The sequence below is a fragment of the Aquarana catesbeiana genome, linkage group LG06 (genome assembly GCF_042186555.1).
Source record: "Aquarana catesbeiana isolate 2022-GZ linkage group LG06, ASM4218655v1, whole genome shotgun sequence".
NCBI classification, from domain to species: domain Eukaryota; kingdom Metazoa; phylum Chordata; class Amphibia; order Anura; family Ranidae; genus Aquarana; species Aquarana catesbeiana.
This window is the reverse complement of record NC_133329.1, coordinates 15,607,630-15,751,808: the sequence shown is the minus strand read 5'-3', so window position 1 is coordinate 15,751,808 and position 144,179 is coordinate 15,607,630. Positions and strand designations below refer to the sequence as shown.

The window sequence follows — 144,179 nt, the reverse complement described above, 5'->3', positions numbered from 1 at the left end:
GAAACTGCGGGGCACGTGCATGTAGACAGGAAGTGTCTGAAGGAGGTCAGAAACACTGAGATGGGAAAAGGGTTAAATAAAAAAAAAGGTGAAAACTGGATGTTATGGGAAAAATATGTTTGTATTGATTTATGATATACGGTGCACAGAGCGAATTAACTTTGTTAAGGTTTACATCTATTTTAACTCTGTAGCTTTACCAATTTCAAATATTGCACAGTGGTATTATCTATTGAAAAAAAAAAACTGAATATAAATAAAATTATGTACATCCAATCTGACTGCATATGTTCATTCTTTTTGATTCTGGTCATTCAAGAACAATTTATATAATTATTATATTTGCTTACCAGGCTGAAGGGAAGCAGGAAGTTATAGAGCAGCAACGAACCACCAATGTTAGATAATATCAGGATGGCGCCCTATACACAGAGAAACAAAATGATTTATTAACTTTGTATCAATATGTTTTTATTTATTTACAATATTTAATTTTGTTTAGAAGGCCACTATGTCCAGAAGTTATTTTTATGCATTTTGGTGGATGATAAAGGCGTAGTCCAGGTAGGTTCTTACATCTCTTGAGGTCTCTGGCAGTGAGATATCTGCACCTACGCTAATTTATTTTATATTGAGGATGTGACTGAAGGAAAAGTAGACACACCAAGAGGATGCAGATTGGGGGGGTCCAATGAACTATGGAAAAGAGACCTCATTGCCAAGGGTCTAGTGCAGTGATGTCGAACCTTGGCACCCCAGATGTTTTAGAACTTAATTTCTCATGATGCTCATGCACTCTGCAGTGTAGTGAAGCATCATGGGAAATGTAGTTCCAAAACATCTGGAGTGCCAAGGTTCGCTATCACTGGTCTAGTGGATATCTCAGCCTTCCAGACATCTTCTGTAGCCTAAATAACACTTCTGGGTGAGCCCAACCTTAAGTAAACCATGTCAAATAAGCCTTATGACCAAAAGTAGGTGTACCCCTCGCTCAGAAGTTGAGTTCAGGTGTCTTCAGTGAATGGTACTGTTAATACTACAGCATCCAAAAAACATTGTAGACAATTATTCTCTTCCAACCTTGTGGAAACAGTTGGATGAAGACCTTTTTCTGTTCCAGCATGACTGTGCCCCTTTTGTCCAAAGCCAGTTCCATAAAGACATGGATGGACCAGTTTGGTGTGGAGGAACTGGAGTATCCTGCAAAAGATCCCCGACTGAACATATTTGGGATGAATTTGGCGAGGCAGGTCTTCTCATCCAACACCAGTACCTGACCTAAAAAATGGGCACAAATTCCCAAAGACACCCTCCAAAATCTTGTGGAAAGTCTTCCCAGAAGACGAGAGGCAGTAATAACTGCAATGAGCAGCAACTCCATAGTAATGACCTTTGTTCTGGAATTAAATGTCCAAAAGCTCATAGAGGTGTGATAGTCAGGCAGGTCTTCTCATCCAACACCAGTACCTGACCTAAAAAATGGGCGCAAATTCCCAAAGACACCCTCCAAAAGAGGTGTGATAGTCAGGCAGGTCTTCTCATCCAACACCAGTACCTGACCTAAAAAAAATGGGCGCAAATTCCCAAAGACACCCTCCAAAATCTTGTGGAAAGTCTTCCCAGAAGACAAGAGGCTGTAATAACTGCAATGAGCAGCAACTCCATAACGATCACCATTGTTCTGGAATTAAATGTCCAACAAGCTCATAGAGGTGTGATAGTTAGGTTAGGGGTCAACTGACTATCTGGTGTTTTTTTTTCCTCAGAGGAGAGTAGTGGACAAAAATGATGTGCTAAGATTAATAACCCAGAAATGAATTCAATATAGTGTAAGCAAATTTCTGATTGGTTGCGGTCAGTTCAGCACTTTGGAACCATCAAGCTGCATAAACCCAACTGTGTAGCAGATACAAAATTGAAATATTTACTCACGTGATAAACACCAACGCAATAATGGAGCCACGGCGCACACAGAATGAGAGTCCCGATCTGTGGGATGGAAAAAAAAAAGGAAATGAATAATGGACAGGGAGAGAAAGATGCCCAAGATGCCCCTTTTCCAGGAATCTTCTTCATACTGAGATACTCCACCCCAAATGGTTATTTGATTTAGTTAAATCAGGACAAGGCATGAGCTTTCCAGCACCACTGGAGCCTAATCATTCCCTAACCCCAGGACAAAGCTGTAACAAACAGAGCCCTCCATAGTCCCATGATAGCAGTCCCAGCATTGAAGATCACCATGTTTTAGATGGAGTAGTTGCTAAGAAAGAGACTATAACTAGTAAAACAATGAAAATAGAGTTGCCTTGTCTATTATGGTAAATAACGCAGGAAACTGAAAGATGAAGCATAATAGAAAAACTGTTACCCGAGAATATTCAGCAGGAACACACTCTGCAAAATACACAATATAACCTGACCTATGGACTCACCACATCTGCAATACTTACCACATCTACTATCAGATGACTGGATAACCCTAAAGACGGAAAATGAAATGGATATTTTTAGAAAACTACTTACATACCATTTTATTTGGACTATAATGAAAAAACAAAATGTAAAATAAATTTTGGTGTTTTCTTTTAACGTTTGTCATTGATCTGGGTCCTTGGTGGTAGTTAGTTACATCCAACCAGACTTGTTCTGCAATGTTGGTGATGTTTTGTAGGTTTTCTAAGCTACTTCTTCAGTTCTAACAAGTGTCAGGACAATACCCCATCATGTATATCCACAGAGGTAGCACAGGCACCTTAAAGCAGAGTTCCGCCCAAAAGTGGAACTTCTGCTTTAAACACTCCTCGCCCCCTTACATGCCACATTTGACATACAACATTTGGCATGTTTTTTTTTTTTTTTTTTTTTTTTTTGGGGGGGGGGGGGGAGCAGGTACCTACTTTTGACAGGTACCCAGCTCCCACTTCCTGCTCCCATCGCCTCGCTGCCTAGTTGACTCCTCCTCTTCCCCTAGGTGACTCCTCCTCTCCCCCTCCCTCTCTGCAATCTTCTGGGACAGGTCACAGGTCCCAGAAGATTGCCTGGCCACTAAGAGAGCGCAGCGTGACTCACGCATTTATATCCAGATATAAATCCCCCAAGGCCCAACATGACTAAAGCCTCGACGTCGGTCACAGGACTAGGTACTACCAGATATTGCATGATTCCCATTTTGACAGAAACATTAAAGTATATTCATTAAAAAAAATACTGTCTGTTATGCTAAATTTCACAACATTCAGTTCTCAGGACTAGTCTGTTTCTGTAGCTATAGAAAGAACAGGACGTCTGTAAGGTGACCGACAAAATTTCACATACATGTTATACAAAGGTTCAAGCCAGAGAACACCCAATGCCATGCATAATGGCCTTCAGCACAACCTCATCTGTGTCTCAATCTCAGCACTGGAGGATTCCTCATACCTACCCGGGGACATTGTATTCAGGATGGGTTGCAGCTTCTCTCTGATGCGTTCGTTGTCCCTTCTCTCCTCCCTAGTGAAGAGACAGAGGTCCCGGGTCTGGTCACGGATGGTCACCTGGCTTTGGAGGATGCTGTTCTTCGCCCCATTGCTGCTATCATCCAGATCATCCACCACAACCAGCACCTTCTGCCGACCTGTGCGGTGAAAAAAAAAAGTGATGAAATTTCATTGGTCACGGTAATGATTTCTGCAAAAGATCTTGAAATGTGTAAGAGAAAATGATATTTAAAGATGAACTCCAATACTCCCAATAAAATTAATTCCTCGTGTCTTTATGGACCTTGCTTTGTGTACTGGTCCAAATCCTTTGGTGCAGGGGGGTTATGGTGTGGGTTTGTTTTTCAGGGGTTGGGCTTGGCCCCTTAGTACCAGTGATGGGAACTCTTAAGGTGTCAGCATACCAAGACATTCTGGACAATTTCTTGCTTCCAACATTGTGGGAACAGTTTGGGGACGGCCCCTTCCTGGTGCAAGGTCCATAAAGACCTGGATGAGCGAGTTTAGGTTGGAGGAACTTGGCTGGCCTGCACAGAGTCCTGACCTCAACCTGATAGAACACCTGTAGGATGAATTAAAGCGGAGACTGCGAGCCAGGCCTTCTCCTCCAACATCAGTGCCTGACCTCACAAATGCGCTTCTGCAAGAATGGTCAAACATTTCCATAGACACACTCCTAAACCTTGGAAAAATAAAATTAAGACCCTGGATACAAAGTACTTTACCCATTATCATAAGCATAAACCTCCCACGATGGTTCGGTAACAAAGTACAGTGGTCACAATGTTAATCACCTCTTCAAGAGATGAGCAGACAGACAGAAACAATAGGTGACTCAATTAACAAAGGGAATGCACACCTAGGAGATGCACAATGGGAGAGGCACACTCAACAGGAAGACACTTAACAACTTAATTAACAGATAATATCAGAAGATCCCAGTTTCAGGTTGAGCTGGTCATATTAACATCTGCGCTGAGTCTCACAGTCCAAAGCAGTCATTGCTGGCTTGGGCATAGGGGCCCAAATATGTATCTGGGTCCTCCAGTTCCCAGAGTCTGTGTGTTTTGGGGAGACATGGACTTGAATCCGAAGCAAGACCAATCCAAGGGTCCCCCAGGCACACACCTCCCAAAGAGCAGTGTCCCCTTAAATGTCAGGGCCCATAGTCAGTAGGCAAGAAGCCACCCTACAGTCCTCTCCAAAGGCCCCTGTCCTGGTTGGGTTGGTCACAAAACCAAGGATGTGTTTTTTCATAAAATGTGGGTGCTCACGGTAGAGCATGGTTTCCTCCCAGGCCATAGCTAGAGCGAGAGTGGCAATGCCGAAGATGGAGGATCAGCTGGAATGGCACAGCCACCTCAAATAGAAGTAGGAGGAAACGACAGAATCCACACGGTATTTACACTCTCTAAGACTACGATAAAGAAATAAAAGTTAAGCATGCAGTAAGAGCAATTCATTTTATAGCCAATGATACAAAAATATTTTTGGGTTTGCTGGCACTTGAACAAATTTTTAGAGAATTATTATTGGTAGTTAATACTACTATTGATAACTATAAATAAACCAATTTTGTATAAATATTTATAATAAATAATAAGTGTATAATCTCTTACCCAAGGCTTTTGACATGTGTTTGACCTCGTCGTCGTACAGCGAGTCGGTGACGTCGGTAATGTTGATCCGCCCCCTGGTCTTAGAGTGATACAATATGGCGAAGGCACATTTGGAGACCTGGTCCCTGAACTCCCGGAAGTTGCTGTTGGTGATGTAGAATGGAACCACTCTTCCTGAAGTTCTGAGGGCAGCCGACAGCCAGTTATACTCATCCGCTGAGCTCCGGGAGAAGATTCCGATGACCTGAGACTGCACAGCCAGGGTGACATACAACACTTCAAACCAGCACACCAACCCAAACTTTTTTTTTTCTAGTTTTAAATAGAAGTGTGGAAGGCTTAGAGCCCCTGTCAAATTGTTTTGCCCCACTATGCCTTCCCTGGGTAGATTCACCAACTCTGGTTGTCTTGGTGGTCCTTGTCACCAGGAAAGAAATTTAGTATAAATCCAAAATTTGAATAGTTGTCACCATAACAGGAGGTAGAAGGACATCTTCCAATGGGCACAACTTTTTGTTGGGTGCCAACTCTATAAAGGAGGATTTTCTTCAATTTAGGGCAATGTCCTCTCACTTTCTGCTGTGTTATAGGCAGGGCTTTTTTTTCACTGGGAACTCAAGGGAACGTAGTTCCGGCACCTCCAGGACTGAATGTATGTAATGGCAAAGGGTGCTGTTGGAGGATCTTTTGATGTTGGCTGATGGGGATCTATTTCACAATCGTTGCAGGGGGCCTATTGTTTCTGACGGGGAATCTATTGTTGCTGGTGGTTGATTTATTGTTGCCGGTGGTGGGGGTCAATTGCTGTTGAGAAGGAACTACTGTTGGGGGAGGGGTCTACTAATGCTGGCTTCTGGGAGCATTATTGTTGTTGGGGGGTACATTGTTGCCAGGGTGGATCTGTTGTTGCTAGGGGGTATATTGTTGATGGGGGATCTGATGTTGATGGGGGTTGATTTATTGTTGCCGGGGATGGGGGGGGTCAATTGCTGCTGAGAAGGAACTACTGTTGACGGGGGGCGGGGGTCTACTAATGCTGGGTTCTGGGAGCATTATTGTTTTTGGTGGGGGTACATTGTTGCCAGGGTGGATCTGTTGTTGCTAGGGGGTATATTGTTGATGGGGGATCTGATGTTGATGGGGGTTGATTTATTGTTGCCGGGGATGGGGGGGGTCAATTGCTGCTGAGAAGGAACTACTGTTGACGGGGGGGCGGGGGTCTACTAATGCTGGGTTCTGGGAGAGTTATTGTTGCTGGTGGGAGTATATTGTTGCCAGGGTGGATCTGTTGTTGCTAGGGGGTATATTGTTGATGGGGGATCTATGGTTGCTGGCTACTGGGGATTTATTTTTACTGTTTTTCTTGGCATCTTTAACACATTTCATGCAAATTACTTAGCACCACAAAATGATACTTGATTTTGTATTCTCTAAAAGGGGACATACGGAGTCGTGGAACCAAGGGGTAGTGCTCAGGGGTGGGTAGAGGGAGGAGACAAGGGTTGACTCAGAAAGGGGGAGAATCTGCACCAATGCACCGAAAAAATTGTTCGCTTTAGTTTTGTTTTTTTTGGGTCATTCGTTATGGTCGAAATTCATAAGTTTGTAAATTTCGGGATTTCGAAAATGTGTAAATTCGTAAATGTGAAAATTTGTAAATTCGAAAAAATTTGAAAATTCAAAATTTCGGTATTTCGATAATTTGTCAATTCGTAAATCCGAAAATTCTAAAAAATAACTAATAATAACCAACTATTAAATTATAGGTATTGGAATTTCTTTTCAAATTTGGCTGTTAGAGAATGTAACGAATACGAATTTATCCAAAGTTACAAATTATCCAAAATAACGAATGTTGCATCTAAACAAATGGAACGGAACAAATTAATAATAATAATAAAAAGTTTTTATTATTGTTGTTATTTATTATTATTACTATTAATTCATTACATTCCATTCGTTTAGATACCGCATTCATTATTTCCGAAAATTCATAATTTCGGATAAATTGGTATTCGTTACGTTCACTAACAGCCAAATTTGAAAGGAAATTCCAATACCTATAGTTTAATAGTTAGTAATAGTTAAGTTATGATTTCAGATTTTCGATTTTTTGGAATTTCGTCCTTCTTTTGAATTTTTGTTAATTTTCGGATTTTCGGATTTCGAATTTACGAATTTTCTAGTTTTTCGAATTTACTAATTTCATAATTTTTTTAATTTTCAAATCTCCAGATTTTCGAATATCTTAAATTCGAAACCTGTAAATTCGTAATTTTCGAATATTCGAAAAAATTTGTTAAACAGGTTTTCGTTGATTTGGATATTTCCGAATTCGTCAAAATTTGTTAAAAAAAGAATTCGGAACGCAACGGATTGCACACGTCTAGTCATAGGGTATGCTTTTACTATTCTATCCAAAGCTGGCTAGAGATAAACTGTAACACAGGGAATTATCGAGAATGCCACAGGTAGGGGTACAGCTAAGCTACAACATAATTGGACACGTAAATCTGTTGTGGGGGCGGGGGGGGGTAGGATTATACTAAAAAGTCCATAGGTCTAAAGATATCCATGGCAGATCCTCAATGAGACTGTAGTAATCTCTGAAATATATAAAGGAAACAGTGAAGTGCAGTATATAGGAAAATACTTTATTAAAAATACCAAATGGCAACTCACAAAATACATAAGGATAAGAGCATATAATCCACCCATTGTGATTAACTGTTGAGCCTCAGTGTGTCTTCAGGAGTCAGATGCAGATACCGCTGTCGGTAACTGTGTAGGACACCAGAAATTACATAAGAACTCATGGAGCCACCCTGGAGTGCATGGGCTGCCTAGGACCGGACCATAACTGCTCCTTTTTCAAGCCTCAACAGTTGCGCTCTGAATCATGTAGCCACGTCCCCAACACTGCGGCCCTCCCAGGTGTGACCTCCGGTCCTACGCAAAGCATGCACTCCAGGGGAGCTCCAGGATTTATGGTTTTGTTTCGGGTGTCCAACACAACTTCTGACAGTGGCATCAGTTTCCTGGCTCCTGAAGACACACCGAGGCTCAACAGCAAACCACACTGGTTGGATTACATGCTCTTATCCTTATGCACCTCGTGAGTTGCCACGTGTTATTTTTAATAAAGTATTTTCCTATATACTGCACAGTTGGCGTCCTGTTTTCTTTATAGATAAACTGTATCTTCTTGACTGGACTTTCTTTCTAATCCTTATTCTGCTCTAAGACGTAATATTCTCCATGTAGTGTACTCAGTTTATCATTTTTTTTTATTCGCCCATGAGGTGTACTCACATTGCTCCTCCCCTCTTCCTGGTTGTCCAGTTGTGATAGGAAGATGCCAACGCCAGTAACGGTGGATAACGGAACCAGAATAAGCTTCAGGAGGCGACATAAGAGAAAAGTGTTACCAGATAGTCCTCATGACAGCACACCTTGTACATGGCCAACAGTTCCTCACCAAGGAGAAGATCGAGATCTGGAGATCTTCACCGATGATGTAGATTTGCAGTATGATCACACCGGACACGAGTATTAACCACAACGGAGGCGGTGTCTACAATACAACATCACTGTTAGCATTAACATTCCATCCCCTGCCATATGAAAAGACAAAACAAGGGGGCATTCTATCTCCTCCTACAATACTATGGCTTATATCGCTATCCCTTAAGTCTCCTGCCCTGCCAGAGAGGGCGGTGCTGCTTGGTGGAGCTGTGTAGATCTCAAGACTGGATGGGAAAGAAATACAGATCCTTTGGCAGGTTCAACAGGTCTTGTATATGTAGCGGTACCCTCGCGAGGGCTGCGGAGTATTGTAATCCACCTGTCACCCTCCCAGCCAGGCACACAATTTCCAGTCACTCGTGCACTTTGTTTTGTATTTTTATTGAGGGGAATTAACTTGGCTAGGGTAAGGGTAAATGGGGTGCCCAGTTGATTGAAGAAAATTTACATGGGAAAAACTATATACACAATCTGTATATACACTCCAGCACAACACTTGCTTGAAAACTATTTTAATCCTCAATACCCCAGCACTTCACTTGCTTATATTTCCAGGGCCAGCTAGCACTGATTTGTAGGCCAGAACTGACTCAACCAGGCCTAAGGTAGATGCCCTTTGCAGGCAGGGACCGCGGGCCCCTTTTAGTGTAGCAACAAAAAAAATAAGGGCGTTATTTTAGTGCTAGCTGTCCGCGTGTCTACTGAGCCCAGTACCACATCTTCAGGTCCTGCCAGCCCTCCTGGATGCAGCTGCCTCTTCCCCACTGCCCATGTTTCCAAAGTTCTCTCTTCTGGTTCTGCACCCATCTCAGACTGCAATCTCCCAGTCCTCTCAGGCGTGCCTCCCCAGTCCTCTCTTCTGGTTCTACACCCATCTCAGACTTCAATCTCCCAGTCCTCTCAGGCGTGCCTCCCCAGTCCTCTCTTCTGGTTCTACGCCCATCTCAGACTGCTCTCTATCAGTCCTCTCAGGCGTGCCTCCCCAGTCCTCTCTTCTGGTTCTACGCCCATCTCAGACTGCTCTCTATCAGTCCTCTCAAGCGTGTCTCTCCAGTCCTCTCTTCTGGTTCTACGCCCATCTCAGACTGCTCTCTATAAGTCCTCTCAGGCATGTCTCTCCAGTCCTCTCTTCTGGTTCTACGCCCATCTCAGACTGCTCTCTATAAGTCCTCTCAGGCGTGTCTCTCCAGTCCTCTCTTCTGGTTCTACGCCTATCTCAGACTGCTCTCTATAAGTCCTCTCAGGCGTGTCTCTCCAGTCCTCTCTTCTGGTTCTATGCCCATCTCAGACTGCTCTCTATAAGTCCTCTCAGGCGTGCCTCCCCAGTCCTCTGTTCTGGTTCTGCACCCATCTCAGACTGTAATCTCCCAGTCCTCTCAGGCATACCTCTCCAGTCCTCTCTTCTTGTTTTACACCCAACACAGACTGCAATCTCCCAGTCCTCTCAGGCGTGCCTCCCCAGTTCTCTCTTCTGGTTCTACACCCATCTCAGACTGCTCTCTATCAGTCCTCTCAGGCATGCCCCCCCAGTCCTCTCTTCTGGTTCTGCACCCATCTCAGACTGCTCTCTATCAGTCCTCTCAGGCGTGTCTCTCCAGTCCTCTCTTCTGGTTCTACACCCATCCCAGACTGCTCTCTATCAGTCCTCTCAGGCGTGTCTCTCCAGTCCTCTCTTCTGGTTCTACACCCATCTCGGACTGCTCTCTATCAGTCCTCTCAGGCGTATCTCTCCAGTCCTCTCTTCTGGTTCTACGCCCATCCCAGACTGCTCTCTATCAGTCCTCTCAGGTATGTCTCCCCAGTCATCTCTTCTGGTTCCACACCCATCTCAGACTGTTCTTTATCAGTCCTCTCAGGCATGCCTCCCCAGTCCTCTCTTCTGGTTTTACACCCATCTCAGACTGCTCTCTATCAGTCCTTTCAGGTATGCCTCCCCAGTCCTCTCTTCTGGTTCTACACCCATCTCAGACTGCTTTCTATCAGTCCTCTAAGGCATGTCTTTCCAGTCCTCTCTTCTGGTTCTACACCCAACCCAGACTGCTCTCTATCAGTCCTCTAAGGCATGTCTTTCCAGTCCTCTCTTCTGGTTCTACACCCATCCCAGACTGCTCTCTATCAGTCCTCTCAGGCATGCCTGCCCAGTCCTCTCTTCTGGTTCTGCGCCCATACCAGACTGCTCTCTATCAGTCCTCTCAGGCCTGTTTCTCCAGTCTTCTCAACTATGCTTCACTCACCAGCCCTCCTGGCTCCGACCTGTTGTTCCTCCTTGCCTGGCAGTGCCTCTCCCGCTATCCTCGCTTTGCTGCTCTTGGCCAGGACACCTCTGTGTGTTGTAGGAGGGTCCCGTCCACACCCGAGCCTAGGCCCAAGGTCACCCCCCCCCAGACTGGGGAGCTCCTTCAAAGGCCCCCGACAGCCTAGCACTCCATCTTCAACTTCCACCTGAACAACTCTGCACCAGCTGGGCTGACCCCGGGTATTTAAGGAGGCCTGCCCCCTGCCAATCCAGATTGATGACTTGTCAAGGCTCCTCAGAATACCCCAGGCAGCTCCACCTCCCCTCCAGCCTCTCTTTCCAGAAAACACCATAATGTGTTTCATGGGCCCTGAGTGAACAGTTGGGCTTCTGAATCTTCTGTCTGGACCATGAAAACTGGAAAGAAGTAGGAGGTTCTGGTGAACCACTCCCAGGCCTGATCAACACAAACAGGTCTAAATTTACGTACTCTGCAAAAAACCTATATACATACTGTAGCACTGTAGCAACCTAGCAATTCTCCCTTGTGTATACGAGGGATTTCATATTATAGTAAAAAAATGCTGATATATATATATATATATATATATATATATATATATATATATATATATATATAATGATTGTATATTCTTTGACAGCAAATTAATCCCCTGAGGAAGACTTTGACCACGCTTGTCGAAATGCGTTGGTCATTTGCATTTTAAATACTGATATCTATTGTTGTATGATTACAATATTGTGAAATTGAATATTTACACATATCTCTGACCGGAGCTCATATTTTAAACATTTATGTGTGTTTGTAATTGTTATAAATTCAATAAAACTCTTTTTTTATATAAATTTAATGACTTGAATCTTGCTGTGGAAAAACCCCACCGGGGGGAGACTTTTCCATATTGTAACCCATTTGGGGTGGCAACAACAAATTTCACTCATATTCATGTGTTTCTTCTATGTTGTATGTTTTTTTTAATTTTAGAACTCATACTTACCTAGGTGGATGCAGCCATGGTCCAATGCTGCACCTGTCCTCCACTGGCTCTAAGACTGAGAACCAAGCGATCAAACACCACTGATAGTTCAGTTCTCAGAGCTCCATGAGCAGAGAGATTGTGACTGTCAGTCATGGACTCTCTGCTCTGATGCCCCCCCTCCCCGTGCGCTGGGCTGTGGAAAGAATGGGAACCACTGGCTCATGTTCTCAGCGGCCCACTGAGAGGCTGAGCCAGGTGCCAGTCCAGGCTTCCGGGTGGATCCCAACCATATGGTCCTCAGCTTTCCCCAGCCTAGACCGGCTCTGTGATGTCAGCCAACAGCGGGCTTCTGCTGAGAACGGGTCACAGGAGTGCAGAATGAACTGAACTCTTGTGATCCATAGAAGTACAGCCAAACCAGCTTTGACTGTGCTTCTGCTTTAAGTGCATAATCTATACTAAAACAGCGGTCGGGATCAAATCTGAATTCGACTAAGTGCACAGCAACAAAAAACATACCGTATATACTTGAGTATAAGCTGAGTTTTTCAGCACACTTTTTGTGCTGAAAATGCCCCCCTTGGCTTATACTCGAGTCAAGCACTTTTCTGCAGCAGAGAATGACATTTTCTGAACTGATTTTGGGGCCCTGTATCTCCCCAGCTTTGGACAAATTTGGGGTTCCTAGCACCAAGTGGCCCCGAGATACGGGGCCCCAAAGTCGGTCAACTGTGTCCATCTGCAGCAATGTTATTTCGGGACCCTTTGGGTCCAGAGACCCCAAATTTTGGCTGCAGCTAGAAGGCATCTAGGAACCCTTAACTACCAAATTTGAACTTCGGGGGACCTATGGCTGCAAATGGGCACATTGAGGCTGCAAATGGGCATTGTTGACCCTCTTTTCCACTTACAGTAGCTGTGCATTTCTCACCCTAGGCTTATACTCGAGTCAATAAGTTTTCCTAGTTTTTTGTATTAAAATTAGGTGCCTCGGCTTATATTCGGGTCGACTTATACTCGAGTATATACGGTAAGTGTTCATTCTGCAGTATAATAAAGAGAGTAAATAGCAGCGTGCATCCTACAAAGATGAACTTGCTTATCAAAGTAAAGTACTGCAAATGATCAAAGGTCAGACAGAAAACAGAATATTACTTTCACTTTCCACCGAGAGAAGAAAAGCTTTAGAGAAACATAATTGTAGGAAAAATCCATGCTATTCTGCATCTAAATGAATACAATACTTCAGTTTTTTAGAATATACATTGTATAGTTTTGTAGCATTAGTGTTATTACCTTGCATAGAGCATTCGTATTCACAATCACACATAATAGAAGGATTAATGCAATAAAACATTAGGTGTGTGTTCTATGAAGAAGGGCAGGTGGATTCCCACAAGAGCTAACAATCTAAAGGAAAATTCATGTTTTGGTACTTTTTTTTTGGTGAAGCACACCCATTAAGGAGCCGGTGGTGAAACCGATACTTTCTCCTCAGATTAACGCACATGCAACCAGGCACACAGCATTTTCTTCACTTTCACTGGCTCAAAAGAACAGTCTAGGGCAGTGATGGTGAACCTTGGCACCCCAGATGTTTTGAAACTACATTTCCCAGGATGCTCATGCACTCTGTAGTGTAGTTGAGCACCATGGGAAATGTAGTTCCAAAACATCTGGAGTTCCAAGGTTTGCCGTCACTGGTCTAGGGGTATCTGTTTAGGGTGAAGGAAGCATGAGATTTGCTAAAACTGATGGGCTGAAGACTTTGAGGAGTCTACTCAATCTTGCTGAGCTACACAAAAAAAAAATGTCCCCGATAGCTCTAATGCTGACAGGTGACTAGGACTTTTCCCAAAAGGTCAAACGCTGCACACAGTCGCTAACTTCCAGCACCGAGTCATCTACTCCGTAGCTCACAACTGTCCCTGATTTAGAGGGATTGTCCCTGATTTTGAGGGACTGTCCCTCATTCCTCCTCATTTGTCCCTCGTTTTGGTCTGATCTGTATAGTTGTAAATAAAATACCCAAAAGTGTTTCCCAGCCCTAAACCTTTCATTCAATTTCTAAATTGCTGCATTTGTAATTTCCAAATGCCAAAATAAAGGAATAGTAAAAAAAAAAACTTGTGGGTTTAACCAATAATTGTTTGTATAATTCTCCTTTAAGGAGGCGTGGCAGGGGGTGTGTCCTATGCCTACATACATTTGCTAATAGGTGTCCTTCATTCCCATCTCACAAAGTTGGGAGGTATGTCTACTCACATAGCCACAGGATCATCGGTTGTCTCCTTCCGAAATCAACCGGGCACTCTCCAGTGAGGGAGATACGAGCTCACACCATCATAAGACAGCTGGATACCTTTCCCTCAACTTCCTCCTGGCTTTTCCTGACCAAAACAAACTCCAAGAATAGACTTTGCGAATAAGCCCCTCAGCTGAAGCCTCATCTGGGACCCTGAAGTCTTCTAAATGGCACCTCCAGTAATCCGGCTGTCAGGGCCCTTCCTTCTCTGAGCTGGCCACTCAGCTGTCAGCTAATTGCCAGATTCCATCTCTCTCCTTGTTACTCAGCTGTTGATGATATCCTGCTCGTCAGTCCTGCCTACTTAAGCCGTCCAGTCCAGAGGAGCTCTGCCTTCACCTTGGTCAACATCACAGAAACTATCTCCTGCGATCCTGTTCAAGACTTGCTTTGCTGACATCCTTTCTGGCTCCTGATCCTGCTTGCTCTTCCACTACATTGATCCCTGACTTCTGGCTTGGCTGACTATCCGTTCCGGTTTGCTGAACTTTGGCTATGTTTTGACTACGTTTGTTCTTTTTACTTTTATTATTAAACAAGTGTGATTTAACTGTACTTCTGTCTCAGCCTGATTTCAGGAACTGACACCTGTCCCAGGGGCAGAGCCCTGCACAAGCGTCTCCTCCAGCAGGACTAGACCAAGGAACCCTGTTGCTCCTGTCTCAGGCCCCATACTATTTATGAGCTCTCCCACCACCTACTGGGCACACCTCCCCAGGGATTGGCTGGAAGTCCCATAAATATTTAGGTTGCTTACACTGTTCTTCTTACAACTATAATTCTGGAATCCTCTAGAATACAGGGGCAAGCAATCAAGAGTAGTAGCCCGTGAGACACTGAGCAGGCCTTAATAATCTACCTCAGGCTCCACTGATTATAGAGGGACTAGACTAAATGTACCTAACACTCTACATTACTATAGGAGGGAGCTACACCGGCAAATAATGCATAGCGGAGTGGTTTTGGTGAAATTGATTTTGCCCAAAACTTTTGCTGAAATGGAAACTTTAAAGGTTAGGGTTATTGCACGCTTGTTGATGTGCGTTGTGCCATGTGCCAATATGCGTTGCTCTAAGGCAGTTCATTCATTTTGACAACATACCAAAAACACAGCAAAAAGTGGTGCATACACCGTTGTTGGCAGCACCCCCTATCCAACGTTAGTGCTTTGTCATTCGTTATGGTGAGCAAGTTGCATTGATCTGTTGGCAAGTTGCATCGGGGTACCTTTTTTCATAATAGCGGGAATATAACCTCAACTTCCCTCATTTGCTTCAAAGAAAAAAAAAACAAAATAAAAAAAAAAACACTTTGCTTGATAGTTGTTTTTATTTTTTATTTTTTTTTTATTGAGAGAGATTTTTGGGTTGTTTTTAGTTTATTTAATTTCATGTTCTTTGTATATGTTATTATTTGTGTACTGGCACGGTTTCTTTTTATTCTATTTTTTTTTCAGTCTTTTTCCTATTGAAAAAATGTATAAATAATTAAACTAACTATGTGCACTGCCGACAAATTTGTTCATTTAGTTTCATTCATTTATTTTTTTCTTTATTTTTCGGGGTCATTCGTTATAATCGAAATTCGTTATTTCAAATAAATTTGTAACTTCGGAAAAATTCTAATTCCTTATGTTCCTTTTGTTTAGATGCGGTAATCGAAAATTTGGAAATTCAAAAATTCGGAAATAAGAACGAAAATCCGAAAGTTTTGAAAATCCAAAATAATAACTAACTATTAAATTATGGGTATTGGCATTTCCTTTCAAATTTGGCTGTTAGTGAACGTAACGAATACAAATTTATTATTATTTATTAAGTTACAAATTATCTGAAATAACGAATGTCGTATCTAAATGAATGGAATGAATTAATAATAAATACTAATAAAACATATTTATTATTATTATTATTTATTATTATTAATTTGTTAATTTATTAATAATAATAAATAATAATAATAATAAATCATTTGTTACGTTCCATTCGCTTAGATGCGGAATTCGTTATTTCGGATAAATTCATATTTGTTATGTTCACTGACAGCCAAATTTGAAAGGAAATTCCAATACCTTTAGAATAATAGTTAGTAATAGTTAATTATTATTAGTTAGTTATTATTTTGGATTTTCAAATTTTCAGGTTTTTGAATATTCAGATTTTCGCTCTTTTGAATTTTCGGATTTTCAATCTTATTTTCGAATTTCCGAATTTCGGAATTTTCGTTTTCGGAAAAATTTGTTAAACGGGTTTTCGTTAATTCGTTAATTCGAATGCTTCCGAATTAACAAACTTGTCGAATTTTGGTGCAAAACTAATTTGTAACTAAACGAATTGCACACGTCTACTATATGACATATGAACAGGTCTAGGTTAGTTAAAAGGAGCTTCCATACCCTACAGGAGTCATTTAAAGTCTATTGGAACTTAGAAAACCACCAGAATTCTCCTTGATTTTACTTTTAATTCATTTTACTTTTATTTTTCTTCATTGGCTCCAATGCGTTTCACCTATATGGCAAAAGACTGCAGGAAAAAAACTCTTGATTTTCACAGATAAACTTTCTATTTTGCTTATCCCCAGCCATGGATCAATAGGACGATACAAGGGAGATGAGTGAGGCTTATTGTATGGGGAAATATTTTCAATTTTACACAAATTTTTGCTCCTAGTATTTCAGTATTCACACCAGGAACATATTGGTCCCACCATATTTTTGAAGACATACTCACATATTTCAAGATACACCAACGGGATAGCAGGGACCCTTTCAGGAGAATTGTAATTATCATGCAGAGCTGTGAGGAAGAGGAGAGACGAATATTAGACATTCTGGAGGATTCACATAGACCAGCATCATGTTGACTCCTTCTATAGCAGAGGATGCATGAACTGTAGTGCACATTCTGGATTGGTGGGGGTTCACCAACTTCTGGATGTTTCCATTCTTCAATGCTATTCCAGCGGACATACTATTATTTATAACACCAGGAGTAAAACAAATAATGTAATCGCGCCAAAGTCCATGGAAATACAGCCAAAATAAATGGGAAAAAAAAGTCAATAGATGATGCCAGAAAGAGATCTGTGATCCTAGGATCAATGAAAATCTAGGAATCCGGGAAATCTATTTCTCCAAGATACCAAGGGCAGCTTCCTGTTGAGTGAAGTCAGTCTCCATATGAACATAAAAAACCAAAAAAGAAAGCGCCTCTTAAGTATAGCGGATTTATTTGTGTGTTAAAAGCATAGTATACACTCACATTAAGGTAGATGATGTACTGCTTCCATAAAGAACTGGTCCCGGTGTCTCTCGATGGTGACTGGTGATCAAAAGGGAGCCTAGATGGACGCCGTGCGGTGGCCGCGGACCTCCGCTCGGAGGCACCGGCTGTACAAGCGGTGTAGTGAAGAAGTCACTTCCGCGTTCCAGCGGATCACATGGGAGATGACGTCACTGGGACAGTTCAGACTAGCTAGGAACCACTACGCGTTTCAGAGCATGCGCGAAGCTCATAACGAGCATGCGCACTCCTTTTTCAAGTGTCTAATGGAAAAAACTAACCAGGAAGCTTAAATAACTACGAAGTAGCGATAAGGACCAATCATAATCAAGAGGGGGGAGGGAGCAATAACGGAAATAGCTATAACGACAATAGAACGAGTTCTTTATAGATTACATATTAGATTGATAGAGTATATTAGCACTACGAAAATGTACAATATTAGATCGCAAAAAGAGTTTACATATATATGTATATATATAGTATTAGATAATAGAAGTTAATGAGATGGTATAATGATGATTTAAATTAAAAGATAATAATGATAATAATAATAATTTAAAAAAGGTAAATGTGCGGATAAAATTAATGATCAATATATACATGTAGTATTAAAAATAAACATTTTTTTAATAAAAATAATAAAAATAAAAATAAAAATAAAAATTAAAAATTAAATAAGGGGTTCATATCTGGACTGGACAAGGACACTGAATACAGGAATTACATATATCCCTTGTTAATACCCGCATGTGCACACAACACGTAAAGTGACTATTGTGCATACATGCACTTGGTCACTGCCCACACATGTGTGCGTGCGTGCTTACACATGTAAGTGTACGCTCGCACGCACACACGCATACATGCATCTATAGGGAAAAAAAACCCCAAATATGTTAATGGACTGAGAGCACCAGTTTGTAAGTTTAAAATAATAATAAAAATCATCAGAATAAAAATTCAAGAATCCATATGATGGAAAAAAAAAAAAAAAACTACTATTAATTCTATTATGTTAGTATTAAAGAACAGGACCTCAGTAAATAGATGAATAATACGTATAATAAATTATCCAGATGAGGGTTAATTCCAATATTGATATTAATCCATATAGTGTATCATGAAACATCTCAAAAGGTTTAATGTAAAGATAGATATAAGAAGCTGAATGGATTGGAAAGACAATATTTGAAATATTTCCATATAAGGGTACACTCTATAAAATAGTATTGACCTCCAGTTCCTCATTTAACCCGTTAGGCGCTAAAGTATCTAAGATAAAAATCCAAAATGTTTCGCGCTCACAAAGTTTAGAAAAGCGTTCGGCCTCGGATAATTGGTGTGGGATAGACTCAATTACCCACACCTGTAGGCCGACAGTAGATTTCTGGTGGCATTCAAGAAAGTGTCTGGGGACGCTATGCTCATCACAGCCTTGTTCTATAAAACGGCGATGTTTGCCGAACCGTTGTCGCAAAGGACAAATAGTGCGCCCAACGTACAGTAATTTGCAAGGACATGTGAGGCAATATACAACGTAATTTGTAGAACAGTTGTAAAAGCCTTCTAGTTGGTATATTTTGTCCTTATGTTGAAAACTTTTTTGGCCATGTCTGACAAAAGTACAAGTTTTGCATAAGGCCTTATTGCATCTATACATACCCGTAAGTGGAATCAGGCAAAGTGGGCTCTCTGATTTGTGTGTTTTAAGCTTACTGGGTGCTAATTTATTTTTCAATGTTGGGGCCCTTCTATATGTAACCATCGGTTTATCGCTAAGGTTTTCAAGGAGAAAAGGATCCTGTTTGAGAATCCCCCAATGTTTAAGAAGTATGGATTCCATTCTTCTATGTTTGTTGTGGTACCTGGTACCTGGTATGCACAATAGTCACTTTACGTGTTGTGTGCACATGCGGGTATTAACAAGGGATATATGTAATTCCTGTATTCAGTGTCCTTGTCCAGTCCAGATATGAACCCCTTATTTAATTTTTAATTTTTATTTTTATTTTTATTATTTTTATTAAAAAAAATTTTATTTGTAATACTACATGTATATATTGATCATTAATTTTATCCGCACATTTACCTTTTTTAAATTATTATTATTATCATTATTATCTTTTAATTTAAATCATCATTATACCATCTCATTAACTTGTATTATCTAATACTATATATATACATATATATGTAAACTCTTTTTGCGATCTAATATTGTACATTTTCGTAGTGCTAATATACTCTATCAATCTAATATGTAATCTATAAAGAACTCGTTCTATTGTCGTTATAGCTATTTCCGTTATTGCTCCCTCCCCCCTCTTGATTATGATTGGTCCTTATCGCTACTTCGTAGTTATTTAAGCTTCCTGGTTAGTTTTTTCCATTAGACACTTGAAAAAGGAGTGCGCATGCTCGTTATGAGCTTCGCGCATGCTCTGAAACGCGTAGTGGTTCCCAGCTAGTCTGAACTGTCCCAGTGACGTCATCTCCCATGTGATCCGCTGGAACGCGGAAGTGACTTCTTCACTACACCGCTTGTACAGCCGGTGCCTCCGAGCGGAGGTCCGCGGCCACCGCACGGCGTCCATCTAGGCTCCCTTTTGATCACCAGTCACCATCGAGAGACACCGGGACCAGTTCTTTATGGAAGCAGTACATCATCTACCTTAATGTGAGTGTATACTATGCTTTTAACACACAAATAAATCCGCTATACTTAAGAGGCGCTTTCTTTTTTGGTTTTTTATGTTCATATGGAGACTGACTTCACTCAACAGGAAGCTGCCCTTGGTATCTTGGAGAAATAGATTTCCCGGATTCCTAGATTTTCATTGATCCTAGGATCACAGATCTCTTTCTGGCATCATCTATTGACTTTTTTTTCCCATTTATTTTGGCTGTATTTCCATGGACTTTGGCGCGATTACATTATTTGTTTTACTCCTGGTTTCATTAGAAGTCTTGTATTGCTGCTGGTCCTAGGAGTTTAATACATTTAGTGATATATTTTATCTAAACATTAATACAGTATTTTATATATCTCTTTTATTATTGTTTTGGTCTATTTTGATAGAGTAATAAGGCCTTATGCAAAAATTGTACTTTTGTCAGACATGGCCAAAAAAGTTTTCAACATAAGGACAAAATATACCAACTAGAAGGCTTTTACAACTGTTCTACAAATTACGTTGTATATTGCCTCACATGTCCTTGCAAATTACTGTACGTTGGGCGCACTATTTGTCCTTTGCGACAACGGTTCGGCAAACATCGCCGTTTTATAGAACAAGGCTGTGATGAGCATAGCGTCCCCAGACACTTTCTTGAATGCCACCAGAAATCTACTGTCGGCCTACAGGTGTGGGTAATTGAGTCTATCCCACACCAATTATCCGAGGCCGAACGCTTTTCTAAACTTTGTGAGCGCGAAACATTTTGGATTTTTATCTTAGATACTTTAGCGCCTAACGGGTTAAATGAGGAACTGGAGGTCAATACTATTTTATAGAGTGTACCCTTATATGGAAATATTTCAAATATTGTCTTTCCAATCCATTCAGCTTCTTATATCTATCTTTACATTAAACCTTTTGAGATGTTTCATGATACACTATATGGATTAATATCAATATTGGAATTAACCCTCATCTGGATAATTTATTATACGTATTATTCATCTATTTACTGAGGTCCTGTTCTTTAATACTAACATAATAGAATTAATAGTAGTTTTTTTTTTTTTTTCCATCATATGGATTCTTGAATTTTTATTCTGATGATTTTTATTATTATTTTAAACTTACAAACTGGTGCTCTCAGTCCATTAACATATTTGGGGTTTTTTTTCCCTATAGATGCATGTATGCGTGTGTGCGTGCGTGCTTACACATGTAAGTGTACGCTCGCACACATGTGTGGGCAGTGACCAAGTGCATGTATGCACAATAGTCACTTTACGTGTTGTGTGCACATGCGGGTATTAACAAGGGATATATGTAATTCCTGTATTCAGTGTCCTTGTCCAGTCCAGATATGAACCCCTTATTTAATTTTTAATTTTTATTTTTATTTTTATTTTTATTATTTTTATTAAAAAAAATTTTATTTTTAATACTACATGTATATATTGATCATTAATTTTATCCGCACATTTACCTTTTTTAAATTATTATTATTATCATTATTATCTTTTAATTTAAATCATCATTATACCATCTCATTAACTTGTATTATCTAATACTATATATATACATATATATGTAAACTCTTTTTGCGATCTAATATTGTACATTTTCGTAGTGCTAATATACTCTATCAATCTAATATGTAATCTATAAAGAACTCGTTCTATTGTCGTTATAGCTATTTCCGTTATTGCTCCCTCCCCCCTCTTGATTATGATTGGTCCTTATCGCTACTTCGTAGTTATTTAAGCTTCCTGGTTAGTTTTTTCCATTAGACACTTGAAAAAGGAGTGCGCATGCTCGTTATGAGCTTCGCGCATGCTCTGAAACGCGTAGTGGTTCCCAGCTAGTCTGAACTGTCCCAGTGACGTCATCTCCCATGTGATCCGCTGGAACGCGGAAGTGACTTCTTCACTACACCGCTTGTACAGCCGGTGCCTCCGAGCGGAGGTCCGCGGCCACCGCACGGCGTCCATCTAGGCTCCCTTTTGATCACCAGTCACCATCGAGAGACACCGGGACCAGTTCTTTATGGAAGCAGTACATCATCTACCTTAATGTGAGTGTATACTATGCTTTTAACACACAAATAAATCCGCTATACTTAAGAGGCGCTTTCTTTTTTGGTTTATTATTTATAACACAACCAATGTTATGTTTGTTGGCCATCACCAACAGTTCATCCATCTCACTTGGCAAATTAACCGACTTCATGATGTTGCAGTGTGTTTGTCTTTTTGAAAATTATTTGAGCTACATACTCTATGTTCTTTTCCAGACACTGCTGGAAATATAATTGTGTAGATACTTACAGAATACAGGAGAGAGTTTTCACCGTTAGAAAAGAAGATCCACAATGAAAGCAAGAATAAGGAGAGTATCTGCATAAAAAAAACATAAAGTTTATGTAAAAGATGCATGTCCCCCATTCCACATGTCCCTCAATCCATCATGTCTCTTCTGTTCCTCAACCCCTTGTGTCACTCCACCTCGCATGTGCCTTATGTCCTTCCATTAACCATGTCTCCTATGTGCCTCCACCCCTCATGTCCCTTATTTTCTTCCACCGCTTAAGTCTCTCCACCTCACATGTCCCCCATGTCCCTCTATCCATCATGTCTCTTATGTTCCTTTACCTCATGTCTCTCCACCACACATGTGCCTCAATCCCTTCCTCCCTCATGTCTCTTATGTTCCCCCACCCCACATGTCCCCCATGTCCCTCCCTGCACCAGGCTTTTATGTTCCTCCACCACTTATGTCTCTCCACCTCGCATGTATCTTATGTCCCTCCATCCATCATGTATCTTATGTTCCTCGACCCCTCATGTCCCTTATTTTCTTCCACCACTTATGTCTCTCCACCCCACATGTCCCCCATGTCCCTCCATTCATCATCTCTCCTATGTGCCTCCACCCCTCATGTCCCTTATTTTCTTCCACCACTTATGTCTCTCCACCCCACATGTGCACCACGTCCCTCCATCCATCATGCCTTTTATGTTCCTCCACCACCTATGTCTCTCCACCTCGCATGTACCTTATGTCCCTACATCCATCATGTCTCCTATGTTCCTCCACCCCTCATGTCCCTTATGTTCCTCCACCCCTTATGTCTCTCCATCCCACATATCCTCTATGTCCCTCTAGTCATCATGTCTCTTATGTTCCTTCGCCTAATGTCTCTCCTTCGCCTAATGTCTCTCCACCACACCCTCAATCCCTCCCTCATGTCTCTTATGTTCCTCCACTCCACATGTCCCCATGTCCCTCCCTCCACCAGGCTTTTATGTTCCTCCACCACTTATGTCTCTCCACCTCGCATGTACCTTATGTCTTTCCATTCATCATGTCTCTTATGTTCTTCAACCCCTCATGACCCTTCTTTTCTTCCACCACTTATGTCCCCATGTCCGTCCATTCATCATCTCTCCTAGGTGCCTCCACCCCTCATGTCCCTTATTTTCTTCCACCACTTATGTCTCTCCACCCCACATGTGCCCCACGTCCCTCCATCCATCATGTCTCTTATGTTCCTCCACTTCTTATGTCTCTCCATCTCACAATTCCCTCCATCCTGCATGTCTCTCATGTCCCTCGCTCCATCATGCCTTTTATGTTCCTCCACCACCTATGTCTCTCCACCTCGCATGTACCTTATGTCCCTACATCCATCATGTCTCCTATGTTCCTCCACCCCTCATGTCCCTTATGTTCCTCCACCCCTTATGTCTCTCCATCCCACATATCCTCCATGTTCCTCCATCCCTCATGTCTCTTATGTTCCTTCACCTCATGTCTCTCCACCACACATGTCCCTCAATCCCCCCTCCCTCCCTCATGTCTCTTATGTTCCTCCACCCCACATGTCCCCATGTCCCTCCCTCCACCAGGCTTTTATGTTCCTCCACCACTTATGTCTCTGCACCTCGCATGTACCTTATGTCTCTCCATCCATCATGTCTCTTATGTTCCTTGACCCCTCTTCTCCCTTCTTTTCTTCCACCACTTATGTCCCCCATGTCTGTCCGTTCATCATCTCTCCTATGTGCCTCCACCCCTCATGTCCCTTATTTTATTCCACCACTTATGTCTCTCCACTCCGCGTGTGCCCCATACCCCTCCATCATGTCTCTTATGTTCCTCCACTTCTTATGTTTCTCCGCCCCACAATTCCCTCCATCCTGCATGTCTCTCATGTCCCTCCCTCCATCAGGCCTTTTATGTTCCTCCACCACTTATGTCTCTCCACCTCGCATGTACCTTATGTCCCTACATCCATCATGTCTCCTATGTTCCTCCACCCCTCATGTCCCTTATGTTCCTCCATTCCTCATGTCTCTCCTCCCACATATCCTCCATGCCCCTCCATCCCTCATGTCCCCCATTTCCCTTCATGCCTTTGTACTTTTTATTTCTCACCCCTTATGTCCCTTCAACTCACATGTTCCTCCATCCCTCATAACTTTTCTAGATGTACAGGCCTAATCTCATACAAAAACTAAAGCCAGCCATACATGGATCAAATTCCGAAAGAATTGTCTTTCGAGAATCGGAACTAATAATTTTCGTTCAAATTTTGCACCATTAGTGGGCCGCAGCAATGGGCGATTTTCGTGAGGCCATCGAATTTGAGTGATTGGGCATGTTGAAAATGTTTGGAAAAGTTAACAAATTTTGTTAGCTTGCTGAAAATGTTCCTGCTGGGGCAATTTTATTTCACTTCCTGTGCTGGAGAAGATGTGGAGCCTTTAGGCAGACTGATCCCTTAATCCCATAGCAGTAAGATGATTGTCTATCACTATGTCTTTCCTCCAGGGTGCAAATCTAGGGTGTAAATGTACAAACAGATACTTACAAAGGGAAGTGGAATTGGACCCAATTTAGCTAGGATAGAAATAGAACAATAAAATATCAATCATAATACAATTGATGAGAAAAAGTAAGATTACAATGACAAAAACTGGGGCAGAAACTGCAAATGCAAAACAGAAATTGCAGTGTGTGTTTGTATATGCAATGCCCTTGTATTCATTCAAGCCTGATTACTATTGTGCCTCCCTTTTCTCTCATCCTCTCCTCCCCTCTCCCTATCCCTCTTCCTCATGCTCACGCTCTCTTTCTACCCATTTATTTACATTTTCCTTGCGCTTTTTCTCTCTCTCCCTTCTCACGTCCAATCTGTTTTTCTTTCTCGCCATTGTGCACTCTCTCTATTCCTCCTCCTCATGCCCCCTCCATCTCTTTATCTTTCACTCATGCTTCTCCCTCTCTCTCTCTCTCCCCCTCCTTTTCACACTCTCTATTTCTCTCTCTCTCTCTCTCTCTCTCTCTCTCTCCCTCTCTATCCCTCCTCCTCACTCTCTATCATTCTATCTCTCCCTCCTTCTCACACACTCTCTCTTTTTCACTCTCTCCCTCGTGCGCTCTCTTTGCTCCCTCCTCACACACTCTCTTTCCCCCTTTCTCTCTCACTCTCTCTCTTCTCCCTCTTCACACACTCTCTCTCCCCTCCTCACTCTCTCTCCCCTCCTCACTCTCTCTCTCTCCCCTCCTCACTCTCTCTCCCCTCCTCACTCTCTCTCTCTCCCCCTCCTCACTCTCTCCCCCTTTCCCCCTCTTCACGCTCTCTCCTCCTCCCCCTTCTCATGCTCTCGCTTTCTCTCTCCTCCCTCCTCGCTCTCTGTCTCCCCCTTCTCACACTCTCTCTCCCTCATCTCTCTCTCTCAGCTCCTCACACTCTCTCCCCCCTCCTCACGCTCACTATCTCTCCCTATCCTTACACTCTCTCTCTCTCCCCCTCCTCACACTTTCTCTCTCTCCCCTCTTCACGCTCACTTTCTCTCCCCCTCCTTACACTCTCTCTCCCACTCCTCACGTTCTCCCACTCCCTCCTCATACTCTCTCCCCCCTCCTCATGCTCTCTCTCTCTCCCCCTCCTCATGCACTCTCTCTCTCCCCCTCCTCACGCTCTCTCTCCCCTCCTCACACCCTCTCTCTCCCCCTCCTCACGCTCTCTCTCCCCTCCTCACACCCTCTCTCTCCCCCTCCTCACGCTCTCTCTCCCCTCCTCACACCCTCTCTCTCCCCCTCCTCACGCTCTCTCTCCCCTCCTCACACACTCTCTCTTCCCCCTCCTCACACACACTCTCTCTTCCCCCTCCTCACACACGCTCTCTCTCTCGCCCCTCACGCTCTCTCTCTCTCTCCCCCTCCTCACGCACTCTCTCTCTCTCCCCCTCCTCATGCTTTCTCTCCCCCTCCTCATGCACTCTCTCTCTCACACCCCACACACACACACCCCCCCACACACACACCCACCCCTTCCATGACAGCCATCATTTACAGTATGTCCTCAGTATTCATTATATCTGAAAGACCGAGGAAAGACCGAGGACACAACTCAGCCGGGGAATCTTGATTGATGGCGAGAATTGGAGCTTAATCTGCCATTTTATTTGAACTGGCTGGGGGGACTTAAATAATAATAATAATATTAAAAAAAAACATAACACTTTTTACTAACTGTGATTAAAATAGAGAAAGCCTGTGGCTACTACAGACCTATTGTTTTCCCCCAATACAAACATAAATAATAATAATAATAATAATAATAATAATAATAAAAAATATTATTAAATAATACATATTAATTAACATACAATAAATATTCAATAAATATTATTAATACATACAGTAAGAGTACTATAAATAGTAAAATAATATAATATAATAATATAAAATACATATTATTAATACTGATATTATTAATACAATAAAGTACATAGTAATAATAATAATAATAATAATAATAATAATAATAATAATAAATATTATTTAAAAAAATGAATATACAATAAATAATAAATATTATTAATACCTACAGTAGTAGTACTATAAATGGTAAAATAATATAATAATGTGAAATACATATTATAAATACTAATATTATTAATACAATAAAGTACATAATAATAATAATAATAATAATAATAATAATAATGTAGATAATAAAACAATTCAGAAAGTATAAAGATATTCACAGACCTCTGGTGAATTGATCCATGGGGAGCTCCAGATGTCAGCGATAAAATGCCCAAAATGAACTAGAGATAAAGAAGCATTTTTAATTATATAATGCTGACCAAACAGAGTACACGTTATAATCTTGAAATTCCAAGCTATTCCCTATACAAGCCTTGGTATGTCCTCCCTAGTCAACCAGAGGGGCACATGGTAACTCTTGCTCTCTATAGAAAGTGATAGTAAATGAATGTATATGATGTTGGAGGACTCTAGTCCTTCCTTATTTATTTTTCTGCATTTATTGGATTTCCTTTGGATTCATGTTCATGTTGTATTTTTTCTATTTCAAAATAATAAAAAAAATAGATTGAAAGAAACAAACCTTGCTGTGGGAAGTGGTTAGCGGTTAGGTCAGCCATTCTCAACCAGGGTTTCCGTGGAACCCTGGGTTCCTCCAGAGCTTGCTAAGGGTTCCTTAAGCTGTGGCTGATGAACCACCTATTTGATGATGCCTACAGAGTTGAAGGTTCAGCACCACTTAGCAGAGCCAGCAGCATGACACCAAATATCGTTTTGGCTGACTTTAAGGGTGGCATTCTGAGCACCACTTTAAGAGGGACATTCTTCCTATTGACCACCAATATAAGGGGCATTGTTCCTACTGAGTCCTGATGAATTGGTTTTAGTAAGAGTTCCTCAAGAAATTATTTTTGGGGTTCCTCTAGGGTTAAAAGTTTGAGAAAGCCTGGGTTAGGTTTTTAGAGGGAAATATTATTCATGGATGAGTTCCATCTACAAAAGTTTGTATGACAAGTAGAGAAGCACGTGGTCCCAAATTTATGACTACAATGGTATGCGGTAGGTTGGGTTGCTGCTCTATACCATACGATTTAATGAATTCTCAATATTCAGCACTAGGAATGAGCTGAAGGTTCGGACTGAACACAAGTTCAGACTGAATGTTAGCTGTTTGGGCTAGCAGAAAAAAATGCACCTATTCGGTGGGAGCTGAACGTCCTGTATAGTAGCAGTCTTATTTCTGCTGTCAATGGTTGCTAAGGACACCAGCGGGTGAAGGGACCGCTGAATCCTTAACAACCAGACTGAAGACCTCATTCATAGGGGAGAAAAGTGGAGAGAAATCCATGAATGCCCAATATAGTTCATGCTGGGTCTACCGGACCCCCAGATCCCTACAGGCTGCAGATTGGACCCCATCCATAGGGGAGAACAATGATGAGAAATCTATGATTGCCCCTGGAACGGTTCATTTTCAGAACCCCAGATCCCTGCGGGCTGCAGGTTAGACCCCATCCACATGAGCAATCAATGAAAGATTTGAGACTAACCCCAACAAAGCTGGACCTATAGGACCCTCAGATCCCTACAGGCTGAAGACCTCATTCATAGGGGAGAAAAGTGGTGAGAAATCCATGGTTGCAAAATACAGTTCCTACTGAGTCCATCGGACCCCCAGATCCTTACAGGCTGCATATTGGACCCCATCCACATGGGCAAACAATGAAAGATTTATGATTGACCCCCAACATAGCTGGACCTATAGGACCCTCAGATCCCTACAGGCTGAAGACCTCTTTTTTATGGAGAAAAGTGGTGAGAAATCCATGATTGCCAAATACAGTTTCTGCTGGGTCTATCGGACCCCCAGATCCTTACAGGCTGCAGATTGGACCCCATCCATAGGGGAGAGCAAAACAATGATGAGATACTGTATGTATCAATGCCCCAGTATGGTTTATCCTGGGCCTTTCATACCCCCAGATCTCTACAAGCTGAAGATTAGGCCCTATCCATAGGGAGCGATGAGAAATCTATGATTGCACCGGGGATGGTTGAGGTTCAGGCAGAATATATAGAATCCTCAGATCCATGCAATGTGTGTACAATATACATCTCACGGTCTCTCCCCTTGCACAGGGTAACTTTTTTAAACTTTTTCCCCTGCAGAATACATGCAGATATGTAGATAAAAATACACACATCATCATATATGAGACATCATATCAGAGCAGTGCAAGGTGCAGCAGTGGAGCAAAGTGCAGTAAACCATAACAGCCAATCAGAAAGGATCAATCTTCCTGAGTGGACTTTGCAGCTGTGGTAGATTGTAGCAATTTGCATTACTTTCTCACACATCAATCGGTCGGGTCGAGGGGGGGGGGGGAGGTGCTCTCTGTGTGGTTGAGTAGTGGTTTCCTCTTCCTTTAGAACAGTGACAATCAGATGAGACTCAGGAACACGGCAATCTTCAAGAGCCATCAGAATTATTACAACCAGTCAAATATATTTCCTAATCAATAGGCAGACACTTAGCTGTGCCCTGTCTAGTCCTTATTACTTTGGCCATCTGCTATCTCTATGTTCACTTTCCTGGCCCACTGCCGTCTCTCTGCTCTCTCCTACATGCAGGGTGTCTCTTTGTCTCTTTCCTGGCTCTCTACTGCCTCTCTTTTCTCTCCTACCAGTATGACACCTCTTTCCTAGCCCTCTGCTGTCTCTCTGCTCACATTCTGATCCTCTGCTGTCTCTCTGCTCACATTCTGGTCCTCTGCTGTCTCTCTGCTCACATTCTGGTCCTCTGCTGTCTCTCTGCTCACATTCTGGTCCTCTGCCGTCTCTCTGCTCACATTCTGATCCTCTGCTGTCTCTCTGCTCACATTCTGGTCCTCTGCTGTCTCTCTGCTCACATTCTGGTCCTCTGCTGTCTCTCTGCTCACATTCTGATCCTCTGCTGTCTCTCTGCTCACATTCTGGTCCTCTGCCCTCTCTCTGCTCACATTCTGGTCCTCTGCTGTCTCTCTGCTCACATTCTGGCCCTCTGCTGTCTCTCTGCTCACATTCTGGTCCTCTGCTGTCTCTCTGCTCACATTCTGGCCCTCTGCTGTCTCTCTGCTCACATTCTGGTCCTCTGCTGTCTCTCTGCTCACATTCTGGTCCTCTGCTGTCTCTCTGCTCACATTCTGGTCCTCTGCCGTCTCTCTGCTCACATTCTTGTCCTCTGATGTCTCTCTGCTCACATTCTGGCCCTCTGCTGTCTCTCTGCTCACATTCTGGTCCTCTGCTGTCTCTCTGCTCACATTCTGGTCCTCTGCTGTCTCTCTGCTCACATTCTGGTCCTCTGCCGTCTCTCTGCTCACATTCTGGTCCTCTGCCGTCTCTCTGCTCACATTCTTGTCCTCTGATGTCTCTCTGCTCACATTCTGGTCCTCTGATGTCTCTCTGCTCACATTCTGATCCTCTGCTGTCTCTCTGCTCACATTCTGGTCCTCTGCCCTCTCTCTGCTCACATTCTGGTCCTCTGCTGTCTCTCTGCTCACATTCTGGCCCTCTGCTGTCTCTCTGCTCACATTCTGGTCCTCTGCTGTCTCTCTGCTCACATTCTGGTCCTCTGCTGTCTCTCTGCTCACATTCTGGTCCTCTGCTGTCTCTCTGCTCACATTCTGGTCCTCTGCTGTCTCTCTGCTCACATTCTGGCCCTCTGCTGTCTCTCTGCTCACATTCTGGTCCTCTGCTGTCTCTCTGCTCACATTCTGGTCCTCTGCTGTCTCTCTGCTCACATTCTGGTCCTCTGCTGTCTCTCTGCTCACATTCTGATCCTCTGCTGTCTCTCTGCTCACATTCTGGCCCTCTGCTGTCTCTCTGCTCACATTCTGGTCCTCTGCTGTCTCTCTGCTCACATTCTGGTCCTCTGCTGTCTCTCTGCTCACATTCTGGTCCTCTGCTGTCTCTCTGCTCACATTCTGATCCTCTGCTGTCTCTCTGCTCACATTCTGGTCCTCTGATGTCTCTGTGCTCACATTCTGGCCCTCTGCTGTCTCTCTGCTCACATTCTGGTCCTCTGCTGTCTCTCTGCTCACATTCTGGTCCTCTGCTGTCTCTCTGCTCACATTCTGGTCCTCTGCTGTCTCTCTGCTCACATTCTGGTCCTCTGCTGTCTCTCTGCTCACATTTTGATCCCCTGCTGTCTCTCTGCTCACATTCTGGTCCTCTGCCGTCTCTCTGCTCACATTCTGGTCCTCTGCTGTCTCTCTGCTCATATTCTGGCCCTCTGCTGTCTCTCTGCTCACATTCTGGTCCTCTGCCATTTCTCTGCTCACATTCCAGCCCTCTGCTGTCTCTCTGCTCATATTCTGATCCTCTGCTGTCTCTCTGCTCACATTCTGGCCCTCTGCTGTCTCTCTGCTCACATTCTGGTCCTCTGCTGTCTCTCTGCTCACATTCTGGTCCTCTGCTGTCTCTCTGCTCATATTCTGGTCCTCTGATGTCTCTCTGCTCACATTCTGGTCCTCTGCCCTCTCTCTGCTCACATTCTGGTCCTCTGCTGTCTCTCTGCTCACATTCTGGTCCTCTGCTGTCTCTCTGCTCACATTCTGGTCCTCTGCTGTCTCTCTGCTCACATTCTGATCCTCTGCTGTCTCTCTGCTCACATTCTGATCCTCTGCTGTCTCTCTGCTCACATTCTGGTCCTCTGCTGTCTCTCTGCTCACATTCTGATCCTCTGCTGTCTCTCTGCTCACATTCTGATCCTCTGCTGTCTCTCTGCTCACATTCTGGTCCTCTGCTGTCTCTCTGCTCACATTCTGGTCCTCTGCTGTCTCTCTGCTCACATTCTGATCCTCTGCTGTCTCTCTGCTCACATTCTGATCCTCTGCTGTCTCTCTGCTCACATTCTGGTCCTCTGCTGTCTCTCTGCTCACATTCTTGTCCTCTGCCATCTCTCTGCTCACATTCTGGCCCTCTGCTGTCTCTCTGCTCACATTCTTGTCCTCTGCCATCTCTCTGCTCACATTCTGGTCCTCTGCCGTCTCTGCTCACATTCTGGCCCTCTGCTGTCTCTCTGCTCATATTCTGGCCCTCTGCTGTCTCTCTGCTCACATTCTGGTCCTCTGCCGTCTCTGCTCACATTCTGGCCCTCTGCTGTCTCTCTGCTCACATTCTGGTCCTCTGCCGTCTCTGCTCACATTCTGGCCCTCTGCTGTCTCTCTGCTCATATTCTGGCCCTCTGCTGTCTCTCTGCTCATATTCTGGCCCTCTGCTGTCTCTCTGCTCACATTCTGGTCCTCTGCTGTCTCTCTGCTCACATTCTGATCCTCTGCTGTCTCTCTGCTCACATTCTGATCCTCTGCTGTCTCTCTGCTCACATTCTGGTCCTCTGCCGTCTCTCTGCTCACATTCTGGCCCTCTGCTGTCTCTCTGCTCACATTCTTGTCCTCTGCCATCTCTCTGCTCACATTCTGGTCCTCTGCCGTCTCTGCTCACATTCTGGCCCTCTGCTGTCTCTCTGCTCACATTCTGGTCCTCTGCTGTCTCTCTGCTCACATTCTGGTCCTCTGCTGTCTCTCTGCTCACATTCTGGTCCTCTGCTGTCTCTCTGCTCACATTCTGATCCTCTGCTGTCTCTCTGCTCACATTCTGGTCCTCTGCTGTCTCTCTGCTCACATTCTGGTCCTCTGCTGTCTCTCTGCTCACATTCTGGTCCTCTGCTGTCTCTCTGCTCACATTCTGATCCTCTGCTGTCTCTCTGCTCACATTCTGATCCTCTGCTGTCTCTCTGCTCACATTCTGGTCCTCTGCTGTCTCTCTGCTCACATTCTGGTCCTCTGCTGTCTCTCTGCTCACATTCTGGTCCTCTGCTGTCTCTCTGCTCACATTCTGATCCTCTGCTGTCTCTCTGCTCACATTCTGATCCTCTGCTGTCTCTCTGCTCACATTCTGGTCCTCTGCTGTCTCTCTGCTCACATTCTGGTCCTCTGCTGTCTCTCTGCTCACATTCTGGTCCTCTGCTGTCTCTCTGCTCACATTCTGATCCTCTGCTGTCTCTCTGCTCACATTCTGGTCCTCTGCTGTCTCTCTGCTCACATTCTGGCCCTCTGCTGTCTCTCTGCTCACATTCTTGTCCTCTGCCATCTCTCTGCTCACATTCTGGTCCTCTGCCGTCTCTGCTCACATTCTGGCCCTCTGCTGTCTCTCTGCTCACATTCTTGTCCTCTGCCATCTCTCTGCTCACATTCTGGTCCTCTGCCGTCTCTGCTCATATTCTGGCCCTCTGCTGTCTCTCTGCTCACATTCTGGTCCTCTGCTGTCTCTCTGCTCATATTCTGGCCCTCTGCTGTCTCTCTGCTCACATTCTGGTCCTCTGCTGTTTCTCTGCTCACATTCTGGTCCTCTGCCGTCTCTCTGCTCACATTCTGGCCCTCTGCTGTCTCTCTGCTCACATTCTGGTCCTCTGCCGTCTCTGCTCACATTCTGGCCCTCTGCTGTCTCTCTGCTCACATTCTGGTCCTCTGCCGTCTCTGCTCACATTCTGGTCCTCTGCTGTCTCTCTGCTCACATTCTGGTCCTCTGCCGTCTCTGCTCACATTCTGGCCCTCTGCTGTCTCTCTGCTCATATTCTGGCCCTCTGCTGTCTCTCTGCTCACATTCTGGTCCTCTGCTGTCTCTCTGCTCACATTCTGATCCTCTGCTGTCTCTCTGCTCATATTCTGGCCCTCTGCTGTCTCTCTGCTCACATTCTTGTCCTCTGCTATCTCTCTGCTCACATTCTGGCCCTCTGCCGTCTCTCTGCTCACATTCTGGCCCTCTGCTGTCTCTCTGCTCACATTCTGGTCCTCTGCTGTCTCTCTGCTCACATTCTGATCCTCTGCTGTCTCTCTGCTCATATTCTGGCCCTCTGCTGTCTCTGCTCACATTCTGGTCCTCTGCTGTCTCTCTGCTCACATTCTGGTCCTCTGCTGTCTCTCTGCTCACATTCTGATCCTCTGCCGTCTCTCTGCTCACATTCTGGTCCTCTGCTGTCTCTCTGCTCACATTCTGGTCCTCTGTCGTCTCTCTGCTCACATTCTGGTCCTCTGCTGTCTCTCTGCTCACATTCTGGTCCTCTGTCGTCTCTCTGCTCACATTCTGGTCCTCTGCTGTCTCTCTGCTCACATTCTGGTCCTCTGCTGTCTCTCTGCTCACATTCTGGTCCTCTGCCATCTCTGCTCACATTCTGGTCCTCTGCTGTCTCTCTGCTCACATTCTGGTCCTCTGCCCTCTCTCTGCTCACATTCTGGCCCTCTGCCGTCTCTCTGCTCACATTCTGGTCCTCTGCCCTCTCTCTGCTCACATTCTGGTTCTCTGCTGTCTCTCTGCTCACATTCTGGCCCTCTGCTGTCTCTCTGCACACATTCTGGCCCTCTGCTGTCTCTCTGCTCACATTCTGGCCCTCTGCTGTCTCTCTGCTCACATTCTGGCCCTCTGCCGTCTCTCTGCTCACATTCTGGCCCTCTGCTGTCTCTCTGCTCACATTCTGGCCCTCTGCTGTCTCTCTGCTCACATTCTGGTCCTCTGCTGTCTCTCTGCTCACATTCTGGCCCTCTGCTGTCTCTCTGCTCACATTCTGGCCCTCTGCTGTCTCTCTGCTCACATTATGTCCCTCTGCTGTCTCTCTGCTCACATTCTGGTCCTCTGCCGTCTCTCTGCTCACATTCTGGTCCTCTGCCCTCTCTCTGCTCACATTCTGGTCCTCTGCTGTCTCTCTGCTCACATTCTGGTCCTCTGCCCTCTCTCTGCTCACATTCTGGTCCTCTGCTGTCTCTCTGCTCACATTCTGGTCCTCTGCCGTCTCTCTGCTCACATTCTTGTCCTCTGCTGTCTCTCTGCTCACATTCTGGTCCTCTGCCGTCTCTCTGCTCACATTCTTGTCCTCTGCTGTCTCTCTGCTCACATTCTGGTCCTCTGCTGTCTCTCTGCTCACATTCTGGTCCTCTGCCATTTCTCTGCTCACATTCCAGCCCTGTGCTGTCTCTCTGCTCACATTCTGGCCCTCTGCTGTCTCTCTGCTCACATTCTGGTCCTCTGATGTCTCTCTGCTCACATTCTGGTCCTCTGATGTCTCTCTGCTCACATTCTGGTCCTCTGCTGTCTCTCTGCTCACATTCTGGTCCTCTGCTGTCTCTCTGCTCACATTCTGGTCCTCTGCTGTCTCTCTGCTCACATTCAGCCCTCTGCTGTCCTCTCTGCTCACATTCTGGTCCTCTGAATGTCTCTCTGCTCACATTCTGGTCCTCTGATGTCTCTCTGCTCACATTCTGATCCTCTGCTGTCTCTCTGCTCACATTCCAGCCCTCTGCTGTCTCTCTGCCCACATTCTGGTCCTCTGCTGTCTCTCTGCTCACATTCTGGCCCTCTGCCTTCTCTCTGCTCACATTCTGGCCCTCTGCTGTCTCTGCCCACATTCTGGTCCTCTGCCGTCTCTCTGCTCACATTCTGGCCCTCTGCTGTCTCTCTGCCCACATTCTGGTCCCTCTGCCGTCTCTCTGCTCACATTCTGGCCCTCTGCTGTCTCTCTGCCCACATTCTGGTCCTCTGCTGTCTCTCTGCCCACATTCTGGTCCTCTGCTGTCTCTCTGCTCACATTCTGGCCCTCTGCCTTCTCTCTGCTCACATTCTGGCCCTCTGCTGTCTCTCTGCTCACATTCTGGTCCTCTGCCCTCTCTCTGCTCACATTCTGGTCCTCTGCTGTCTCTCTGCTCACATTCTGGTCCTCTGCTGTCTCTCTGCTCACATTCTGGCCCTCTGCCTTCTCTCTGCTCACATTCTGGTCCTCTGCTGTCTCTCTGCCCACATTCTGGTCCTCTGCCTTCTCTCTGCTCACATTCTGGTCCTCTGCTGTCTCTCTGCTCACATTCTGGTCCCTCTGCTGTCTCTCTGCTCACATTCAGCCCTCTGCTGTCTCTCTGCTCACATTCTGGTCCTCTGATGTCTCTCTGCTCACATTCTGGTCCTCTGATGTCTCTCTGCTCTCTCCTACCAGAAGGATATCACTTTCATGACCCTCTGCTCTCTCCTCCCTGTGAGATATCTCTTTCCTTGCTCCCTGCTATCTCTCTGCTCTCCCCTACCTGCTGGATGTCTCTTTCCTAGAACTCTGCTGTCTATCTGCTCTGCACCCTACAGGATATCTAATTCCTGGTCCTCTGATGTCTCTCTCCTACCAGAAGGGTGTCACTTTCTTGGCCCTCTGCTCTTACCTCCCAGCAGGATCTCTCTTTCCTTGCTCTCTGCTGTCTGCTCTCTCCTTCCCCTGCAGGATGTCACTTTCATATCCTGCTGTCTATCTCTGCTCTGGTCCTCTGCTGTCTCTACTGCTCTCTCCAGGATGTCAATGTCCCGGCTCCCTGCTGTCTCTTTGCTCTCTCCTACATGCAGGAGGTCTCGTTCCTTGCTCTTTGCTGCCTCTCTGCTTCCTGCATGATGTCCCTCTCCCAGCTCCCTGCTTACTATTCACTCTCTCCTCCCAGCAGGAGGTCTCTTTCCTTGCCATCTACCCTCTCTCCTCTCCCTCTCCTTTCTCCCCTCTCCCTTCTCTCCCCTCTCCTCTCTCCCCTCTTCCCTCTCCTCTCTCCTCTCTTCCCTCTCCTCTCTCCTCTCCCCCCCTCTCCTCTCTCCTCTCCCCTCTCTCCCCTCTCCTCTCTCCTCTCTCCCTCTCCTCTCTCCTCTCCCCTCTCCTCTCTCTCCTCTCCCTCTCCTCTCTCCCCTCTCCTCTCTCCTCCCTCCCCTCTCCTCTCTCCTCCCTCCCCTTTCCGCTCTCCTCCCTCCCCTCTCCTCTCACCCCTCTCCTCCTTGTAGAATGTCTCTTTTCCTGGCTCTCTCTCCTCTCTCCTCCTTGTAGAATGTCTCTTTCCTGGCTCTCCTCCTTGTAGAATGTCTCTTTCCTGGCTCTCTCCTCTCTCCTCCTTGTAGAATGTCTCTTTCCTGGCTCTCTCCTCTCTCCTCCTTGTAGAATGTCTCTTTCCTGGCTCTCCTCTCTCCTCCTTGTAGAATGTCTCTTTCCTGCTCTCTCCTCTCTCCTCCTTGTAGAATGTCTCTTTCCTGGCTCTCCTCTCTCCTCTTTGTAGAATGTCTCTTTCCTGGCTCTCTCCCCTCTCTCCTCCTTGTAGAATGTCTCTTTCCTGGCTCTCTCTCCTCTCTCCTCCTTGTAGAATGTCTCTTTCCTGGCTCTCTCTCCTCTCTCCTCCTTGTAGAATGTCTCTTTCCTGGCTCTCTCTCCTCTCTCCTCCTTGTAGAATGTCTCTTTCCTGGCTCTCTCTCCTCTCTCCCCTCTTTCCCTCTCCTCTCTCCTCTCCCCCCTCTCCTCTCTCCTCTCCTCTCTCTTCTCCCCTCTCCTCCCCTCTCCTCTCCCCCCTCTCCTCTCCCTTCTCTCCCTCTCCTCTCTCCTCTCTCCCCTCTTCCCTCTCCTCTCTCCTTTCCCCCCTCTCCTCTCTCCTCTCCCCTCTCTCCCCTCTCCTCTCTCCTCTCCCCTCTCCTTTCTCCCCTCTCCCCTCTCTCCCCTCTCCTCTCTCCTCTCTCCCCTCTCCCCTCTCCTCTCTCCTCTCCCCTCTCTCCTCTCTCCTCTCCCCTCTCTCCCCTCTCCTCTCCTCTCCCCTCTCTCCCCTCTCCTCTCTCCTCTCCCCCCTCTCCTCTCTCCCCTCTCCTCTCTCCTCTCCTCTCTCTCCTCTCCCCTCTCCTCTCTCTCCTCTCCCCTCTCCTCTCTCCCCTCTCCTCCCTCCCCTCTCCTCTCTCCTCCCTCCCCTTTCCGCTCTCCTCCCTCCCCTCTCCTCTCACCCCTCTCCTCCTTGTAGAATGTCTCTTTTCCTGGCTCTCTCTCCTCTCTCCTCCTTGTAGAATGTCTCTTTCCTGGCTCTCTCCTCTCTCCTCCTTGTAGAATGTCTCTTTTCCTGGCTCTCTCTCCTCTCTCCTCCTTGTAGAATGTCTCTTTCCTGGCTCTCCCTCCTCTCTCCTCCTTGTAGAATGTCTCTTTCCTGGCTCTCTCTCCTCTCTCCTCCCTGTAAAATGTCTCTTTCCTGGCTCTCTCTCCTCTCTCCTCCTTGTAGAATGTCTCTTTCCTGGCTCTCTCTCCTCTCTCCTCCTTGTAGAATGTCTCTTTCCTGGCTCTCTCTCCTCTCTCCTCCCTGTAGAATGTCTCTTTCCTGGCTCTCCCTCCTCTCTCCTCCTTGTAGAATGTCTCTTTCCTGGCTCTCTCTCCTCTCTCCTCCCTGTAGAATGTCTCTTTCCTGGCTCTCTCTCCTCTCTCCTCCTTGTAGAATGTCTCTTTCCTGGCTCTCTCTCTCCTCCTTGTAGAATGTCTCTTTCCTGGCTCTCTCCTCTCTCTCCTCCTTGTAGAATGTCTCTTTCCTGGCTCTCTCTCCTCTCTCCTCCTTGTAGAATGTCTCTTTTCCTGGCTCTCTCTCCTCTCTCCTCCTTGTAGAATGTCTCTTTCCTGGCTCTCTCTCCTCTCTCCTCCCTGTAGAATGTCTCTTTCCTGGTTCTCTCCTCCTCTCTCCTCCTTGTAGAATGTCTCTTTCCTGGCTCTCTCTCCTCTCTCCTCCTTGTAGAATGTCTCTTTCCTGGCTCTCCCTCCTCTCTCCTCCTTGTAGAATGTCTCTTTCCTGGCTCTCTCTCCTCTCTCCTCCCTGTAGAATGCCTCTTTCTTGGCTCTCTCTCCTCTCTCCTCCTTGTAGAATGTCTCTTTCTTGGCTCTCTCTCCTCTCTCCTCCTTGTAGAATGTCTCTTTCCTGGCTCTCTCCTCTCTCTCCTCCTTGTAGAATGTCTCTTTCCTGGCTCTCTCTCCTCTCTCCTCCTTGTAGAATGTCTCTTTCCTGGCTCTCTCTCCTCTCTCCTCCTTGTAGAATGTCTCTTTCCTGGCTCTCTCTCCTCTCTCCTCCCTGTAGAATGTCTCTTTTCCTGGCTCGCTCTCCTCTCTCCTCCTTGTAGAATGTCTCTTTCCTGGCTCTCCCTCCTCTCTCCTCCTTGTAGAATGTCTCTTTCTTGGCTCTCTCTCCTCCTTGTAGAATGTCTCTTTCCTGTCTCTCTCTCCTCTCTCCTCCTTGTAGAATGTCTCTTTCCTGGCTCTCCTCTCTCCTCCCTGTAGAATGTCTCTTTCCTGGCTCTCTCTCCTCTCTCTTTCTTGTAGAATGTCTCTTTCCTGGCTCTCTCTCCTCTCTCCTCCTTGTAGAATGTCTCTTTCCTGGCTCTCTCTCCTCTCTCTTTCTTGTAGAATGTCTCTTTCCTGGCTCTCTCTCCTCTCTCCTCCTTGTAGAATGTCTCTTTCCTGGCTCTCTCTCCTCTCTCCTCCTTGTAGAATGTCTCTTTCCTGGCTCTCTCTTCTCTCTCCTCCTTGTAGAATGTCTCTTTCCTGTCTCTCTCTCCTCTCTCCTCCTTGTAGAATGTCTCTTTCCTGGCTCTCTCTCCTCTCTCCTCCTTGTAGAATGTCTCTTTTCCTGGCTCTCTCTCCTCTCTCCTCCTTGTAGAATGTCTCTTTCCTGGCTCTCTCTCCTCTCTCCTCCTTGTAGAATGTCTCTTTCCTGTCTCTCTCTCCTCTCTCCTCCTTGTAGAATGTCTCTTTCTTGGCTCTCTCTCCTCTCTCCTCCTTGTAGAATGTCTCTTTTCCTGGCTCTCTCTCCTCTCTCCTCCTTGTAGAATGTCTCTTTCTTGGCTCTCTCTCCTCTCTCCTCCTTGTAGAATGTCTCTTTCCTGGCTCTCTCTCCTCTCTCCTCCTTGTAGAATGTCTCTTTCCTGGCTCTCTCCTCTCTCCTCCTTGTAGAATGTCTCTTTTCCTGGCTCTCTCTCCTCTCTCCTCCCTGTAGAATGTCTCTTTCTTGGCTCTCTCTCCTCTCTCCTCCTTGTAGAATGTCTCTTTCCTGGCTCTCTCTCCTCTCTCCTCCTTGTAGAATGTCTCTTTCTTGGCTCTCTCTCCTCTCTCCTCCTTGTAGAATGTCTCTTTCCTGGCTCTCTCTCCTCTCTCCTCCTTGTAGAATGTCTCTTTCCTGGCTCTCTCCTCTCTCCTCCTTGTAGAATGTCTCTTTTCCTGGCTCTCTCTCCTCTCTCCTCCCTGTAGAATGTCTCTTTCTTGGCTCTCTCTCCTCTCTCCTCCTTGTAGAATGTCTCTTTCCTGGCTCTCTCTCCTCTCTCCTCCTTGTAGAATGTCTCTTTCTTGGCTCTCTCTCCTCTCTCCTCCTTGTAGAATGTCTCTTTCCTGGCTCTCTCTCCTCTCTCCTCCTTGTAGAATGTCTCTTTCCTGGCTCTCTCCTCTCTCCTCCTTGTAGAATGTCTCTTTTCCTGGCTCTCTCTCCTCTCTCCTCCCTGTAGAATGTCTCTTTCTTGGCTCTCTCTCCTCTCTCCTCCTTGTAGAATGTCTCTTTCCTGGCTCTCTCTCCTCTCTCCTCCTTGTAGAATATCTCTTTCTTGGCTCTCTCTCCTCTCTCCTCCTTGTAGAATGTCTCTTTCCTGGCTCTCTCTCCTCTCTCCTCCTTGTAGAATGTCTCTTTCTTGGCTCTCTCTCCTCTCTCCTCCTTGTAGAATGTCTCTTTCCTGGCTCTCTCTCCTCTCTCCTCCTTGTAGAATGTCTCTTTCTTGGCTCTCTCTCCTCTCTCCTCCTTGTAGAATGTCTCTTTCTTGGCTCTCTCTCCTCTCTCCTCCTTGTAGAATGTCTCTTTCCTGGCTCTCTCTCCTCTCTCCTCCTTGTAGAATGTCTCTTACCCGTAGCGGTCTCTTCCTCTTCACCTCTCTGCTGTCTCTCCTCTGATGGATGTTCGGTTCTCCTGTCACCTCTTTCCTTCTCTTTCGCTTTCACCTGGCGATGAGTGACACGTATGTTGGTGACACGTATGTCATGTATATCATGTATGTTCTACAGGGTGGTCAGAATCCGATGTTTTCCTGTAACCCCCTCCTGTCTGGACAGAACTCTCTGTGTGTCTACAGAAGGGAAGGAAAAGGGAGGGGAGAGAGAAAGTGAAAGTAGATTGAGAAGAATGTGGTGGGGGGAGGAGAGGACACAATACAGAACACACAATACAGAGCACACAGCACATAATACACAGCACATAATACACAGCACACAATACACAACACACAATACAGAGCACACAGCACACAGCACATAATAAAGAGCACATAATACAGAGCACACAGCACATAATACAGAGCACATAATACAGAGCACACAGCACATAATACAGAGCACATAATACAGAGCACACAGCACATAATACAGAGCACATAATACAGAGCACACAGCACATAATACAGAGCACATAATACAGAGCACACAGCACATAATACAGAGCACACAGCACACAGCACATAATACAGAGCACATAATACAGAGCACACAGCACACAGCACATAATACAGAGCACACAGCACACAGCACATAATACAGAGCACATAATACAGAGCACACAGCACACAGCACATAATACAGAGCACATAATACAGAGCACACAGCACACAGCACATAATACAGAGCACATAATACAGAGCACACAGCACACAGCACATAATACAGAGCACACAATACAGAACACATAATACAGAGCACACAGCACACAGCACATAATACAGAGCACATAATACAGAACACACAATACAGAACACACAATACAGAACACACAATACAGAGCACACAGCACATAATACAGAGCACATAATACACAGCACACAATACAGAACACACAATACAGAGCACACAGCACATAATACACAGCACACAATACACAGCACACAATACACAGCACACAATACACAACACACAGCACACAATACACAGCACACAATACACAGCACACAGCACATAATACAGAGCACACAGAACACAATACACAACACACAATACACAACACACAGCACACAATACACAGCACACAATACACAGCACACAATACACAACACACAGCACACAATACAGAGCACACAGCACACAATACACAGCACACAATACACAGCACACAATACACAGCACACAATACACAACACACAGCACACAATACACAGCACACAATACACAGCACACAATACACAACACACAGCACACAATACAGAGCACACAATACACAGCACACAATACACAGCACACAATACACAACACACAGCACACAATACACAACACACAGCACACAATACACAGGACACAATACACAACACACAATACACAGCACACAATACACAACACACAGCACACAATACACAGCACATAATACAGAGCACACAGCACACAACACACAGCACACAATACACAGCACACAATACACAGCACACAATACACAGCACACAACACACAGCACACAATACACAGCACACAATACACAACACACAGCACACCATACACAGCACACAATACACAACACACAGCACACCATACACAGCACACCACACACAGCACACCATACACAGCACACAATACACAGCACACAACACACAGCACACAATACACAGCACACCATACACAGCACACCATACACAGCACACAATACACAGCACACAACACACAGCACACAATACACAGCACACAATACACAACACACAGCACACCGTACACAGCACACCGTACACAGCACACAATACACAGCACACAACACACAGCACACCATACACAGCACACCATACACAGCACACAATACACAGCACACAATACACAGCACACAAAACTCAGCACAGAACACACAGCACACAAAACTCAGCACACAGCACACAAAACTCAGCACACAGCACACAATACACAGCACACAATACACAGCACACAACACTCAGTACACAACACACAGCACACAACACACATTACACAGCACACAATACATAATACACAGCACACAACACTCAGCACACAGCACACAATACACAGCACACAACACTCAGCACACTGCACACAACACACAGCACACAATACACAGCACTAGGGATGAGCTTCGTGTTCGAGTCGAACCCATGTTCGACTCGAACATTGGCTGTTCGGTCGTACGCCGAATTCCGAACGTTATGGGCCGTTCGCGCCAAATTCGTGTGGCGCGTCACAGCCCATAATTCACTGCGGCATCGCAGTGCATTGCTGGCTGATGATTGGCCAAGCATGCACTATGACCCGCATGCTTGGCCAATCACAGTGCCGTCGGTACAGAGAGCTGTAATTGGCCAAAGCCAGGGTGGCTTTGGCCAATTATGGCTCAGGGGGTTTAGTACACGCCCCACACTATATAAGGCCGCCTGCACGGCGGCCCTGTGTAGTGTGTGTTTAAGGACCTTGCTTTGTGCACTGGGGCGGCAGGGGCTGCTGCACATGTCAACGACCTACCTGTGTGTGATATGAGGTGTTCCTGTTGGCTACATTGTGACATTTGCAATAAAAAAAACAATTGATGGGTTTGAGTGGGATGGAGAAAAAGTAGCAAGCATCAGTGTTTAACAATCTGCCATAGTTTTCCCACCACTACTTAATGTTTTTGCCCCTCTTTGTGGTCCCTCTTTCTCTCCAGCCTTCTGCAGGGTCTCTGCAAACCCAGCAGTGGCCTCATCTCTGCAGCCAATATATCTATTGTTCCCCATTGTGGTCATACAAGAAATGTATTGTTTGTAGCAGTTCCCGAGTTTTGTGTCCCTCTTCGGTTAATCCTTCATTCTGTGTCCATGCTCAGGTGGTGTCTGCACAGGAGAAGGTGTGCCTGGTGACCGGAGCCAGCTCTTGGATTGGGGCTGGAAGTATCATCCTCATTGCTGGTCTGGGGGCCTGACTGGCCCTGAATGGAAGAAACCAGGAGAAGCTGCAGGAGATAGAAACCAGCGCTGCGAGGAGATCTCTGGCCTGAAGGTGGCGTGACATGCCGTATGCACTCTGTGTGTGTGTCCTTCATTACTGCCCCCTCATTTATAAGTGTCCTCTTATGTCTTCTGTAAGTGTGACATTTAATACTGTCCCTTTATTTTGTCCTGTGTGTGACATTTGTTGCCATCCCTTTCTGTGTATGACACTCATGACACCTCATCTCTCCCCTCGGTCTCCTGTGCCCCCCTTAGTTATCTCCATATCAGACATTGTCTTTTTTTTTTACCCTCCACAGCCCCTCCTGGTCCCCGGACATCTGACAGATGAGAAAGTTGTCCAGCAGATTATAGAGGAGACATTCAGGCACTTTGGACAGCTGGATGTGCTGGTTTACTATGATCAATGGCGTCCCTAGGGGGGGCAGAGGGGGCCCTGACCCCCCAACATTATGCTGTGCCCCACCATGTGCCCCCCCAATTAAAAAAAAATGTTTTTTTTACAAAAAGGCAATGCCTAAGAGGGAGAGCGTCCCCAGTCAGCTCCTGCGGGTGATACCTCCCCCCTCCCTCTGCTCGCTGACACTGCATAATGCAAGCGCTCACACAACCATGGCCGCCCAATCTGCTCCTTCCCCTGCATCCTCATTGGCAGGGAGAAGAGCGAGTTGCAGGAAGGACTCCACCAGGTCTCTCAGTTACTGAAAAAACAGATTGATTTCTCCGGTCCTTAGGACAGGAGAACCAGCCTGTAATTTCCAAGAGATGCCAGACCAGCGCTGTCAATAGCAGGGACAGGACAGCAAGACGAGGCTGGGGAACCCCACAGTGGCAGAACACCAGGGCCCGGAGGCAAGACAACCTTTGCAACCCTGATAGTTCTCCCACTGATTTGGACCCTTATATTTTCTTGGTATGCTGGTGACATATATCTCTTGTTTTCTGCCACCCTGGGGGACCCCAATACAGTAGGAAGGGAGCTCACTGCAGAACATGTGAAAGGGCCGTTGTGGGATTGTAGTAAAGGGCCCCAGGATATATATATATATATATATATATATATATATATATATATATATATATATATATATATATAAATAACTGCATTTTTTAGTTGCCCCCCTACTTTTGTCCCTGTCCCCCCATGTGCCCCCCGTAAATATGAAAGCTGAAGATGCCATTGACTGTGAGGGAATTCAGGCGAGGGGGTCGGTAGAGAACACCACACTAGAAGACTCTGACAGAATGATGAACACCAACGTGCGGTGAGGGGGGAAGGACTCATCCAGTATGGTGAAGGGGTGGTATGGGCCATTGAAAACCATTATATACAGTGTATGTGGCTTAAAATATTTACTAATACCCCAGACCTCCAGAGAGAGCCAAAGGGGGCCCAACTGAAGGTCATGGAGCCAAAATAAAAATGGCTTAGGGCTATAAAGCCAAGGCAGGCCTCATAGATCTTTGAAGAGCCGAGAAAAGTCACTTGAAGAGCTTAAGAGTCAAGAGGGGTCCTACATAGAGTTATAAAGTGGAGATAAATGCATCTGAAAGGGACCTCCTGGAGACAAGAACCAAAATTGACTTCTCAGGGTTCCTCAGAGCCTAGAATTCCCAGGTCTACACACCTTCTGTACCAATTAGGAGAGGTTCCTACCATTCTTGTGCTGAGTTACTAAGCACCTGCTGTGCCTTTCTGGAGGGATTCCCACCAAACCCGCACTTATATTTTTTGCATAATGCAGCAGGGATGGGAATACCCTGAGGGGGGGGGGCAGGAACCCAACCAGAAACTCTGGCTGGAAGCTCTTGGTACTGGACTCATGGGAGGTGTTCGAAATGCTGTAGGTGGCTCAGCTAACCAAACTCGTCCTATAACTGAAACGCCATCCTTGTCAGGCCTGACCATTTCACTAAACCAGGGATCCTCAAACTACAGCCCTCCAGCTGTTGCGGAACTGTACATCCCATGAGGCATTGTAAAACTCTGACATTCACAGACATGACTAGGCATGATGGGAATTGTAGTTCCTGAACAACTAAGGGGCCGTACTTTAAAGACCCCTGCACTAAACAATCGGACACTAAACAGGAAGTGACTTTCTGGTAATGTGTTATGAATTTTGCATTCAGTTAACAGCACTAGGGTGGGGCCACCAGGATGTGCTAAGTTCAATTTCCGCCAGAATCCACACTGGTTTCAGATTTATTTGTGAGATAAGTCGTTTATGGGCAACATAGCCAAACAAATTCTGTGACTATTCTGTCATTGCCTTGTATAACCACTAGATGGTATCATACACAGTCAAATCCTAACCAAGGTTGTTCCTTTTAACCCTTTATCTTCCAGAATATTGTGGATGTGCTCATTTTACTCTACATTTACTGTTTGCTAATTTGTAAGGGTATTTGTGGGTATTTCCTTAGATGAGCTGATTTGGGTTTATTAACTCTGTTCATGTTTTGTATTCTTGGTCTTTCTTCTTTCCAGGTCCTTTTTTTTTTTTTTTTTCTTCTTTTTTCCTCATCTCTAAACTTTTCCAGGTCTTTTTACTATCTCACTCAACTAGCCGTACCTCATTAACCACTTAAAGACCGAGCATCTTTCTGAGATTTGTTGTTTACAAGTTAAAAACAGGGGTTTTTTTTGCTAGAAAATTACTTAGAACCCCCAAACATTATACTTTTTTTTTCTAACACCCTAGAGAATAAAATAGCGGTCATTGCAATACTTTCTGTCACACCGTATTTGCGCAGCGGTCTTAAAAGCGCACTTTTTTTGGAAAAAATACATTTTTTTTTGGATAAAAAAATAAGACAACAGGAAAGTTAGCCCAATTTTTTTTTATATACTGTGAAAGATAATGTTACGCCGAGTAAATTGATACCCAACATGTCACGCTTAAAAATTGGGCCCGCTTGTGGTGTGGCGACAAACTATTACCCTTAAAAATCTCCATAGGCGACCTTTAAAAAATTCTACAGGTTTCATGTTTTGCATTACAGAGGAGGTCTAGGGCTAAAATTATTGCTCTCTACTGATCGCGGCGATATCTCACATGTGTGGTTTGAACACCGTTCCCAAATACGGGCACTGCTCACGTATGCGTTCGCTTCTGCACGTGAGCTCGTCGGGACGTGGCGCGTTTAAAAAAAAATTTTTATTATTATTATTTAGTTCAAGAAAAAGGAAAGCTGCGCTCAAACTAAACAGTCTATGCAAATGACATCAGAGAGATATTGAAATCCTTCCAGAATAAACAACACCGCCACCGTGTATTTTGAAGCAGTAGTGACAATCCACCCTAGTAGTTAAAACCTGCTTACCAGATGGCAAGCGTAAAAGGGCAAGTGGCTTTAGCCCAGCCAAGGCCTTTCAGCTTGCTGGCACTCCCGATGTTCATATGGGGGGTAAAACTCCAGATTCAATTGCGCTGCCACATATCACCATCACGAAAGCCACGGGTGACCCAGAAGGAAGTGACAACGTCAGATGATGACGAAACGCGTCTGGGAAGGTACGCACTGACGTCACCACGCTTCCGGAGTAGAGGACGGGCTCCGTTTGTTTGTATGCCGGCCGGCTTTTTGTACACGCGATTTTACTAACTTAACTGTAAGTTACTACTTGTTTTAAAATAAATACTAGAAAGATTTTACACTATGGTGAGTTCTTCTTCCTTCTGGGTCACCCGTGGCTTTCGTGATGGTGATATGTGGCAGCGCAATTGAATCTGGAGTTTTACCCCCCATATGAACATCGGGAGTGCCAGCAAGCTGAAAGGCCTTGGCTGGGCTAAAGCCACTTGCCCTTTTACGCTTGCCATCTGGTAAGCAGGTTTTAACTACTAGGGTGGATTGTCACTACTGCTTCAAAATACACGGTGGCGGTGTTGTTTATTCTGGAAGGATTTCAATATCTCTCTGATGTCATTTGCATAGACTGTTTAGTTTGAGCGCAGCTTCCCTTTTTCTTGAACTATCTAATTTGGTGTGATCGCACTATATGCTGCTGCTAGTTATATATACATTTGTTGGTCAAGCACGGTTCTCTCTATTTACATATTATTATTATTTATTTTACCTTTTTTATTTGTTATTTTTACACTGTTTTTTTTTTTTTTTTTAAATCTAAACATCCCTTGTAATAGAAAAAAAGCATGACAGGTCCTCTTTAATGTGAGATTTGGGGTGAAAAAGACCTCACATCTCATATTTACACTAAAATGCAATAAAAAAAATAATTTTGTCATTTAAAAAAATGAAAAAAAGGCCCTTTAAGAGCTATGGGCTGAAGTGACGTTTTGACGTCAATGGTATGGAGACGGGTGGGGGCCATCTTCCCCTCACTCGTCTCCATGTCAGTCTAGGGAACGGACCTGATCGCCTCCGCCACTGCCGACGGATCCGGTAAGCGGCAGAGGGCACTGGATCACGGCGGGAGGGGGGGGCCCCTCTCCCGCCTCCGATAAGAGTTCTCTTATCGGAGGCGCCACAGAGACCACTTTTATCTTAAACCGGGCCACTCACTGAAGAAGAGGATACCGGGGTTATGGCAGCTAGCTGCTGCCATAACAACGATAGTCCTCTTCAAACAGTTGACGTATAACAGTGGTGGGCGGTAAGGAAATGGTTAAGACCAAAGGAAACATTGTCAATGTATCCAGTGTCTTGGGACTGAGACCGGTGAGGATTTTCTTTCTTTTTTTTTTCTTTCTATGAAATAGATAAAGGCTACCGAAAATTCTTTCTGTTACTGCTGAGACCTTGAAGGGGACACACCCTGAAAGCTTGTCATGAAAAATCGAAAGTTGGTGCAAATAAGAAAAGTATTGCGTACAGTGTGTCAGTCTGACACCCTGCAACACCGATCTAGGTAAAGAGTCTCTGACGGAGACTCTTTACCACGTGATCAGCCGTGTCCAATCACAGCTGATCACAATGTAAATAGGAAGAGCCGGTGATCGGCTTTTCCTCACTCGCGTCTGTCAGATGATCGGCTGCTCTCCTGACAGGGGGGGTCTGTGCTGATTGTTTATCAGCACAGCCCCCCCTCGGATCCTACCCAGGACCACCAGGGAAGCCGCCCAGGACCACCAGGGAAGCGATCCACACTGGACCACCAGGTATGCCCCTAGACCACCAGGGAAATGCCACTGTGTGCCCTGGTAGCTGCCAATCTGTGCCCAGGCAGCTGCCAGTCAGTGCCCACTTCAATGCCTACCACTGCCAGTGCCACCAGGGATGCCCCTAGACCACCAGGGAAATGCCACTGTGTGCCCTGGTAGCTGCCAATCTGTGCCCAGGCAGCTGCCAGTCAGTGCCCACTTCAATGCCTACCACTGCCAGTGCCACCAGGGATGCCCATCAGTGCCTCATATTGGTGCCGCGTATCAGTGTCACATATCAGTGCCCATCAGTGCCCATCAGTGCCTATCAGTGCCGCCTATCAGTGCCACCCTATCAGTGCCCAGCAGTGCCGCCTTTCATTGCCCATCAGTGTCGCCCATCAGTGCCCATCAGTGGCAACCAGTACCACCCAGTGCCACCCATCAGTGCCCATCAGTGCCTCCTATCAGTGCCCATCAGTGCTGCATATGAGTGCCACCCATCAGTGCCGCCTACCAGTGCCCATCAGTGCCGCATATCAGTGCCCATCGTCAGTGCCCGCTCATTGGTGCCACCTCATCGGTGCCGCCGTATCAGTGCCTGTCAGTGCCGCCTTATCAGTGCCCATCAGTGAAAGAGAAAACTTACTTATTTACAATTTTTTTTAACAGAAACAAAAGCAAAACTTTTATTTTTTTCAAAATTTTCAGTCTTTATTTATTTGTTTAGCAAAAAATAAAAAACGCAGAGGTGATCAAATACCACCAAAAGAAAGCTCTATTTGTGGGAACAAAATGATAAAAATTTAGTTTGGGTACAGTGTAGCATGACCGCGCAATTGTCATTCAAAGTGTGACAGCGCTGAAAGCTGAAAATTGGTCTGGGCAGGAAGGTGTCTAACTGCCCGGTATTGAAGTGGTTAAACAGATCAGTACATACATAATCAATATTTTACTTTTCATAATAATTATTATTTTTTTCTTTGTTTATTACCTTTTTATGACTTGGACACACCCCAGCATCACTGCATTGTTTAAAAAACTAATCAAGAACTCTAGCACATCACTAATTACCAGTAAGCACATATACTTCAACTGAAGGCTTGGTTTCCTCTTGTAGTGGAAATGTGACACACAGTCCTACTCTCATATCCTAGTATAATCAGAGCTGTCTTTAATATTGATTGGACCCTGGGCAAAATTTTCTTGCAAATTCCGCTCTCCACCTGCTCTGAGACATACAGTAAATAGCAGCTAGACTCAAAATTAGTTTACTGAATCAGATCAGGCAGCGATTGCGATTGGTTGCCAGAGGTTACTGTGTATCACTACCGCTCACTGACTGGCTGCTAGAGGTTACAGCACACATTGTGCCTCACTGATTATTTGCTAGAGGTTACAGCACATGACTTCTGCTTGTTGATTGTTTGCTAGAGATTACTGCACATCAATACTGCTCACTGATTGGTTGCTAGAGGTTGCTGGACATCCTTACCACTCATTAATTGTTTGCTAGAGGTTGCTGCACATTATTACTACTCACTAATTGGTTGCTAGAGGTTACTGCATATACTTACCGCTTAATGATTGGTTGCAAGAGGTTAGTGCACATTATTACTGCTCACTCATTGGTTGCTAAAGCTTACAGCACATCATCTCCTCATTGCCTGCACACCATGGACTGGGGAGGTGAGGGGACCCATCAACAGACAGAAAACTCAGAGGGATCCTAAAACCCCTTGGAACAGTGGCAGTGGTGGGGGAGGTATGGGATTCGTTAGGAGGCAGTACGCTGTGGCAAATTCTGAATCATTTGTAGAGCAAAGCTGGAAATCTTTGGCAAATATATAGTGGTGGATTCTACACTGACCGCCAATGTAATAGAAGCATTAACAGTAACCACCAATGTAAGGAGGTATTTACACTGACCACCAATGTAAGGGGCAATTTGCTTACCTGCTGATGTTAGGTTCAAAGACCACAGTTGTAGGCAGCACTTTCAAGCATTCCCCTTTACCTAGTGGGCAGCATTCAGCAGAGGTAGATATGGCCTCAGGGGGGCACGATATACATATTAATGCCACTGGTCCGTGGCTATTTACATATTAGTGCTGCTGGTCTGTGGCTATTTACATATTAATGCCACCACTATTTACATATCAATGCATGTTATTTCCATATAAACACAGGGTCTGCAGGGGAGTCATCTGTACACGGCGATACGGCAGAGCTGGGCAGTATTAGAAACAGAACTTCACACTGAGATATCGGGACACAGCACGGGACTAAAACTTCAAGGGAATTAAACTGGGATAGCTGGCAAGTATGAGACAGCTGCTTTGGGGCCCAGGGCAGCTGCCCCCTTTGCCTTGCTTTAACCACTTGCCGACCGCCGCACGACTATATACGTCGGCAGAATGGCACGGGCAGGCAAAAGGACTTACAGGTACGTCCTTGCCTGCCCGCGGGTGGGGGGTCCGATCGGACCCCCCCCCGGTGCCTGCGGCGGTTGGCAAATCTCCCCCGGCGATCGGTGGTGAGGGGGAGGCCATCCATTCGTGGCCCCCCCCTCGCGATCACTCCCAGCCAATGGGATCATTTCCCTGCCTCTGTATTGTACACAGAGGCAGAGGAAATGATGTCATCTCTCCTCGGCTCGGTATTTTCCGTTCCGGGCCGAGGAGAGAAGACTGTAATGTGAGTGCACCAACACACTACACACATACAGTAGAACATGCCAGGCACACAAAACACCCCGATTGCCCCCCGATCCCCCCCCAATCACCCCCCCTGTCACAAACTGACACCAAGCAGGTTTTTTTTTTTTTTTTTTTCTGATTACTGTATTGGTGTCAGTTTGTGACAGTTACAGTGTTAGGGCAGTGAGTATTAGGCCCCCTTTAGGTCTAGGATACCCCCCTAACCCCCCCTAATAAAGTTTTAACCCCTTGATCACCCCCCGTCACCAGTGTAGCTAAGCGATCATTTTTCTGATCGCTGTATTAGTGTCGCTGGTGACGCTAGTTAGGGACGTAAATATTTAGGTTCGCCGTCAGCGTTTTATAGCGACAGGGACCCCAATATACTATCTAATAAATGTTTTAACCCCTTGATTGCCCCCTAGTTAACCCTTTCACCACTGATCACTGTATAACCGTTACGGGTGACGCTGGTTAGTTCGTTTATTTTTTATAGTGTCAGGGCACCCGTCGTTTATTACCGAATAAAGGTTTAGCCCCCTGATCGCCCGGCGGTGATATGCGTCGCCCCAGGCAGCGTCAGATTAGCGCCAGTACCGCTAACACCCACGCACGCAGCATACGCCTCCCTTAGTGGTATAGTATCTGTACGGATCAATATCTGATCCGATCAGATCTATACTAGCGTCCCCAGCAGTTTAGGGTTCCCAAAAACACAGTGTTAGCGGGATCAGCCCAGATACCTGCTAGCACCAGCGTTTTGCCCCTCCGCCCGGCCCAGCCCAGCCCACCCAAGTGCAGTATCGATCGATCACTGTCACTTACAAAACACTAAACGCATAACTGCAGCATTCGCAGAGTCAGGCCTGATCCCTGCGATCGCTAACAGTTTTTTTGGTAGCCTTTTGGTGAACTGGCAAGCACAAGCCCCAGGCAGCGTCAGGTTAGTGCCAGTAGCGCTAACACCCACGCACGCACCGTACACCTCCCTTAGTGGTATAGTATCTGAACTGATCAATATCTGATCTGATCCGATCAGATCTATACTGGCGTCCCCAGCAGTTTAGGGTTCCCAAAAACGCAGTGTTAGCGGGATCAGCCCAGATACCTGCTAGCACCTGCGTTTTGCCCCTCCGCCCGGCCCAGCCCAGCCCACCCAAGTGCAGTATCGATCGATCACTGTCACTTACAAAACACTAAACGCATAACTGCAGCGTTCGCAGAGTCAGGCCTGATCCCTGCGATCGTTAACAGTTTTTTTGGTAGCGTTTTGGTGAACTGGCAAGCGCCAGCGGCCTAGTACACCCCGGTCCTAGTCAAACCAGCACTGCAGTAACACTTGGTGACGTGGCGAGTCCCATAAGTGCAGTTCAAGCTGGTGAGGTGGCAAGCACAAGTAGTGTCCCGCTGCCACCAAGAAGAAGACAAACACAGGCCCGTCGTGCCCATAGTGCCCTTCCTGCTGCATTCGCCAATCCTAATTGGGAACCCACCACTTCTGCAGCGCCCGTACTTCCCCCATTCACATCCCCAACCAAGTGCAGTCGGCTGCATGAGAGGCATTTTTATGTCCTCCCGAGTACCCCTACCCAACGAACCCCCCCAAAAAAGATGTTGTGTCTGCAGCAAACGTGGATATAGGCGTGACACCCGCTATTATTGTCCCTCCTGACAATCCTGGTCTTTGCATTGGTGAATGTTTTGAACGCTACCATTCACTAGTTGAGTATTAGCGTAGGGTACAGCATTCCACAGACTAGGACACACTTTCACAGGGTCTCCCAAGATGCCATCGCATTTTGAGAGACCCAAACCTGGAACCGGTTACAGTTATAAAAGTTACAGTTACAAAAAAAGTGTAAAAAAAAAAAAAAACACAAACAAAAATATTAAATAAAAAATAATAGTTGTCGTTTTATTGTTCTCTCTCTATTCTCTCTCTCTCTATTCTCTCTATTGTTCTGCTCTTTTTTACTGCATTCTATTCTGCAATGTTTTATTGTTATTATGTTTTATCATGTTTGCTTTTCAGGTATGCAATTTTTTATACTTTACCGTTTACTGTGCTTTATTGTTAACCATTTTTTTGTCTTCAGGTACACCATTCACGACTTTGAGTGGTTATACCAGAATGATGCTTGCAGGTTTAGGTATCATCTTGGTATCATTCTTTTCAGCCAGCGGTCGGCTTTCATGTAAAAGCAATCCTAGCGGCTAATTAGCCTCTAGACTGCTTTTACAAGCAGTGGGAGAGAATGCCCCCCCCCCCACCGTCTTCCGTGTTTTTCTCTGGCTCTCCTGTCTCAACAGGGAACCTGAGAATGCAGCCGGTGATTCAGCCAGCTGACCATAGAGCTGATCAGAGACCAGAGTGGCTCCAAACATCTCTATGGCCTAAGAAACCGGAAGCTACGAGCATTTTATGACTTAGATTTCGCCGGATGTAAATAGCGCCATTGGGAAATTGGGGAAGCATTTTATCACACCGATCTTGGTGTGGTCAGATGCTTTGAGGGCAGAGGAGAAATCTAGGGTCTAATAGACCCCAATTTTTTCAAAAAAGAGTACCTGTCACTACCTATTGCTATCATAGGGGATATTTACATTCCCTGAGATAACAATAAAAATGATTAAAAAAAAAAAAAAAATGAAAGGAACAGTTTTAAAATAAGATAAAAAAGCAAAAAAATAATAAAGAAAAAAAAAAAAAAAAAAAAAAAAAAAAAAGCACCCCTGTCCCCCCTGCTCTCGCACTAAGGCGAACGCAAGCGTCGGTCTGGCGTCAAATGTAAACAGCAATTGCACCATGCATGTGAGGTATCACCGCGACGGTCAGATTGAGGGCAGTAATTTTAGCAGTAGACCTCCTCTGTAAATCTAAAGTGGTAACATGTAAAGGCTTTTAAAGGCTTTTAAAAATGTATTTATTTTGTTGCCACTGCACGTTTGTGCGCAATTGTAAAGCATGTCATGTTTGGTATCCATGTACTCGGCCTAAGATCATCTTTTTTATTTCATCAAACATTTGGGCAATATAGTGTGTTTTAGTGCATTAAAATGTAAAAAAGTGTGTTTTTTCCCCAAAAAATGCGTTTGAAAAATCGCTGCGCAAATACTGTGTGAAAAAAAAAAATTAAACACCCACCATTTTAATCTGTAGGGCATTTGCTTTAAAAAAATATATAATGTGTGGGGGTTCAAAGTAATTTTCTTGCAAAAAAAAATATTTTTTTCATGTAATCAAAAAGTGTCAGAAAGGGCTTTGTCTTCAAGTGGTTAGAGGAGTGGGTGATGTGTGACATAAGCTTCTAAATGTTGTGCATAAAATGCCAGGACAGTTCAACCCCCCCCCAAATGACCCCATTTTGGAAAGTAGACACCCCAAGCTATTTGCTGAGAGGCATGTCGAGTCCATGGAATATTTTATATTGTGACACAAGTTGCGGGAAAGAGACAAATTTTTTTTTTTTTTTTTTGCACAAAGTTGTCACTAAATGATATATTGCTCAAACATGCCATGGGAATATGTGAAATTACACCCCAAAATACATTCTGTTGCTTCTCCTGAGTACGGGGATACCACATGTGTGAGACTTTTTGGGAGCCTAGCCGCGTATGGGACCCCGAAAACCAAGCACCGCCTTCAGGCTTTCTAAGGGCGTAAATTTTTGATTTCACTCTTCACTGCCTATCACAGTCTCGGAGGCCATGGAATGCCCAGGTGGCACAAAACCCCCCCAAATGACCCAATTTTGGAAAGTAGACACCCAAAGCTATTTGCTGAGCGGTATAGTGAGTATTTTGCAGACCTCACTTTTTGTCACAAAGTTTTGAAAATTAAAAAAAGAAAAAAAAAATTTTTTTTTGTCTTTCTTCATTTTCAAAAACAAATGAGAGCTGCAAAATACTCACCATGCCTCTCAGCAAATAGCTTGGGGTGTCTACTTTCCAAAATGGGGTCATTTGGGGGGGTTTGTGCCACCTGGGCATTCCATGACCTCCGAAACTGTGATAGGCAGTGAAGAGTGAAATCAAAAATGTACACCCTTAGAAATCCTGAAGGCGGTGATTGGTTTTCGGGGTCCCGTACGCGGCTAGGATCCTAAAAAGTCCCACACATGTGGTATCCCCGTACTCAAGAGAAGCAGCAGAATGTATTTTGGGGTGCAATTCCACATATGCCCATGACCTGTGTGAGCAATATATCATTTAGTGACAACTTTGTGCAAAAAATAAAAAATAAATAAATAAATTGTCACTTTCCCGCAACTTGTGTCAAAATATAAAATATTCCATGGACTCAACATGCCTCTCAGCAAATAGCTTGGGGTGTCTACTTTCCAAAATGGGGTCATTTGGGGGGGGTTTGTGCCATCTGGGCATTTTATGGCCTTCAAAACTGTGATAGGTAGTGAGGAGTAAAATCAAAAATGTACGCCCTTAGAAATCCTGAAGGCAGTGATTGGTTTTCGGGGCCCCGTATGCGGCTAGGCTCCCAAAAAGTCCCACACATGTGGTATCCCCATACTCAGGAGAAGCAGCTAAATGTATTTTGGGGTGCAATTCCACATATGCCCATGGCCTGTGTGAGCAATATATCATTTAGTGACAACTTTTTGTAATTTTTTTTTTTTTGTCATTATTCAATCACTTGGGACAAAAAAAATGAATATTCAATGGGCTCAACATGCCTCTCAGCAATTTCCTTGGGGTGTCTACTTTCCAAAATGGGGTCATTTGTGGGGGTTTTGTACTGCCCTGCCATTTTAGCACCTCAAGAAACGACATAGGCAGTCATAAATTAAAGGCTGTATAAATTCCAGAAAATGTACCCTAGTTTGTAGGCGCTATAACTTTTGCGCAAACCAATAAATATACACTTATTGACATTTTTTTTACCAAAGACATGTGGCCGAATACATTTTGGCCTAAATGTATGACTAAAATTGAGTTTATTGGATTTTTTTTAGAACAAAAAGTAGAAAATATCATTTTTTTTCAAAATTTTCTGTCTTTTTCCGTGTATAGCGCAAAAAATAAAAACGGCAGAGGTGATCAAATACCATCAAAAGAAAGCTCTATTTGTGGGAAGAAAAGGACGCAAATTTCGTTTGGTTACAGCATTGCATGACCGCGCAATTAGCAGTTAAAGCGACGCAGTGCCAAATTGTAAAAAGTGCTTTGGTCAGGAAGGGGGTAAATCCTTCCGGGGCTGAAGTGGTTAAAGACAGCCCTGAGTATAATGTGACTGTTTGAAGTCCAAGGCATTGGTACCTGAGGGGTGGTGGTGTTGGGAATAAACAAATAGCTTCTTGCAGGGCCAGACTGGGAATAAAAAAAACAGCCCTGGAAATGATTTCACAAAGGAGCAGATACCGGTCCCGCTGATGGGGTGGGACCTTCTATGGCCATGTCCAGCTCTCCTGGAGTAACTGCCTGTCTCCTGGAATCTCCTCCATGCTCTTAAGTGCCGGGAGACACAGCAAACCTTCTGGCAATGGCACATATTGATGTGCCATCCTGGAGGAGGTGGACTGCCTGTGCAAACTCTATAGGGTCCAGGTATAGCCTCATGCTTCCAGTAGTGACACTGACCCTAGCCAAATGCAAAACTAGTGAACAACAGTCAGAAAAGATGAGTAGGGGAAAAAAAATGTCAGTGGCCTCCATCTGTAAAACCATTTCTGTTTTTGAGGTCATCTCATTGTTGCCCATCCAGTGCACCTGTTAATCAGTTTTAGCTGCTTTTGGTGTTAATGAAATTAACAACCCCCTTCTGCTACTTAACTGACCACATCAATATCCCAGGAGTTTTATTGACTTGATACTATACTCTGATTAAAAAGTGTTCCTTTAATTTTTATTTGAGCAGTGTAGATAAGATAGATATGAAAGGGCTATATGTATAAGAGCAAATTCTGGTTAAAAGTGGAGCAATCATGAAGAACAATCCACTTATTGCTATTGTGATAAATTTGCCAGAATAAAGAAAAACTTTTATATCAGTGCCCCCTTACATTATTGTATTCACTGCCCCCTTACATCACTGACCCCCCCTCTCAAACTGGCCTGGTGTTTTTTGTTTTGTTTTTTTTATTTGTGTTTTTGTTTTATTGTGCTTTTTTGGCACATGTTCCCCAAAACAGTGCCAAGCCTACCCTTGTGTCATTTGTTGGAAGATCCACTGTACATTTGCATAGAATATGGCCAGAATTGACTTTTAACATTTATAGTGCAACCTCAGATTACGAGCATAATCCGTTCCAGGAGAATACTCGTAATCCAAAGTACTCGCATATCAAAGCGAGTTTCCCCATTGAAGTCAATAGAAATTAAAATCATATGTTCCGCATTGACTTCAATGGCATGCAATACCGCATGTGGCCAGAGGTGGGGGGGAGCGCCGGAGAGCCTCGGAAACGGACGGAAAGGCTCGAGGACACCTCGGCTGACCTCGGAAAAACTCTGAACGGCGCCGATTGGCGGCTCTGGCGCCCCCCCACCTCAGGCCAAACGCGGTACTGCACACGCTTTGGCCTGAATTGTGCCCGTTTTGCGAGACAACACTCGCAAACTGAGTTACGTTTTTTTTAAAATACAAGTGCTCTTATTGTGAAACGCTCGTTAACTGCGTTACTCGCAATCCGAGGTTCCAATTCCAATGATTGCTGAACCCTGCTCAGACTGAACCTGAGTACATTCAGCTCTTTCCTAATCAGCACTGTGCTGTGCAGAGTTGTGGGAGAGACCCAGGAGCTCCACCCACTACAGGCTGCAATCACAAAATTACAGGAGGAGGCGGAGACCAGACCAGTCACTCTGCACAAAGATAGCAGTAGTGACCGGTCTCTGTTACAGGAAGCTCCTGCACTGAAGCAAAGTTTCATTCTGAATAACGGCACCGAGCTGAAGGAAATACCCAAAATACACACAAATTTGCTCTCTTAAAGTTAAGTATTTTTTTTATCTTTCCAGTATATGTTTGCTGTTTACAGCTAACAAATGAAATCGTTTGGTGGTCACTGCTACCCATATATGAACATTAGTATTAGGTTCTGCATGGTTTGAGATTACCAGGTCCAGCAAAGCATAATTTCTAGTTGGAACCTCTATGAACCGGACAATAACTTGTCTTGCAATAGGTTTATGAATGTTTCTCTTTTATCTGTTCCTGCAGTGCCATTATTTCAGTCAATTTCCGGGTAATTAAAATCTCCCATTATTGTCACTGTGCCAGCCCTTTGTCAGGGCTGGGGCTCAGCCCTTCCTTCTCTGAGCTGGCCGCTCATTGCCAGCTCCTATCTCTCCACAGTGACTCAGCTGTTGATGATATCTTGCTCGTCAGTCCTGCCTACTTAAGCCGTCCAGTCCAGTGGATCTTCGCCTTGGTCAACATCAGAGAGATGCTCTCCTAAGTTCCTGTTTAAAAAGACTTGCTTTGCTGACATCCCTTCTGGCTCCAGATCCTGCTTGCTGTTCCACTACATTGATCCCTGACTTCTGGCTTGGCTGACTATCCATTCCGGTTACTGAACCTTGTTTTGACTACGTTTGTTCTTTTTACTTTTGTTATTAAACAAGTGTGATTTAACGGTACTTCTGTCTCGGTCTGATTTCATGGTTTCTGACACCCTTGCAGTCCTTTCTATCTGTGCCAGGAGCTGAGTCTCCACATCACAAATGCACGCACAGTGTTTTCCATGTATTCCATTGGCTCCAGTTTACAGTAGTGCAGTCAACAAAAGCTGACCATGCTGCATTTTTTTTACTGCATGGAAAGCATAGAATGCAGAAAAATGCATATTGTCCTGAGATGTTTCAAAATAAAGTGGAAAAAATGCACTGGAATGCATTGAGAAACACATAAAAAAATGTATCAATCCCAATGAGTCAAGGCTACTCCCACCCAATATCCCCTGGCTCTCTACCAACCCATGACTTATCCCCACCTGGTGCATTCAACTGACATGTGAATGTAAACCAACAGCGGGAATAGTGTTAAAAAAATGATATCTGCTATTTAAGAGGGATCCCAAAGAAACAAAAACAAAAAAAAGTGTGCCCCCCCCCTCCCCGTTTTCCATACCTGACCCAACAAGTTTTTTTATGGATTTAAGGGGAAACACAAAAAAAAGCATGGGGTTACCCTAAAATTCAATCCAGACCCTTTATGCAGCCTTGGTGGCCAGAAAAGCGGGGATAAGCATGCACCCCTGCAAGACATATTGGGTCACTTGCCCACAACATGGGGGGGGGATACCTTGCAAAGCACCTTGTCTCCATATTGATCAGGACATATTTTATGGGTTCCCATAAAAATATGGGAACCCCCAGATACTGACCCCAAAGTCAAGTAAAAGGGATTGTTCCAAAGTTCACAGCATCAGGTATGTAATGGTGTGAACAATTCCTTTAGCAAGAAATGAGTGGTGAATTGGTCATGGGAGCAGGAGCCTCAGCTCAAAGTCCTACATTGATCTTCTGCCATGGAATGGCACCTTGTGTGATTTTGATTGCTGTATGTAGCAAAGTCTAGATCTGCAGAATCTAGAATAAAGGTCCTCTTGGGCTGGGCTTCCTTCATAGAGTTTCCTGATTAGATCTACATCTAATCAATTCTAAAATGTTTTAGTATTGACACTTTTTTTTTATATATAGCTAAACTAGAGGAGTGTTCAAGAACTGTTTTCTCACAACATAATGTCCACCCTTCAGCCCTTCATTATCTCTCCCTGTTCACATCACTACATAAGAAAATGTTGTAAAACAGACTTTTTTTTTTAAGCAAAATCAGTATGCTTTTTGTCATATAAAAACATCAAGTCATAAGTGGAATGTATAAATGATTCCCTTTGTAGAGCAGCATGAAAATAAATCCCAAAGCCAGGAAGAAGGAAGGGGGCATATTATTTATTATTATTATTTATTATACAGGATTTACATAGCGCCAACAGTTTACGTAGCGCTTTACAACTTGAGGGTAGACAGTACAAATACAATACACTTTATTACAGTAGAAATCAGAGGGCCCTGCTCCTTAGATCTTACAATCTAAGAGGGAAGGTCAAGAGATACAAGAGGTAATAACTGTGGGGGATGTGCTGATTGAGAAGATAAATGTACAGTTGTTAGGTGGGGGTCAGATAGGCTTCTCTGAAGAGATGAGTTTTCAGGGATCGTCTGAAAGTGGATAAAGTAGGAGAAAATCGGACGGATTGTGGTAGAGCATTCCAGAGGATGGGAGAGGCTCTGGAGAAGTCCTGAAGGCGAGCATGGGATGAGTTGACAAGGGAGTTTGAGAGCAGGAGGTCTTGGGAGGAGCGAAGAGAACGATTAGGTTGGTATTTTGATACTAGGTTAGAGATGTAGCTGGGGGCAGAGTTGTGGATGGCTTTGTAAGTTATAGTTAGTATCTTGAATTTAATTCGGTGACTGAGTGGCAGCCAATGGAGGGATTGGCAGAGGGGTATAGCTGTCGCTGAGCGGTTTGTGAGGTGGATGAGCCTGGCAGAAGCGTCATGATGGACTGAAGTGGGGAAGAGCCTATTTAGAGGTAAGCCAATGAGGAGAGAGTTGCAGTAGTCGAGGCGGGAGATGACCAGGGAGTGGATTAGAAGCTTTATGGTGACATTGGTTAGGAAGGGGCATATCTAGGAGATGTTGCGGAGGTTGAGGTGGCAAATTTTGGATAGTGATAGAATGTGGGCCCGAAAGGTTAGTTCAGAGTCCATGGGTTGATAGTTGAGACATTGATATTGACAGAGAAGTCAGGGGAAGTGGCACCTGAGGGAGGAAATATCATGAGCTCGGTTTTGGATAGGTTGAGTTTGAGGAAGTGATGTGACATCCAGGCTGATATGTCTGCTAGTAGGTTGGTAATAGGTGAGGAGACAGATGGAGAGAGCTGGGGGGTGGAGAGATAGATTTGGGTGTCATCAGCGTAGAGATTATATTTAAAGCCATGGGAGGCAATCAACTGACCCAGGGAGGAGGTGTAGATTGAGAAAAGGAGAGGTCCAAGAACAGAACCTTGGGGGACCCCAACGGAGAAAGGAAGAGGAGAGGAGGAAGTAGAGTTGTAAGTGACACTGAAGGAGCGATGGGATAGGTAGGAAAACCAGCGAAGAGTACAGTCATGGAGACCAAAGGACTGGCGTTTATTGAGGAGGAGGGGGTGGTTCACTGTGTCAAAGGCAGCAGAGAGATCCAGGCGAAGTAGTACAGAATAGTGTCCACTGGTTTTAGCCGTTAGTAGGTCATTTGAGAGTTTAAGGAGAGCAGTTTCCGTTGAGTGTTGAGGGCGAAATCCGGACCGAAGGGGATCAAGAAGTTTATTCATGGTCAGATGGTCGCTTAGTCGGTTGTATGGTTGTAATATTATGTGGGGGTTGGTGGTGGAATCGTAGATAGGAGTCCTTGTGGTCAGCAGAAAACCTAGTATAGGAGAATAGATGGGAGGGTGCTCTGAGGCACAGTGAAAGGGAGACAGTGCTGGCATATTATGTGTTTATGAGGAGATTTGTCCTTCTTTAAATCACCATGATGTGGAGGCATAGGCGTGTGCACAGGGTGTGCTGGGTGTGCCTGGGCACACCCTAATCACCTTATGTGCATTATCGCTCTGTGTAGCAGCAGGGACATGGAAAAGGTCTCTCTCTTACTGGCTCTGCCATACCAGAAGTGCTTACACACTCCTCTTCCACTGTGCTGGCAGGGAGATCAATGTGTCAGGGCCATATATAGATGTGTGCACACACACGCATGCGTGTTTAAGTTTTGTGGTGCACACCCTAATGAAATAGGCTGTGCATACCTATGTGTGGATGAGACCATCATCCAGCTCTTCATCATTTGACTGAAACTAGAGCTGATTCTGGCATCTGGCCTCTCATACTGGACTCAGGCTGTGCTCTTCACTGTTTTAAAAACATTGTCTGGATGTGAGGTAGAGAGATACAAAGTAACATTTTTAAAAACATTATTTAGATATACAAAGTAACACTGTTTGTAAACATTATTCAGATGGACGATAGAGAGATACAAAGTAATTGGTGGGACAGATGTGCAGGAGGTACATTGGTGGGGCAGATGAGAAAGCGGGTTACAGTGGTGGGGCAGATGAGCAGATGAGTTCAGTATTAGGACAGATGAGAAGGTGATTCAGTAGTGAGACAGAAGAGCATGGGGGTACGGTGGTGGAGTAGATGTGCAGGGAGGTACAGTGGTGAGGCAGATGAGAAAAGGGGAACATTGATGGGGCAGATGAGCAGGGGGGGGGGGTACATTGATGGGGCAGATGTGCAGGGTAGTACAGTGGTGAAACAGATTTGCAGGGGGGACAGTGATCTGAGGTGTGAAGGTGCAGGAATTGGAGATGATCTGAGGCGTGAGAGTGCAGGATGTTAATATGTCACTATTACTTAAGTAGTTTACAGCATTTACTTTATGAAAAATCCTTTTCATGATTGGAGAGTGCGTAGTTTACATTTTTTTGTTATAAAATCGGCACGCTCAATTTCTTTGAAAAAATATTTCGGCTCACTGTACTCAAAAGGTTGCCTACCCCTGAATTAGTTTGTTATCGTAAGTAATGAGACCGTTATTGATAAATAATCAGGCAGTTAGCAGGAGTGTAAAGCCGTGTACACACAAGCGGAATGTCCGACAGAAAAAGTCAGACGGAAGCTTTTCATCATCTATTCCGATCGTGTAGGCCTCATCTGACTTTTTTTTTTTTAATTCTGAAAGACCTAGAAATGGAACACGTTCTAAATATTTCCTATGGAACCAATTCCTATCGGGAAAACCACTCGTCTGTATGCTGTTCCGACGGACCAAAAACGACGCATGCTCTGAAGCAAGTACGAGACGGAAGCTATTGGCTACTGGCTATTGAACTTCCTGTTTCTAGTCCCGTCGTACGTGTTGTACGTCACTGCGTTCTGGACGGTCAGACTTTGGGTTGACCGTGTGTAGGCAAGACCGCTTGAGCGGAATTTCGTCGGAGTTCCGTCAGAGAAACCTTCGGAGATTATTCCGACGGCAAAACCGGTCGTGTGTACGCGGCATAAGATTTATCTGGTCTATAGGGGGTGCAGGGTGAGAACTGAATAGGTTAAAGATGCAGAAGCATACCAGAAGCTCAGATGTCATCCAAGACAGCTGAATTCTTCCTTCAAATCTTTACTTTATCCTTATCTCACATACTCTAATACCTGTTCTTGGGTTCTCCCTCCTCTATGGGAAGCAATTCAGATTCCCTGTTTATATGATTGATGGAATGCACATTATAAGGTGATAGTGAGGGTTGTACTTCTTTATAGAATAAGGGAGCACATCAATGTAATCATGCCATCAAACTAAACCCACACAGATTTCCATGATGAAGCCCTGTGGGTGGGGCGAAACGTGTCGGTGGGCATAGCCTGGATGGAGCTGGGCTGAGGCTGCTCTCACTACTGTGACTATTGGGCTTCCTTTCCCTATATTGTGTCATCAAAGTAGTTATATCCCCAGCAACCCTCTATATAATAAACAGGAAAATGCCCTTTGCCCCCCCCCCACACACACACACACACACACTCACTGACAGCTGGCTGGACAAGTGAGGGGGCTGAGTTTGTGGCAGAGCTACGACTAAGGCTATTGCCGAAACGCGTCAGCTTTATAGTTTTATTGTCAGTCTGATGTACCAATAAACGACAATTCAAGGATTACAGTTTTGCCGGCTCTTTTTACTACTTTTGCATTGGAGTGTGTTGGGACACATCAAGCCTCTGCACCTGTGAGTGGACCTGGTGTATGGATTGAGTTGTCCCTGCATAGAGCGCTGTTACCTTTCTTCTTTTCCACACCTGTGAAATGGCCAGGACACTATAGGACCACATAAGATAACAAATCAGTGGTTGGCGAAACACAAATATCCAACCTCTGCAAAACGGTTCATAGGGGTAGAGAATCTTGTTCAGAATTCTCTAATTACTTGTAACATCATTTTTCTTTTGATGGTGATTTACTCTGAAGGCTGTTGATGATGATGACAGCACAGCGTACAGCATGGTGAAAACTGACGGTACAGCAAGTAAGACCTTTTTTTCATAAGAAAGAGAGAAATGAGAAATTATTACTGGGAAAATGAAAAATGCATTTGCTAAATGACGGGGAGATATCCCAACACTTACCGCCTTCTCACCGGAGTAAAGCCAATGTACAGCCAATAATTCCAATACTGCTGCCACCAACAGAAGAACAAAGAGGCGTTTCTGTGAATAGCCCTGGAAGACAATTGTTAATAATTTTACTATTATAATATTTTTTTAGTATTGATATATTTTTATCCTTTTTGACCTAAAGATTTAATTCCTTTAGCAACCGTGGAAGCCTCTCACTGAAACGACAGTGACGGCTGGTGGTATATTTTCTTTGCCGGGGGGTGGCAATCATTCCACCTGTCACTACCCCCCTCCCACCCGGTCCATCCATCCGTCGGTCACTGGTCCATCCGCCCCACCAGCCCCGCACATACCCCATCTAGCAGCTTCAGTTCCTTCTTGCGTCCCTTCCTCTGGCAGCTTCGTCCTCTGCAGCTTCTCTCGGCGGCCAATACGATCGCTTCTCCTCTCGGCCAGTCAGGTTGACCCGCTTCCTGATTGTCCGGGAGGAGAAGCAGGAGGACAATAGCAACTATTGCTTGGCTATTGTCACACAATGGGTGGGCTCAGGGCGCAGTGCTCTGTGCCCGGAGCCCACCCTTTTTTGAAGCCTATTAGAGCCTTTGGCTCTAATCATGTGCTTCTAGAAAAAAAAAAAAAACATTGGAATCCAATGCGTCTGGCGCCCCACATGTAGATTAGGCCCCTGTGCCCTGCATTACGGGCTGCCACTGGCTGCCAATGAGATTAAAACTTTACTGGGAAACAAAAGCTTGAATCTGATTGGCTGTTTTGGGGAAAAAATGGTCATTCCTCACTTAAGAGACCCCCCCTCTAATAACTGATTTTAAATTGCAGCACAGATGCTTGGGATGTGATTGTTGAACCCAACAGCTGATACTGAAAGGAATATGAAAGAAGCCAACGCTGATGTCAAGGATGCTGAAGGCTGCCATCAGCAGGAATGACCAAATCCGTGTAGCTGCACTCAGGAAACCAGACTGTGTAAGGGTTATTTACAATGAAACAAAATCTATCCAGACACCAGCAAACAGAATACAAAAAAGTAAAGATATACATTAAGTGAACCGTAAACCATTTGACACAAACCCCAACAAACTAAAGCATAGTAAACCTAGCTAGCAATTTAACTATACAAAATATACAGAAAAAAGGGAAGCTCGGATCAACGGAGTAAACTGGAAGTGCAATGAACAGTCAGAAAGGGGGGAACAGAACTGGGATCAGTATTAAGGGGAAAAGATATGAGGCAGCAAGGTACAGGATCCAGGACAGGAGCAAGATCAGGTAGGAATTAGGATAAATCAGAAAGCATGAATCTGGCTATCATGCAAAACACTGAAGCAAGAGGGACTAGTATAGGAGGGATAATTACCCTCTCAGCAGCCAGCATCAGACGAAGACTAATTATTGGGATCTTCTGGCTGCTGGGAGACACCTACTGGTGGATACTAGAACTACAACCTTCCACTCTGGGAACCACAGTGCCACCAGCAGGTGATCCAGTCCCCGACAACGGATCTCTTAGCTGCTTGACTGCTATGTTAACCCATTGTACAGGCTGGCTTTAACCTGAACCTGGACTCAGTGATAGTTCTGTCAAAATGTGCACAAGGTTCCTGCTATTCTTGAATTAGACAGAAGCCTACTCTGTGCTTTTTTCTGATTTAAGTCTCACATTACTACTGGGGCCTGAATTTTCCTGACTTTGTGGCTAAGCCTTGCAAACTGCTGTTCCTCTGTCCAGATAGTGGCCACTATGTGCATTCTTATTGGACAGATAAATGGCAGTTGGAGGAGCCTACTCAAAAACCCAAGAAAAGCCAAGTAACAGAGAAGAGAAACTAAATGAGAGGGGAACAGAAGGATTCTTCTAGTTAATAAAGGTCATGCAGTCTGTCTTGTCTTTTCATTGTTGAGCCTTTTACTTTAAAAAAAATTAAAGCCTACCTCTAGGAAACCTAAAAAATTATCCCTTGCATTAAACCTGCACTGCAAAAGTTAACTGCTCATTTTCTCTACGGGAGAGCCTTTGCACTATAAATCCTATGGGGCAACTGGAAGGGACAGACCCCAGTATCTCTAAACGTTCCTCACAATACAAAAAAAGTGGTCCTTTGAACGTCCAACTGTATAGATTATTGTTACTAGAAGGGTTAAATGTTTTATGTGGAGATCATGTAGATGAGTACAAAAAGAAAGGCGCCTCTAAGTGCAGAATTAAAAGTTATTTTCATATCCCCAAAATGATTCAAAACCCTTACAAGATCTGAAGAAATAAAAAGCATGTCATCGTTAAAAGCATGTCATCGCAGAAAGATATCCTAAGCCCTGGAACTGCGCGTTTCGGAACGTCTAATTGGTTCCTTTATCTAGAGGTTGATAAAGGAACCAATTAGACATTCCGAAACGCGTCCCTTTCTGATGACCACATCCGGCTGGTTGCCGTCCCTCACCACTAACGTCACTTCCGGGATCTCCGTCCATCGCAGACTCGGATAGTGTGACTACTCATTGGTTCAACTACAGTTCCAGGGCTTAGGATATCTTTCTGCTGGCAACTTTAGGATCCTCTGCCGCAGCATATGAAATACTGTAGCCCTGAGAACCTTCACAGGCTGGGGACCTTCCTATTGCCAGACCACCTGCACCAATAACGATGACATGCTTTTTATTTCTTCTTGTAAGTGTCTTTAATCCTTTTGGGGATATTAAAAAGCTTTTAATTCTACACTTAGAGGCGCCTTTCTTTTTGTTTTGATTCCTATTAGAGATTGCTCCTCTCTGTGAGTGCAGCCCTAAGTGTGAAAGATACACCACCGGACCCCCGTTTTTATATAGATACTGTCTGCTTGGTCTTGATGCTCAGAGCGCCCTTATACACTGTACCTGGATCATGTAGATCAGGCATGTCCAAAGTCCGGCCCGTGGGCCAATTGTGGCACGCGTTCCAGTTTCAAATGCCCCCACTGGTAAATTTGGCTATATATATCTTTTGTGGCCCCCAACGAATCCCCGAACGCCGCGGGGGGCCACAAAAGATATATACACAGATTCCTGCTATCTCTGAGTGGAAGGAGGGGGCGGGCGCCGCCAGATTACACAGAGCGGCGATCTCCTGTGTACCCGGTGATCAGTCACACACAGCCCCGCCCCCTGGCGCAGGATTGGACCACTGTTCTGTCTATCACAGGCGGGACTGTGTGTGACCGAGGCGATCGCGGCGCTGTGTAATCCGGCACTGACAAGGCTGCCGATGAGGAAGGATGTGCGGCATTCATTTACAATGGTGAGGTTGTATTAATGGGCAATGGAGAGGCTGCTGATGGGCACTGTGCAGGCTGCATTATATTGCAATGGAGAGGCTGCTGATGGGCAATAGAGAGGCTGCTGATGAGCAATGGGCAGGCTGCATCAATGGGCAATAGAGATGCTGCTGATGAGCAATGTGCAGGCTGCATCAATGGGCAATAGAGAGGCTGCTGATGAGCAATGTGCAGGCTGCATCAATGGGCAATAGAGAGGCTGCTGATGAGCAATGTTCAGGCTGCATTAATGGGCAATAGAGAGGCTGCTGATGGGCACTGTGCAGGCTGCATTAGATTGCAATGGAGAGGCTGCTGATGGGCAATAGAGAGGCTGCTGATGAGCAATGGGCAGGCTGCATCAATGGGCAATAGAGATGCTGCTGATGAGCAATGTGCAGGCTGCATCAATGGGCAATAGAGATGCTGCTGATGGGCAATGTTCAGGCTGCATTAATGGGCAATAGAGAGGCTGCTGATGGGCACTGTGCAGGCTGCATTAAATTGCAATGGAGAGGCTGCCGATGGGCAATAGAGAGGCTGCTGATGAGCAATGTGCAGGCTGTATTAATGGATAATAGAGAGGCTGCTGATGAGCAATGTGCAGGCTGTATTAATGGGCAATAGAGAGGCTGCTGATGAGCACTGATCAGGGTATTAGTGCTCGGACGAACACACTTAGACTGAATTTTAATGGTTTAAAGCAGGGTTTCTCAACTCCAGTCCTCAAGGCGCCCCAACAGGTCATGTTTTCAGGCCTCCCATTATTTTGCACAGGTGATTTGATCAGTTTCACTGCCTTAGTAATTACCACAGCTGTTCATCTGAGGGAAATCATGAAAACATGACCTGTTGGGGCGCCTTGAGGACTGGAGTTGAGAAACACTGGTTTAAAGAATGTCAGGCAAAATGGTCGGCCCTCACGCATGTTCACTTCATCAAATCTTGCTCTCTTTGAACAAAGTTTGAACACCCCTGATGTAGATCTTCAATCATGTGTGACCATCAAAGCTAGTAAAAAGATGGTGTAAAGGTCTCATGCAGCCAGTCTTGTAGCAACCCAACCCTTCTAGTAACAAAAGTCTATACAGTTGGACATCCGAAGGACCACTTTTCTTGTGAATTGTGACAGCGAGTGCGGGGAGAAGATCCACGTTTCGCTGTCACAAGAAGAGGGGGATCGGGGGGAGAGGGGTCAGATGCTGATTATGTTCAGAAAGGTGAACTTATCCTTGAATCATGTAGCTTCACCAATTTCACGTATTACAGTGGCATTATCTACTTAAATAAAAAGATGCTCATCCATTCTGACTGTATTTGTTCATTCTATTCCATTCTGGTCATTCAAGAACAGTTTATATCATTATGATATTTTCTTACCAGGTTTAAGGGAAGCAGGAACATGAGGAGCAACAATGAAGAACCAATATTGGATATCAGCAGGACGGAGAACTAAACACAGAGAAACAAAATTATATATTTGAATTGTATCAATATGATTTTATTTTTACAGTATTTATTTAATTTATCGGGCCTCTCCACCCAAAAGGGATATTTCTGCATTTGGTGGATGATAAAATAGTTCAGGATCTTGCATCTCTTGAGGACTGTAGCAGAAAGATCTCTGCACTTATAACAATTTATTTTATATTATTGATGAGGCAACTGAAGCAAAAGGGCACCAAGGTGAAGGGGGAGAGTCCAAGGAACTATGAAAAAGAGACATCATTGCTGGGGGTCTAAGGCACATGTGTCAAACACAAGGCCCGTGGGCCAAATTTGCCCCACAGGGCCATTTCATGTGGCCCTCATATCTCTCCTGCAACTGCAGCACCCCCTCCATCTCCTCCCGTACTTTGTCTGAGCAGTCAGCAGCAAAGAGGAGGACAGAACTCCTCCTACAGATCCTGCACCTCTCTGTGCAGCTGCAGCACCCCTTGTATCTGCCTCCCCTGGTCTCAGCATTTAGCAGACTCTGGCAGCTGACTCCAGCCATCCTCTGGTCCTCCTCCAGACCCTGCACTTTCTGCTTCCCAGCCCCGCTCCCAGATTCTTTCCAGCAGCAGCACAAGGTATGGTGGATGCCCCAGGGCTGTCTTTAACACAGGGAAAACCTTTTTTGATATAATAAATATCCCAATTAAAAAAAAAAAGTTTTTTCTCAGTTTAGGCTGATATGTACAATACCTGCCGCCGATATTGTGTTTCCAGCGCAATGGGATCGCGCTGGAAATCACCGCTGCAAGGCTGTGCTTCTCGCGCTCGCCACCCTCACGAGATGCCGTGCATCCATAGGAATCCATAGGGGGCAGCGAGTGGGAGGAGCGACAGAGCTCGGCGCTGGCTCCCGCAACGGGGCTCGCAGGTGTCAATCTCGGCGGCACCTACTGTATTCTTCAGCATATTTTTGGTAAAAAAAAAATAAAAATTGCAATTGGCACTACCTTTTAATTACCAGAGGTTGTAACACCATCCGGACACTACAACACACTGCTAGTTCATCACCAACTAGCCATCAGAACAGCGCCGCACCTACACCCAATTTGCTCTCAATAAGCGTATATTGACTGGATTGCGCAAAAGTTATAGCGTCTACAAAATAGGGGATAGCTTTATGGCATTTTTATTATTATAATTTTTTTTTACTAGTAATGGCGGTGACCTGCGATTTTTATTGGGACTGCGACATTGCGGTGGACACATCTGACACTATTTTGGGACCATTGACAATTATACAGCTATCAGTGCTATAAATATGCACGGATTACTGTGTAAATGTCACTGGCAGGAAAGGGGTTAACACTAGGGGGCGATCAAGGGGTTAAATGTGTTACCTAGGGAGAGCGTGAGATGGGACTGACTGGGGGGGAGGGGACTGATCGGTGTTCCTATATACTAGGAACACATGATCTGTCTCTACTCCCCTGACAGGATGCAGATCTGTGAGTTTACACACACAGATCCACATTACTGCTCTGTGGCGAGCAATCGTGGGTGCCCGACGGATATCGCGGCTGCTGGGCACGCACATCGGCTCCCGAGCGCCCCCCTATAATGCCGGGAAGCTGAGGACGTCATATGATGCCCGCCCAGAGGGACAGAGTGTTCCTGCGGCCGTCATATTACAATGGCTGGGATGGGAAGTGGTTAAAGACAGCCCTGGGGTGCACAGGGATGTAAGAAAGGGTGGGGACAAATGACTTCTGATGTAAGGGGGGGGGGGGGTCCTCTGGGCATCTGCTTATATCTATTAGGAGAATAATACAATTCTTTGCCAGTTGAAAAAAAAGAAGGTTGCACACTGCTGTTATCATCCACAAGAAGACAGCTAAGACAAGACATCATGGCAGAACCGTATTTTATCTGTCTCCAATAAAGTTTCTTGTGGATGATACCAGCAGTGTGCGATCCTCCTTTTCAAACTTGCATCATCTGCTACAGGAGTGTGAGCGGGCTCCGTGCCGGTCTGCCCCTCGCCCTTCTCAGCTTACATCTAAAGTTATTACTAAAACCAGTAATAATCAAATCCAGAGGCAATTATTTAATATGACAAAGAGTAGATACATTTATAAAGTGTTACAGATAAAACCAGCCCTTTGAGGGCAACTATAATGCGGAGTTTGACACCCTTGGTTCAGGGGATACCTCAGGCTTCCAGACAGGCCCGGACTGGCCACATGGCACACCGGGCTTTTGCCCGGTGGGCCCAGGGCATCCGGGCTGCATGTCTTAGGAAGAGTGGCCTCTTGATGACTGGGCTGCACAGCGGGAGGTCCAGGTTGGGCTAACACAGACCACACCCACCACTAACCTCCCGTTATGTGGCCGTGCCTAAAGCAAAGCCAGCGCTAGCAACCTATGTAGGGCAATGATGGCGAACATTGGCACCCCAGATGTTTTGGAACTACATTTCCCATGAAGCTCAACTACACTGCAGAGTGCACGAGTATCATGGGAAATGTAGTTCCAAAACATCTGGGGTGCCAAGGTTCGCCATCACTGATGTAGGGTGAATAAACATAAGACTGTGCATTCAAACACAGGCACAAAAGAGATATACATTTAGAGGACAATCCCCGTTTCTTTGCATAATGACACAGGGCAGGGTAAACTTTACCTCCTTCAGTATTATGACACACAGGTACCTTCAATTTTTCATCAGTAGACTGCCTTATCAGCAGGGAGGGCTGTTGGAGGAATTCCCCCCTCCCTCCACCCTGCCCCAGGTCTACATACATAGTAGGTGAGGTTGAAAAAAGACACAAGTCCATCAAGTCCAACCTATGTGTGTGATTATGTGTCAGTATTGCATTGTATATCCCTGTATGTTGTGGTCATTCAGGTGCTTATCTAATAGTTTCTTGAAGCTATCAATGCTCCCCGCTGAGACCACCGCCTGTGGAAGGGAATTCCACATCCTTGCCGCTCTTACAGTAAAGAACCCTCTACGTAGTTTAAGATTAAACCTCTTTTCTTCTAATTTTAATGAGTGGCCACGAGTCTTGGTAAACTCTCTTCTGCAAAAAAGTTTTATCCCTATTGAGGGGTCACCAGTCCGGTATTTGTAAATTGAAATCATATCCCCTCTCAAGCGTCTCTTCTCCAGAGAGAATAAGTTCAGTGCTCGCAACCTTTCCTCATAACTAAGATCCTCCAGACCCTTTATTAGCTTTGTTGCCCTTCTTTGTACTCGCTCCATTTCCAGTACATCCTTCCTGAGGACTGGTGCCCAGAACTGGACCGCATACTCTAGGTGCGGCCGGACCAGAGTCTTGTAGAGCGGGAGAATTATCGTTTTATCTCTGGAGTTGATCCCCCTTTTAATGCATGCCAATATTCTGTTTGCTTTGTTAGCAGCAGCTTGGCATTACATGCCATTGCTGAGCCTATCATCTACTAGGACCCCCAGGTCCTTTTCCATCCTAGATTCCCCCAGAGGTTCTCCCCCCAGTGTATAGATTGCATTCATATTTTTGCCACCCAAATGCATTATTTTACATTTTTCTACATTGAACCTCATTTGCCATGTAGTCGCCCACCCCATTAATTTGTTCAGGTCTTTTTGCAAGGTTTCCACGTCCTGCGGAGAAGTTATTGCCCTGCTTAGCTTAGTATCGTCTGCAAATACAGAGATTGAACTGTTTATCCCATCCTCCAGATCGTTTATGAACAAATTAAATAGGATTGGTCCCAGCACAGAACCCTGGGGAATCCTACTACCCACCCCTGACCATTCTGAGTACTCCCCATTTATCACCACCCTCTGAACTCGCCCTTGTAGCCAGTTTTCAATCCATGTACTCACCTTATGGTCCATGCCAACAGACCTTATTTTGTACAGTAAACGTTTATGGGGAACTGTGTCAAATGCTTTTGCAAAATCCAGATACACCACGTCTACAGGCCTTCCTTTATCTAGATGGCAACTCACCTCCTCATAGAAGGTTAATAGATTGGTTTGGCAAGAACGATTCTTCATGAATCCATGCTGATTACTGCTAATGATATCGTTCGTATTACTAAAATCCTGTATATAGTCCCTTATCATCCCCTCCAAGAGTTTACATACTATCGATGTTAGGCTAACTGGTCTGTAATTCCCAGGGATGTATTTTGGGCCCTTTTTAAATATAGGTGCTACATTGGCTTTTCTCCAATCAGCTGGTACCATTCCAGTCAGTAGACTATCTGTAAAAATTAGGAACAACGGTCTGGCAATCACTTGACTGAGTTCCCTAAGTACCCTCGGATGCAAGCCATCTGGTCCCGGTGATTTATTAATGTTAAGTTTCTCAAGTCTAATTTTAATTCCGTCCTCTGTTAACCATGGAGGTGCTTCCTGTGTTGTGTCATGAGGATAAACACTGCAGTTTTGGTTACTGAAGCCCCCCGATTCACTCGTGAAGACTGAGGAGAAGAATAAATTCAATACCTTCGCCATCTCCCCATCCTTTGTAACCAGATGTCCTTCCTCATTCTTTATGGGGCCAATATGGTCTGTCCTCCCTTTTTTACTGTTTACATACTTAAAGAATTTCTTGGGATTTTTTTTGCTCTCCTCCGCTATGTGTCTTTCATGTTCTATCTTAGCTGTCCTAATTGCACCTTTACATATCCTGTTGCATTCTTTATAAAGTCTGAATGCTGAGGATGATCCCTCAACCTTGTATTTTTTGAAGGCCTTCTCCTTTGCTTTTATATGCATTTTTACATTGGAGTTAAGCCATCCAGGACTTTTGTTCGCTCTTTTAAATTTATTACCCAATGGGATACATTGGCTAATGCCCTTATTTAATATGCTCTTAAAGCAAACCCATCTCTCCTCCGTATTCTTTGTTTCTAATATTTTATCCCAGTTTATGCCTTTTAGCAAGGTTTGTAGTTTAGGGAAGTTGGCTCTTTTGAAATTCAGTGTCTTTGTATTCCCTTTATGTTTCCTATTTGTGTGATTTATACTGAAACTAATTGACCTGTGATCACTGTTACCTAAATTGCCCCGCATTTCCACATCCGTGATCAGGTCTGTATTGTTGGTAATCAGTAGATCCAGTAATGTTTTATTTCTAGTTGGTGCGTCTACCATCTGACCCATAAAATTGTCCTGCAAGACATTAAGGAACTGGCGAGCCTTAAATGAATGTGCGGTTCCCTCCGCCCAGTCTATGTCTGGATAATTAAAATCCCCCATTATGATAACACTTCCCATTCTTGCTGCTAATCCAATTTGTGATAGAAGATCCGTCTCCACTTCCTCCCTCAGGTTTGGGGGCCTATAGCATACTCCCAGTATTATTTTCCCCTTAGCTTTATCCCTTTGGAGCTCTACCCATAAGGATTCCACCTCCTCTCTAGCTCCCTCAGTGATGTCATCTCTCACATTCACTTGTACATTATTCTTGATATATAGGCATACCCCTCCCCCTTTTTTACCCTCTCTATCCTTGCGGTATAGGGTATACCCTTGAATGTTTGCCAGCCAATCATGAGAGCTGTTGAACCAGGTCTCTGAAATTCCCACAAAATCCAAATCCTCCTCGTACAACAGTATCTCTAGTTCACCCATCTTGTCCGCCATGCTCCTGGCATTGGTGAACATGCCACATAGTTTAGACCGGTCGCATATTGTCCTCGTATTGGGTGTTTCGAGATTGCAACTAGAACTTGCTACTATACTCACCTTGTGTTTTTGTGCTTTGGTTAACCTACCACTAATGCCCCCAATACTACCCTCTGGAATATCTTCCGCGCTGGCTATCTCTGCCTCTGGACCCTCCCCCCCATCGCCTAGTTTAAAAACCCCTCTAACTTTTTGGCCATCTTCCTTCCCAGCAGATCTGCACCCTCCTCATTTAGGTGCAGTCCGTCCCTTCTATAGTACCGGTTACCAACTGAGAAGTCGGCCCAGTCCTCCAGGAACCCAAACCCCTCCTTACTACACCAGCTCTTCAGCCACTTGTTTACTTCCCTAATCTCCCTCTTCCTTTCTGGTGTGGCTCGATGTACCGGTAGTATTCCTGAGAATACTACCTTGGAGGTCCTTTTCCTCAATTTAGCTCCTAAGTCCCTAAAATCGTTCTTTAGGACACTCCATCTGCCTCTGACTTTGTCATTGGTGCCAACGTGCACCATGACAGCCGGGTCTTCCCCAGCCCCTCCCAGTAATCTGTCCACAAGATCCGTGATGTGCCGAACATGCTAGAAACACATATACATCCCATAATAGGTTTCTCTCAAGGCAGACAAACAATAGAACAATGGGATACAGCCACACCTCAAACGATCTAGTAAAATGTCTACAGGAGTTGGAGACCAAGCTCACACAATATTCGAGCAGTTGGAAAGGTGGAATTTATCTTCATATTTTTTGAGGGATATTGTTCAGAAATATTACTGTCCCAAGTGAAAGAGCCCCTTCATTCTTCTAACACAAACTACACATGTAGGACCCTGCATAACATGGGTAAAAGGAAATGCTGAGTCCGGTGTGGTTGTACGGTGAGTCGTGTTAATGTAGACCCCACTGGGGTTCTCGGTCACCCTGTGCCCCTAATAGACACAGGGTAGCTTACATATAGGAGGGGCCGGGGGAGCTGGACAAGGAGTTTCCAGAGATCTCCAAGGTTAGCTGGGTTCCCCAAGCCCCCCGCCCAAAGTAACTCCCGTCACACTGAACACCTTTGAATGGAATTGGAATGCAAATTGTAAGCCAGGTCTTGTCATCCAACATCAGTGCCAGACCACTCAAACAGGCACAAATTCCCACAGACACACTCCAAGGTCCCGTGGATAATCTTCCTAGAAGAGGTCAATATAACAGCAAAAGGCAGCAACTCCTTATTAAGGGCCATGTTACTGGAATGAAATGTCCAACAAGTGGGGGGGTGGGGTGGTCAAGTCAGCGATCTAACAACATTTGGTCATGTATTGTAAGTTTCTTTTCTTTAAAAGGGGAGTAGTGGACAAAAATGATGTGCTATGATTAGTAATGGAAACTAAATTCAATATAGTGTAAGTGTTAGCTTCTGATTAGTTAATGTTGGTTCAGCACTTTGGAACCATCAAGCTGAATGAACCCAGTTGTGTATCAGATACAAGATTGAAACATTTACTCACATGATAAATATGAAAGCAATAATGAAGCCACGGGACAAACAAGATGACAGCCCAGATCTGATGAACAGAAAAAACAAAATGAAACAAATAATGAACATGGAGAGAAATATGTCTAGAATGTCTCTTTCCAGGAATCCTCTACATTAGTTGCTAAATTGAAACATTTACTTACATGATAAACATCAATGCAATATTGAAGCCATGGCACACGCGGGATGAGAGCCCTGATCTGTGGAATAGTAAATCAAATAAATAAAAAAATGGACTGGGAGAGAAAGGAAGCCCCTGCATAAAAGTAAAGTCTCACATTGGATTACTGCACAGATCTGGAAGAAAAACACAAAGCACACCAAGATTCAAGAAGAATACACATGATTTGTATTTAGACAATATTTGCTAATCACAAAGTTCAGCAAAGTTCATTAGCTTTTATCACAAAGTTGTAAAGTATTTTCCCTTTTTTTTTTTTGTAATTGAATTTTCCTTTTTGGCAAATGTGATATTTTACAGTAGATTGTCAAAACTGTAATTTCTAATAAATACATGTTGCCTTTTTCTCTATGTACTACTTATCCATGCTCTTGAAATTAAAGGAGAATTGATACATTATTGGCTGTTGCCATGGGAATTTGTCCATAGATAGTGATCACGGCACATTTGTAGCAATGCTGAATTTGAATTTTCCCTGCAGTAACCTCGAAGCTCAAATTTCTTCCGGCACACAGAGTACTTCAAGAATCTACAGGTTCATAGTAAGTGAGTAAGGGAACCTACAGTCTCTTTATTAGCAAAATGTTGTTTTTCAGGTGTGGTGGATGTTATGCTGGAAAATGGTCAATAACAAAGGGAGAGGGAAAGATAAATGTGCTCCTTCGTTGGGAAGAAATATAACATCCGTGGTGTGAAGGGAGTCACTTTAGGTGGTGGGCTTGTGGAACCCCGCTTACCTTGGAGAGCTCTGGAAACTCTGCGTCCAGCTCCCCCGGCCCCCCTATGTGTAAATCACCCTGTGTCCATTAGGGGCACAGGGTGACCGAGAACTCCAGTCTGATCTGCACTAGTCAGACTCACTGTACAGCCACAATGGAATGCTGTATATATTGTGTGTTGTCTCATGCTGTTGTGGACTGTTTTCTGGGATCGTTTGGAGTGTGGCTGTGTCCCATTGTTCTGTTGTGTCTGTCTGCCTGAGGAGAAATGTATTATGGGATGGATGTTTTGTATTTGTGTTCCTGGGATGTGGACTGGGGGCAGGGTGGAGAGGGGAGGGGCGAATTCCTCCAACAACTCTCCCTGCCGATTGGACAGTTTACCCCGCCCTGTATCAAAGGGAGGGGGAGTTGTTCCCTGAGTGACACCTGTGTACCTGTGTTTGAATAAACAGTTTGATGTTTTTTTTTCACCCTACATTGAGTTACGGCTAATGACTGGGTGAGCTAAGGGGTTCTGGATAGTGCTTGTTCTGGACAAAGGAAGCATTTACAGCAGACATGGTGCTGTTGAGTACGGGGATCCGTCACATATTACTGCATAACATGTACCACTGTGGAAGTAAGTTATATGTTGGAATGCCCATGTGGCATGCAGTATGTGGGGTCAGACTAAAACAAGTCTACAATATTAAAAGAGGCTATAAGAAATATTATGTCTCTAATGACTTCAGGCTTGTTCATAATAAAGACTTCAGTGTCCTTCCATTTTGGGGAATAGAGAAGGTTAAAAAATAATAGAGATGAGGTAACTTGGTGAGGAAATTCAGTCAATGGGAATCCAGGTTGGATCTATAATGCCAGGACCTTAACTACTTATGCTTTAATTATTACATTTGACCTAAATTGTTTTATTAGCACCACATGAGGTATATTACTAGAGAGTATCATGCCTGGGATTGACAGAATTTAGTCCACCCTGCATTTAATTTTTAATATTTTTTTTTAAACAAATTATTTCTATTTTCTTTATCTCATGTATATGTTCTCTACATATTTTAGTTCATAATCTTTATATATTTTTGAACTGGTTTAGACTAATTTATGGAATGTATTCTAAACCTGCCTGGCATTCCACGAGGAGAATGTGATGGGAGGCCTAGCTATACAGTAATATCCAGGGCTTTTTTTCAGCTGGAACTTGGTGGAACTCAGTTCCACTACCTCTGGCTTCCTGCTCCTTGCTCACCGTTATCATTTGTAAACACAGAAGTCCGGCTTCTGTGTTGACCAGTGATAGGTTGTCACCAACAGATCTGCAGAGTGCAGGATGGGGTCAAGGGAGATGCAAGTGCACGGGGGCCTTTGTGGATGCTGACACTCCCACTGGATGATCTCCAAGTGAGGGTGGAGGTGCCACCTACAGTGTGCAGGGAGGTACTAGAGCCGGCTGGGTGCTTCAGTTTAATACAGCAACAAAAATAAGATATGTGGAAGATGGTGGAGCTTTTAAGAAGGAGGGGAGGTTGCATGCAGAGGTCAGAGCTGAAGAGGGGTGAAAGTGAGATGTGGATGGGAGATGCAGAGGTAAGCAGTTGTGGAAGAAGGCTGAACTCTGCACCCTATGTGTAGCACACCCCTGAACTCTGCACGCTGTGTGTAGCACACCCCTGAACTCGGCACTCTATGTGTAGCACACCCCTGAACTCTGCACGCTGTGTGTAGCGCACCCCTGAACTCGGCACTCTATGTGTAGCACACCCCTGAACTCTGCACGCTGTGTGTAGCACACCCCTGAACTCGGCACTCTATGTGTAGCACACCCCTGAACTCTGCACGCTGTGTGTAGCGCACCCCTGAACTCTGCACGCTGTGTGTAGCACACCCCTGAACTCTGCACTCTATGTGTAGCACACCCCTGAACTCAGCACTCTATGTGTAGCACACCCCCGAACTCTGCACGCTGTGTGTAGCGCACCCCTGAACTCTGCACGCTGTGTGTAGCGCACCCCTGAACTCTGCACGCTGTGTGTAGCGCACCCCTGAACTCTGCACGCTGTGTGTAGCGCACCCCTGAACTCTGCACGCTGTGTGTAGCGCACCCCTGAACTCGGCACTCTATGTGTAGCACACCCCTGAACTCGGCACTCTATGTGTAGCACACCCCTGAACTCGGCACTCTATGCGTAGCACACCCCTGAACTCGGCACTCTATGCGTAGCACACCCCCGAACTCTGCACTCTATGTGTAGCACACCCCTGAACTCGGCACTCTATGTGTAGCACACCCCTGAACTCTGCACTCTATGTGTAGCACACCCCTGAACTCTGCACTCTATGTGTAGCACACCCCTGAACTCTGCACGCTGTGTGTAGCACACCCCTGAATTCGGCACTCTATGTGTAGCACACCCCTGAACTCGGCACTCTATGTGTAGCACACCCCTGAACTCGGCACTCTATGTGTAGCACACTGCTGAACTCAGCACTCTATGTGTCGCACACCCCTGAACTCGGCACTCTATGTGTCGCACACCCCTGAACTCGGCACTCTGTGTGTAGCACACCCCTGAACTCAGCACTCTATGTGTAGCACACCCCTGAACTCGGCACTCTATGTGTAGCACACCCTAAACTTGGCACTCTATGTGTAGCACACCCCTGAATTCGGCACTCTGTGTAGCACACCCCTAAACTCAGCACTCTGTGTAGCACACCCCTAAACTCAGCACTCTGTGTGTAGCACACCCTTGAACTCTGCACTCTATATGCAGCGCACCCCTGAACTTGGCACTATGTACGTAAAGCACCCCCTAACTCTGCAAGTAGTGCACTCCTGGTATTTAATCCCCCTTTAAGGTCCTTCCAATGTTCGTGGTGAAATTTGACCACACCCACTATTTGATGCGATTTAGAGAGTGGGGGGTGGGATGGGTTGTCGTGGTTGAGTTCCTGTACTTATTTTATGAGATTTTCTGGTAATATCTATATGATGGCCAGCATTTAGTGACCTTCTATATACATAGGGGTCAAATGCTGATGGTGAGCCCACTTTTTGCACATGCGTGGTGATCACAGGGTGACACGGAATGAAGAGAACTTAGATTGAATATTTATCAACGCTTTGATTTACGTGTGTAAACACTTTGTTGAATTTTTATAATCACATATTATTGGAGCACATACGTTAGTGACACTTTTGGGTGGAGTGTCATTTAAAGAGTTTTTTCACTTACTTTGGATCGCGAATGTTTCGGCTATTTATTTGATGGAAATCCCTGTTAATTATGATGTCAAATTTTCGATTTGGTTTTAGTCATAGTCTTTTGACTAAAATGCCATTTTAATTTTAGTCATATTTTAGTCATCTGAATTGTTTTTAGTCGTATTTTAGTCGACTAAAATCTTCAGTACATTTTAGTCAACTAAAACAAAAAAGGGTTTAGTTAAAACGTAATGTATCATTTAAGCACTTCTCTAGAGTTTCCAAACTCATTATTTACTCCTGGAGTAAAAATCGAATAACATGTAGTGGGGGATAGGGAAGTAAATGCGAGCGAGGGAGTGCACAGGGCAGAAAACTGGTCTGTGGATGCTGTTATTTACGGCCGGTGTCTTGTCGAATACAGTCCCCTATCCAGAAGTGTCCGCCCTGTACTGCGCAGGCGCAGTACGGAGGACAAACGAGACGCCGAAAGCCTCCGAGGTTCAACAGCTGATCGTCAGCTGTACACGGCGCCTGCGCATTTATTCTTACCCTATGTCCAGGATCATTCCCTACTATCCAAGTGGACATAGAGTTAGAATAAATAGTTGCCGAGCGCAGCGAGGCCGTGCCCGAAGCGTGGCGAGCGGAGCGAGCCCGCCAGGGGCCCTCTTACACAGCCATCGCTAACAGGTGCCCGAGCGCCGTGTACAGCTGATGGTCAGCTGATCAACTTCGGACATTTTCGGCATCTCCTGCTGCTCCGTACTGCGCAGGCGCTGCGCCTGCGCAGTACGGGGCGGACACTATCTGATAGGAGGACACTATATGTCAGAACACCGGGTTCACACCTGTGCGAATTGGATGTGGCTTTCCCGGCATCCAATTCTCATGGCAGGAGCTTGTGACTGGCTCTCTATGGAGCTGGTTCTCATATCTCCGTTGCGGCTTACACAGGTACGCTGCGCATCTTTGGCTCTGTTTCAGGGCTGAATTTAGGCAAAAATGCATCCCTGGTTCGTCCATGAAACGGAGAACAGGGACGCACCAGACCCCCTGCTGCGAGCCGCATCCATCGGAGGTGTGAACCCGCCCTCATACAGTGCTAAGCACTGCTACCTTGCTGGGAGGGGAAATACTCACCACGTGGTTTGCAGTGCATTGTTCCAGAACTCCCAGGCAGCAGGCAGACAGAGGGAGCCTGCATTCTCAGCCAATACAGCTTGTCAGGAAACTGGCGCTTTAACCACTTGCCGACCAGCCGCCACAGTTTTACTGCGGCAGAATGGCACGGCTGGGCAATGCGACATTATGTTACGTCGCTTCCCCCTGTGGCCACTAGGGGCACGCGCGTGCCCACTGCACGCTCCCCCCAGCCGATGCAAGTGTCCGGCAGTCACGATCACCACCGGGGCTCCCGCAATCACCGCTGAGACACGGAGAACCGAGATCTGTGTGTGTAAACACACAGTTTCCAATTCTCTGAGGGGAGAAGTGACAGATCATCTGTTCATACAGAGTATGTACAGCGGTCTATCTCTTCTCCTACACAGTCCCCTCCCCCCTTAAATTAGAAACACACACTAGGGAACACACTTAACACCTTGATCGCCCCCTACTGTTAACCCCTTCACTGCCAGTGACATTTTTACAGTAATCAGTGCATTTTTATAGCACTGATCGCTGTATTAATGCCAATGGACCCAAAAATGTGTCAAAATTGTCCGATGTGTCCGCCATAATGTCGCAGTCCTGATAAAAATCGCGGATCGCCGCCATTACTAGTAAAAAAAAAATAATAATAAAAATGCCATAAAACTATCCCCTATTTTTAGACGCTATAACTTTTGCGCAAATGAATCAATATACGCTTATTGCATTTTTTATATGTAGAAGAAAATATATCGACCTAAACTGAGGAAAAAAATAGTTTTTTTATATATTTTTGGGGGATATTTATTATGGCAAAAAGTAAAAAATAATGTGTTTTTTTTCAAAATTGTCGCTCTATTTTTTTATTATAGCACAAAAAAATAAAAACTGCAGAGGCGATCAAATACCACCAAAAGAAAGCTCTATTTGTGGGGAAAAAAGGACGTCAATTTTGTTTGGGTGCAGCGTCGCACGACCGCGCAATTGTCAGTTAAACCAACGCAGTGCTGAATCGCAAAAAGTGCTCCGGTCAGGAAGGGGGTAAAATCTTCCGGGGGTGAAGTGGTTAACAGACAGGCGGAGCTCTGAGGAAAGTAGAAGTTCAGGTGGGTGAACAACCCTCCCTCACATTTTCATTCGTTTACAAAAATTGGAATTGATTTTCATCATATTTTTCGTCAATTAATTTAATTAAAATTTCATTTTTCTTTTTCTTTTTTTTTTTTATTACAGAAAACATGCAGCTGACGAAAATATTTTTGTCAACAAAATTAACACTGATGGAAATGTTTTGAGATTAATTAGTATTTTTTATGTGCATATATGTTCAGAATTAGATTTCATCACTATAAGAAGTGGAGCACTATACTTTTTTAAATTACAGTATCTCACAAAAGTGAGTACACCCCTCACATTTTTGTAAATATTTTCTTCTATCTTTTCATGTGACAACACTGAAGAAATGACACTTGTCTACAATGTAAAGTAGTGAGTGTACAGCTTGTATAACTGTAAATTTGCTGTCCCCTCAAAATAACTCAACACACAGCCATTAATGTCTAAACCGCTGGCAACAAAAGTGAGTACACCCCTAAGTGAAAATGTCCAAATTGGGTCCAATTAGCCATTTTCCCTCCCCAGTGTCATGTGACTCGTTAGTGTTACAAGATCTCAGGTGTGGGGATCGGGTGTGTTAAATTTGGTGTTATCGCTCTCACTCTCTCATACTGGTCGCTGGAAGTTCAACATGGCACCTCATGGCAAAGAACTCTCTGAGGATCTGAAAAGAAGAATTGTTGCTCTACATAAAGATGGCCTAGGCTATAAGAAGATTGCCAAGACCCTGAAACTGAGCTGCAGCATGGTGGCCAAGACCATACAGCGGTGTAACAGGACAGGTTCCACTCAGAACAGACCTCTCCATGGTCCACCAAAGAAGTTGAGGTCACGTGCTCAGCATCATATCCAGAGGTTGTCTTTGGGAAATAGATGTATGAGTGCTGCCAGCATTGCTGCAGAGGTTGTAGGGGTGGGGGGTCAGCCTGTCAGTGCTCAGACCATACGCCGCACACTACATCAAATTGGTTTGCATGGCTGTCATCCCAGAAGGAAGCCTCTTCTAAAGATGATGCATAAGAAAGTCCTCAAACAGTTTGCTGAAGACAAGCAGACTAAGGACATGGATTATTGGAACCATGTCCTGTGGTCTGATGAGACCAAGATAAACTTATTCGGTTCAGATGGTGACAAGCGTGTGTGGGGGCAACCAGGTGAGGAGGACAAAGACAAGTGTGTCTTGCCTACAGTCAAGCATGGTGGTGGGAGTGTCATGGTCTGGAGCTGCATGAGTTCTGCCGGCACTGGGGAGCTACAGTTCATTGAGGAAACCATGAATGCCAACATGTACTGTGACATACTGAAGCAGAGCATGATCCCCTCCCTTCGGAGACTGGGCCGCAGGGCAGTATTCCAACATGATAACCACCCCAAACACACCACTGCCTTGCTAAAGAAGCTGAGGGTAAAGGTGATGGACTGGCCAAGCATATCTCCAGACCTAAACCCTATTGAGCATCTGTGGGGCATCTTCAAACGGAAGGTGGAGGAGCACAAGGTCTCTTACATCCACCAGCTCCGTGATGTCGTCATGGAGGAGGGGAAGAGGACTCCAGTGGCAACCTGTGAAGCTCTGGTGAACTCCATGCCCAAGAGGGTTAAGGCAGTGCTGGAAAATAATGGTGGCCACACAAAATATTGACACTTTGGGCCCAATTTGTACATTTTCACTTAGGGGTGTACTGACTTTTGTTGCCAGCAGTTTAGACATTAATGGCTGTGTGTTGAGTTATTTTGAGGGGACAGCAAATTTACACTGTTATACAAGCTGTACACTCACTACTTTACATTGTAGCAAAGTGTCATTTCTTCAGTGTTGTCACATGAAAAGATAGAAGAAAAGATTTACAAAAATGTGAGGGGTGTACTTACTTTTTTTGAGATACTGTATATACACTATATTGTCAAAAGAATGGCCAAACGTTCCCATAGATACACTCCTAAACCTTGTGGACAGCCTTCCCAGAAGAGATGAAGCACTAACACTACAGACTAATGCCCGTGCATACGATCGGACATTCCGACAACAAAACCGTGGATTTTTTTCCGACGGATGTTGGCTCAAACTTGTCTTGCATACACACGGTCACACAAATGTTGTCGGAAATTCAGAACGTACAAGACTTACGACGAGCCGAGAAAAATGAAGTTCAATAGCCAGTGCAGCTCTTCTGCTAGATTCTGAGCATGCGTGGAACTTTGTGCGTGGGAATTGTCTACACACGCTCGGAATTTCCAACAACAAGTTTTGTTGTCGGAAAATTTGAGAACCTGCTCTCAAACAATTGTTGGCGGAAAGTCCGACAGCAAATGGTCTATGGAGCATACACATGGTCTGACTTTCCGACAACAAGCTCACATCCAACATTTGTTGTCGGATAGTCCGACCGTGTGTGCGCGGCATAAGACTTGGATGCCATTAAAGTTCATGTGTGTGTAAAGACAGGTGTCCCAATACTTTTGGTAATATAGCCTATGTTCACAATTTGATTTAATCACTATAAGAAGCGAAGCTCTATACTTTTCTTAATTATATATATTAGTCTTGAGGTATACATGATATACTTTTTTGGTGTTGGCTTGCCCTGCGGACAGGTTATTGGGTGGTATTGGGTGGCTGAGCGGGTCAATATTTTATATATTATTGTAGACAATTGTGGCCTTCCAATTTGTAGTAACAGTTTGGCGAAGACCCTTTTCTGTTCCACCATGACTGTTCTCCTGTGTACAAAGCCAACTCCATAAAGACATGGTTTGACCAGCTTGGTGTGGAGACACTCGAATATCCTGTACAGAGCCCCTGACCTCAACCCTACTGAACACTTTTGCATGGAATTGGAATGCCAGTTGTAAGCTAGCTCTTTTCATCCAACATCAGCACCTGACCTCTCAAATGGGCACAAATTCCCACAGACACACTCCAAAGTCCTGTGGAAAAATCTTCCCAGAAGAATAGAGGTCATTATAACAGCAAAGAGTGGCAACTCCTTATTAATGGCCATGTTACTGGAATGAAATGTCCCAACAAGCGGGGGGTGGGATGGTCAGGTCAGCGGTCCAACAACATTTGGTCATGTATTGTAACTTTATTTTCTTTAGAGGAGAGTAGTGGACAAAAATGATATTCTATGATTACTAATGGAAACTAAATTCAATATAGTGTAAAGCCTCGTACACACGATTGGAATTTCCGACGGGCATTGTGTGTTGACAGACTGTTGGCCTAAAATCGCTCCATCGGACAATTGTTGTCGGATTTTCTACGGAAAAATGTTGGATGGCAGGCTTATAAATTTTCCGCGGACAACAGTCTGTTGTCAGATTTTCTGAGCGTGTGTACACAAGTCCTTCAGACAAAAGTCCAAAGTACAAACACGCATGCTCGGAATCAGTGCTCACCAAACACAACATTAGCAGAAGGTGCCCAAAGGGTGGCGCTAAAGAGCTGAAAAGCCACGTAGTATGTCACGATGTTCGTATTTGTTGGCCGACAATTGTGTGCCGTTTGTATGCAAGACAAGATCCTGGCCAGCGCCCTTCGGACAAAAAGTCTGACGCTTTGTCTGCGGAAAATCAGATCGTGTGTACGGGGCTTAAGTGTTAGCTTCTGATTTAGTTTCTGTTGGTTCAGCGCTTTGGAACCATCAAGCTGAATGAAGCCAGTTGTGTATCAGATGCAAGATTGAAACATTTACTCACATGAAAAATATGAAAGCAATAATGAAGCCACGGGACCAACAAGATGACAGCCCAGATCTGCTGAACAGAAAACAAAATTAAATAAATAATGAACATGGAGAGAAAGAGATGTCCAGAATGTCCCTTTTCAGGCATCCTCTGCATCAAATACAAAACTGAAACATTTACTCACGTGATCAACATCAATGCAATAATGAAGACACGGTGCACATAGAATGAGAGCCCCGATCTGTGAAATAGTAAATAAAATGAAATGAAAAATAGACAGGGAGAGAAAAAGATATCCAAGATGCCCCTTTCTAGGAATCTGCATATTGAGATACTTTACCCAAAATTGCTGTTTGATTTAGCTTGATTTATTTTAGCACCACTGGAGCCTAATCTCTCCCTAACGCCAGGTCAGAGCTGTCACAAACTTGAGCTCTTTATAGTCCCATGCAGGGCTTTTTTCTCAGAGAATAGGTGCAGGAACTCCCTCCTTCCGAGTCACCTCTTATGTCCACCCCCTACCCACCTCCGAGCACCGTTCCTTGGTTCCACTCCCTACCCACCTCCGAGCACCATTCCTTGGTTCCACCCCCTACCCACCTCCGAGCACCGTTCCTTGGTTCCACTCCCTACCCACCTCCGAGCACCATTCCTTGCTTCCACCCCCTACCCACCTCCGAGCACCGTTCCTTGGTTCCACTCCCTACCCACCTCCAAGCACCATTCCTTGGTTCCACCCCCTACCCACCTCCAGGCACCATTCCTTGGTTCTGCTCCCTACCCACCTCCGAGCACCATTTCTTGGTTCCAACTCCTACCCACCTCCGAGCACCATTCCTTGGTTCCTCCCCCTACCCACCTTCGGACACCATTCCTTGGTTCTGCTCTCTACCCACCCCCGAGCACCATTCCTTGGTTCCACCCCCTACCCACCTCTGTGCACTGTTCCTTGGTTCCACCCCCTACCCACCTCCAAGCACCATTCCTTGGTTCCACCCCCTACCCACCTCCGAGCACCATTCCTTGGTTCCACTCCCTACCCACCTCCGAGCACCATTCCTTGGTTCCACTCCCTACCCTCCTCCGAGCACCATTCCTTGGTTCCACCCTCTACCCACCTCCGAGCACCATTTCTTGGTTCCACCCCCTACCCACCTCTCAGTAATGGATACAGAATCAAGTATCAATTTGTGGTGCTAAGTAATTTGTATGTAATTTGTTGAAAATGTTAGGAAGTAAAATAGATCCCCTGTAGCCAGCAACAATGGAGCACCCCCAGCAACAATAGACTCTGATTAGCTAGCAACAATAGACCTCTCCCTCAACAGTAGATGTCTCCCAGAAACGATTGTCTCCCTGTAGCATAAGAGTCCCCCAGCAACAATAGATCCCCCACCAGCGACAACTGACCTCCCCAGCAACAACAGACTCTCCCCCTGTAAAAATAGATCCCCTCCAACAACAATAGATCCCCCAGCAGCCAACATCAATAGACCCTCCAGTACAACCCAGCACCCCTTGCCATTACTGCGTTTCCCCATGTTCCTGCTGAAAAAAAGCCCTGATCCCATGACAGCAGTCACAGCATTGAAGATCACCATGTTTTGGATGCATTAGCTCCTAATGCCCCGTACACACGAGCGGAATTTCGGTCGGAAAAATCCTGGATTCCGACGGAATTCCGCTCAAGCTTGGCTTGCATACACGGTCACACAAAAGTTCTCCGAACTTTCGACCGTCAAGAACGCGGTGACGTACAACACTACGATGAGCCAAGAAAATGAAGTTCAATGCTTCTGAGCATGCGTCCCATTGTTTCCGAGCATGCAATGTTTTTTTGAGCGTCGGAATTGCATACAGAGGAACAGAGGAATTTTCTTCAAGATCTTTTTCGGTTGGAAAAATAGAGAACCTGCTCTCAATCTTTTGCTGGCGGAAATTCACACAGAAAAAGTTGGATGGAGCATACACACAGTCGGAATATCCGCCCACAAGCTCCCATCACACTTTTTTTTACGGAAATTCCGACCATGTGTATGCAGCATAATGCCACGTACACACGATCGGAAATTTTGTCCCACAAAAGACCGATGAGATTTTTTTCGCTGGAAAATGCGACCGTATGTATGCTCCATCTGACTTTTGCTAGCCGAAGCCAGCAAAAAATTGAGAGCATGTTCTTAATTTTTTGGTTGGGAAAAGTTACTATCCAAAATTGCGATCGTCTGTGGCACGTCTGTGGCAATTCCGACGCGCAAAATTCCTACGCATGCTTGGAAACAATTCGAGGCATGCTCAGAAGCATTGAACGTCATTTTCTCGGCTCGTCGTAGTGCTGTATGTCACCGCGTTCTTGCCGGTCGTAATTTCAGCGAACTTTTGCGTGACCGTGTGTGTGCAAGGCAAACTTGAGCGGAATCCCGTCGGAAAAACCATCATATCTTTTTCCATCAGAAATCCAATCATGTGTACGCGGAATAAGGCTCAATTCACAACTATGCATGCTGCTTTTGAGCATTTCAGCAGTGCTTTTTGCTGTGCTCTCTGTGTGTTTTTGACGCGTTTTGGATTCTTTTTTTTTCTTTTTATTTGGCCAATTTGTTGCTGGGCAGATTAAATAATGCAAAATGAGTAAAAAAACGCAGTAAAAATGCACTACATGCTTTTCTGCTGCTTCCCCATTGAAGTCTATTAAAACAAGTTTTAAGAGTTTTAAAAAAAGTCCCTGACTTTCGAAAAACGCAGAGGCACAAAAATACATTGATGTGAATGTGCTCCGTAAGAACCCATGTTAAAAACAATGTCCTGCGTTTCTGCAAAAAGCAGGAAAAAACACATTGATGTGAACCGAGCCTAATACCCTGTGCACACGATAGGATTTTCCAACAACAAAATCCATGTATTTTTTTCCGAAGGATGTTGGCTTAAACTTGTCTTGCATACACACGGTTACACAAATCTTGTCGGAAATTCCGAACGCCAAGAACGCGGTGACGTTCAACACGTACGACGAGCCGAGAAAAGTGAAGTTCAATAGCCAGGGCGGCTCTTCTGCTTGATTCCGAGCATGCGTGGAACTTTGTGCGTCGGAATTGTGTACACACGATCGTAATTTACGACAACGGATTTTGTTGTCGGAAAATTTGAGAACCAGATCTCAAACATTTGTTGGCGGAAATTACGACAGCAAATGTTCTATGGAGCGTACACACGGTCGGACTTTCCGACAACAAGCTCACATGCAACATTTGTTGTCGGAATATCCTATCGTGTGTACAGGGCATAATGCCGCGTACACACGATCGGACATTGATTGGACATTCCGACAACAAAATCCATGGACGTTGGCTCAAACTTGTCTTGCATACACACGGTCACACAAAGTGGGTCGGAAATTCCCAACGTCAAAAATGCGGTGACGTACGTCACGTACGACGAGCCGAGAAAAATGAAGTTCAATAGCCAGAGCGGCTCTTCTGCTTAATTCGGAGCATGCGTGGAACTTTGTTTGTCGGAATTGTGTACACACGATCGGAATTTATGACAACGGATTTTTTTTGTCGGAAAATTTGAGATCCAGATCTCAAATTTAGTGTGACGGAAATTCCGATGGAAAATGTCCGATGGAGCCTACTACACGGTCGGAATTTCCAACAACAAGCTCCCATCGAACATTTTCCGTCAGGAAAATCCAACCGCGTGTTCGGGGCATTAGACTGTAACTACCCTGTTTCCCCGAAAATTAGTCCTAGCGTGATTGTCGGCGATGGCTGCAATATAAGCCCTACCCCCCATATAAGCCCTAGTTAAAGTCCTTGTAAGTCTTTTTTTCAGGGTAGGGCTTATTTTCGGGGGAAACAGAGTAGGGCTTATTTGGTGGGTAGGGCTTATATTGCAGCCATCACCGACAATCATGCTAGGTCTTATTTTCGGGGAAACAGGGTAGTACAACAATGAAAATAGAGTTGCCTTCTTGAGCATGATAAAAACACAGGAAACTGAAGGATGATCCATAATATGAAAATATTCAAGCAGGAACACACTCTGCAAAATATACAATATAATCTGACCCATAGACTCACTCTGTACGTACTCACCACATCTGCTTTACTTACCCAATCTGCTAACAGACGTTTGGATGACTCTGAACAAGAAAAATAAAATGTATTTTTTTTTTAGAAAACTCCTTATTTACCATGTACATTGGACTTAATAAAATTCGGTGTAATGTAAAGTTTGGTGTGTTCTGTGAACTTTGTTATTGATCCGCGTTTTTGTGTAACTGGTGATAGTTAGTCCTATTCAACTGGGACTTGTTCTGTAACGTTGAAGATGTTTTGTAGCTTCTCCAAGCCACTTCTCCAGCTCTATTGAGTGTAAGGAAGATGTTCCACTATTTACAGTCACACAAATAGCACAGACTATGCGCTATCACCAAGGAATGTGTCAAGATGGATGTTGATTGTCCAAGAACATGACAGAAGATGTAAAATTTTATGAATTTACCCTGTTCTAATTACATAAAACAATCATTAAGGGGTCAGGAAGCCTGGGGCATGTCTTACATAAGAAGTATGGGAATTTTTTTTTCCCCATATTCATACCTACCTAGGTGGATGCAGCATCGGTCCGATGCTGAATCTGTCCCCCGGCGTCTCTGCACTGAGTACTGAGCCATCGAACATCGCCAATGGCTTGGTTCCCTCAGCCCCCCGAGCAGAGACCTGCTGCCTGTCCGTCAGCAGCTCTCCTCTCTGCCCCTCCACGCAAATTGGAGCGTTGAGCTGTAGAGGGGGCGGGGAGCGGCCTTCTCAGATGCCTATCAGTCCAGGCACCTGGCGGATACAGACTCCCAGAGTCGGGATGACGCGGAGCCTGGACTGATCTGTGTGACGTCAGCGGAGAGCGGACTACAGACCGCTGTCTGCTGAAAATGGGTCACAGGAGTGCAAGCGAATTACACTCCTGTGACCCATAGGAGGAGCCCAGCCAAAATGAGCTCAGGCTGGACTTCTCCTTTTAACCTACCCGCACTGATTATGATCTTCTCTATCACTCCCACACCCCATCTAAACAGGAATTGGAGTTTATCAGAATGCTGCAACATTGGGCTTAGATAGTCATAACACATATCTAAAGACAAAAAACTGACATCTCAGAAAATCTGAATCTGAAAGATTTTTATTTTTTGGGCTAAATGAGCTGGACTTTCTCTAAACCTCCACAAAGTCGTTAAAAAAAAAAAAACAGGCCATTGAACAGAAGGAAGACAGAACACATGGAGTAATATAGTGATCCATTATATAGCTGGAGTGTCAGAAAAACTAGAACGGATCTTTACAAATATCTCATCCCTGTGTCCTTCAACCCTAACAATACATGAAGCAAGTAAATCCAAAACACCCAACAGCAAGCATGAAGAGTGGATGTCATTATACAGTCAGGTCCATAAATATTGGGACATCAACACAATTCTAATCTTTTTGGCTCTATACACCACCACAATGGATTTGAAATGAAACGAAACTGCAGACTTTCAGCTTTAATTTGAGGGTTTTTACATCCAAATCAGGTGAACGGTGTACGAATTATAACAGTTTGTAGATGTACCTCCCACTTTTTAAGGGACCAAAAGTAATGGGACAATTGGCTGCTCAGCTGTTCCATGGCCAGGTGTGTGTTATTACCTCATTATCCCATTTACAGGGAGCAGATAAAAGGTCCAGGGTTCATCTCAAGTGTGCTATTTGCATTTGGAATCTGTTGCTGTCAACTCTAAATATGAGATCCAAAGAGCTGTCACTATCAGTGAAGCAAGCCATCATTAGGCTGAAAAAACAAAACCCATCAGAGAGATAGCAAAAACATTAGGTGTGGCCAAATCAACAGTTTGGAACATCCTTAAAAAGAAAGAACGCAGCAGTGAGCTAAGCAACACCAAAAGACCCGGAAGACCACGGAAAACAACTATGGTGGATGACCGAAGAATTCTTTCCCTGGTGAAGAAAACACCCTTCACAACAGTTGGCCAGATCAAGAACACTCTCCAGGAGGTAGGTGTATGTGTGTCAAAGTCAACAATCAAGAGAAGACTTCACCAGAGTGAATACAGAGGGTTCACCACAAGATGTAAACCATTGGTGAGCCTCAAAAACAGGAAGGCCAGATTAGCCTTTGCCAAACAACATCTAAAAAATCCTTTACAGTTCTGGAACAACATCCTATGGACAGATGAGACCAAGATCAACTTGTATCAGAGTGATGGGAAGAGAAGAGTATGGAGAAGGAAAGGAACTGCTCATGATCCAAAGCATACCACCTCATCAGTGAAGCATGGTGGTGGTAGTGTCATGGCGTGGGCATGTATGGCTGCCAATGGAACTGGTTCTCTTGTATTTATTGATGATGTGACTGCTGACAAAAGCAGCAGGATGAATTCTGAAATGTTTCGGGCAATATTATCTGCTCATATTCAGCAAAATGCTTCAGAACTCATTGGACGGAACTTCACAGTGCAGATGGACAATGACCCGAAGCATACTGCGAAAGCAACAAAAGAGTTTAAGGGAAAGAAGTGGAATGTTATGCAATGGCCAAGTCAATCTGACCTGAATCCGATTGAGCATGCATTTCACTTGCTGAAGACAAAACTGAAGGGAAAATGCCCCAAGAACAAGCAGGAACTGAAGACAGTTGCAGTAGAGGCCTGGAAGAGCATCTCCAGGGATAAAACCCAGCGTCTGGTGATGTCTATGCGTTCCAGACTTCAGGCTGTAATTGACTGCAAAGGATTTGCAACCAAGTATTAAAAAGTGAAAGTTTGATGGATGATTGTTAATCTGTCCCATTACTTTTGGTCCCTTAATAAGTGGGAGGCACATATACAAACTGTTGTAATTCCTACACCGTTCACCTGATTTGGATGTAAATACCCTCAAATTAAAGCTGAAATTCTGCAGTTAAAGCACATCTTGTTTGTTTCATTTCAAATCCATTGTGGTGGTGTATAGAGCCAAAAAGATTCACATTGTGTCGATGTCCCAATATTTATGGACCTAACTGTAACTGCAAAGAGCCACAACTCTGTGTTAATGACCAGATTTTGTCCAAAAAGCTCATAGAGTTGTGATGGTCAGGTCAGGGGTCCGCCAACATTTTGTAAATTTATTTTCTTTCGAGGAGAGTAGTGGACAAAAATCATGTACTAAGATTAGTAATGGGAACTAAATTTGATATATAGTGTAAGCAGTTTGTGATTTGTTGCTGTTAGTTCAGCACTTTGGTACCATCGGGCTTCATGAACCCAGTCGTGTATCAGATACAAGACTGAAACATTTACTCACATGATAATCACCAAAGCAATAGTGAAGCCATGGGACTTTTAAGTCATTAGACAGAAGTTTGTACATACAAATAACCCAACAGCCAAACGCAAGGGAAGAAACCTGGTATATGCCATGCAGTGTAGTGAGAAATATAAAGACCTGTATATTGAGGAGACACAGAGGCGTATCTAGTGAAAAAGGCGCCTATGGCAAGCACTGAAACTGTTCCCCTGTCAAAACATTTGAAACCCATCTTTCAGATAACTTTAACAAAAAAAAAAACCAGCACCAGTTTGATTAAACATAGCACTGGATATGTTTGTTTACATTTCCCTGGAGTTCCCCTTTAAGTAGAGCCATCCATGCCCACCAGCCTGCCTCTGACATTTCCAATCCCCCCCCCCCAACACTCCTCCTACCACAGCATGGACACTGTTACCCTGCACTCAGACCGGCTGTGACCTCTCCACCGGAAGCTCTCCTCCCTTATTTTCCCTTTTGCCACAACCAACATGGCTCCCGGCTGTCTGCAGCAACATGCCATGAATACAGCATCCCTATGGCAACGGTATGTCTTCCTGTGCAACTTTATTGAGGTCACTGATGCATAGACAGAGGCTGCAGCCTCAGACAATGGTGCACCATGGGAAATCTACAGACCAGTCCCTCAAGGTCCAACAAGACTTATACATTCAGGGCCGATCCTAGGGTCACCGACGCCTGGTTGCAGAAATATTTCTGGCGCCCTCACATGGGCGTGGTCATCTTACCAACCCCTCCCTGTTACAAATGTTTCTATGTCAACAACTTAAACAGAGATGCTCCCCTAAGGAGTCTTCGTTACCCTGGGATCCTCCCATGATCTCTTAACAATAAACAAATTACAGGAAGAGGGTACACTAACGAAACCTGGAGGGGGGTCTCCCTCATGGTCACAGAGAGGGCTTCTGTTAGAAAGTCTGGTAGAAAGAGCCCCCAGACATACCACAGACATAGTACAGGAGACGGTCAGAGACCGCAGACATGATACAAGAGATTGGTATAGGTCATATGGGTAGGTGTAACCAGATGTTTTGGGATTCTTATTTTGACAGGATTATTAAAGTATATTGATATAAAATCAACAGTCTATTATGCTAAATCTTACAAAAGAACCTTAATGTTGATGTATGTTAGTATGTTGATTGAGCTGTAGAGAAGATAGGACATCTGTGAGGTGACCTACAAACTTTTGTCTCTATGTTAGGGTTCAGGCCAGAGAACCTCCACTACCCTACAAGAGAGCCATCGGCACAATCTCATCTGTATCCCAACCACTGGAGGATTACTCAGACCTACCCTGAGTGAGTGAATTCAGGATGGGTTGCAGCTTCTCTTTGATCCGTTCCTTGTCCCGTTTCTCCTCCCTGGTGAAGAGATAGAGGTCCCGGGTCTGGTCACGGATGGTAGTCTGGCTTTGGAGGATATTGTTTTTCACCCAATCGCTGCCGTCATCCAGATTATCCACTACAACCAGCACATTCTCCCTACCTGTGTGGTGGGAAAAAGTAATGAGATGTCATTGGTCAAAGCAGTGATTTCTGCAAAAGATTTTGGAATGTTTAAGTGGAAATTATTATTAAAACTGAACTCTGTGTGCACAAAAAAACTCTCATTGGCAGCAAAGGATATAAATCCACTCTGTGTACACCAAAAATCTTTTTAAACCCAGTTATTACCTTAAAACCCAGTTGTAAAACCAGCTATTCCTTAAAAGTAGCAGTGACATCAGTTGTCCAACTTTCGGCCAACAAATGTTGGATGGCAGGCTAGTAAATTTTCGGCGGACAACGTTTTGACGTCAGATTTTCGTATGGTCAGTACACAAATCCGTCACACAAAAGTCGAAAGTACAAACACGCATGCTCGGAATCAATGCTCACCAAACAATGAAATTCGCAGAAGGGGCCCAAAGGGTGTCGCTCAAGAGCTGAAATTCCTTGTAGTACGTCACTACGTTCGTGTTTGTGGCACGACAATTGTGTAACGTTAGTATGCAAGACAAGATCCTGGCACATGCCCTTTTGACAAAAATCAGATGATTGGTTGGCCAACAATCGTACCGTGTGTACGAGGCTTGAAGCCTCGTACACACGATCGGATTTTTCGCAGACAAAGCGTCAGACTTTTGTCCGAAGGGCGTTGGCCATAAAATTGTCTTGCATACAAAACGGAACACAATTGTTGGCCAACAATCACGAACGTAGTGATGTACTACATGGCTTTTTAGCTCTTCAGTGCCATCCTTTGGGCACCTTCTGCTAATGTTGTGTTTGGTGAGCATTGGTGAGCATTGGTGAGCATTGCTTCCGAGCATGCGTGTTTGGACTTTGGATTTTTGTCTGTACACACGCTCAAAAATACCGACAACAGACCGTTGTCCACGGAAAATTTATAAGCCTGCCATCCAACATTTGAACATGGAAAATCCGACAACAATTGTCCGATGGAGCATACAAATGGTCGGATTTTAGGCCAACAGTCTGTCATCACACATTTCTCGTCGGAAAATCAGATCGTGTGTACGAGGCTTTAGACACAGGTGGAGGATTGCACGAGCAGATTATATTTGGATTTCTGCACAAGAATGGTGGATCACTCCTCTTTGTAACTTTTTTGATTGATCGCTTTTTCATGGACTGGAATGTTTGAATAGTTCATGCCTTTATTAATTGTTATATTTACACTTTAGTTTTTAGTATTAGCGCAGCACTTTTTTTTATACATATGTAGAACCCTTTACCAGAAGGTAGGTGCTAGAATAACATTTTTCTGGGTCTAAGATATCAGTATAGGCAAATTTAGCCAGGCCTGTGCTTTAGGCTAGGCCTGTTTGTTTTCATTTGGGGCTGCGAGTGTTTAGTGTAGTGGTGGGTGTGACCACCTGTGCTCTGACTCAGAGACGCCTCCCCTGCTTTCAGGAAGATTGTTCTGGAACAGAGGTTGGACCTGAGGTTTGAGTGGATGGCAGCTCATGTGAGGAGGTCTGACCAATTACCTTTCGGTGTTGGCAGGGGGCAGGCTTCCCATATAAGCTGGGTCACATGCTGTTAGGGAGGTTCTGACGCTGCAGGAGAAAAGGAGAATGGAGTTGTAGGTAGCTGCCGCAGGGCGTCCCCATGTGGGGGTGCGCCAAGCGCGGAGGAGGGATGTAGGAGCTGCTAGGATGTATTCCTGGATAAAGATCTTCACCATGGAGTTAGTGTCAAGCTGCTGTGACCGGGGAACACAGGACTTGCACTATGGAGAAGATCAGTGAAGAAGAACAGTAGGACTGAGGAGAGTAGAACAAAGTTCTGTGACCGGGGAACACAGAACTTGCCCTTTGGAGAAGGTCAGTGTGAAAGAAGCAAAAGGAGAATTGTTGAGAGTAGTGCAGAATGCTGTGGCCGGGGAAGGCAGCGTTTGCAGTTATGGACTGGCCGGGAACAGTAGTCCGCTTATTACCATGTGCTAGGCCGTCTGGGAGAGGTACCGAGTATCTCTGGCCTGGTAAAGCACTCTGATAATACCTTCCAAGAGATTGTGTAGCTACTAAATTCACTGAGCCACCGGGGAGAGGTAGTGCATGCCTCTGGCTTATTGATTTGCTAAAGTAACACCATTCAAGAGATTTTAATAAAGTAACAAAGCACAACCAGCAAACTGGGGTTATTCAGAGTGATCCCTTTTTGTCTTACTGGAAGTGATGATACAGGAGTCTAACAGTTTTGCAGCAAAGGATTTCTACAAGAGGAGTTTGAGGTAGTGATACTCTGCTGGAGTCAGTGTAGAGGAGGAAGAGGAGCAATAGTCTGCAGTGGAGATATGCAGGAGAATGGAGCAATAGTCTACAGTGGAGATATGCAGGAGAACAGACTGTGAATGTTAGAAGTGCATCATTTTCAGGGCTAAAGCTGCTAATCAATGTTCTACAAATGTGATGACAATTCGAAAAGTGCTGTGGGCATCCTATATCTTCCTTTACCCCAACCAAGTTGTATCCCACAATAAACGCAACAAAACTACGCAAATGACTGCTCATTGTCTCAGAGGTGATAGATGGGGGTCTGGCAGCAGGGTGATTTGGTGGATGTTAGTAACTAGTGGTAACCAACCGCTACACATATCCAATTAAAGCTATGCATTTTAGACCCAATAGCACAGAAATATTTTTGGGTTTACTGACACCCACTACTTTTTAAATCAATACAATTGTGTTTGTATTTAAAAGAGAAGTGTGGGAATAAAAAAAAACAAAAACCTACACGTTCATCTAGATGGCTGAAGCATTGATATGATGCTGCACCTGTACCCTGCTGGCTCTAAACCAGGGGTCTCCAAACTAGGCATGATGGGAATTGTAGTTCCTGAACAACTGGAGGCCCATAGTTTTGAGACCCCTGCTTTACACCATGAACTAAGAGATCAAAGACCACTAACCACTCAGTTCTCGGGTCTGCTCTTAGCACAGAGTGGTGACTGTCAGTCACTGGCTCTCTGCTCTGCCTCTCCAGTGCTCCCCAGAGCACCAAATTGTAGAGGGAATGGAAGTGGCTAGCTCAGGCTCTCTGTAATGTGCTGCTGAGCCAGCTGCCAATCATCAGCATCTGGGTGGATCGGGACATGACTGTCGGCATTCCTGCAGAGCCTGGACCGCCTCTGTGCAGTGGCGTCTCCAGCTTTCATATTTTGGGGGGCACATGGGGGGACAGGGACAAATGCAATTATATATATTTATATATACTGTGTATATATATATATATATATATATATCCTGGGGCCCTTTACTACGATCCCACAACATCCCTTTCACATGTTCTGCAGTGAGCTCCCTTCCTACTGTATTGGGGCCTCCCCAGGGTAGCAGAAAACAAGAGATATATGTCATCAGCATACCAAGAAAATATAAGGGTCCAAAGCAGTGGGAGAACTATCAGGGTTGCAGAGGTTTCCCTGGTGTTCTGCCACTGTGGGGTTCCCCAGCCTCCTCTTGCTGTCCTGCCCCTGCTATTGACAGTGCTGGTCTGGCATCTCTTGGAAATTACAGGCTGGTTCTCCTGTCCTAAAGACGGGAGAAATCAGTCTGTTTCAGTAACTTTAGTCCTGGTGGAGTCCTTCCTGCAACTCGCTCTTCTCCCTGCCAATGAGGATGCAGGGGAAGGAGCAGATCGGGCAGCCGTAGTTGTGTGAACGCTCACATTATGCAGTGTCAGTGAGCAGAGGGAGAGGGGAGAAATCACCCACAGGAGCTAACTGGGACGCTTTTTTTGTAAAAAAAAATAATTGGGGGGGCACATGGTGGGGCACAGCATAATGTTGGGGGGGGGGGTCAGGGCCCCCTCTGGCCCCCCCTAGTGACGCCATTGCCTCTGTGATGTCAGCAGACAGCAGACTTTAGCTCGCTGTCAACCAAATCTGGGTCACTGAGAGCAGGACTACCTGCACTCCTGTGACCCACAGGGAAGTATGGACCAAAATAGTTTTGGCCATACTTTTCCTTTAATAATATTATTTCTAACTGTAAGTTAATTAATAAATAACATTGTGTAATAACTCACCCAAGACTTGTGACATGTGTTTGACCTCTTCATCATAAAGGGACTCGGTGATGTCGGTGATGTTGATCCGCCCCCTGGTCTTGGAGTGATACAATATGGCGAAGGAACATTTGGAGACCTGGTCCCTGAACTCCCGGAAGTTGCTCTTGGTGATGCAGAATGGAACCACCTTTCCTGCAGTTTTGAGGGCAGCCGACAGCCAGTTATACTCATCCACTGAGCTCCAGGAGAAGATTCCGATGACCTGAGATTGCACAGCCAGGGTGATTAGCGAGAAAAATTTGACATATCACTTAAAGAAGCAAACCAACCAAAACCTGGGAAGATGGGATCCTCTGTCAAATTTGTATTGCTGCCTGAGCTTTCCTTTACTCTGCCTTGGTATCAAGGGGACAAGAAACAAATGAGAACTTCCCAAAAACTGATGCATAACTCTCAAATAACTGCACTTTCCTCCAATTCATAACAGTCTGACAATAAGTGATGTGATGTTGACGTTAAATATGGAAGTCTGGAGAAGACAGACTGACCAAATGAGCCACTTGGTGGAAAGTTCTTTCTCCAGCCTCCCTTTTGAATTATACCTGGTTATTGTAATGTGACAAAAATGTCACATTACAAATTTTATTGAAATAGGCAAACTGTTTAAATCTAAACTCCAATCAGGAGAAAAAGAAAAATATTAGGTGCTTTCCTTAGTTTTTTTTTTTTACAATCTGGTCCAGTGTTTTTTTTTCCCCCCAGACAAGTCCCTTAACACCCCCGTTTTTATTGCATCCTCTGCGCCACACTTCCCCTTTCCCACCTCCCTGGAAAATAATGGTGGCCACACAAAATATTGACACTTTGGGCCTAATCTGGACATTTTCCCTTAGGGGTGTACTCACTTTTGTTGCAAGAGGTGTAGACATTAATGGCTGTGTGTTGAGTTATTTTGAGGGGACAGCAAATTTACACTGTTATACAAGCTGTACACTCATTACTTTATATTGTAGACAAGTGTCATTTCTTCAGTGTTGTCACATGAAAAGATAGAAGAAAAGATTTACAAAAATGTGAGGGGTGTACTCACTTTTGTGAGATACTGTGGAATAGATGCATTACACACGGAGTGATATATTTCAAGCATTTCTTTCTTTTAATTTTGATGATTATTGCTTATGCCCCATACACGCGATCAGAATTCCAGCCAGCAAAAGATTGAGAGCAGGTTCTCTATTTTTCGGTCGGTAAAAGTTCCTATCCGAAAATGCGATCGTCTGTATGCAATTCGGACACGCATGATCGGAAACAATTCGACGCATGCTCGGAAGCATTGAACTTAATTTTCTCGGCTCGTCAGTGCATTCTTGGTGGTCGAAAGTTCAGAGAACTTTTGTGTGACCGTGTGTATGCAAGGCAAGCTTGAGCGGAATTCCGTTGGAAAAACCATCCAAGTTTTTTCTGACAGAATTTCTGATCCTGTGTATGGGGCATTACAGTGAGTGAAAACCCAGAATTCAGTATCTTAGAAAATTAGAATATTACAGAAGACCAATAAAAAAAAGATTTTTAATACAGAAATGTTGGGTTGCTGAGAAGTCTGTCCATGTACAGTATAGTATGCACTCAATACTTGGTCGGGGCTCCTTTTGCATGAATTACGGCATCAATGCGGCGTGGCATGGAGGTGATCAGCCTGTGGCACTGCGGAGGTGTTATGGAAGCCCAGGTTGCTTTGATAGCGGCCTTCAGCTCGTCTGTATTGTTGGGTCTGGTGTCAATCATCTTCCTCTTGACAATCCTCCACAGATTCTCTATGGGGTTTAGGTCAGGCGAGTTTGCTGGCCAATCAAGCACTGTGATACCATGATCATGTGACCAGGTATTGGTAGTTTTGGCAGTGTGGGCAGGTGCCAAGTCCTGCTGCAAAATGTAATCAGCATCTCCATAAATATAGCAAAAAAGTGCAGCGCTATGAATTGTAATTGGTGTTAGTTGATACAAATATAAGTGTACCACAACTAAAAGTGCAAAAGTGCAAATAATATCCGTGATTATGAACCATAAATCGTATAAAATCAATACAGTGCACATCAAGAGTTGATCGAGCAAGTGTTCAATGCATCAATAATGCACAAAATACAAATGTCCATATATAATGGATAAGTGACTTGAATTTATGAGATAAAATCCTGGTGCACTGTGAAGTGAATCATTCATGAATAATGGGACATGAAAAATAAACTTGACCATGTGACCACCTGTCAGGGCTGGGCTAAGCTCTTCCTTCTCTGAGCTGGCCGCTGTTGATGATATCCTGCTCATCAGTCCTGCCTACTTAAAGCCGTCCAACTCACTTTATCTCTGCCTTCGCCTTTGGTCACATCTCAGAGACTTTTCTCCTGAGTTCCTGTTGAAGACTTGCTCGGCTGACGTCCCTTCTGGCTCCTGATCCTGCTTGCTGTACTACTACGTTGATCTCTGGCTCTCTGACATTGGTATTGGCTGACTACCCGATCCGGTTACTGAACTCTTGCTAGGCTTACTCTGTTTAACTTTTTATTATTATTAAACAAGTGTGATTAACTGTACTTCTTTCTCAGTCTAATTCATGGTTTCTGACACCACCACAGAGAGATGGGAGGCTTACCGGAAAGCCAGTGACCGCTCTTACTCAGGGGGGTCATACAAGGCTTGTTGGATCTGAGATCCGTTTGGAGAAATATCCTGGTAACTGAAGCCTGGAGAGATGTCCCGATGTGCTGGGCTTTCACCACCACATGGTTTCCACAGGCGCTGAGCGGTATTCCAATCCAATGCCGCGGCCAAAAGTGCAAGTGAAAAAATATATAAAAAAGAAAAAGAAAAAACTCCAATAGCACAATAATGCTACAAAAATGCTTTATTGGAGGGAAATGCAATGCTGCATGCAACGAGAAGACCCACAACCGAGTCACTCGATTAATCAGATAAAAAATTGGAATTCAAAACAAAGTAAAATCACATCAATGTGTGCGGGTGATCGCCCATGCGCAGAGCTTGTGTGCGTAGCGTCCCGATGATCGTTTCGTCATACGTGATGTCATCAGGGGTATACGCCCACACGCCTGTGCCAATGCTCTAAATCAGAGGTTCTCAACACCTGTCCTCAGGACCCACTAACAGGCCAGATATTATGTATTACCTTGGGGAGATGCAGACTAGAATACTGCAATCACTGAGCAGCAAACGATATCACCTGTGATGGATTTCAGTTATCTTGCAAACCTGGCCTGTTAGTGGACAGGAGTTGAGAACCACTGCTCTAAATAGTACTTTGGCAGAACAGAGAAGCACTGCAATTGGTCAGATCAAACGATCCAAAGGTGCTGTTTAAATAAACATGATCTCACAAAAGTGAGGACATTGTTCATTATAGCGCAGATATTTCTTCTATCTTTTATCTAGCATCTCCATAAAGCTGGTCAGCAGAGGGAAGCATGAAGTGCTGTAGAATTTCCTGCTAGAGGGCTGCGCTGACTTTGGACTTGATGAAACACAGTGGACCAACACCAGCAGATGACATGGCTCCCCAAATCATCATGGACTGTGGAAACTTCATGGAACTTGGATTCTGTGTCTCTTCCCTCTTCTTCCCATCTCTGGGACCTTGATTTACAAATGATATGCAAAATTTACTTTCATCCGAAAAGAGGACGACTGAGCAACAGTCCAGTCCTTTTTCTCCTTATCCCAGGTAAGATGCGTCTGATGTTGTATCTGGTTCAGGAGTGGCCTGACACAAGGAATGCGACAGTTGTAGCCCATGTCTTGAAGCACTGACACCAGCCGTAGTCCACTCCTTGTGAATCTCCCCCAAATTCTTGTAGAGGGTGTCAATGACTGTCTTCTGGACAACTGTCAATTCAGCAGTCTTGCCCATGATTTTGTAACCTACTGAACCAGACTGAGAGACCATTTAAAGGCTCAGGAAACCTTTACAGGTGTTTTGAACTAATTAGCTGATCAGAGTGTGGCACCACGAGTCCAAAATATTCAAGGTTTTCACAATATTCTAATTCTCTGAGATACTGAATTTTTGGGTTTTCACTCGCTGTAAGCCATAATCATTAAAATTAAAAGAAAGAAATGCTTGAAATATATCACTCTGTGTGCAACACATCTATATAATATACAGTGGAACCTCGGATTACGAGCATAATCCGTTCCAGGAGTATGCTCGTAATCCAAAGTACTCGCATATCAAAGCGAGTTTTCCCATTGAAGTCAGAGGCGGGGGCACTGGAGAGCCTCGGAAACGGCCGAAAAGGCCCGAGGACACTTCGGCTGACCTCTGCAAACCTCGCAAAGACTTCCTACCTGAGATTTGCCGAGGTCAGCCATGCTGTCCTTGGGCCTTTCTGTGCATTTCCGAACGTGATGTTTGGCTCTGCTCGGCTCAAGGCGCCCCCCCCCCCCCCACCTCAAGCTAAAAGCAGTACTGCACATCGCTTTGGCCTGAATCGTGCTCGTTTTGCGAGACAACACCCGCAAACTAAGTTACGATTTTTAAAAATACAGTGCTCATATTGCGAAATGCTGGTTAACCGCATTACTCGCAATCCGAGGTTCCACTGTATGAGTTTTTTTTTTCTTTTTGAATTGAATTACTGAAACCAATTAACTTTTTGATGATATTCAAATTTTTCGAGATGCACCTGTATATAGTGGGTAGAATAATTGATTTTAACAGTAAAATAACTGGATTTCCAATTGTAACACCTGAAAATAGCTGATTTTTTTTTAATGATCTCAACTTCCTCTATAAGAGGAAACCCTCAGAGCAAACAGGGCAATGCTGCATAAGCAGATACCAGAAGAAGAAATGACTCCTGCGAACAAGTGGACAACCAGACAGATGGTACAACAACACAGGCCTTGCTGCCCTCAAGGATGGGGAATCCTAGTAGACAAAGAAATAAAAAGGAAAAGGGGGAGCACCAGCCATGTGCATTATCTTTTGTAAAATAATTTATTGAATAAAATGATAAAAGAAATTACTCACAAGCGGTTGTGGAACAAGGTGCAATGTGAAACAAGCACGGACTAGCAGCAAATGGTTCTATGATGAGCAAAACCTTCCAAAAGTCTTGGAGGAACATACAAGCATCACTACCGGCTGACGCGTTTCGAAGGGAACGTCCCTTCTTCATCAGAGCTCAACAGTGCATTAGCTCTCATTAATCTGCTACTTCTCCTTCACTGTCCAGTCTCCAGGTAGAGATGTCATTTTACCCAAGCTGTGCCCCTGCTGCTGCAGTGGAGTTTGGGGACCTACCTGTGATGTCTGGCAGGCGTAACCGTTCACTGTACTGGCTGAACAGGATTACAAATCTTTGGGTAGCTGGTCCGTACACACGTATGTAAATCAGCCATGTAATTAAAGTGTATTCATAGCCAAAACATTTTTAAAGATTTAGATAGAATGTGATTTTTTTTTTTTTTTCGTTTCATCACTCTCTGCTGGGTATTTTGTCTTTGTGACCCTTGTCACTGGAACAGAAATGTATGAAAATCCAAAACATTTTGAAGTTGTATAATAGGAGGCAAGGGGGGAATTTTCCAATGAGGGCAATTTTTTGGGTAACAACCGTGTAAGTAAGGTAGTATGGTACCTCTCAATTTAGGGCAATTTCCTCTCACTTCTTGTTGTGTCTTATGCCGCGCACACACGAGCGGTTTTGCCGTCGGAATAAACTCCGAAGGTTTCTCCGACGGAATTCCATTCATGCGGTCTTGCCTAAACACGGTCAAACCAAAGTTGGACCAAAGTCTGACCGTCCAGAACGTGGTGACGTACAGCATGTACGACGGGACTAGAAAAAAGAAGTTCAAGAGCCAGTAGCCAATAGCTTCCATCTCATACTTGCTTCAGAGCATGCGTCATTTTTGGTCCGTTGGAACAGCATACAGACGAGCGTTTTTCCTGATATTGGTTTCGTCTGAAATATTTAGAACATGTTCTATTTCTAGGTCCATCAGAATTTTCAAAAAAAAAAAAGTCCGATCAGGCCCACACACGATCGGAATGGACAATGAAAAGCTTCCATCTGACTTTTTCTGTCGGACATTCCGCTCGTGTGTACGCGGCTTAATAATGAAGATAATTTCTCCAGTGATACAAAGATAGCAAAAAATAAATGTACATAATTCTTATTCTGCTGTAAGATATAATATTCTCTGCGTAGTGTACTCACATTGCTCCTCTCCTCTTCCTGCCAGGCCCTGTGTGATATGAAGATGCATATGCCAGTAATGGTGGACAGCAAAACCAGAACAACCTTCAGGAGGAGACATAAGAGGATGGTTTTATATTACTAGATAGACCTCATAACGGCACACCTTTGTAAGTCCACGCAGGGGCGTACCTAGAGCCCACCCCCTCAGGCGGAAAGGCGGCGCACCGCATGTTAGCACGTCAACGTCAGGTGACGTCACATGTAGCGCCTCCGCACACTGCGGCCTGGAACCCGGAAGAATCCTCCTCCCTCTGCTCCCCTGGGTGGCCAGGACCCTCCTACTCATCCTCTGCAAAAATGGCGCTACTTTCAGTGGGATCACTAGGGTTGGTGTCACCTGGTGTAGTAAAACATGGTGTCACCCTCCCCCCAATTTTTTTTTCCTGTTTTCTGAAAATGTGCTAAAGATGCAGCACACGGGACTTTTGGTACGCTTTCAGAAAATGCAGAAAAAAAAACGTGCAACCTAATAGAAATCTATAGGACTGCAGCTATAACTGCGAGTAAAATGTAGGAAGACCCCCTTTACATTACACAGCCCCAGTACCTCTGGACCCCTTTACATTACACAGCCCCCACACCTCTGGACCCTTTTACATTACATAGCTCCCCCCACACCTCTGGACCCCTTTACATTACACAGCCCCTCACACCTCTGGACCCCTTTACATTACACAGCCCCTCACACCTCTGGACCCCTTTACATTACAAAGCCCCTCAAACCTCTGGACCCCTTTACATTACACAGCCCCCCACACCTCTGGACCCCTTTACATTACACAACCCCCTCACACCTCTGGACCCCTTTACATTACACAGCCCCTCACACCTCTGGACCCCTTTACATTAAACAACCCCCTCACACCTCTGGACCCCTTTACATTACCCAGCCCCTCACACCTCTGGACCCCTTTACATTACACTGCCCCCCACACCTCTGGACCTCTTTACATTACACAGCCCCAATACCACTGGACCCCTTCACATTACACAGCCCCCACATCTATGGACCCCTTTACATTACACTGCCCCCACTCCTCTGGACCCCTTTACATTAAACAGCCCCCCACACCTCTGGGCCCCTTTACATTAAACAGCCCCCCACATGCCTCCCGCTGTCCCGCTGTCTATTTTGGGCTGCTGTTTCTCTATCCCATTTTGCCCCCTGCTCCACTCTTCTGTGTTAGCGGTGGAGGCCCTAGGTGTCACCCCTCTGACGGGTGTCACCTGGGTGTGGAGCCAACCTGATACCCTCCCAATGTTTGGCACCCGGGGTGGAACCCCCCCATATTGGTACGCCACTGAGTCCATGGTTCAACAGGTCCTCACCGAGTGGTAGGTTGTGATCTGGAGATCTTCACGGATCATATATATTTGCAGTAGGATCCCAGCGAACACAAGTATTAACCTCTGTAGGAGCGTCTTCTGCAATAAAACAATGCCATCAACGTTACATATGTGTCCTGTATTAGCATTCCACGTCTCAGCAAATGAAAAGACAAAACAAGGGGCTGTCTGTCTCCTCCTATAATACTACGGCTTTTACTGATATCCCACTGTGTTTGTGTTGCTTCTCCTTTAAGGCTGAGTTCACACTGGCTTAAGAACAGGCATTTGAGAGGCGTTTGACAGGCGTTAAAAACACCCCTCAGACGCCTATGCACAAGATTCAATAGACAGCACATTGTGCTGTTCACATTACAAAAACATAAAGCGTTGGCGGCGCTTTGCTTTGCTTCAAGATTGAAGCTTCATGTCGAGTCAGGAGGCGTTGAAGCTTTTCAGCACCTCCCATTCAAGTCTATGGTAACACTCCGCAAACGCTTGGCAGGCATTTTCGGCGTGATTTCGGGGAGGTTGCGGAGCGTTAAAATCTGTCACTTTCCATTGTGGAGCAGTTTTAACGCTCATCAAACGCTACGAAACCACGCATAGGGCATTTAGGGAGCATTTTAACGCTTGGAAAGCGCCCCATTCTAAAGCTCATTGACGCCTGTCTGAAGCCCATACTAACGCTTTACAAACGTTATAGGAGCGTTTGTTGAGCGTCAGTAATTTAGCAAGTGTGAACAAGCCCTAACTGTCCTATCATAAGTTGTGGGGGGGGCTGTAATTGTTAAAGCAACATAGAAAGATCAGGTGACCTGCCCTGCCAGACAAGAAGGTGCTGTTTGACAGAGCTATGCAACTCTCACGGGGTGGATGGACAGAAATACAAATCCTTTGACAGATCAAATTAAAATATCAATAACTCAAAGTTCAGACAGAAAATAGGATATTTTTATATGTGTTGCCCCCTTAAGGAGAATCATCAGCATCATTACATGAAAAAACAGCTTACTTCCAGTCTCTGTCTGTGAACAATGATGCCCCGCCATGATGCGTTTCGTCACGTGATCTTGACTTTCTCAAAGAGAAAGTGCTGATGCTGATGATTCTTCTTAAGGGTGCAACACATGTATTAAACGAGCGAGTATTATTTGTGCAGTGTATTTGTTAATGTTTCATATATTATTTTACTTTCATTTTACTTCACAGGTGGGTCAAACACATGGGTAAGCAGTTGGTGTGGATGGTGGCGGGGCACCTTCACTGGTGGTGAATACAGCAACAGTTGGGCACATACTGTATATGACTCTGGAGGAGAAGGACTTTGGTGAAATATAAATTGAGATTAACACATTGAAGACATGTTTTTTGGTGCTTTATGGACATTTATTTTATATAATGTGTGCACTGACAGTTTCTTCACTGTGAGGAATAAAGCTTTAGAGAAACATAATTGTAAGTAAAAGTCACCTTTATGCTACATCTACCCTAATACAATACCATAAAGACTACTTTTATAGTCTTTATAGAATTTACATCTTATATTGTACCATCATTTTTTATTATTACCATGTATAGCGCTCTTTTATTCAAAATCACATAATAATTATAGAAGGACAATTGCAATAAAACAAGAGGTGTGTGTTGTATGAGACAGGCTGGACGGGGGTTCCACAAGAGCTCACAATCTAAAGGAAGATACATGTTGTAGTCATTTTTACTGACAAATCATGAAGAGTGAAGTGGCTTTGCTGAAACTGATTTCACCACAAAATTTTGCTGAAATGGAAATCATCAGGGTGAGCGTAATGCACATAGATGTGTGCTATGCCATATGGCAATGTGCATTGCTTTAAAGCAACCTATTGAAATTAAATGGTCTGGAACCACACCAAAGGCACCAAATATGGTGGAAAAACTCACAGGCATACTCTAGTTTGCACATTCCCACCCTTGAATCGATGGAACGATACAAGAGAGGTGAGTTATGCCCTGTACACACGATCGGACATTCCGACAACAAAATCCAACGGATGTTGGCTCAAACTTGTCTTGCATACACACGGTAACACAAATCTTGTCGGAAATTCCGAACGCCAAGAACGCGGTGACGTACAACACGTACGAAGAGCGTACGAAGAGCCGAGAAAAATTAAGTTCAATAGCCAGTGCGGCTCTTCTGCTTGATTCCGAGCATGCGTGGAGTTTTGTGCGTCGGAATTGTGTACACACGGTCGGAATTTCAGACAACGGATTTTGTTGTCGGAAAATTGGAGATCCAGATCTCAAATTTTGTTTGTCAGAAATTCCGGTGGAAAATGTCCGATGGAGTCTACACACGGTTGGAATTTCCGACAACGAGCTCCCACCGAACATTTCCCGTCGGAAAATCCGACCATGTGTACGCGCTAGGGATGAGATTCGAGTTCATCGGCTGTTCGCAAGTTCGCAGAATTTGGGGTGTTCGCGGCAAATTCGAATGCCGCGGAACACCCTTTAAAAGTCTATGGGAGAAATCAAAAGTGCTAATTTTAAAGGCTTATATGCAACTTATTGTCATAAAAAGTATTTGGGGACCCGGGTCCTGCCCCAGGGGACATGGATCAATGCAAAAAAATTTTTAAAAACTGACATTTTTTCAGGAGCAGTGATTTTAATAATGCTTAAAGTCAAACAATAAAAGTGTAATATCCCTTTAAATTTCATACCTGGGGGGTGTCTATAGTATGCCTGTAAAGGGGCGCATGTTTCCTGTGTTTATAACAGTCTGACAGCAAAATGACATTTCAAAGGAAAAAAAGTCATTTAAAACTACTCGCGGCTATTAATGAATTGCCGGTCCGACAATACACATAAAAGTTCATTGATAAAAACGGCATGGAAATTCCCCACAGGGGAACCCCGAACCAAAATTAAAAAAAAAAAAAAAATGACGTGGGGGTCCCCCTAAATTCTATACCAGGCCCTTCAGGTCTGGTATAGATATTAAGGGGAACCCCGGCCAAAATTAAAAAAAAAATGATGTGGGGGTCCCCCTAAATTCCATACCAGACCCTTCAGGTATGGATTTTGAGGGGAACCCCGCACCAAAATTTAAAAAAAAAACGGCGTGGGGTCCCCCCAAAAATCCATACCAGCCGTTTTTAAAACTTTTTTTGCATTGATCCATGTCCCCTGGGGCAGGACCCAGGTCCCCAAACACTTTTTATGACAATAACTTGCATATAAGCCTTTAAAATTAGCACTTTTGATTATTCATGTTTGTGTCCCATAGACTTTATCGGTGTTCGCGTGTTCAAACAAACTTTTTTCCTGTTCGCATGTTCTGGTGCGAACCGAACAGGGGGGTGTTCGGCTCATCCCTAGTACGCGCCATAAGGCTTCCATCGTAACAGGAAAATTACATTTCACATAAATTTCCCAAAACCAACATATTGATCCAGCCATAAATTCAAAGATTCACTCACATATTTGTAGATAACCCAACAGGACAGGAGGGACCCTTTCAGGAGAACTGTTATAGTCAAAAGGACCTGTAAGGAAGAGGATAGAAGTACATTAGACATTTTGGAGGGTTCACATAGAACAGCATCATGCCAGCTGTGGAGGAATTGCACATTCATCTTAAGCTCGCCAGTTCCTAAATGTCTTGCAGGACAATTTTATGGGTCAGATGGTAAATGCACCAACAAGAAACAAAGCGTTACTAGACCTACTGATTATCAACAATACAGACACCTGATCACGGATGTGGAAATACGGGGCAATTTAGGAAACAGCGGTCACAGGTCAATTCGTTTCAGTATAAATCACACAAATAGGAAACATAAGGGGAATACAAAGACACTGAATTTCAAAAGAGTCAAATTCCCTAAACTACAAACCTTGCTAGAAGATATTAAATGGAGTAAAATCTTAGGAACAAAGAACACGGAGGAAAAATGGGTGTACTTTAAGAGCATATTAACCGGTTCAATACGGGGCATTTTCACCCCCTTCCTTCCCAGACCAATTTTTAGTTTTCAGCGCTGTCGCACTTTAAGCAACAATTGCGCAGTTGTGCGACGTTGTACCCAAACAAAATTGACGTCCTTTTCCCCCCACAAATAGAGCTTTCTTTTGGTGGTATTTGATCACCTCTGCGGTTTTTATTTTTTGCGCTATAAACAAAAGAAGAGCGACAATTTTTAAAAAAACACAATATTTTTTAATTTTTGCTATAATAAATATGCCAATTTAAAAAAAAAAAAAAAATTTTTCCTCAGTTTCGGCCGATACGTATTCTTCTAAATATTTTTGGTAAAAAAAATTGCAATAAGCGTATATTGATTGGTTTGCGCAAAAGTTATAGCGTCTATAAAATACGGGATAGATTTATGGCATTTTTTAAAAAAAAAATATTTATTTATTTTTTTTACTAGTAATAGCGGCGATCACAATTTTTTTTCATGACTGCGACATTATGGCGGACACATCGGACACTTTTGACACATTTTTGGGACCATTCACATTTATACAGCGATCAATGCTATAAAATTGCATTGATTACTGTGTAAATGTGACAGGCAGTGAAGGGGTTAACCACTAGGGGGCGGGGAGGGGTTAAATGCGTTTCCTAGGGAATGCTTCTAACTGTAGGGGGAGGGGACGCACAAGGGGAGGAGACCGATCAGTGTTCCTCCATTCTGGGAACACAGATCTCTCTCCTCTGAGCTGACAGGTCGTGGATCTCTGTGTTTACACACAGAGATCCACTGTCCGGCCCGGTTAACGGGCAATCGCGGGTGCCTGGCGGACATCGCGGGGCACACGCACCGGGTCCCGAGCAACGCGGTGGGCACGCGCACGCGCCCCCTAGGTGGCCGGGAACCCGAGGCCGTCATATGACGTCCACCCAGGATGGGAGATCCCATCTGTGGACGTCATATTACTATAGGCGGGTAGGGAAGTGGTTAAATAGGGGTATTAGTCAGAGCACCCAATGGGAAAATAAATTTAAAAGAGCTAATAAAAGCCCTAGGTGGCTTAACTCCAATGTAAAAATGCAGATAAAAACAAAGGAGAAGGCCTTCAAAAAATACAAGGCTGAGGGGTCATCCTCAGCATTCCAACTTTACAAAGTATGCAATAAGAAATGTAAGGGTGCAATCAGGACGGCTAAGATGGAACACGAAAAGGCACAAAGCGGAGGAGAGTAAAAAAAATCCCAAGAAATTCTTTAAGTACATAAATAGTAGGAAAGGGAGGTCAGATCATATTGGTCACATAAAGAATGATGAAGGGAATCTGGTTGCTAAGGATGGAGAGATGGCGAAGGTATTGAATTTATTGTTCTCCTCAGTCTTAACGAGAGAGAAGGGGGGCTTCACTAACCAAAACTGCAAAATTTATCATCAGGATTCAGGACACGTCACAGGAAGTACCCTCATGGCTAACAGAGGATAGAATTAGGAATAGACTTGAAAAACGTAACACTAATAAGTCACTGGGACCAGGTGGCTTGCACCCGAGGGTCCTTAACCCTGTAAGACCCCAGGTTGTAATATTAAAACATCAATTTAAACTCTACTAAAATGAACCAGCATTTTTTTTTTTTTCGTCTAAAGACCACATTTACATAATTAGTAGTTCCTATTGTTCAGCCTAGCAGTGCTATTGGATGGTAAAATTTGTAAATAGGCCTGTTTACCTGAACATTAAGTCAGCCAAATTGTGAACTTGTCTTAAAGCACACAACCGGACTTGATAAGGGAAGATTAAAGTAAGTAAACTACCTGAAATATCTTTGCTGTGATCAATAACATGTCTAGATCATGCATATATGAAGGTACTGTTGAATGCATTGAAAATATTAGATTTTGAGCTTGTTATGTCTGTGTTGTAATTTTACAACTTTGGGTTAAAGGAGTAGCAGAATTTGCCCCAACACTGATTTTTCTGGTGAGGATATCACTAATGATGCATTCTCCCTCAATACACCATTGGAGTACTTCCGAAGGTTTGTGTCAGAAGACATGATCCAGGCTCTGACAGATCACACCAATGAGTACAGCAGTCTTAAAAAAGGAGCGTCAATAGATACCAGCACAAAATAAAAAGAAGAAATGATTGGAATGTAGATGGGCCTAGTTCAAATGCCGGGAGTGCGTATGAACTGGAAAACAGACGCGCAGTACACCCCTGTTTCAGAAGTGATGTCACAGAACGGATTCCAGACTCTCTTGCAATCATTAATTTTTGTAAACAATTTGACAGTGTCTGAGATGGGGAAAAAAAGACAAACTTTGGAAACTCAGACCATGGCTTGATGTGTTCAGGGATAAATGCCTGCAGGTGGTTCCAGAAGAACACAACTCTGTGGATGAAAAATTATGATTCCTTTTAGGGGGAAATTTAGCAGCATGAAGCAATGCATGCGTGGCAAACCACATCCATGGGGGTTCAAGGTGTGGGTAAGGATAGGCATCTCTGGCATACTGTGACTATGATGTGTACCAAGGCAGTGTGAACGAAATACGTGCTAGATCTGAACTTGGATCGTCAGGAGATGTTGTGATGAAGCTGGCCTCCACACTTCCATAAGGTCACAACTACAAGATCTATGCAGACAACTATTTCACCTGCGTCCCGCTGATTGTTAAGCTGTTTGACCAGGGAATTCATTACACTGGAACAGCCAGGCATTTGTTGTTGGAAATTCCGACCGTGTGTACGCGGAATAAGAGTGGTAAGGATGTGGAATTCTCTTCCACAAGCAGTGGTTTCAGTGGGGAGCATCAATTAATAAAAAAAAAAAAACTATTAGCTAAGCACCTAAATGACCTTAACATACAGGGATATACAATGTAATACCGACATAAAAGCACACACATAGGTTGGACTTGATGGACTTGTGCCTCTTTTTTAAACATTGCCTACTATGTAATTGCAAAAAAAATCCAGGAATGTGTTATATTACGGATGAAAATAGAAGCTGCGCTGCTGAAAATGGCGCATAAACAGCAGAGCCGGCCGGCTGCAAACAAAACCCGTCCAAGAAGGCGTGGTGACATCAGCACGTATCCTCCCCCAGACGCGTTTCGTCATAGCCGGCTCTCCTGTTTGCTGATTTTACTTTTTTAAAGTGTAAGTGTAATACTTATATTTTTAAATAAATACTGTTTAAGGCAATATTATGCTATGGTTGGTCTTCTCTCTTTATGCATGGCTGAGGTACTGAGTTTTTTTGTCTGAGTCGTACGGCGCCTGGAGCGTTTGGAGAATTCATACAGTTATCCAAACAAAGCTTGCCAAACAATCTTCCATACAAGCAAAAGGCCTTGGCTGGGCTATAGCCATCTGCCTGGTTTTGCTTGCCAGCTGGTAAGCGAGTTTTTCTTAAGGTGGTGGCATGATTTGTTGATCAAGCTCACTTTGGTGTCTTGGATCATAATTGAACTGTCGTTTCATCACATTTTTTACTTACAAGGAATTGTTTGGATTTAACCTTAAAGCAGTGCAGCTTCTCCTTTCCATACTTTGTTTTGTGCATATCTCACAATAAGTTGCTGCTCATTGGACTGTTTTCAGTTATTACTTTTTGACATATTTATTTCATTATCTTTTACTGAGCGCGGTTTTTCCCCTTCATTTTGTGTTATACTGCGACCTTGTTTTTTTTTTGTTAAATTCAGATCAACAGAGGTGGATAAGGGCAGCTTTAATTTAGAACTTTTATAGAACTTGCTCAAATTTTTAAATGGTTTGTGTTCACCGATTTCTGGATGTTTCCATTCTTCATTAGAATAATTTACTTAAGCGCTGATATGATAGATTAAGACCTAAATAATATGTGAAACACTAGTTCAGCTGCAACTCTTTAAATGTGCTCTGATACCACATACATGATTAGTAATAAAATAGTAATAGTGCGCTTAAACCCAACTTATATATAATGATACACAGTGCTGTAAACACCAATAGTCTGTAGGTATACAAAATAAACAAAAATTCGTAATATTATATTATTACTTCTTCTGTGGGTAGACGTAAAAAAATGCGTACAGTGCACATGCAGTGATAATACAAAGATGAAAAGAAAGTTCCAACGAAAAAATCACCGCCACCCAATGGCATCACGGGGGGGGGCACAGAGGGGCCCCTGACCCCCCCTAACATTATGCTGTGCCCCACCAATTTAAAAAAAAAAATTTCTTACAAAAAGGCAATGTCTTTTTGTTTGCATTCGTAGCGGATGCACCACATCTTACTCAGGCCGCCTCTGGAGTAACACAGTCTCTATTGAGAGGGAGAGCGTCCCCAGTCAGCTCCTGCGGGTGATTCCTCCCCCCCTCCCTCTGCTTGCTGACACTGCATAATGCGAGCGCTCACACAACCATGGCCGCCCGATCTGCTCCTTCCCCTTCATCCTCATTGGCAAGGAGAAGAGCGAGTTGCAGGAAGGACTCCACCAGGACTCTCAGTTACTGAAAAAACAGACTGATTTCTCCCATCCTTAGGACAGGAGAACCAGCCTGTAAATTCCAAGAGATGCCAGACCAGCGCTGTCAATAGCAGGGGCAGGACAGCAAGAGGAGGCTGGGGAACCCCACAGTGGCAGAACACCAGGGCCCGGTGGCAAGACAACCTTTGCAACCCTGATAGTTCTCCCACTGCCACCCTACCACCATTCTACCACCCTGGGGGGACCCAATACAGTAGGAAGGGAGCTCACAGAACATGTGAAAGGGCCGTTGTGGGATCGTAGTAAAGCGCCCCAGGATTTTATATTTTATTATATTATATTTTATATATATATATATATATATATATATATATATATATATATAGCAATATCTGACTCCGGGGTCTTACCATTCTATCTTTTTGAAGGTATGCAGGAACTTTACACCTAGGTGGAACTTTCTTTTTCCCTTTGTACTATCACTGCGTGTGTACGCATTTTTTTACGTCTACCCACAGAAGAAGTAGTAACAATATCATATTACCAATTTCCATTCTTCATTGCCATTTTTTGGGTAGAGATACCACTACTTATAGCACAGCCAATGTTACATTGGCCATCACCAACAGTTCAATTATCTCAATCACCAATTTCTTGATGCTGTAGTGTGCGTTTGCTACATTGAAATGTATTTAATCTTCCATTATTTACACAGCTACTACTTGAAATGAAGTTTTTAGATACTTACATTATACAGCAGTAAGTCCAATATCAAAAGCAGTATTACAGGTATCTGCATAATAAAAAATACAGTTTATGCAAAAGATGCACGTCCAACATGTTACACCACCCCACGTGTCCCTCTATCCCTCATTGTCCTTATAGTTATAATAATAATAATAATAATAATAATAATAATAATAATAATAATAATGTTTCTCCACCCCTTATGTCTTTCCACCCTACATGTCCCCCATGTCCCTATACCCCACATTCCCCCACGTCCCTATACCCCACATGTCCCCCACGTCCCTATACCCCACATTCCCCCACGTCCCTATACCCCACATGTCCCCCACGTCCCTATACCCCACATTCCCCCATGTCCCTATACCCCACATGTCCCCACGTCCCTATACCCCACATTCCCCCACGTCCCTATACCACACATTCCCCCACGTCCCTATACCCCACATGTCCCCTCATCCCTATACCCCACATTCCCCCACGTCCCTATACCCCACATTCCCCCACTTCCCTATACCCCACAACCCCCCCATGTCCCTTGTGACGGACCCCCATAATCAAGATGAGTCTGCCCACTGTAAATGCTTCCTCTGTCCGGTACCACACGATCCCAGATCCCACAGAGCACCCACTCATTAGCTGTAACTCAATGTAGGGTGAAAACAACAGACTGTTTCTGTTCCTAACAGATATACATTCCCCCCCCCCCCCCTTTGAATTCAGGGTGGGGTAAACTGTCCAATCAGAAATAAGGATCACTGGGGCATTCATACATTTGAACAATAGAACACCTTATCAGCAGGGAGGGCTGTTGGAGGAATTCCCCCCCTTCCCTCTCTGCCCTGCCCCCGGTTTACATGCCAGGAACACAAGTTCAACAGCATGAGACAACATACTATATATACAACATTCCAGTGTGGCTGTACAGCGAGTCCAACTAGCACAGATCAGACTGGGGTTCTCGGTTACCCTGTGCCCGACACAGTGGGATTTACACATAGGAGGGGCCAGGGGAGCTGGATAAGGAGTTTCCAGAGCTCTTTAAGGTAATCTGGGTTCCACAAGCCCCCCCACCCAAAGTGTCTCTCGTCACATCCCTATACCCCCCCATTCCTCCATGTCTTTCTACTTCACATGTCCTCCATGTCCTTCCACCCCACTTATCCCTCTACTTCATATGTTTCTCCCACCTTGATGTCCCTTCTCCCTAAATATTCCAGATGTCCCTTCAACCCTCATATTCCTCCATCCCTCATAACCCTTATGTTCCACCACCTCTCATGTCCAATATGACCCCCACCCCTCATGTCTCTCTAACCCCCACGCCCCTTATGTCCCTTCACTCCACATATTCCTTACATCTCTCTACCCTATAAATGTATACTATGTGACCTGAAAATTTGCTTTCTAGGCACACAGACCTACTGTAGTCATAGACAGGATCTGGAGCAACATTTCTGTGGGAACTTCTTTTTTTATTTTTCTATGCATGTCACTTCCTGCCCAGTAACCCAACTTGTTAACTGTAGACAAATGAAATGACATTTCAAGCCTTTTATATATACATTGGGATTAGCCACTTTTGTTTGTATAGAGAAGGGAAGAGCTAAAACCTCTCTCAGATTTTGGTTGCTGAAAATATCCCTGCTGGGGCAATTTACTCTCACTTCCTGTCCTGGAGAAGACCCCCACTCAGGGCTTTTTTTCTCAGGGAATAGGTGCAGGAACTCCCTCCTTTTCGAATCACCCCTTGTCTATGCCCCCTACACACCTCTGAGCACCGACCTTGGGTTCCACCCCCTACCCACCTCCCAGCAGCCTCCCTTCCAGGGAATACAGAACCAAGTAATTTGTATAGAATTTGATACTGATAACAAGAAAAGCAATAAAATAGATCCCCTGCAGCCAACAACAATAGACAACCCCCATTCAATACCATACCCCCAGCAACAATAGACCCCCAACTAGCAATAATAGATTTCCCAACCGCCAGCAACAATAGACCCCTCCCTCAACAGTAGATCCCTTCCAGCAACAAGTAACCCCCCTCCCACAACAATAGATCCTCCACCAGCAACAATAAACCTCCCCAGCAACACTAGACCCCCCACAACAATTAATCCCCCCCAGCAACCATTGATCCCCCAGCAGCCAGCATTAGTAGTCCCTCCAGTATACTATAGTACCCCTCGCCATTACATGCATTCTGTGTTGAAGGTGCAGGAACTGCGTTCCCCCGCGTTCCCGCTGAAAAAAAACCCTGCCCCCACCTATAACTGCCATAGCACTTTTGAGTAGACTGATTCTTTAATTCCATAGCAGCAAGATGATTAACTACAACTCTCTCTTTACCCCAGGGTGTAAATATGTAGACAGGTACTTACAACGAGAATCAGCAACATTTCTGGAATAGAAAAATAATACAATGTAAGTTATAATACAATTAATTAAAGAAAATAAAAACACAAATTTTGGTCAGAAACTTTGCACTGTATTTTTTAATACTGCGCCTCTGTATTCATTCATGAGTTCCTTTTCTCCATCTCTCTCTCTCTCCCTCTCCCTCTCTCTCCCTCTCCCTCTCTCTCCCTCTCCATCTCTCTCCCTCTCTCTCTCTCTCTCTCTCCATTCCTTTCCCTCTATCTCTTTCTTACTCCCTCTCTTTCCCCATCTCTCTCTCTCTCCCCCTTCAGCCCAGCACCCATCTTCTTTTTCATTGCTCTCTTTTCCTCCATCTCTTTCCTTCTTTTCCACTCCTTTCTTCTCTTCTTCATCTCTCTTGCTTGTTCCTTTTTCCTCACTTTTTTTCTTTTTTATTGCCCCCTCTTTACCTCTTTATCCCTCCCCCCTGCTTTGAAAGGAAATTCCAATGCCTATACCTGATTTAATAATTAGTTACTATTTCAGATTTTTGAATTTTTCTCATTTTGAATTTCCAAATTTCCGAATTTTCTAATCTATGAATGTATGAATGTACGAATTTCCGAATTTTCTAATCTATGAATGTATGAATGTACGAATTTACGAATTTTCTAATTTACGAATGTATGAATTTACAATTTTACAAATTTACAAACTTACAAATGTACGAATGTACGAATTTACGAACTGCGATCATAACGAATGACCCGAAAAACGAAAAAAGAAAAAAAAACGAATGAAACGAAAACGAACAAATTTTTTGGCAGTGCACATGTCTACCATTTTCTACTATCTCCCCCCCCCCCCTATTCTTTCAAGATTTTTCCCACTCCTCACTTGTCTCTTCCACCACCCCCACACCCCTCTTTCTTTCTCCCTATTCCCCAAATTCTTCTTTGAAAAACAATAGAATGTAGAATGTCTCTTTTCCTGGCTCTCTCTCCTCTCTCCTCCTTGTAGAATGTCTCTTTCCTGGCTCTCTATCCTCTCTCCTCCTTGTAGAATGTCTCTTTCCTGGCTCTCCTCTCTCCTCCTTGTAGAATGTCTCTTTCCTGGCTCTCTATCCTCTCTCCTCCTTGTAGAATGTCTCTTTCCTGGCTCTCCTCTCTCCTCCTTGTAGAATGTCTCTTTCCTGGCTCTCCTCTCTCCTCCTTGTAGAATGTCTCTTTCCTGGCTCTCGCCTCTCTCCTCCCTGTAGAATGTCTCTTTTCCTGGCTCTCTCTCCTCTCTCCTCCCTGTAGAATGTCTCTTTCCTGGCTCTCCTCTCTCCTCCTTGTAGAATGTCTCTTTCCTGGCTCTCGCCTCTCTCCTCCCTGTAGAATGTCTCTTTCCTGGCTCTCTCCTCCTTGTAGAATGTCTCTTTTCCTGGCTCTCTCTCCTCTCTCCTCCCTGTAGAATGTCTCTTTCCTGGCTCTCTCTCCTCTCTCCTCCTTGTAGAATGTCTCTTTCCTGGCTCTCTCTCCTCTCTCCTCCTTGTAGAATGTCTCTTTCCTGGCTCTCTCTCCTCTCTCCTCCCTGTAGAATGTCTCTTTCCTGGCTCTCGCCTCTCTCCTCCCTGTAGAATGTCTCTTTCCTGGCTCTCTCTCCTCTCTCCTCCTTGTAGAATGTCTCTTTCCTGGCTCTCCTCTCTCCTCCTTGTAGAATGTCTCTTTCCTGGCTCTCTCTCCTCTCTCCTCCTTGTAGAATGTCTCTTTCCTGGCTCTCTATCCTCTCTCCTCCTTGTAGAATGTCTCTTTCCTGGCTCTCTATCCTCTCTCCTCCTTGTAGAATGTCTCTTTCCTGGCTCTCTCCTCTCTCCTCCTTGTAGAATGTCTCTTTTCCTGGCTCTCCCTCCTCTCTCCTCCTTGTAGAATGTCTCTTTCCTGGCTCTCCCTCCTCTCTCCTCCTTGTAGAATGTCTCTTTTCCTGGCTCTCCCTCCTCTCTCCTCCTTGTAGAATGTCTCTTTCCTGGCTCTCTCTCCTCTCTCCTCCTTGTAGAATGTCTCTTTCCTGGCTCTCTCTACTCTCTCCTCCTTGTAGAATGTCTCTTTCCTGGCTCTCTCTCCTCTCTCCTCCCTGTAGAATGTCTCTTTCCTGGCTCTCTCTCCTCTCTCCTCCTTGTAGAATGTCTCTTTTCCTGGCTCTCCCTCCTCTCTCCTCCTTGTAGAATGTCTCTTTCCTGGCTCTCTATCCTCTCTCCTCCTTGTAGAATGTCTCTTTCCTGGCTCTCTCCTCTCTCCTCCTTGTAGAATGTCTCTTTTCCTGGCTCTCCCTCCTCTCTCCTCCTTGTAGAATGTCTCTTTCCTGGCTCTCCCTCCTCTCTCCTCCTTGTAGAATGTCTCTTTCCTGGCTCTCTCTTCTCTCTCCTCCTTGTAGAATGTCTCTTTCCTGGCTCTCCCTCCTCTCTCCTCCTTGTAGAATGTCTCTTTCCTGGCTCTCTCTCCTCTCTCCTCCTTGTAGAATGTCTCTTTCCTGGCTCTCTCTACTCTCTCCTCCTTGTAGAATGTCTCTTTCCTGGCTCTCTCTCCTCCCTGTAGAATGTCTCTTTCCTGGCTCTCTCTCCTCTCTCTTTCTTGTAGAATGTCTCTTTCCTGGCTCTCCCTCCTCTCTCCTCCTTGTAGAATGTCTCTTTCCTGGCTCTCTCTCCTCTCTCCTCCTTGTAGAATGTCTCTTCCTTGGCTCTCTCCTCTCTTATCCTCCTCACCCCATCCTGCACTCTTCTGTCTCTTACCCGCAGTGGTCTCTTCCTCTTCACCTCTCTGCTGTCTCTCCTCTGATGGATTGGTATCCTCTGTCTGGTTCTCATACTGGTGTTGCCCTTTTCTTCTCTCGCTTTCGTTTCCACCTGATGATGAGTATTAGGTGTGCTATTGGCTCATACGTCATACCACTGTCACACCTGGATCAATGTCTTCTTTTAACCCCTTCCTGTCTGGATAGCAGTCACTATGTCTATAGAAGGAAAGGTGGTGAACACAACGAGCAAAAGTGGAAGCAGATTCATTGAGACTGAGATGGAAGATGGGAGAAGTTTGTCACCGGCACACCAAGGATCTCCAGAATTGGGCTAAAGCTTTATTCAGCCATCACATCATGGTTACCCCTCGCTCGCGCCACAGCTCCCTCAGATCGTTCAGTAACTCCTCAGAAGTCGATCTGCGGAGTCCTGTTCTGTCTGGATTAGGAGGAAAGATGAACTCTGATGGGCGGAGTTATAGGATATCACTGAGGAGCTGGGGTTGGACGGTCCAGAGTGAGGAAAAAAAAAAAAGGGCAGCCTGCCAAGTTTTTCGCAACATTGTCTGTGCTGGTAGATAACTAGAAACATTGTAACTCTTCCTTCTTAGATCAAAGGAATGAAGGAGGGAAGTTTATCCACTTGTTTCTTACAAAGTTAAAATCTGTATTTTTTGCTAGAAAATTACTTGGAACCCCCAAACATTATATATATATATATATATATATATATATATATATATATATATATATATATATTAGCAGAGACCCTACAGAATAAAATGGCGATTGTTTCAATAATTTATGTCACACTGTATTTGCGCAGCTGCCTTTCAATTGCTATTTTTTGGGAAAAAATACACTTTAATTAATAAAAAAATAAAAATAATAATAAAAACAATAATAAAAAAAAAACAGTAAAGTTAGCCCAATTTTTTTGTATAATGTGAAAGATGATGTTACACCGCGACAATCGTAATCTTTATTCGAAGCAAAAAAAAAAAAATTGCGATTCTCATTTTACCCAGAATCGTGCAGCTCTAGTAAACATGTGTCTACCATCTTCTTGACTTCTTGAATTTAAAAAAAATTCTCATATGCCATGTTTTGTACCTTTTACATTTTTTCAATAAAAATCTATTGAAAAGTGAAAAAAAGGTAAACACAAATTTAATTTTCAAATAATTGGATAAATAAAGTGAATATCAACACATCTTTTCATCAATCAGCCCAATAATGTTTACACAATGATTAACAAAATATTTCGGCTATGGATCATTTTTGTTTTGTTACATAAATGTCTTTATTGAAGATTTTTTTTTACACATTTTAGATACATAAAAATATATAAAAGTTGACCTCTTTAACTTCTGTAAATGGGTGGAGACTGAGCGCTCAATAATACGTCCTGCTTTTCCGGATCAGTTTGCAGCAGATCTGTTCATTCATAGAACAAACAAACAAATCTTTGTCTATCCTGGGCGTCTGCATTCTTTCAGCAGTGAAACAGTTAAAAGCTCAGCATGTCAGTTCTCAGTGCTAATAAAGTTCAGAAAAAAAAAAAAAAAATCTCACCTGGATTGGAGCAGACATGGCTGCACAGCAAGTACAGGTAAGCAATGTTTCTGCATGTGTAATGTGCCACTAATTACTTTATTCAGCACAGAGTTGTGATTCTTAAAGAGGACCTGTCATGGCTGTAATACGGGAGCGCCCATTGCTATCTGCAAGGCTCTGCTGCTGTCATTCTGAGCTTTATTTCCTACTCGCTACCTCCACTAGTCCCGCTGTCCTCTACTCTTGCTACCTTCAGGGGATCCCTGAAAACTCATCTCTTCAGGGAAGCCTATCACGTCTCCAACTAATCTTCTACCACTTCCATAGGCTCATTCCCCACAGTTACAATCTTTTGTACCACCTGCCCCACCCTATTAGATTGTAAGCTCTTCTGAGCAGGGCCCTCTTAATCCTCTTGTATTTTATTGTATTATAACTTAAATGTCTTCTTTAATATTTTAAAGCGCTGTGTAAACTGTTGGCGCTATATAAATCCTGTATGATAATAATGTTGTTGTTGTTGTTGTTGTTGTTATTATTATTATTATTATTATTATTATTATTATTATTATTAGTCCCTGACCTGTGTAGCACTAACTCTCGTGGAGCTGCTGGTCCAAAGCGGGCCGCCACCCTCACTCCTGACACCTCTGTTTCACCGGCATGGGGTCTAGGGTTCCGTTGAGTTTACCTCTGGACGATGTAGACACCAACACTTGAGTAGATTTTTCAATGCTTTAATGAACAAATAATGAATCAAGTAGCAGGAAGGAGGTAGAAGGAAAGCTGCAGGGAAGCTCAAATACCTTTCCTTAGTATTCTTTAGAACATTCTCTGGAATTGAACACTTGTGTTTGGTTGAATACGCTCCCCTTGTGGGACTCAATCTTTGCCCGCCTGGATAGGCCTCTCTCACTTGCCTAGCAGTCAGTACGTAGCACGAACAAAAGTCTCTGCCACAGACTTGTTTGGAATAAAACCCGTACGATCCTCTGCCACAGGATGTATTGGTTTAGGATGAATGTCAGACACAGTACTTGAACCTTTAAGCCAACCTGGCAGTACTATGCAGTAAGATTACTTCAGGATACGTCCTCCAACCGAGTCACCAGGCCCCTCTCCAGACCAGCACTCTGCATGATCCTTCCATGATGGGTCCTCCCCTGGGATCTCCTCGGTTGTCCAGCTTCTTTACTCAGGATAGATGGCTCAGGACCATTCCTCTGCTGCTGTGGTAGGCCCCAGACAGGCTTCTGGGCCCACCCACGCGCCACAGCGACGCGGGCCTACGGAACGGCGGACCACGAGGTGGTACTCTAACGCATACCTATCGGCCAGGAGGGCCAGCAGGTGGCTGAAAATGAACCCCCTAAACATGGCGTCTGTCCCATAAATACCCTCTCCCAGAATGCAACTCGGAGGACCACCTTCACCGAGTTATCTCCGGGACAGAGGAGCACTCATACGCTTCAACACGTTGCTTTTCCAACACCAGCCCGTGGTGACAACGACACCCACTGGCACAGTGTGGAACTACACGCAACTCAGCCAAGCTGGAACAGAGGCAAATCTGACTTCCTCTAACAAGTAACCCACAAAATTTGCCCACTGCTATCCCCCCTCTGGAAATCCATTCAAGCCCTTCTCACAACTAGGGTTTCCACCTTGGTCCTGTCCACCGCTATGCCCATTCTGGAAATCCATTCAACCCCTTCTCAAGACTAGGGTTGCCACCTCGGTCCTGTCCACCGCTATGCCCATTCTGGAAATCCATTCAAACCCTTCTCACAACTAGGGTTGCCACCTCGGTCCTGTCCACCGCTATGCCCATTCTGGAAATCCATTCAAGCCCTTCTTACAACTAGGGTTGCCACCTCAGTCCTGCCCACTGGTATGCCCCTTCTGGAAATCCATTCAAGCCCATCTCACAACTAGGGTTGCCACCTCATCCCTTTAAACCCGAACACATATGAATGGCAAAGGTTCTGAGGCTAATTTGTAATGCAGATAAGTGAGTTTAATTACTACCTTAATCAGCCACAGAACCTGTGTAATTCATGTGTTTCATTTTAAAGGGATGAGGTGGCATCCCTACTCAGGACCCTTACTGGCCAGCTAGCATTATTGGGATGGAAGCATGGGAATCTCAACATCCCTCCATCCTAACACATGTCTTAATTGCAGCCAGACTGACCATAGCAAAAAGGCTGGAACAGCACCTTGATGCCTTCCCCGCAACTTATTCAGAACATTCTCAACTATAGCCTTCAGCTGGAACTCCCGTTCGCCAAAGCAAACCTTGGTTTACCAAAACTCCAGAAAGAATGGGCCCCATGGCTAGCATACTCCAACCAGGATCTGCCCTCCTTACCTCAATATTGACTCGACTACCGTAATAACTCTGATAATGTCAGTCTACTTGGAAGGCTTCTACTCTTATAGTCACCAATGGGACTACTAACCAACACATTACCATACATTCCCTATTTCCCCCCCCCCCCCCCCCACAAATAGAATAGTCTCCCAGACTCCATATTGGAAAATTGAATACTTTACCTTTCCGTAATTTTCCTTTCCTGGTGCCTATCCATGGCAGCTTACGCATGAATATGCCGCCATGGATAGGCACCAGGAAAGTATAATAGTTCTATGGTTTGGTTATATCTCGCTATTCCCTATTGTACTGACCATTTTCTTCAAAATGCTTGCTTGTTTAAAGTGGTTGTATACCCTATTTATTTTTTACCTACAGGTAAGCCTATAATGAGGCTTACCTGTAAGTAAAATGAATATCTCCTAAACCTGTACGGTTTAGGAGATATTCACTTTGCATGCAGCCACTGACGTCAGCGGCGCATGCACTGTGAAGGCCTGGCAGATGCTCCCTTGCCGGGAAGAAGACTCCCGCGTGCATGCACGGGTATGACGTAATCGCGGCTCAGGCCACTCACAGCGCCGGAGCCGCGAACCCGGAAGACACGCCGAGGGGCAATGTCAGCTACCTCGGTGTGGACTGGGATCGGATGCCGACGCCTCATTCTAAGGTGAGTATTTCATAATGAGCTAGTATCCGGTTTGGGCAGAAAGCCGGAGGATGCATTTGCAGGAGCCTGAAATTGCACCCACCATCCACTGATCACAGGTGCAATGCTATGCAGGCTCTTGGGGAATAATAATGCAATTTTTTATTTTATTTTTTTTCCACTTGAATTTTTTTATTGAAAGAGAGATGCAAATATTAAAGTGGTTGTATACCTGCACAGAATTTTTTCTTTTGTTTAAAAAAAAAAAAAAAAAAACCTGTAAGGCAAATCCATAATGAGCTAGTATGCACCGCATACTAGCTCATTATGGATTTGCCTTACAGGTTTTTTGCCTCACGGGTTTTTTTTGCGGTGCATACTAGCTCATTGTGCCTTTGCCTTACAAGTTGTGTTTTTTTTTTTTTTTTTTTTTTTTTTAATTTCTGCGCGGGTATACAACCATACAACCACTTTAACATTTGCATCTCTTTCAATAAAAAATTCAAGTGGGAAAAAAATAAAATTGCATTATTATTCCCCAAGAGCCTGCATAGCATTGCACCTGTGATCAGTGGATGGTGGGTGCAATGTCAGGCTCCTGCAGATGCATCCTCCAGCTTTCTGCCCATACCTGTGTACAAGCTTTGTGTAGGAAAGCTAGAGGAAGTATCAGTGGATTACATGGGTTCTCGTCAGCACTCTTGTAGTTTTGTAGGGATGGGCTCAGGCATGTTTGGATCATAGTCCCAGCCAACCTGAGCAATATCGCCAGGAAGCCGTCACTGCACACCGCCAATTATAGCCAGCGTGTGTATGTGCAGCTGTGGGCTGGGAAATGCCTCACTGCCCATTATTGGCGGGGTGCAGTGATGGCTTCCTGATGGGATTGCTCAGGTGGGTTGGGACTACAATCTGAACACGCCCTAATTAGAAGCTACAAGCCATCTTCTGCAGTGGCTGATGGGACTTGGCCCACGTTCACATCGGGCCGTTTTGACATGCAACATGTCAAATCGCCGCCTATTGCCGGCAACCTTCTGCTGGGTCCCTGCAATTCTCTGAAGGGTCTCTCTCTACCCTCTGGCCCTCTATGGGGTCCCTCTTGGCTTTTAGGCAGTCACTGGGCTCCCTTTCTACTCTACAACCCAAACCATTGGGCTCTGTCCTCTGTGGGGCCCCTCTTATCTCTATAACCCTCCATTGGGCTCTTGCCACTATGCCCTCTATGAGGCCCCTCCTTGGCACTACAACCCTCCATTGGGCTCTTGGCACTATGCCCTCTGTGGGGCCCCTCCTTAGCACTATAACCCTCCATTGGGCTCTTGGAACTATGCCCTCTGTGGGGCCCCTCCTTAGCACTACAACCCTCCATTGGGCTCTTGGCACTATGCCCTCTGTGGGGCCCCTCCTTAGCACTACAACCCTCCATTGGGCTCTTATTTGCACTATGCCATCTGTGGGCTCTCTCTTGGCTCTACAACCTTCCATGGGGGCCCCTACCTGGCTCTAAGTATTTTTTTTGGTCCTGTTTGGCTCTGTGAAGAATGTGTCCCTATTTACAGGCATTATGTTGTGTCTACACAGTGCAGGTGGAATGTATCATCTATAATGTCAACTGTAAGGCTTCATTCCCAAATGTGGTAAAACCAGACATTAGAGTGGCAGTTGGATCTCATGTCTACAGTCAATAGAGATGCAATATCTGTCATCCCCCATTATGGTCACAGAAAAAGAAAACAGAGGGACGCCAGACTAAGTGCAGCAGTAAGTGTACTAAAATATAAAAAAAAAGTGAGACAAAGGGCAACTCGCATCTTCTTGAATAATAAAATGAACATGTATGTATTTGTATGGCCAGTCTTGGAACTCTCCCGGGCAGTCCTGGGAGCGTTTTGGTACAATTAATGCTGCACTTAGTCCAGCGCGCCTTTTTGTGCTTTCTTTTTGTTTGTCTACAGGAGTTGTCTGCTTTACTCTAAAGGGTGCTGCCACTGATGCTGCTTTCGCTCACCTCCATTATATTCCCATTTTCACATGAAAAGCTGTTTTTTTTTTTGTTTTTTTTTGTTTTGTTTTTTGTTTTTTTTTTGTCATAGACTTGTGATTTATGGACTTTTTTTATATGTATGGCTTTGATTATTGATTGAATTACTTACAATACATCCCTCTAGCGTCACTCATTTCTCCCCTCCAAATATAGTCACACATGAAGTTATGACCTGTAGCAGATCCTGGGTTTTGTGTTGCTCCTCAGTTAATCCTTCATTCTGCGTCCATCCTCAGGTGGTGTCTCTGCAGGGGAAGGTGTGCCTGGTGACCGGATCCAGCTCTGGGATTGGCGCTGGAACTGCCATCCTCTTTGCTGGCCTGGGGGCCCGACTGGCCCTAAATGGAAGAAACCAGGAGAAGCTGCAAGAGACGGCCCAACGCTGTGAAGAGATCTCTGGCCTAAAGGTAGCATGATGTGTCAGATGTAGTCTGGGTGTTTACCGTGTGTGTGTCCTTCATTACTGTCCCCTCATCTATTCCCTCTGTGTGTCACATTAGTGTCCCTGCATCTCTTTTCTAAGTATATTTATTACTGTCCCTTTATTATTTTCTCCCGTGTGAGACATTTATAACCATCACATTCATGTTACTCTCCCCCTCCCTACCCTCTGTTCTTTGCCCCCTTGGTTATCTGGTTATCAGACATTGCCTTTTTTTTTTTTTGGCCTCCAAAGCCCTTCCTGGTCCCTGGAGATCTGACTGATGAAAAGGTTGTCCAGCAGATTGTAGAGGAGACAGTCGGTCACTTTGGACAGCTGGATGTGCTGGTGAACTGCGGGGGGATCCAGGCGAGGGGATCTGTGGAGAACACCACACTAGAAGACTATGACCGAGTGATGAACACCAATGTGCGGTGAGGGGAAGGACTTATCCAGTATGGTGAAGGGGTGGTACGGGGTATGGGCCATTGAAAACATTACATATATGTGGCTTCAAATATTTACGAATGTCTCAGAACTCATCATAGAGACTAAATAAGAACCATATAGGGCTGTAGAGCCAAGACGGGCCTCACAGAGCTTCAAAGAACCGAGAAGAGTCTTGTACAGGGTTGAAGAGCTGAGTGCAGCGACTAAAAGGGTCTAAAAAGTCAAGAGGGACACTACAGAGGGCTATAGAGTACAGACAATCCCTTTTAAATGGACCTCTCCCCCGGGTGGCAAGAGGGCCAAAAATGGACCTCTTGGGGGTCTTGAGGGCCTATAGTTCCTAGGTCTACATACCTGCTTTGTCCATTATGAGGGGTTCCCACTTGCTCTGAGTTGCAAGTCTGAACACCTGCTGTGCCTATTTGGAAGGATTCCCACCATTTATTTTTTGTTTGATGCAGCGGGGGGGGGGGGGGGGGGAGGTGGGTAGGAACTCTACCTGGAAGCTCTCAGGATTAGAATGCTGCAAGTGGTACAGCTCACCAGCCTTTTTTTTTATGATTGAGACACCATCCTTGGCATGACTGACCATTTTACTAAACAATTGGACACTACACAGAAAGGGACTTTCCTGTATTGTGTTGTGAATTTTGCATTCAGTTAACAGCACTATTTTAGGACCACATGATTATGCACAGAGTTTAGTTAACACCAGAATCCACACAGGTTCCTGAAATACAGTATGCGATTACCAGTTTATGAAAAACATATGCAAAAAAAATGTGGGACTATTCTGTCATTGCCTCATCTAACCACTAGATGGCAATGTACACAGTCACATCCTAACCAAGGTTGTTCCTTTTAACCCTGTCTGTATCAGATTATTGCGGTGTTACTCATTTAATTTACATTTGCAGTTTGTTCATTTATAAGAGTAATAAATACATTCATCTCTGGGTATTTTATAGTCCTCAGACCAGCTTATTGGGTTTATAAAGAAGGAAAACAACAAGGGCGCCATTCTAAGTGCAGTATTTAAAAATGGGTACTCACAAGGGTACATGTAAACAGGCATGTGGATGATATATAAGTGGTGCCAGGTGTCCCAGGAGTAGTGTCCAGTCACATCGTGTAGTGGCGTTCTGCTTCACTCGACAGGCTGCGCTGCTGGATGATGCAGGGATAGGCAGATAGGTGACACGTTTGCGGAGCTACGCTCCTTCCTTGAGGCCTCAAGGAAGGAGCGTAGCTCCGCAAACGTGTCGCCTATCCCTGCACGGACCCGGAAGTGACCTCGTTCCCCTGATCACACACAGTGCGTTCCAGCGGCAGGACATACCGATCATCCAGCAGCGCAGCCTGTCGAGTGAAGCAGAACGCCACTACACGATGTGACTGGACACTACTCCTGGGACACCTGGCACCACCTATATATCATCCACATGCCTGTTTACATGTACCCTTGTGAGTACCCATTTTTAAAGATGTATTAAATTCGTTTTTTAAATACTGCACTTAGAGTGGCGCCCTTGTTGTTGTTTTCCTTCAGTACCCAAAGGATTGTTTCTTCCTAATCTACAGGGCTGCCTTCTATAGTTGCTTTCAATGGACTATAATTCAGTTCTTTTTGGACTTTAGCAGCTCAGAGTCTGTTTTGATTACCCATTTTATTATTATAGTTCCAGTTTGTTATTTAATGTCTTTAGCTGTGTATTAACCTTCCCAACCATCTCATCTTCTCTCTATTAAGAGCAATACGTTTTTTGGGGGTTACAACTGTTTCTAATTGTGTTGAACTCAGCGCTCACATCCACATGTTGGGTTTATAAAGCTCTGCTTATGTTTTCTATCCTTTTTTAGATTTTCTGGGAAATGGGTGTAATTGTAAAAAGTATCCTCTCATCTCTGGACTTTTCTAGGTCTCTCTTCTATCTCACTCAACTGGCGGTGCCTCATCTCATCAAGACCAAAGGAAACATCGTCAATGTATCCAGTTGCTTAGGTCTGAGACCGGTGAGGGTTTTCTTGCTCCTCTATAAAAAAATAGATAAGGGCTACAGAATATTCTGTTATTTGTCTTCTGAGTGAGAAAATGTGTACCAAAGTACAGTGCTTCTATTTTGCTGTTGCTACTTCTTCCATTCTGCACCTTGTGATGGAGGTGTGGGTGCAAAAGAACACAAAAAAAAGGGAATCAGGGGTTAAAGTACCCCTGAGAAGGAAGTCGCAGGCGGACCAAGCAGCTTAAATGGGGAAAATGAAAAATACTCCATTACCTGTGGGGGATAAAACTGCTGGATAATGGTTAAGGAAACCTTCTCTTTCTCTTTCTCTTTATATTTCTCTTTCTCTTTTTCTATATTTCTCTTTTTCTATATTTCTCTTTTTCTATATTTCTCTTTTTCTATATTTCTCTTTTTCTATATTTCTCTTTTTCTCTTTTTCTCTCTTTCTCTCTTTCTCTCTTTCTCTCTTTCTCTCTTTCTCTTTTTCTCTTTTTCTCTTTTTCTCTTTTTCTCTTTTTCTCTTTTTCTCTTTTTCTCTTTTTCTCTTTTTCTCTTTTTCACTTTTTCTCTTTTTCTCTTTTTCTCTTTTTCTCTTTCTCCCTTTCTCTCTTTTTTTCTTTTTCTCTTTTTCTCTTTTTCTCTTTCTCTTTTTCTCTTTTTCTCTTTTTCTCTTTTTCTCTTTCTCCCTTTCTCTCTTTTTTTTTTCTCTTTTTTTTCTCTTTTTTTTCTCTTTTTCTCTTTTTCTTTTTTCTTTTTTTTCTCCTTTTTCTCTTTTTCTTTTTTTTTCTTTTTTTTTCTTTTTCTCTTTTTCTCTTTTTCTCTTTCTCTTTTTCTCTTTTTCTCTTTTTCTCTTTTTCTCTTTTTCTCTTTTTCTCTTTTTCTCCTCCTTCTTTTTTTTTTTTTTTTTTTTTTTTTTTTTTTTTTTTTTTTTCAAATAGAACTTTAATGCTTAAGCGGGCCATACTTGTACGTTTTCCTTTTACCTTCAACTATGTAGTGCAAGGGCCTGCCTAATTGGGTAGAATTGAAAGTTGTTTAGTTTGACCTTCTATTATATGGTTTTTAGTAAATCTAAAGGAAAATTGAACATGTATGGCCAGCCTTAAAGTTTTTCTCCTTTTTTTTTGGTTTTGAAAATTCCTTTAAGAACTAAGTCATTGAGGCCTTCCATAGTGTGGTCAGGTTGTGAGAAATGATGTCTCACAGAAGTGCAGAACTCATCTTCTTTTATGTTCCTTGATGGTATGTCTGTGCAGATTCATCCTTGTTTTGTAACTTCTGTCCTGTTTCACCAACATAAGATTCTTTGCTACATCTTTTGGATCACGGACTGTACTCGATTTGTTTCTGTCACAAGTGCACTAATAAGGCTACAATCACCTCAAGCAGGAGGTTATCAAAATCTATGCTGTTTACTGAATTATGTATAAGTAGTGTCCTCGGACCTCAAAAGAGAAAGCTTTACCTAAAAAATAAGTCTTGTTAGCAATTACAGTGGAACCTTGGATTACGAGCATAATCCGTTCCAGGAGAATGCTTGTAATCCAAAGCAATTGCATATCAAAGCAAGTTTCCCCATAAAAGTCAATAGAAACGAAGATAATTTGTTCCACATTGACTTCTATTGCATGCAATACCACATGTGGCCAGAGGTGGGGGGGGGTGCCGGAGAGCCTTGAAATACTTGGGGACAGCTTGGCTGAACTTGGAAACACTCGGGAACCGAGTGTTTCCGAGTATTTTCGAACCATTACCGAGTGTCACCGGTGTCGCCACACCTCTGGCAAAATGCAGTGCTGCACACCACATTAGCTTGAATTCTGCTCGTTTTGCGAGACAACACTCGCAAACCGAGTCAGATTTAAAAAAAAAAAAAAAAAGTTGCTCGTCTTTCAAAACGCTTGTTAACCGCGTTACTCGTTAACCAAGGTTCCACTGTAGTGGAAATCAATGTGTCTAAATATTTGCAACTAAGAAACCTAGTAATTAAAAAGTAACCATGATATACTGTAATTGGTGATTACTAAATCCGCATTATTACTGGTGGCCCATTTTGGATTCTTCTGAAATATTTGCAGGCCCGTGTGTCTGATCTGCAGAAGATGACGGTTACCCATCCGTGCATTTATGATTCATATGCGGATGCTGATTGGACAAATCTGCAGGATCAAAACATACGAGATTCAGAAAAGTTCCCCAATTTTCAAGTCACTCGCTACTAATCCTCATTTAGCAGAGGAACATACAGAACCTCCTTATCAGGTTTAGCATAAAGAACACCAGCAAACAGATATGACCATTCAAACTGGATTCCGCTTATACGGTACAAAAATAGCCAGTTGCTATTACACACCGTGCACCGATGAGAGATAAACTCCAAAATATACATTTCAAATGACTGCAAAATAAAAGACAACCCATGTGCTGGCTGTTTCGGATCTCCCCATTTGTTTTCCAGATGCCAGGCCTCCTGGTGTACAGCGTGTCCAAGTCGGCGGTGGATCACATGACCAGATGTGCCGCTCTTGGTGAGTAGAATACAATCTCCATTTTAAACGCTAAACAATGTCTTGCCAGTCAAGGAGAAATAGCCCAATATTATTCCCTGCTCCATCAATTTTTCTATTGAAGGATGTTGGATGAGAGGGTGCCAAAAGGGCCACCTCCAGGATTAATTTCACAAATTCATCAGGAACCAGCTGAAACTTGATCAGTGTAATGCAGGCCACAGGCCATACATGGGTCGAATTCCAAATGAATTTTCTTTCGATATCAGAAATTCTGTGCGTTTTTTGTGTTTCGATGGTTTCACCATTGTTTTCGAAACTCGACCAACCAAGCCTTCAATTTCACCTCCTGTTGCTACAAAAAATAATTTTCGTGGCTGGGAATCTTCTTCTTTTTCCAGGTAACAGCTCATTCATATTTCTTTTTCGATTTATTTCTCACATGATTCTCCCATCATTGATTTAGAAAATTGTTCGCGTTTTTTTTTTTTTTTCAAAAAAATTCCAGCATGTCTGATCACTCATCAGTGGCCACTCTAGGAACAATATATGGGGGGGGCACATTAGATGCTACAGTCAAAACTGGGGGGAGCACTCATTTTCACCACTAAATCATAAGAAGGCCACTTTACAGCTATAAGATGGGATTCTGCGGAGGAGCGGTCACGTGGTCTCCCCGGCTGACGTCAAAGGGAGATCATGGCCCCTCCCGCAGAAGCCATCCGCCGGACCTGGAAAGCAGCCGCGAGTCATGTGATCGGCCTGAAGACAGCTAAAAATCGGTATTTACAACACTCGTTTTAAAAAATGCTTAACACAGTGTGCTATGCCAGCCTTTAACAGAGGGGCTGGCATAGACTTTTACAAATGGGTTCACAAACCGTTTTAATAGAAGTCTTCCTTTTAAATCACATTTACAGCGTTTTTGTTTTTCTCTAGAATTGGCCAGTAAGCAGGTCCGAGTCAATGCTGTTTGGTGAGTAGAATTGCCAAAACCTGACTATATGGATCTAATCTAATTTACATGTTCCTGAAAGTATGTACTGTAAGTTAATTAAAATATATTGACTATATTGTTGCATTAGAGGTGGGCAAAAGGTTCAAGATGAGCAAAAGTTTTGGCCTGTATTTGCGGGTCGCTCGGCGGCAGGGGTGTTGCTAGGTCTGCAAAAGATCTGGGGCTAGAGCCCATAGCAGCGGTCACCAACCTTTTTGCAGGGCGGGGGGGGGGGGGGGGGGGAGGGTGTGGTAAGCAATTTTTCCAGGGTGATTGAAGCGCATTATTTCTATTATTACATTGTAATATAAAATGAAATAGTTCAACTCACCATAATGCAGAATCAGTGGGAGCCCTGGGTGTGTCCATTGCCCCATCTCCTGCCTGCCGCAGCGCGACCCGCTGGTTAGGCAGGGACCCTGCGGCAAGAGATTCGGGGCTATGGGCCCCAGATTCGGGGCTATAGCCCCAATAGCCTCCCCCTAGCGACGCTCCTGCTCGACGGGATGTTATCCTGCCGAGTTACCCACAATGCACTGTGTGCTGCACGGTGCATTCTAAGCCCCGATAGGGCAAAGCTTTGCCCAATAAGGGCACAGTGAATAGCTGGTTAAGGAGCTGGCCAGGAGGCCGTCCGCAGCGTCCTTAACAATGGATGAGTCCTAATCTGTCAATGGGCTTCCCCGCTGACAGCTGAAGGCAGGGAAAAAAAAACAATACAAAACCTTGCAATAGAAAAATAAAAACCTACGTGAGTGTCTCTTCTCCCCCCCCCCCCCCCCCCTAATCCATACCAGACCCTAAGGTCTGGTATGGATTTTAAGGGGAAACCCCCACAGCAAAATTAATAAAAAAATGCTGTGGGGGGTCCACCCAAAATCCATACCAGACCCTTATCCGAGCATGCAGCCTGGCAGGCCAGGAAAGGGTGTGTGGGGGATAAGCATACCAGGCCACATGCCCTCAACATGGGGGGGGTGCTTTGGGGCAGGGGGGGGCCTCTTCCCTACAACCCTGGGCTGTGGTTGAGGGGGGTCTGCGGGCAGGGGGCTTATCGGAATCTGAAAGATTTCCCCCCCCCCCTATGAGGGGTAAATTGTACCCCTACCCATTCACCAAAAAAGTGTCAAAAAGAAATAAACACACAGACAGGTTTTTGACAGCTCCTTTATTAAAAATAAAAAACATGTCCCCAGATGTAGATCTATCGTCGATCATGACGCCGACGCCACAGGAGGCTAACTGCCCACTGCAGGCTCCGCCGTTTAAAAGTTCTTGTATAGGTAAGGGGCGGAGCCACCTTGTGATGTCACCCGGTGGCACCACCCCCTTGTGACATCACGACCCAGCATGCACTGGTCGGTGACGTCACAAGGTGGTCCCACCCTTGTCAAGAATTGTCAATGGCAAGGCAGGCGTTTGGCAGTTAGCCTTCGTCTTGGGCCGAGCAATATGTGTGTGTGATTATATATATATATATATATATATCTCTATCATACACACAATTTGGCCTGTGACAAAGGCTGACTGCCAAATGCCTGCCCTGCTGTTGACAGTTCTCGAATAGGGTGGGATCACCTTGTGACGTCACCAACCAGTGAATGCTCTTTTTTTTTTTTTTTTTTTTTTTTTCAGAAAAAGATTTATTGCAGCTAAAAACATTCAAAGTAAAATACTCAAGAATTGGCAAGGTTTAAAGAAAATCAACAATGACAAATTTAAAAACTGAGATTTGTGGTTTATGTTGAGATCAGTTGGCTAAAACCTTGCCCAAGATTCTATATAATTAAATGGGGACATTACAGGGTGATCCTAAAGGCTTCTGGCTCTTCTCTAGCTTGCTCCATCTGATAACGTCTCTGGTTCTCTTCCAGTCCGGGGGTAATCATAACTGAATTGCAGAAGCGGGCCGGAATGAGTGAAGAGCAGTACCAGGAGGTACGTAGATGGAGAATCTTGCCCTGTATATGATTGAGACACAAACATCCCATGTTTCTCGTATGAGAACAGAACGTACAATTTTTGTGTAATCCGTATGGTATTTGTTTGTTTGGGGGAAAAACAAAAAAAAAAATCATGTGACCAAGTCCACATAGGCCCAGAAATGAAAGAGAATACATTTTAACACAATACATTATATCACTTCCGAAGCTTTTATTCCGTCGTAGGAGAATTTTTGTAACTTTAGTAACCTATTGGTTTTCGATATGAGACTAGCATGCAAAAAAAAAAACAGGATCATTCATCCAATATGGTTATTGTGTGGATGAGGCTTTAGACTAGCTTCTGTTGAACAGACAGTGGTACAAATATACTGAAAGTCTTCCCCCGACTTTCGCTATGTAAGTACCGGGCTTTAACATTGATGTCTCAGCTTCTCCTCTCCTTGTGTTTTGGCATTAATCACTCAGCTCCACCTCGTCCTCCTTGTGTGTTGGCATTGATCTCTCATCTTCTATCTTCGGGTCTTGGCAGTTATCTTTTTAGCTACTCAATATCTTTTAGCTACTTCTCTTGTCTTGGCATTGATCTCTCCACTCCATTTCTCTTCTTTTTTAGCTTCTGAAGCGCACACAGGAAACGCACGCCCTGGGGCGCCCCGGCTCGGTGGAGGAAGTTGCTCGGACAATCGCTTTCCTGGCATCGGATGCAGCATCTTTTATCACTGGAGTGACAATGCCTGTGGATGGTGGCCGCCATGCTATGTGTCCACGATAGATCTACAGATAACAGAGAAAATCATGATATCCTAAAGCCATCTGATTTTACATGTTCCGTCAATAAATATTTAATACCTCTTTATAACAGTCCATGTCTGTTGCATGTCAGCCTGTGCTCTGCACAGTCTCCCCAATGTTTACATTCATTTCCTTCTGTCCATGGTTAGTAATGGGGAATCAGTTCAAAGTTGGTGCATAGATTTCTATTTGTTACATTTGTGTAAAAAAAAAGTGTCCAACCGCAGCTCCCTGATTCCAGAACTGTGATTTTTCTCTTTGGATGGGCATTCAGGAGGATTAAAAAGTTTAATGGTTGCCATGGTGAAGTGTCTAGGGAATATAACTGGAGACCCGATACGGGAAAAACCAAGCAGGATTTATGCCAGGGTGCCTCTCCTTGAGAAATCTGACAGAGCCTAGTGGTAAATTACTACTATTGCCATGAAAAATATCTTGGGAATATATTAATTCTAGAAAGGGTAGTGCTGGTTGAAAGGAAATAGTAGGCATTCTGGATGACCACCATCTATTAGGTACACCAACAGGGCCCTCAGATATCTGGAGACGCCAAATGAAACAAGAGGCAGGTTGTGCATTCGTAAAATGTCTGCCTTTATTAGATGTGTTACAGGTTATATATGGATCAACCTACCAATAGAAAGAGGGGAGGGGGGAGTGGTTAGCTAATTATGTATTTGTATAGCAATATATAGTTCTATGGTTAGTCAGTGACCCTTTAAGATACATTATCATGAGTTCACACAGGTCATGCATCCTATACCATGGCCTACAGAACAGAGAACAGGAAAATACAAACCAACCCACAATGAGTGTGTGTGTGTGTGTGTGTGTGTGTATGTATATGTGTGTGTGTGTGTATGTACAGTTCTTGTGCAAGCATCTTTCTAAGTATTATGTAACTCTTTTACAGATTTAAGCTATCTTGTATACTGAAATGGCAGAGCATATCAAAATGGAGTCACAATGCTTTGGGCATATTATTACACTGGTTTTCTTGGCATATGCCAATAAGGTCTTTGACAGTATTCAATGGAATTATATTAAAGAGACTTTAATGGTTTCAAGGATAACTACTGGCTAGGTTTGGAGAACCTGTATCAGACGTATTTTAATTCAAGGTTGATGATACCTGATCAATTGTTCAAGATGGTGGTGATTCTGCTTGGGGGGGTTTAACCACTTGCCGACCGCCTCACGCATATATACGTGAGCAGGTCGGCACGGGCAGGCAAAATCACGTACCTGGTACGTGATGCCTTCCCGCGGGCGGGGGGTCCGATCGGACCCCCCCGGTGCCCTGAGCGGTCGGCTCTTGTTCGCGGGCGATTAGGGGTCAGGGGGAGGCCATCCATTGATGGCCACCCCCTCCCGATCGCTCCCACGAATCAAATGCTTCCTCTCCCTCTGTAATGTAAACAGAGGGAGAGGAAGTGATGTCATCTCTCCTGGAGCCGGTCTTTTTGATCCGACGCCGAGGAGAGAAGACATCCAAGTAAGTGCACCAACACCACACGCTCAGTAGAACACGCAGGCACACTTTTCACCCCCCTGTCACCCCCCGATCACCCCCCGATCACCCCCCTGTACCCACTGTCACTCTGACACCAATAGCAGTGTTTTTTTTTTTTTGCATTGGTGTCAGTTTGTCAGTTATAAGTGTTAGGGCAGTTAGGTTAGCCCCCTTTAGGTCTAGGGTACCCCCCCTTAGGTCCAGGGTACCCCCTAACCCCCCCCTAATAAAAGTTAACCCCTTGATTACCCCCCGTCACCAGTGTCGCTAAGCGATCGTTTTTCTGATCGCTGTATTAGTGACACAGGTGACGCTAGTTTAGGGAGGTAAGTATATAGGTTCGCTGTCAGTGTTTTATAGCGACAGGGACCCCCATATACTACCTGCTAAAGGTTTTAACCCCCTGATTGCCCCCTAGTTAACCCTTTCACCAGCGATCACCGTATAAGTGTTACGGGTGACGCTGGTTAGCTAGTTTGTTTTTTGTAGTTTATTATAGTTTATTACAGTTTATTATAGTTTTAGGGCACCCGCCGTTTATTACCTTATAAAGGTTTAACCCCCTAATTGCCCGGCGGTGATAGAAGTTAAGTTTTTAGGATCAGATAGGGTCTGCGTCGCCCCAGGCAGCGTCAGGTTAGCGCCAGTACCGCTAAAAACCCACGCACGCAGCATACACCTCCCTTAGTGCTATAGTATCTGAACAGATCGATATCTGATCTGATCAGATCTGTACTCCCCAGCAGTTTAGGGTTCCCTGAAACGCAGTGTTAGCGGGATCAGCCCAGATACCTGCTAGCACCTGCGTTTTGCTCCTCGGCCCAGCCCACCCAAGTGCAGTATCGATCGATTACTGACACTTACAAAACACTAAGCACACATAACTGCAGCGGTCGCAGAGTCAGGCCTGATCCCTGCGATCGCTAATGCCGCGTACACACGGTCGGACTTTTCGTCTACAAAAGTCCGACAGCCTGTCCGACAGACTTCCGACGTACCTTCGGCGGACTTGCGGCAGACTTTGTTACGAACGGACTTGCGCACACACGACCACACAAAAGTACGACAGCCTAGTACGCGGTGACGTACACCAAGTCCGACGAGACTATAAAACGGAAGTTCAATAGCCCGTACGACACCCTTTGGGCTCCTTCTGCTAATCTCGTGTTTATCTCGTGTTAGTAGAAGTTTGGTGAGAGACGATTCGCGCTTGTGAGACTCGTATTTTTCAGTTCGTTTTAACTGTTGTTCAGTCTGTGCTTGTGAGGTTTGTATCTGCTTTTCAGTGCGTTTGGTCAGTTGGCATTGAGAAATCTTTGTTTTATTGGCCGCTCGTTCCTGATTTTCAGGTCGTTCTTCACAGGCCTTGCTGTTCTTCAGTGCGTTCTGTTTAGTGCGTTCTGACCAGCCGACCGTTTTGAAGCCATGTTACCTGTACGTACTCGTCGTAGAGCTCGTGCATTGTATGTGCTTGGTGCTGTAGTTTATTCTTCAGCCCAAGACCAGTCCATGAACAGGGCGAGGAGGAGTTCATGGACCAAGAATTGGTTGCTTCAGCGTGACCAGTTCTGTCACATGCCTTTGCTCCGTGAGATCCGTGAGAATAATCCTGAGGATTTCAGGAACTTTCTCCGGATGACGGACCCCGTTTTTGACCGTTTGTTGGCTTTGCTGACCCCCTATATCAGCAGGCAGGATACCTGCATGAGGCAAGCCATCACTCCGGAGCAGAGGCTGGTCGCTACCTTGCGGTATTTGGCCACAGGGAGAAGCCTGCAGGACCTTAAGTTCTCGACAGGCATCTCCCCCCAGGCTCTGGGGATCATTATCCCAGAGACCTGTTCTGCCATCATCCAGGTCCTGCAGAAGGACTATATTAAGGTAAGATATTTTTCTTTTATTAGCATCACATGTTCTTTTATGTAATCTTTGATAATATAATGTATTTCTTGCTTCAAACACTACTTACCATCATTGCAATATAGTGTGAATGTCCCCTTTTTATCCTCACACATGCTGGATTTTTTTCCTGTTATTTTTTGTCATGCATGTATATTTTCCTTCAATAACCTTCCCAGCATGAAGTGATGGGAACATATCCACCTAGTCTACTCATTTGGAATGTATTTTGTTTGAGTGTATTTAGTTTGCTGCTAATGAGCAATTATCTAGATTTCACAACCCCCCCCCCCCCCCCCCCCACCTAAACTCACTCCAAATAGTTTGCTGCTAATGAGCAATTATCTAGATTTCACAACCCCCCCCCCCCACCTAAACTCACTCCAAATAGTTTGCTGCTAATGAGCAATTATCTAGATTTCACAACCCCCCCCCCCCCCCCACCTAAACTCACTCCAAATAGTTTGCTGCTAATGAGCAATTATCTAGATTTCACAACCCCCCCCCCCCCCCCACCTAAACTCACTCCAAATAGTTTGCTGCTAATGAGCAATTATCTAGATTTCACAACCCCCCCCCCCCCCCACCTAAACTCACTCCAAATAGTTTGCTGCTAATGAGCAATTATCTAGATTTCACAACCCCCCCCCCCCACCTAAACTCACTCCAAATAGTTTGCTGCTAATGAGCAATTATCTAGATTTCACAACCCCCCCCCCCCCACCTAAACTCACTCCAAATAGTTTGCTGCTAATGAGCAATTATCTAGATTTCACAACCCCCCCCCCCCCCACCTAAACTCACTCCAAATAGTTTGCTGCTAATGAGCAATTATCTAGATTTCACAACCCCCCCCCCCCCACCTAAACTCACTCCAAATAGTTTGCTGCTAATGAGCAATTATCTAGATTTCACAACCCCCCCCCCCCCACCTAAACTCACTCCAAATAGTTTGCTGCTAATGAGCAATTATCTAGATTTCACAACCCCCCCCCCCCCACCTAAACTCACTCCAAATAGTTTGCTGCTAATGAGCAATTATCTAGATTTCACAACCCCCCCCCCCCCACCTAAACTCACTCCAAATAGTTTGCTGCTAATGAGCAATTATCTAGATTTCACAACCCCCCCCCCCCCCCACCTAAACTCACTCCAAATAGTTTGCTGCTAATGAGCAATTATCTAGATTTCACAACCCCCCCACCCCCACCCTCGTTAAAATTTGCTGGAATGTTCTGTGGTGTTGATTTGTCTAAAGCAAATATATGTGGCACTTTGCAAAATGCATGTGCACTCTACAAGTGCATTTGTTCCAGTGCTTTAGTAAATGAGCAGAAGCTCTGCTGATTTCCATCATCAAATCATATGCAAGCCTCAAAGTGTTTTCATTAATTGCCCTTGCATGTGATTGTGTACTCCTTGCAACATGAATGCCTTTTTACATTACCTCATTTACTGTAAGCTGGTTAGCAACTGCACCTGCAGAGTGCGACAACTGCAGTCTTGTAGCCTTTTTAGTCCCTAAATTCCTGCGTGTCCTAAAAGTAATCTTTTTTAGGGATTTCACAACCCCCTAAAATGTAATCAATGTTCCATCAGAGGGGGTGAGCAATCTGATAAGTGTGCCTTTCCATATTAGTTATTCCAGAAGAATTAAATTATTGAATGTTATACTGATGCTGGGGAATAATGTTTTTAATTGTCTAATTTTCTTGCAATGTTAGCTTCCAAATTAATTGATTTTGGTTTTCTTTTTTGATTTCCCAGTTTCCTTCAACGCCACAGGAATGGCAGACTGTGGCATCCCATTTTGCCAGCCGTTGGGACTTTCCCAATTGTGGAGGGGCTATAGATGGGAAACATGTCCACATTGTGCCACCACCCCATTCGGGGTCATATTATTTTAATTATAAGGGGTTCCACAGTATTGTTTTAATGGCGGTGGTGTCGGCACACTATGATTTTTTATATGTGGACGTGGGGAAGAATGGCCGGATGTCGGATGGAGGAGTATTTGCCCAGACGGAGTTCTGCCAGCGTCTCCAGAGTGGTGGCCTGGGATTGCCACCTGATGAGGATAACGTGGAAGGACTCCCCTTTGTCTTCATTGCCGATGAAGCCTTCGCTCTCAGCAAGCACCTCATGAGGCCATTCCCCCAAAGAACACTCACCCCGGAGAGGAGGGTTTTTAATTACCGGCTGGCCAGAGCTAGAAGAGTGGTTGAGAATGCGTTTGGAATTCTGGCCAGCCGGTTCCGCCTGTTTCAAACAGCCATTAATTTGGCGGAATACAAACTTAATTTTATCATTTTATCGTGCTGCATTCTGCACAACTTTTTAAATAAGCATGCTCCAAATTATATAGGCACAGTTGGGCCTGAGGCCGGACAAATAGAAGCCAACCTTACAGGCCTGGATACTGTCCGTACTGGCTTGGCCCCCCAAAGTGCCCGTCAAGTTAGACAGCAATATGTTAATTATTTTATGGGTAGGGGGGCCATTGCAATGGGCCAGGATATATAATTTTTGCCAATAAAAAAATTATTGATGAAATCTTGCATTATATTTATTGCTTGCCTTTCTTTTGGGCTGTCTCCTAGGTTATGGTCGAGCAGTTGTAGTGCCAACTGTATTGTAATTTTAAATGTCTAAATAAGCTCCATTGCCACTGTAAACAACTTTTTTACAATTATAACTAAAATGATACTGAGCCTTGAAATAACAAACCACACATTTATTTAATTCCTATAAGGAGATGTTTTTATTAATGGTTGTTATGCATTCAGTTCTGCATTTAGTATAAAATGTTCATTGACAAAAATAGAATGATATCTTAATAATGTAGCAAAATATAATTATATCTAAATATTTATACCTAAATCCACAAAAAATTATTTTTGGCTTTTTGATTTTCACAAACAGGCTTTTTTTTTGGTTTTGGGAAAATCAGGTTTTGTTTTGTGTTTTTTTTTTTTTTTTTTTTTTTTTTGTTTTTAAAGCAATTTTTGTGTTTATGTTTTTATTTTTTTAGCAAGTTATTTTTGTTTTTATTATTTTTTTTGAATAAAGTTTGTCTATTTTTGTTTTTTTGGTTTTTTAAAATCAAGTGTTTTTTAATTTTTTTTTTTTTTTTTTTTTAATCATGTTTTTTATTTTTTTTTTGTTTTTTTAAAATCAATTTTTTTTTTTTTTTGTTGTTTTTTTAAAATCAAGTTTTTTCTTTTTTTTGTTTTTTTAAAATCAAGTTTTTTCTTTTTTTTGTTTTTTTAAAATCAAGTTTTTTCTTTTTTTTGTTTTTTTAAAATCAAGTTTTTTTTTTTTTTTTTGTGTTTTTTTTTGAAAATCAATTTTTATTTTTTTGTGGATTTGTGAGGTATTTACAAGAAACAGCCCTCCTTTTTTACATTAGCTTAAACAGCCATTTATGTTCTGGCCAAAACAAAAAAGAGAAGGCCCAGAATGGGGTCAGCAAA

The 144,179-nt window shown here is 44.4% G+C and overlaps 3 protein-coding genes across 5 annotated transcripts in view; 1 reads left to right on the top strand and 2 right to left on the bottom strand.

The window, feature by feature from the left end:
• Positions 1–40,972, bottom strand: part of LOC141148174 (uncharacterized) — a 53,583-nt gene extending 12,611 nt beyond the window's left edge. For 2 of the 3 annotated variants that reach the window (XM_073635370.1, XM_073635368.1), the window contains exons 1-12: positions 40,690–40,972; positions 27,193–27,251; positions 25,004–25,032; positions 22,458–22,526; positions 16,901–16,966; positions 8,580–8,675; positions 8,414–8,497; positions 5,102–5,351; positions 3,428–3,619; positions 2,454–2,482; positions 1,933–1,989; positions 351–422 (exon numbers count right to left, since the gene is read on the bottom strand). In XM_073635370.1, coding sequence (XP_073491471.1) covers positions 351–422; positions 1,933–1,989; positions 2,454–2,482; positions 3,428–3,619; positions 5,102–5,351; positions 8,414–8,497; positions 8,580–8,675; positions 16,901–16,966; positions 22,458–22,526; positions 25,004–25,032; positions 27,193–27,211 — 963 coding nt within the window. In that variant the 5' untranslated portion in view covers positions 27,212–27,251; positions 40,690–40,972. The remainder of the gene's footprint in view (positions 1–350; positions 423–1,932; positions 1,990–2,453; positions 2,483–3,427; positions 3,620–5,101; positions 5,352–8,413; positions 8,498–8,579; positions 8,676–16,900; positions 16,967–22,457; positions 22,527–25,003; positions 25,033–27,192; positions 27,252–40,689) is intronic. The other variant, XM_073635369.1, reaches the window with a different exon arrangement.
• A 19,468-nt stretch (positions 40,973–60,440) lies between these two features.
• Positions 60,441–121,998, bottom strand: LOC141148173 (uncharacterized). Its single transcript, XM_073635367.1, has 16 exons — positions 121,544–121,998; positions 118,797–118,816; positions 116,414–116,458; positions 110,690–110,755; positions 107,223–107,318; positions 105,852–105,935; positions 99,634–99,877; positions 95,393–95,584; positions 90,845–90,873; positions 86,914–86,970; positions 86,742–86,798; positions 76,813–76,869; positions 76,641–76,697; positions 69,408–69,479; positions 64,732–64,824; positions 60,441–64,638 (listed from the first exon to the last, which is right to left on the bottom strand). The coding sequence occupies exons 2-16, from the start codon at positions 118,812–118,814 to the stop codon at positions 64,525–64,527; spliced, it is 1,281 nt and encodes a 426-aa protein (XP_073491468.1). The 5' UTR covers positions 118,815–118,816; positions 121,544–121,998; the 3' UTR covers positions 60,441–64,524.
• Positions 121,999–123,018: 1,020 nt separating this feature from the next.
• On the top strand, positions 123,019–137,361 carry LOC141148172 (3-oxoacyl-[acyl-carrier-protein] reductase FabG-like). Its single transcript, XM_073635365.1, has 8 exons — positions 123,019–123,160; positions 128,412–128,582; positions 128,852–129,030; positions 130,966–131,059; positions 133,511–133,580; positions 134,499–134,535; positions 136,431–136,494; positions 137,116–137,361. The coding sequence occupies exons 1-8, from the start codon at positions 123,140–123,142 to the stop codon at positions 137,272–137,274; spliced, it is 795 nt and encodes a 264-aa protein (XP_073491466.1). The 5' UTR covers positions 123,019–123,139; the 3' UTR covers positions 137,275–137,361.
• Positions 137,362–144,179: the final 6,818 nt, after the last annotated feature.

Excerpts from the sequence above, each read along its gene's own strand:
- LOC141148172 (XM_073635365.1), top strand. The coding sequence starts at position 123,140 with ATGGCTGCACAGCAAGTACAG. Across the intron at positions 123,161-128,411 it reads TGGCTGCACAGCAAGTACAG|GTGGTGTCTCTGCAGGGGAA; the intron begins GTAAGCAATGTT and ends GTCCATCCTCAG. Across the intron at positions 136,495-137,115 it reads GTGAAGAGCAGTACCAGGAG|CTTCTGAAGCGCACACAGGA; the intron begins GTACGTAGATGG and ends CTTCTTTTTTAG.
- LOC141148173 (XM_073635367.1), bottom strand. Across the intron at positions 76,870-86,741 it reads ATTGCTTTCATATTTTTCAT|ATCAGGGCTCTCATCCCGCG; the intron begins GTGAGTAAATGT and ends ACTATTCCACAG. Across the intron at positions 64,825-69,407 it reads TCCTGCTTCCCTTAAACCTG|GGCTATTCACAGAAACGCCT; the intron begins GTAAGAAAATAT and ends ATTGTCTTCCAG.